Genomic DNA, 121896 nt, shown 5'->3' on the forward strand with positions numbered 1-121896 from the left:
AATGGCCAGTGAAGGAGACAGACCGGAAACTCAGAACCGCCCGCCTTTTGTGTTCCTGCGACGTGGCTATAAAACGTCAGGCGAACATGGCGGCACCCAAGCAAATTATCATTATTTTTTAAATTAATTTTTCTAAGCAAATGAAATGTTAAAAATGGCACCTGGCCCTACATGACAGTGCAATATTTTAGTAAACGTTTGTGGCATATAGTGACCCTCTCTTTTGACAATATCATATACCCATAGTTTAAATTTGTTAATAAATTTACTTTTTATCAGAATATATTTGGATATAATGCGTTTCCCTTTTTTTAATCGTTGCAAAAATTTTACACCATAAAAGAGAACAATTAACATTGCAGGGCATGTTTACCATTAAAAAAAAAAAAAAAAGAGCTTCAATTATTTTATTTTGGTTTCTAAAGTATTTGAAGCACTTTCCCTACCTCAGAAAGAAAACACCTTTCTATGAAATCATCTAATGCAGTGGTTCTAAAACTGTGATACGTGTACGGTACAGGCTTCCTTCCAAGGGTACGCGGAGGAATCAAATATGTCGTGTACATGCTACATATATTTCAAAAATGATCAAAAATGGTTTATATATAAATATATAATGACATATAGCCTGTATTTCTGAGATACTGCTCTGTATGGTGGTACTTGGAGAGACACTTTTTTTTACTTGGAGAGACACAAATTTAGAAGTAAATTTACAAGAAAAAAAAAGGGATCGGGTGTTTCTGGAAGATTTGAATAGAAGCTTCACTTGTCAACATCAAAGTTAAATATTTTTTTAATAAACTCATTCACATAATATATATTGAACAAAATTCTGTAATGAGTTTCCTTAACTATGGTGCTACAGGATATTTAAGATACAAGGTAAAAGCTCTGTCCTGTACTAAGGGTTCAACAACTCCTATTATGATGTGTTTAAATTCTTTGTGAATAAGCCTGTTGTTACATTTACTATAAATTTTTATTTTTTTTTAAATCAACATTTGATTTTTTTAAAGATGGAAGAGAAGTTACATAAGTACACGGGGGATCAAAATATATACTTTGTCATAGTTAAACATCCCTGCAACGCTCTGTAAAAGTAATTCCCTCCATCACCATGGGGTTTTGAATCACAAACTAAATGGAAAAGTGAAGATAACTTGGTGTTTATTCACACTGTATGTCCTGCAATCAAATTAAATTAGATGTAACACCCTCAGAAACTGAAACCATGACATGAAAACGTATAAATTCTATTACATATAAAACAGAGGTGTTCAAACTCTGTCCTGGAAGGCCAGTGTCCAGCATAGCAGCTCCAACTTCCTTTAACACACCTCCCAGGAAGTTTCTCGTATACCTAGACAGAGCTTGATTAGCTGGTTTAGGTGTGTTTCCAGGACCGAGTTTGGACACCCCTGATATAAAACATACACCTTTTAGTATGTTTTATATCATAGGTCTCAAACTGGATTCCTGGAAGGCCGCAGCTCTGCACAGTTTTGCTACAATCCTTACCCTGATCGAGATGTAAAGACTATTAGAGACTATTAAGCAGGTGTGAGTTGGAGGTGGTTGGAGATAGACTGCAGGGCTGTGGCCATCCAGGAATTGAGACTACTGTTTTATATGCTGTATCATAATGCTATATCGCCATCTAGTGTCCTAACCAGGAATGTACCTACAAAAATGAAAGCGAAATAAAAAGATAAATGAAATTGTTTTTGAATGTGTTGGAAGATTTAATGCTTTCAGTATTGTTATTTCTGATTGCTTAAAATGTAATTCATAAACACATATATGGCTGTTTTAATGATTTTTAATTAATTCAATTGTCATTTTCACATCTCTTTAAATCCCATTGGCATGTGTTCATGAAATGATTCTCATACAGTAGCCAACATCAATCTCCTGCTAAACAATGGTCAATAGATGTTGGCCTATGTTAGGTGTGCTGAAAGTGTCATTTTGACTATTATTCTCATATTATTATAAATACACCAACAATTCATCTACAGTCATATAAAATGTTTTAAAGTATATAAAGTATATAAATGTTTTAAAATGTATATAATGTGTTTTAAAATGTAAATGTAAAATTTAGTAAAAATGGAAACATTCGTTACAACAAAATAAGGAAAAGGACAAAGCTAAGACTGGGTGCTTGAGGTAGATTAGGAAGGAATGCACCACAATCACATAATGCATTGTGGGTGCATTTTAAAAGATGCTAGGTTATTTCAACCCAATTATGGGTGTAAAACAGACTAAACCAACTGCTGGGTAAATATTTTGAATTAAATGAATAGGATTAAATTTAACCCAATGTTTGGGTTAGTCCATATTTTACCCAACTTGGGTTTAAATAACCTTAAATTTCCTTAAAGTGTGACAAATCAACTTGACAGTGCATGAAAAGTTTTGATTGGCAGAGTTTTTTCATTTGCGATATCAATGGCATTTTATCCATTTAATCAGAACTCTAAAAGGAGATAAGATGCTACAGAAACACATCTCACCTCTCAAGTTTTGAAAAACATTCATTCACAAATATAAATTAATTTACACAATATTGATGTTTTTCTTTAACTATATCCTCTGTTGGTGACCTTTTTTAATGTTTGACATCATGTGGTGATTTAAAGTCACACCAAAATCTGTAGAAACCACAAGAAAAACAGTGAAAGAATGCTGGATTTTCCTTCTACAACACCTGAAACCGGAGCTGTAATGACAGAGAGACATCATTAGAGGTTTACTGTTTCTGTTGTGAACAATAATTGTGATCTGTCATTGTTAATCAAGGGAAAATATTTGTAATCTCTACTAAAAAAAAACCTCTTAAAAAACCTTTAAAAAGGATGTTGAATTGCCTTACACCACTTCATGATATTTCTTCTCATTAAAAAAAACATTTTAATAATTTCTTTAGGGTTTTATGTACAATCAATCAATCAATCAATCAATCAATCAATCAATCAATCAATCAATACAAATAAATTCTAAAAAACTAATAGAAGAGACAAAGACTTACTTATTGTCTTCTTCTGCATGTTGTGAGAGTCTTCATGGGATTCATCTATACCAGAAATAAATAAATAAATATATGAACATTGAAAAAAAGACGATACACATGAGATTTGAGACATTTCTGCTCGATTGTTCTAACTTCGGGGAAATAGCAGCCAATGAAATCTTCATGCTTTGTTCAGTTGAATATATATAGTATTAGTATATCACTTTAAGATGCTAGACTCGATTTGGGCAATCAAAATAACTACAGACAGGGAACTTTGGTATTATCCCATACGAAAATCTGAATTAAGACATGAACATATAAAATTATAGCTAATATATTGAAAAATATAGCCTATGGAGGGCGTCACGGTGGCACAATTTCCTTAGTGGGTAGCTCGATCACCTTACGAACGGCTGGGTCAGTTGTCATTTCTGTTCGGAGTTTGCATGTTGGCATGGGTTTCCTCTGGGTGCTCAGGTTTCCCCACAGTCCAAAGACATGCATTATATAGGGGAATTGGATTAACTAAATTGGCCGTAGTGTAGGAGTCTGAATGCAAGAGTGTATGGGTGTTTCCCAGTGTTTGTTCATAGCCGTACGGGTATCATATGCTGGATTAGTTGGTGGTTCTTTCCGCTGTGGTGACCACTAATTAATAAAGGGACTAGTCCGAAAAGAAAATGAATAAACGATTGATAAATGTATGATATGCCACGGTTGCTAAATTTAGAAATATTTTTGAGAAATCTAAACATGAACTTGTATGTCATATGAAATTTGCATATTTTGTCATATTTCTATATGGAAATGACGATTAAACAAAGAGAATACATTAAGTTTAAATATGAAACTACACCACGTTATCTCTAAGTTGTCTTTCTTTTTTATTGTCAAACTAGTACAATAACAGGGACATATGACAATTTTATCTCTTAATTGTAAATGTAACATATACAGAGAGAAAAAAATAGTAACATTAACAAAAAAATAAACTAAAAACATTAATGGGTTTACATGAATAAAGCTATTACATACACTGTAAAATCCAAAATGTCAAGGTAACTCAAACTATTTGAGGAAACCGATTGCAACAAACCATTTAAGTTCAAACTCTAATTCTAATGAGTACTGTGAACTTAATCCATTTGAGTAAATGGAGCAATTTGAGCAGAGTAAACCCTGATAAATGAAGAGAACTCAACCCAACTGAGTACTGTAAAACCTAAGTTAAGACAACTCAAACCGTTTGAGGAAATCGATTGCTACAAACCATTTGAGTTAAACTAATCTATATGAATACTGTGAACTTACTCCATTAAAGTTGAAGTCATGAGCTATTTAATTAGAGTTCATAACTCTTTTCAAATGAGTTGATTTAACTTTCAGTAAATTTCGAGTTGACTACACTCATTTCATTTGATAAAGTTGACTGTTGGGTTTTACAGTGTAAAGAGAAAAAAAAATCTAATCGACAAGGGTTGATGCGTCCTTTAAAAAGTTATAATAATAAGCTGTTGTTCTTTTTTCTTTTCATTGAACAGTAAATGGTCACCGATTATTAGAGGAACATAAAGGAATACAGGGGGATCAAGCAGTAAGGAGAAAAAAAATCTGAAAAAATAAATAACTGGCACAATAATTATAAAATGATGATAAAATACAATAAGTTAAACAAGAAACACATACACAGTAAAGCTTCCAACAAAAACAAAATATTAAGAGTGTAAGTAATTTAAAATGAAGTACTGATGTTACAGGGGAATTTTAAATAAGGCATGACAAGATACTGTTTTCCTAGCCTTAGTGTTTCCTGAGCCAGAGAGTGTTTCAAAATGTTTTAATTCTTTTATGAATATCTTAAAACATGGTTTATTAATGGACAATTTGCATTTACGAGTGTGATATTTAGCAAGTAATATATTTATGAAGTCCACACTCTTCCAAAACAATGAAAAATTATAATTATATATATATATATATATATATATATATATATATATATATATATATATATATATATATATATATATATAAACTTAATCAAAAATTTGTAAAAAAAGTTACCCCAAAATATTTTTGTGTAGGTACAGTACTAAAATAAATGTATTTCAGTTTGTAAATGACAGAAATGACATTGTGTTAATATCCTCACTGGGTAGAATCTGTGAACTAATTTAAAGGACACCTCTCTGATTTTGTTCACTATAAGGTATTTGTGTGGCAAAAGCCAAACTTTTATCCAGTTTGAAATATTTGTAAAATTGCTCCAGTAAGTAATAACATATGATTTTGGGACAATTTCTTTTTGAAACAATGCACGGATTGATTTGTTAGTTAAGGTTTGGAACAGGACAAGCAACAGCTAACCCACTGTTAAGTTGTCGTTCTTTCAATTCGGGTAAAAGGTCACGTGATGATGTCACACCCAGTCACGAACTTGAGAATGCAGCGAAACGCCATTGAGCTCGACTTTCTGTCTCCAGGATCTGCTTGCGTGTGGATTAAAGTCAAATGAATGGGTGATTATTACCGCCACTTAAGTCAGATGTCAGGCACCCAGATGAAACACGGAATTTCCAAGTTGCGACACGCTCTAAGCGGTAGACCAATTACAGCAGACTGGGGAGCAGACAGCCAATCAGACCAGAATGCGCCTTTTCGGAGGCGGGGTTTACCGAAACCGAAAATGAAACTGCGCACCATTTAAAGAGCGGGTGAAAACATGACACAACAGACATTTTTTAACAGCATAAATTAAATCTATTATATAGACCTGTCTAACCTGTGATCTTTAATATAAAGATATATTATATATATAAATATAATATAAATTATATTATTTATAATTATATATATATATATATATATATATATATATATATATATATATATATATATATATATATATATATATATATATATATAAATATAAATATATAAATATTGAACGAATCTGATTGTTACTCCAGATAACATAGACAATTTATAAAATGACATTTGTAAAAATACTGTAGAATAAATTACACAACTCACCAGTGACTGCGACATTAAATATTTGGACGATATCAGTGTTGTTGCTGTTATTTTTGATGATACTCTTTGAGCTGCACATTGGTCCTTTATTAGGCCTGAGGGTTGCGCTGGTTCCTGAACTCTCCCGTCTGATGATCTCTGCTTCATAGCGTCCGGCATGTTCTGTTGTGATGTTTTTGATGGTCAAACTTCCAGTCTCATAATCCGCCTCCAGTCTGTCACTAAATCTCCGGCCTTCGCCATCATATAAACAGCTCGAATCGATATCTTCATTGACCAGAGCAATGCGAGTATCCTTAAAATACCAAATCAATGTGTCCTTTTTATTTATCCGTTCATTACTAATGTCCAGCTCGATGGATTCTCCTACCATCACTGACTTCTCATTAATACTAAATATACCTGAAAACATAAATAAACAGTCACACAAATCAGTTTAAAGAAAGTCTTGCAGGGAGACAAAGGACAAGTAATACACTGTAAAACCCAACAGTAGACTTTATCAAGTAAAATGAGTGTAGTCAACTCAAAATTGAACGAATGTTAATTCTACTCATTTGAAAAGAGTTTTAAATTCAGTATTGAAGGTGATAAGTTCATTAAATACCTCATTACTTCAACTTAAATTGAGTAAGTCCACAGTACTCATAGATTAGTTGTTTAACTCAAATGGTTTGTAGCAATTGGCTTCCTCAAGCGGTTTAAGTTGTCTTATTAGGTTTTACAGTACTCAGTTGGTTTGAGTTCTCTTCATTTATTGGGTTTTACTGTGCTCAAATTGCTTCGTTTAGTCAAATGGATTAAGTTCGCAGTACTCATTAGGATTAGTTTTTGAACTTAAATGGTTTGTAGCAATCGGTTTCCTCAAATGGTTTGAGTTCTCTTCAACAGTGCAGAGGCTTTTAAAACACCAGAGGGCAGATTAATAGCATAAAGGTCACATTAACCTTGATCAAACTCCTTAAATTAACTTACTTAATGTAATAGGCCTATGTTGCAAAATGTTCTATCTAAAAAGAAACAGTACAGGCTATGGTGGTCTCACACTTCCTTCTTCAATCAAGGGATTTCATGGATCGGGATTTTATGTGGAGCATTTTTATAAAAGATGATATATAAATAACAAACACAACGGTCATTTAAATGTAATAAAAATTTGATTTGTTGAATTGGTTAAAAAGGCCAGCTATAGTTCTCCCAAAAATTAAAAACGTATGATATTGTTACCAGCATCAAGCCATCATTGATTTTTTTAAACCGTAGTTACTGATATATATATATATATATATATATATATATATATATATATATATATATATATATATATATATATATATATATATATATATATTATTATAATAAATAAACTGACCAACTGAAGTCTTACGAATTATTATAATTTAAGGACATGGATACTTACAAACGCATCGCAATATTAAAACAAGGTCAAGATCTTATATCTGGTCTTAGTTAGCACACACAAGTGGTTTCTCAAATCAAAATTGGGTTACAATTGACAAACCCAACAATGTTTAATATCTAAATACATGTTTACCCTCATTTAGGTTGAAACGAGCATTTTTACAGTGTATAGACTATAATCGTTTTCATTTTCATCAGAAATTAAAATAAAAACATAGTCAGACATTCAGCGTTTTCTTTCTGGTGTTTCCATGCCATTAACCTGGTCACATTTTATCTAATGAACTTTATTAAAACTAATCGCAATACACTTTTACCTATATTTTACCACATGTTAGTAGTTTCTTTACTACTTTGAGTTGTTTTGACCCTTGGGTACCAAATTAGCCAATGTCTAGTTTCAAACAAAAGCACACTTATGAACATAGACCACAGGGTTCAAGAGCTGCAGACATTTATAACAGTATTTGAGCAAGTCGTTTTCTGGAAAATGCTCAAAAATCAGATTAAATGTTAATTGCACCAAATTACTGCATCAGAAACATATTTTATAATTAAACATGATTAAATAACAACTAAACCTACAATTGAATAAAGTGATTAGACTGGCAAAGAAGTGTTACAGCCATCCACCAAGCTGAAAATACAATAAACAAAATACATACCTGCCGCAAAAAAGCTGCATATCGTCAGCACAAAGCAGCTTTTCTTCATTTCTCCTCTTCACTGCTGCCGAGACTGAGAGATAGCAGATATTGATCCAATGAAAAAAGCCTTCCTTTTCCCCAGCTAAGAGGAATGAAGCACCTTAGGTGTTTCCGCCACCTGTCATTCTCAGAAATAAAGTTACAAAACCATCACTGGGCGGTACTTTGCTGGAAGATACATATTTGTGCCTAAAATGCATTGATAAATGTTTATATTGGTAATTTACCGTCACATATTAGTGCACACAATTTACAAATGTGTTCCTTTTGAAATTGAACCACCATGGCAGCTGTTATTTTAATTATGATATACAAGGATTATTATAATGTTTAAGTTTTCCCACAATGTGACTGTTTGCTTCTTAATTTACCAATTAATGTTAATTAATTAATACATATGCTATAGTTTCCCAGTGCGTCTGCTGCGTATATGCCAGAATTGTTGGTGGTTCATTTTGCTGTGGTGACTACTGATAAATCAGGGACTGAGCTGAACGAAAATGAATGAATAAATCAATGTATGCTATGGTTAGAATGTGGTTTAGCTTTAGTGTTATAGTTGCGTCTGTTGTTCATAACTTATTGTTGACTACTAGGACATACAAGTGCAATTTCACACCTTAAAATAAAATGTTAGCATATATGGCGAATTTGCTTTGTCAGATCATTACTATCATATAATCACATAAATATAAATAAAATATAGCAGGTCTAATAACTTTTAAAATTACTCAGTGGCATCAGTGCTCATCTTATGCAGTTATATATTCAGGCCTATAATTCAATTCAATTCAGCTTTATTTGTATAGCGCTTTTACAATGTAGATTGTGTCAAAGCAGCTTCACATAAATGGTCAGTAACTGAATCAGGATAGTTCAGTTTTTAGCGTTTAAGTTCAGTTCAGCTCAGTTTAGTGTGGTTTAAATCATTATTGAGAGTTCAAACACTGAAGAGCAAATTCATCGATGAGTAGCTTTTCAGATCCTGAACCATGCAAGCCAGTGGCGACAGCGGAGAGGGGAAAAAAAACTTCACCCATAGGAGAGTGAAGAAAAAAAACCATGAGAGAAACCAGACTCAGTTTGGCACGACCATTTTAATTAAGGAAGCAAATCCTGCAGGCCCGTAGCCAGCCTATTTAAAGGTGTTGTTTCTTTATTCTGAAAAGTAGACCTTTTTTTTGGTGTTATTCGCCTTATTTTCTATTTAATTGTGCATTTTAGTGACATTTTAAGAACTAATATATGCTGGATCAGCTTGCCGGATAGACTAAAATTTAATCAAAGTGCTCACCATGCTATTTTACTACAAAGTATTTATTTACAAACTTGTATTTAAACTGTAAGTGAATCCAGTTTTAAAAATATAGTTATGAGATAAGCATTAAAATAATTAATCAAGAAATATTAAAATATTTAATTTTTAAATACAAATTTATTATCTTCCATCATAAAAAAATAGGAATCTGGTAAAACTGGTTTAAAGATAAAAACTGTATCCTATAGACAAAAGAAAAAACAAAATGTCCAGCTCAAACTTTCTTCAGTCAGAATTTGGCCACTTAATTAAAAATTATAATGAACAATTAAATTAGTCTTAAAGCCTTCTTCTATCTATAATGTTCACAATTTATGATAGCAGTCAATAATGGGATATATGAGTTCATATAGGGGTCAAATTCTGGACTTTGTCAGTGGGGAGGGGAAGGGGCACCCGAACCCCCTAACCCCCCCACACAAGGCTACAAGCCTGGACTGTATGATATTCTTGCTTAACACATTTAATTTCAAAGACTAAAAAAGATAAATCTGTACAAATATCAACACTCAGAATAAGCTACACATTATTACATAAAAAATAAAATATACATCTTTTAAGATTTGTGTTTAACTAGTATATTTGACTTTTTTTATAATTGTAATAAATCAGTAATTAACATAACCTTGATGATAAACAAATGTGTGTGACACTGCAGCAGCTCGGTTTGTAAGTCAAAGTAAAACCCTCAGTTTCCAGATCTACTAGCCTTATCTACTGAGAACTGTTTAGAAATGTGGTTTGGCCTGTTCGCTGGACAAAAGTGAATGCTTTATAAACATGCGGTTTTAGTGACTGGCTGATAGCACCATGAGAACGGACATTATCAAACTGTTTACTTGACCAGTCATCAGATACGTTAAGTGTGAAAAGAACCAAACAAGATTCTCACGACTGTTCAGTTTTAAACTGGAAAACTATATGCAATTAATTATTGCAATTAATAATATGCAATTAAAAATAATATGCAATAATATGCAATTAAAAAGCTAAACCACCAACCCCCCCACCCAAAAAAATAATAATAAATTCTCATTCTCATCAAAAAAATGTCAACAATCGATTACACCAGTGTTTCTCAACCACATTCCTGGAGAACCACCAACACTGCAGTTTTTGGACATGTCTTTTGTTTGTCATGCTCTTTCAGTCTCTGCCAATGAGCTGATAATCAGAATCAGGTATGTTTGGTTATGGAGACATGGAAAATGGACAGAACTGGTGATCCTCCAGGAACGTGGTTGAGAAATGTTGGATTACATGGCAGTCTAATCATTAGACTAATGGATTTCTGATGCATTCTAGACGTCAATTTGATGTCGTTTTGACATCAGGGTAGTTTGCATGCATTGTAGGCAAACAAAAAAAATTCAGATTAAAACAAATTTTCCTATATACATGTTGTGTCGTTATTTTGGTGGTCAAAAGGACATCAATGTGTGGATGTCAAATAGACTTCAAGTTTTAATTTAAATATTATTATTGAAGAAAAATATTTTTTTCTATTTATAGGCTTTAATTTTCTCTAAAGATGATTGACACTTTGAATATTTATCTCTTTGATAAACCGCTTGTTGTATATTTGGATAAAAGCGTCTAATGACATGTAAATTCTAATGTTTTAGAATTCTACTACCTGTACAAAAGTTATTTACATTTAAATACACAGTATTTTGGATACCCAAGCTAGGTATTGAACATTGGTTCATTTTCATATTTTTCATTTGACACATGTACAAGTTATAGCTCAAATGAAAGCTCTTGCCGGTGCTCCAACGGTTCTAGCATTCTTTTTACTGAATTATATTCACATATCAAACAGTTTCTGAATGAATCGCGCTGTTTCCATGGCGCAGAAGTGAAAACAATACATTTATAATCACCAAGCAGCCCCAGATAGCACAGGCAGCTGTCATCTCTTACCTTATGCTGTGCTCTTCAGGGTCATTCTCCTCTGTTTTTAAGGTGATGTGCACAAGTAATCCTTTCATATGTCTGACGTGGTCCAAACACAGTGAGTTATGTTTGATCAAACAATAGAATAGTGAAATATGAAAACAATAATCGGTCCCTGTGGCTTGTATAGCACCTCTCATCAGTTGGAACAATAACTTTTAAAATACCTTTTGCATAGATTATGGTAGAGACATTTTTCTTTTTTCCTATGATTACAGACATGTGCAGTAACCACCAAAATTAATTACAGCATGCTAGACCACACAGAACCTAAAAGCTACACTTTCAAATTTGAGTTAAAAAAATAAATACAAAAAGCGCCTCTTTTTTTAGGTGTTATTATAACACAGACGACATATACAGTTATTTTAAACACTTTCAATAGTGTTTTATGAAAATTCAAAGGGTTTTCTTTAAAATGATACCACATTTTTGCATTTACACCTCTGCATGTGGATTTTGGGAAGCTTTTAAATTTGGGTATGCAAAATCCAGGCGGAAATCCCAAAATAGAAGCAGTAGCAGAGTTTAACTGGTTAAACAAAAAATATAATTACTATACACTGTGTCGTTACTTTGGTGGTCAAAATGACTTCAATGTGCGGATGTCAAGTATTTGATCTCAAATTGATTTTCAATTTTAATTTAAATATTTTTATTGAAGGAAAATAAATTTTTTATTCATTACAACAATAAACATCACTGTTTTCCTTCTTTCTATTTTATTGTTTTGACCCAAGCCCCACCCCTGAACATGACCTGAACATCCCAAATTTGACATCAAGAGAGAGTTGTAAATTGTCAAAGTAGACAGATTAACATTTAAAGAACAACATGACAATTGGTGGTCAAAAAAAAAAAAACTTCTGGGTGGGGGGCGATGATGGAAACACGTAACACCAGATTATTATCACTGACCTTTAAATAATCTAATTAATCACAGAAGTGTTTGCATAAGTGCTCTTATCTGAAGATGGTTGGCATGTTTGCTTTGTTTTTCTTATGGCAAATGGCTGGTAAGTAGCATACTTTTAATACTTCAATTCAATTCAACTACTTTTTTTTGCTGTAAACTACAATGAAATACTGAGTTATAGTTTGCACAATTCAATCCTTATTTATTCCTCACTTTCTACGTCTCCCTGAAATGATTGAAAGTTCTGAAATTAGGGATCTTAAATCAAAAATAAATACTTTATCTGTTATTTATCCTGTTTATTTGTGCTTAGGTGTGTTTGGAGAGTCAGTGACGGAGGGAGATTCAGTCACTTTACACACCGGTCTCACTGAACTGATGAATGACGATCAGATTCTGTGGAGATTTGGAGCTGAAAACACTTTGATAGCAGACATCAATGTAATGGTCAACAGACTCACTGTATATAATGAAGTTCTCGATGGGAGATTCAGAGACAGACTGAAGATGGACCATCAAACTGCATCTCTGACCATCACAAACACCACCACTGAACACGCTGGAGTTTATAAACTAGAGATAATTGGAGCAAATCGATCATCAAAGACTTTCAGTGTCTCTATATTTGGTAGGTAAAGACACATTCAGTCTCTTCTATGACTGTCCAGGTACGGAAACAACTTATGATGCACAACCTTGGACACATCATCAGTGTTGTGTTCTGGACTCACAGGGTGTTTCGGGTCTCGCCCTCCTCCAGGCAACCCAACCAAGCTTGATCAGATCCCGGCCTGTGTCCAAGTGGCATGCTAGCCATCTGGACGCTTTCTCTGCTGCCTCCACCTCTTTGCTTATGGCTCTTCTTTGTCGGCGGCTGTTATTTCCAGTGTACCATAGTCCTTGTTTAGGGTGTAGCTGGAAAATCCCCTACTGCCCACTTCCACTGGCATACACCTAGTCCTCCACCCATTTGTCCAACACTGCTCCATTAGCTCCCGATATTTTTCCTTCTTTCTCTCCTGGGCCTCCTCCATCCTCTCCTCCCAGGGCTCTGTTAGCTCTAGCAGTATTAGTTGTCTTGTGGCCTCAGAGACCAAGATTATGTCAGGTCTCAATGTATGGTGGAATCTTCTGTTGCCTCTCTAGGTGCCACCTGGACACAGGCCGGGGTCTGATCAGTCTCGGTTGGGTCGCCTGGAGGAGGGTGTCTGTTGCAAGACCTGAAACATCCTGTGAGTCCAGGAAACAACTCTGATGATGTGTCCAAGGTTGTGCATCAGAAGATGTTTTATCAAACACTCAGCAGTGTGGGGATATCCTATAGATTTGTCCACTTCAAAACCAAATGTCCACAACAAAATCCAAGGTATCTTAGAGGTGGTGGTAGTAATCATACAAGATAATATGAATCATAAGGTCATGCATGACCTTGGAAAGAAACGTGAGAGCTAGTTGAGCTGTAGCAAACTAGCATTTTTTAGTAAAAACCTGTGCTTTCCACCAGCCTAGCATTCTTCACTGCTGAAAAAAAACACAGCTTATGCTTGTAAGGAATGTTTTGATGATAGTTTGCTGTGGTTCTTTGCTGGTTTACCCTGCAGGAACCTACATAAACGGCACATTAGCATCAAAACATTAATCTCCAGCATATGCTGCTTTTATCAGCAGGATTAGGTTAGCATGCACTGCCGCCTAGTGTAAACAACAAACACTACATCAAAACAATGAATGGCTCCCTCTCACAAGTACTTATTCCCTTAAAGGCTTACACATATCTTAATTTATTTTCCAGCTCGCCTGCCTGTTCCTGTCCTCATCTTCAACTCTTCTCAGTGTTCTTCATCAGTGCAGTATTGTTCAGTGTTGTGTTCAGTGGTGAATGTGAGCGCTGTGAGTCTCTCCTGGTACAAAGGAAACAGTGTATTGTCCAGCATCAGTGTGTCTGATCTCAGCATCAGTCTCTCTCTACCTCTGGAGGTGGAATATCAGGATAAAAACACCTACAGCTGTGTGATCAACAACACCATCAGCAACCAGACCACACATCTGGACATTACTAAACAACATCAGGGATGGGAAGGAACAACAGCTGGTAGGTTCATCTTTTGAGATAATTTGAGCAGAAACTAGTCAACTTTTTAAAACAATTTCCTTTTTTTTTTCCATCAGAAGCAAACCTCGTTCACAGTTGCGATCCTACTGAAGCTGTGCTGCGATTGGTTGTCTCTGCTCTGGTGGGCGTGGCTATTGTTGCTGTTCTGGTTTATGACGTCAGTTTTGCAAGAGGTTTAAAAGAGGAAAGAGAACAGCAATACAATATTGTAAGCTATGCTGGAGTGTAAACCACGCTGTGTGAGGAAAGAAACAGGTATTGTTTATGAAAGGGAAAACGATCTGTTTACCTGCATATTGGGTCCATCTAGTGGCCAAACGACACTTGAATATTTAAAAAAAAAATCCTAAATGTAAATGTCAGTTTAGAGTTTTTTTTTTAAACAGTTTTTTGTTTTGTTTTGTTTACATTTATTTCTTATGTTGCTTTAACAAATGCTTTGGTGACAACTACAAAAACATGCAATACCAATAAAACCCCTTCAAATATAAATATTAATAAAGCCGAACATTGTCAAAGTAACAAAAAAGTTTGAATTTATATTTCAAAACTCTCCACCTAAATGAATACATGTGCAATTATTATCAAACTACATAAATTATTATTTATATGACAAGCGTTAATTGTAGTCTTAACAGTAAGAGTCTTAATAGTAAGTATTACTTATTAGTAATAGTCTTAATTGTAAGAGGGACTGCGTACCACAATGGTTTACCATTACAATTTCATTATAGACATGCCATTTAAATTTCTGAATAAAAACACATTTGCAGATTTGAAACATTGTTTATTTTAAGATATGCAAAAAGTGTTAACAACATGCTAAAAACACAATTTTATGTAGGTAGATAAAGACAGTAAAACATTGATAGTGCAGTTTGCATGCAGGTATTTTCCCATTTATTATGTCCATAGAGATTTAACAAAAACATTTTTAAGCTGTGAATCAATAAACCTCTAATTTTTGTCCTGATTTTCAGGATTATGGGTAATAATTTGTATTTCATGCTTTACAGTTTTTCTCAGTGGCTTTGGTGCATTTCACACAACACTATTTACATTTGCACAACAGTTAATGCATTTCTCAAAACAGTTAGTAATTTGTGCACATCATCGTAGCAGTTTCTCATTCCTTCCAACACATTGCAGATACTTTTGGACATGCATCAATTGCTTTCATACAACTCTCTGCTGTTTATAACATTATCATTTGCTTATGTCATGTCAGTCAAAACTAACTAAACTTGTGAATGCTGAATAGTCATTAAATATAAAACTAAAAGTCCTTATTTAATTACTAGTGTTATTACATACAAAAATGTTGAACTAGCTGTCAAAATCTGTCAAGAAAATTTTATATAAAAAAAATCTTTATTTTCCCAAATATGTCTTCAAAATTGAACAATTTGATGAATGATTTACAAACCTGTGTATGTTGTAGGTTCAGTTCCGATATGTTCTGCAATATTGTTTACAGTTGTGCACAGCTCTACCCAAAGGAAGTTTATGTTTGTTGTAAATAAGGGTGTTTATTCCTTTGCACAATGCTTTGAATAAATTAGGATTGTAAAGAGCATATGCAGTAAAAATGTGAAACATACATATTCAGTGTCTTGTACTCGGACACTCACTAAATGCAGTGTTGTCTAACTTAGTTTTCAAATGGCTGTGCATTTTCAGGAAGTAACAAATCTGACTTTTTTGCACTGAAAAAATGTAGAGTAAAGTGTCATAATGAAAACACGACAAAGCCATTTGACTATCTTGTTTATAAACAATGGTGTCAGGACTTTTCATTTTGATGACACTGACACTTTGATTGACATTAATACTTGCTTTTGAAGAATGAGCTCTCCATTTTGAGCATGTGACGCGCTTTTGCAGGTTATCAGCTACAGTAGGTTTTGCAGTTTGCACTAATTGTTTTGAGAAATGCAATAACTGTTGTGCAAGTGTTGTGAGAAATGCACCAAAGCGACTGAGAAAAACTGTAATTTGGTTATCGGTGAATCCTTGAGATCATGAACACAAAATAAAAATTAAAAATAACCCAATTTTTATATATATCTCAAACGTAAAACCCCCTCACACGTAAAACACACACGCACGCACGAACGCACGCACGCACGCACGCATGCACGCATACATAGTATCTTTAAATGATAGATAGATAGATAGATAGATAGATAGATAGATAGATAGATAGATAGATAGATAGATAGATAGATAGATAGATAGATAGATAGATAGATAGATAGATAGAAAGACTGACAGACAGACAGACAGATAGATAAAATTTTTTGTAATTTTGTACTTTTTATATATTTTTATTTGTTCTTTGTTCTTTTTTTAATTTTATAAAACTATATGTGGTATATATATACCATTTTTTTTGTACTTTTCACAACTTTCATGATTTAAAAAACTATATATATGAAGGCTGCTCATTCTGTTCTGACAACCTCTGAATTAGAGACTAAGACTCGTCCCATGGTAAGAACCGTCATTCAGCTGCTGTGTTTATGACTATTGGTATATTATTTGTTTACTAATTGTTTAGTATTCTGCAGAGCCAATGCTATGAAACTTTGTTCTATGTACACCAGTGATGACAATAAAGTCTGTTAATGTCAAAATCTTTCCCCTGGAGTTATTTCATGAAGTTTAGTAGCCTACTGGCTTTGCATGATGTTAGTTAGCAATTGTTCTTGAAAACGAATGACCCCCCTTCTGATATTTCAGAACTACTGTGCAAAAGAAGTAAAAGCTAACATATGAAAAACATTTTATCTGCAATCTGATATTTTAATTGTGGACTCACATTCGTTTAAAGACAAAAGGTTTTATAACCTGCCATTAGGGGCAAACAAAACAGTTTGGCAACAGTTTTCAGAAAACAGGAGCAACACTTTGTATATAGAACAGTTAAAATGTGAATTCTCTATGGAGGTAATTAATGGGATTTATAGGAACTTCCAGAATATCTGCATTTAGTCATTTTCAAGGTATCGACAGTACAAACATAATAATAGAAGAGAAATTCTAGAAAATAAGCAGTTGGACAGACTATTAAAAAGTTACTACACACTTAGTAAAATTACACTAAGTAAAATTGCCCATCATGGCGATATTACATGACGATTTTTATTAAAAACAATTTAATAAAAAAATTGAAACAAGTGTGCACACTCTATAATTGCTAGATTTTAAGGAATTAGCCAATACAACTCAAAAATGTAAAGTCAAAAAAGTTTATGAAAGCCTTGACAGCCTTTTTTTTGGTTGAGATTTTATCAGATTTATGTGTGTTGAGCATCAATTAAGACAACTTTAGCACGTGCGTTAAATGGGCTATGCACACAATTACAAAAACTCCACGTTTAAGATCTATTTTCTTAAAAGAATAATGATCTTCACTGCCTGATTGATATACAATATAAAGTGGGTATTAGACCGGACAAGAAGCAGGGCATTAAATTACACTGTTGCACACCATGTCTTTAAAATATGGCAATTTATTTTACCCCAGTATTTTCAATAGAGTATCTGCACTAGCCTGTTGCTACTGTCTTTCATCTGGTTTTACGCTTCATCAACTAAATGAACGCTCAAGTCTATTTAACTGATTGTATAAAAAATATAAATGGTAAATGGTGCTGTAAATGTTAATACAGGATTTTTGCTCTAATTGATTTACAGTGAATTACTGGCGAACTGCTGCCAGTAAGTTACTGTAAATTCTACTGAAAACAGTGTAATTAAAATACAATCAGTTAAATAGACTTGAGCGTTCATTTAGTAAAATATACAGTAATTTTCACAATGAAACTTGAAAATACAGTAACATACTGCAAAACTGCCAGTACAGTTGTATAACAGTTAAATACTATGTATATTACACAAATCAGTCAGGCAAGTAAGTAATTAAGTAATGTGCATTTATATAGCCCATTTGGGGTTGGGGAGTTAGAATCACTCCACACCACCACCGGTGTTCAACATCTACGATGATCCAACAACACTCACAGGACAACAATATATAATATAATATAATATAATATAATATAATATAATATAATATAATATAATATAATATAATATAATATAATATAATATAAAAGAAACAGGGCGTTGTATAATTTTTGGTCCCACTTTATATTAAGTGTCATTAACTGCTATGTACTTACATCAAAAAAATAAATACAATGTACTTACTGTGTTTATAATGTATTTGAGAACACTTATGGTGCTTTTGAGTTGGAATAGAGGTGTGGTTATGGACAGGTTTGGTGGCATGGGTAGGTTTAAGGGTAGGTTAAGGTGTAAGGGATGGTCAACAGTGTATTTACAAATGTAATTACAAAAGTTAATTACAGATGTAACTACATACATGTATTTAATCAAGCATAAGTACACAATAAACACATGTATTTACACAATAAGTACATTGTAACAAACTATTAATTCCTATGTAAGTACATATTAGTTAAGGCCACTTAATATAAAGTGGGACCTAATTTTTAAAAGACAGACTGTTTATTTCATCGCATTTTAATTTTGCAAACTATAAAATCGTGCATCAAGTTCAGTAGGGCCAGACGAAATCTACATCTACAACATGATATAATTATATATTAGATATTACACATTCAAATAACCTGAAAACACCATCATATTTACAAGCTTTTTGCTCTATATACTGTTTTGCTTCTGGTTTGCACTCCTTGCCATGTGCCCTTAAGTGTAATTGTATTGCTACTTGTAATTATTGTTGTATTGAACTTATAATTTTTGATTATATTATATATGTAATTGCATTTATTATCATTTCTTTTTAAAATTATTATATGTTAGGCACCTATGATCTGAGAGTAACACAATTTTGATTGTCTGTATGTCCTGTAAATGTGGTTGAATTGACAATAAAGCTGACTCTGACTTTGAATATGTTCAACACAAGGATCAGTTTAAGGGTGTGCACACTTGTCTAACCTGGAATTTTACCTCACGGAATTGTTTTAATTACTAAATGCCTGCAATTCAAACAAAGGTGTGTGTACTTTTACGTTTGCAGTAACAGCTGATTTAAATTTTCTAAAGCAGCTTTATCTTTTAAACTGATTTGTTTTCTGGGGATTATTTGGATTTACCACAGCATACTGTTGCGATTCTCCCGAATAACCCTGAAACACAAGTCAGACAATTAACACCATTTCTGCTTTTGCTTTCACTATAGTATTGACAGATTTTAAGTCATACCTCCTGTGTCGAAAGTAAATCACACCAAGCAATGCCGACACCAGCAGGAAAGCAACACATATTCCTGCCACAAGCACCGAAGATGAACCTGTTTTTCCACAAAAGACAATTATTGCTGTGAGTAAATCTGTCAGAGCAATCTGTCAAAACACTATGAGAAATCAGCAGGTTTACATACTTTCATGTCATAACATGGTACTAAAGAAGTGGACTTTTTATGACATTTTACATAAACCGAAAGTGAAAGTAAAATGACATTAAAAAAACAGCCGCTTTAGTACCATGTTTTAAAGGTAAAATAAAAGGATTATAATAATATCAATATCAAGATGGTTCTTTACTTTCCACTACAAGGTTGTATTCACTCACCAATGACATTAACATTGAAGCTCTTCATGCTGCTGATGCTGCGGCGTTGACGATTGCTGTGGCTGCTGATCTCTACTTCATAAAGCCCAGAGTCTGTGGTTTTGGCCTTTGTGATGGTCAGAGATCCAGTCTGATGATCCACCTCCAGCCTGTCTCCGAATTTCTCTTTACACTCATCTTCAGTACAGATCTTATTAGCTGGTAGAGTAATTTTAGTGATGAAAGTGTTATTAAAAAACCATGTCGCCATATCATTTGGATTTATCCTTGCACTTGGATCTAAAGTGAAAGATTCTCCCTCTTTCACTGACTTATCCATTTTAAAAGCAGCAGGAACACCTGAAAAAATAATGAATGAATAAAATTTGAGGGAAAAAAACAACAAAAATTGCAATAATTGTGCAAATTGCAAATCCCTTTTATAAAAGAAACTCATTACATTGGAAACACAAGTTCAGTGTGAATGGGCCCTTAGCACCGAAAAATCATTTGCACAAATCTATTTATATTTGCTTTCATAAGAGACTCTTTTCAGATGCAAGAATAATGGGGGAGGAGAATTGAAATTAATCATAAGTCCTTTTTTTCTATGCTGGTTGAAAAAAAAAGTTTGCCAAAACAATTATGATAAGTACTAAGCCCAAAAGGTCTTTCAACAAATGTAGATTTGCATATCTGCGCACCCTGTTACCGCAGATAGATACATCATTTGCGTATCCTGGTGACACGTCATTTGGTGACCTTCAGCTGCTGACACCCAATTGCAGGAAAACAACATTAAACTGGCCTTCTTTCTCAAAGATCAACATATCCATGAAAATAAAGATTTTGAAATTGCTTTGGCCAAAAAAGCTAGATCAAAACTGTTTTAAATCCTGAATCAATATTGGAGTTGCTTTTTAGGCAAGGCAAGGCAAGTTTATTTATATAGCACATTTCATACACAATGGCAATTCAAAGTGCTTTACATAAACAAGAATAAAAAAAACAAGTAAAATAAAAATAAAAACAAATAATAAAAATGCATAAAAACAAAACAAAACATAAAAACAGGATAGTGCAATCTGTTGGACGCAGCACAGTGCTCATTCAGTAAAGGCACAGCTAAACAGATGTGTTTTCAGTCTTGATTTGAATGTGCCTAATGTTGGAGCACATCTGATCATTTCTGGAAGCTGATTCCAGCAGCGAGGGGCATAGTGGCTAAAAGCCGATTCACCCTGCTTTGACTGAACTCTTGGAACTTCTAGTTTAAATGATCCTAATGATCTGAGTGATCTGTTAGGTTTGTATTCAGTGAGCATATCTGTAATGTATTTAGGTCCTAGGCCATTTAGTGATTTATAGACCAGTAATAATACTTTAAAATCTACACTGGCTGCCAGTTACATTCAGAATAAAGACCTGAGGACAGGTGTGATGTGCTCTGATTTTCTGGTTCTGGTTAGAATTCTGGCTGCAGCGTTCTGGATGAGCTGCAACTGTCTTACTGTCTTTTTAGGAAGACCAGTGAGGAGTCCATTACAGTAATCCACCCTGCTGCTGATAAAAGCATGAACAAGTTTTTCTAAATCTTCACTAGAAACAAAGCATCTGATTCTGATTTTAGGGAAATATGAAGTTCAAAATCAGCAAAAAAAAAAAAAAAATCAGTTCAAAAAATATTTTAATTTTGGTTCTTGCTAATTTAATTTTGGTTCTCTTCCTCCACAGCCAGAACTTTGTAATGTGTACAGAATGTGGTTTTGCATTGTCATGTTAAAATATCCATGGGCCTCCCTGGAAAAGAAGGCAGCATATTGTGCTCCAAAATCTCTGTGTACTTTTTAGCAATAATGGTGCCATCACAGAAGTACAAGTTACCACTGACACAACCCCATACCCTGACAGACCCTGGCATTTGGACTTGTTGCTGGTAACAATCTGGATGATCCTGTTCTTTGGTCCACAGTGCAAAGCGTCCATTTCTTCCCAAAAATAATTGCAATACTAATAATGCATTTTATCTGATCACAGTACATGTTTCCACTGTGGAATGGTCCATCCCGGATGCCTCCAAGCCCATGGGTCAAGGCACTTCGCCGAGTCGACAGTACTTCTGGACACTGTTAACAAAGGGCTTCCTTTTGGCACATAAGAGTTTTATTTGGAATTTGTTGATGTAACCGTATTGTGGTACTTGTCAAAGGTTTGCCAAGGTAGTCATGAGCTCATGTGGTGATATCCCTTATAGATGAACAAGGATTCTTGATGCAGTGCCGCCTGAAGGATCGGAAATCACATTTGTTCAGCTTAGGCTTCCACTCTTGTCGTTTACACACTGAAATTCCTCCAAATAGAATCTTTTAATGATGCTAGGCACTGTTTAGGTAAAATATCCAAATGTTTTTCTATCTAAACAATATTGTTTTTAAACATTTTAGTAATTTTCTCTCCTATTTGTTGGCAAACTGTTGATCCTCAGCCCATCTTTGCTCCTAAAAAACTAGATCTTTCTTGAAAATTATTTTGTACCAAATCATAATTGCAATCACCTGTTGACATCACCTGCTTCAAATCACATCATTATTCAATTAATTTACCTGAGTAGCAGCCCTAAATTGTGTAGGGATGGTACACTGCGTCATATGTATACCATCCCTACTATTGCTCCTGTCACAACTTTTTTTTTTTTTTTAAATACGTTGCAGGTCTAAATGACAGGAAATAATGTATATTTACAAATGAAATGATGTTGGCCAGATAAAACATGAAATAATTTGTGTTCATATTGTCTGCATTAAAATGCAAGTTTGTAAATCACTACTTTCTTTTTTATTTGCGTTTTCCATACTGTGCCAACATTTTCTGATGTGGGGTCGTATGTTAGTCACGCGAAGTGTTCCTTTATGAATGGGGTATGTCACTGAAAGCCATCGTAAGATTTAAATGACCATTTTCAATTTCTTAAGGTACCTTTTATAGCATCAATAATGTAATTTTTACCTGTTATTTATTTAATTGAATAAAAAAAAAAAAAAAAAAAGAGTAAATATCAATCTTCAATCTTTCACCTAGCCAGCTATGGGGAAACTGGCAGTAATTAGTATAATTCCTGCATCCCGCTGGCCTGTCAAGCACTACGCTTGCATTAAACAAAGTGTGTGTCTCCATACCAGCCATCAGCAGAGATGAGTTATCCTTGTATGCATGAAATATTGCTCATTATGACAAGTTAGGATGAATCTAAGGGCTTATGCACTTTTGGGGCTCCCAGAGATACTGTCAGGCTCAACCCTCTCCATCCTAGCTCTTCACTTTCATCTGTTTTGATGCCAAAACCCTTACAAATGTCTGACATACAACATCTGAACAGGGGCTGGTGCTGCGGGAACCATAATATAAGCTGCATATTTAAAACTGGTCTGACGAGAAATTAGAAAATAATGCACAACTGAGGTGTCATCACCTTCCATCTCCACCTCAGTAATAATTATAAATATATGAATTATTATAATTTGCTGACCCATTGATAATTATTCCTTACATAACATGCATTTAAACTTGTTAAAGACTCACCATGGATAGAAACGCTGAAGGTCTTTTCACTGATGCTGTTGCTGCTGTAGAACTTCAGCTGATAGTCTCCAGCGTCTGTGTTTCTGATGTTCATGATGGTCAGAGATCCAGTCTGATGATCCAGCTTCAGTCTGTCTCTGAAATTCTCATTACCTTCATTACACTGAACATCAGTACAGGTTTTACTGGGATCTCCATTAATTTGAGCGATGCGGGTGTCTTTGAAATACCATCTAATTCTGTCCTGCTGGGTTTTTTCAACACCGGTGTCTAGGTTTACTGACTGCCCCTCTTTTGCCAAAATAGTTTCTGCAGCAGAGTCACCTGAAAAAAATATGAACAGATTTTCAGATGAGCAAATTACAAAGACTGTGGATTTAAAAAAAAAAAAAAACACTAAAGTGATAGTTCACCAAAAATAAAACAAATTCTGACTATTTACTCAGCCTCAAGCGGTTCCAAACCTTTATAAGTTTCTTTCTTCTGTTGAACACTAAATAAGATATTTTGAAGTAAGCTGTCTTCCATAGTACTCCATAATTGGCTAAACAAATACAATGGAACTCAATGGTTATACATTTCCAGCGTTTAGGAAAATATCTCCTTTTGGGTTCAACAGTGGAATGAAACTAATAAAGGTTTGGAACCACTTGAGGCTGAGTATATAGCCAGAAAATGTTTCATTTTTTGGTGAACTATCACTTTAATTTTGTTTTATTTTTAACCCTCAGTCTCCATAAAATGGTAAATTTACAATGGCACATTTAAATATCTTAAAATATGATGCTTTGCTAATTTTAGAAGTCACTTGACCAAAGCATGTACAATAACAGGACCTCATAACGTTGGAGTTGCTCCCATATTTATTATGGTAATTTGACCATAATAAATATAGGTGCAATTTTAACGTTATGGATGTGACATTTGCAGTATAATCTCAAAACATAAATTCACAGAGAACGTCTATGTTAACATTATATTAAAAATCTGTTTATATTTTCCAAAACAACTGACCACAGAGTTATGGGAGCAGAAAATTTTCAATCTGTAAAAAATCTTTTATATTTTAAACGATAAATAAACATGCGTTATGGATGTGAGAAAACGTCTGTGAGTTTACAGTATACAACATACTTTGTTTAATTCTGTGAATTAAACTGAACAACCCTAAAAAAAACATGCTAATCAAAAGGATATGAGTTGGCTCACGGTAGAACAAAAATTATTGAGTTGATTTATTTAACATTTTGGCATTTATGAGGAAATACTTTGTTATGGATGTGACATCTCTGCATTATGGATGTGACAGATGTAAAATTGCCACTTGTGTGAACTTGGTATATGAAATATAATTGTTTCAAAACACTGACAGAGACATTTTTGATTATTTTTACAGTACTGTAAAATTTAAGCCTACTCCAAAAAACTTCGCAATTTTAGTCAAAACCTAATTTTTTTCATGGCAAAGTTGATATTTGCAAGGAAATTGCTCATAGGCCTATATTTTGTCATTCATAATTTGAAATTGCTGCCTTCTGTCCCTGTGTCCTGTCAAAAAACGTTTTTTCATTCATATTTCAAAATGCTGTCCTTGAAGTTGGCATAAACCCAACTAGGCCATAAGCTTGAGCTCTGAGTTCCCACCATAAGGGTCAATATGTAGAGGAAATACTCACTATATTTAGTATGTTACACTTTGTTAAAGGAATAGTTTACCAAAAATAAAATATTCTATCAGCTTTCCTCAAAATAAGATTTTTTGAAAAATGCTGGTAGGATTAAAACCACACGAGGGAGAGTAAATGATGACATTTTTTGGAGGGGTGAACTATCCCTTTAATTTATACACCATACACCACTGAAACAACTTAAGAAAGCTGACTCTAAACCATGGATTTACAGGCTAAAATCCCATTGAATACCCATATATTATTATCTATTATCTTACTATAATAGTGAATTATTTCGAATTTGCAAACAGTAAAGTAGGGGAGCGCGGGGCACAAAGTAACAAGGGGTAAAAATGTAGCACAGAGTTTTAAGGTATTTCCTTAGGGTTAACAATGGCATGCTTGTGAGATTTTCACCACAGTCTTCCTGCCAATTATTGAACAAGTTTGGCGAAATTTTTTAATTGAAAATATTTTTTATAGACAAAAAAATATTTTATTGCTAATAATGCAAATGCATTGTATAATAACGCATAATAATGCAAATTAATACAAATGTGTTTATCCAATAAATAAATAAACATACTGCGCTATGTAGAAAAAAAATTATTTAGAACTTTATAAAGTACTAAATACAGTAATTTCTTCAAGTAAACTGGATTTAAATTAATTGTGTAAAATCTGCCGTGGTAAGCATGATCATACAACCAGCGCTTATTTATAGGAAAGGCTTGTGTGTTGTTGGTAAAAAACAAATGGTTTGTCCAAACAAACCCCATTACTTTGTCCATTATTTGGCCAAAATCAAAAACTTTTGTTACTTCGTGCCCTGCTCTCTTCTGTATTTTAAGGTAGCCTAAATTTGTTCTGAACACATGTAGCCTTTTTTAGTCTGGAGGCACATATCGATTCACGAACCTTTACTCGAAACTTCATATAAACAAGTCCAAAATTAGCTTTAATTTATAGTGGAATTTAAACAGCATTTATAATTATCTTATTAATGTCTGTCGAATATAAAGGAAACAAATGTGGCACAAAATGGAGAGCGGCAAATTACTTCCTCATCTTATCCACAATGACAAGAATATTAAAATGTCTTACCGTGGCAGGGTAAAATGAACCGTATTGACAGTAGTATCAAAAAAAGCGACGACATCGTTTGATTTTTATCTACAGGAAACCTCAAATGTGTAATTTTGTTGAAAAAAGGGGGTCTCCGCATCAGCATCAGAAGCAAAAGTAAAAGAGATTTAGCCACACCACACGCCGACGCAAACGGAAGTGAAGCATACTTGAACAAACGAAACAGAGAGCGCCACAGTGTTATTATTTGAAACTTAGTTAACATTAGCTATAAAAATAAATAAACTAAATAAGCATAAAACCCTTTTGTGTTTGTAAAAGTTATTTTTATGCACATTTACCGAGTTTTTCTGACTTTGCACTCGATTTTTTTTTTTGCATTTTGCGAAGCATTTGGTTCAAATCTCCATTCACTAAACACTGTAAATTGTTTACAGAGCTTTCCCCTACTGTGTGCTGCATTTCTATCGTATATAGTTTAGTATTTATAATAGTAAAAAAATGTATCTGGTATGTTTTATTTTACAGAGACACTTTTTCTTAGTGTTGAAAAAAGGTCTTGCAAAGATGTTTAATTATCATTATTATCATCAGCATTTTATAAATATATAGGCTACATAGTGCATTCCAGTTAGATACACAGTGTTTGACAGCTAATATTAAGTTAAAGTTTTTACTTTTTTGTGCCTCCGTTACATTGTATCCTATTCTAACCAACTTTAAATTGATCAAGAAATGTATGCATGAAACAATATACAAAACTTTCAAGAGGTTCTTTCAAGTAGAGAATAAGTTACAAATAGCAGCAATGTGTCTCAAATACAGACACACTTCTCACTATATAGGGCAAATATCGCAAATATAATAAGTGAAATGGTTCTACAGTAGAAAAGCTTTTTCTGTACAGCAGATGAACATGACAAAGCCTTCAAAAATCAGCTGAAAAATCTAAGAGCACTTTATAATTTGCATTGTGTTTGACATGGAGTTATTTTTGCATGGATATATATATACTCACCGGCCACTTTATTAGGTACACCTTACTAGTATCGGGTTGTGCCCCCTTTGCCATTAGAACTGCCTTAACCCTTCATGTCATATTCAACAAGGTACTGGAAATATTCCTCAGAGATTTTGCTCCATATTGACATGATAACATTGCATAGTTTCTGCAGATTTGTCGGCTGCACATCCATGATGCGAATCTCCCTTTCCATCACATCCCAAAGGTGCTGTGTTGGATTGAGATCTGGTGACTGTGGAGGCCATTTGAGTACAGTGAACTCGTTGTCAAGTTCAAGAAACCAGTCTGAGATGATTCACGCTTTATGACATGCCGCATTATTCTGCTGGAAGTAGCCATCAGAAGATGGGTACACTGTGCTCATAAAGGGATGGACATGGTCAGCAACAATAGGTAGGCTGTGACGTTGACACGAGGGTCAGTTGGTACTAATGGGCACAAAGCATGCCAAGAAAAAATCTCCCTCACCCAGGGCGGGAGCAAGCTGAATTGCCGCTCTAGGCAAAGGACTATCATGCCACGCTCAACCTGAAAGTGGGATGAAAGTGAGAACCGGGGGGCGTGTTTGCGTGTTGATGCCAAGTTCTGACCCTACCATCTGAATGTCGCAGCAGAAGTTGAGACTCATCAGAGCAAGCAACGTTTTTCCAATCTTCTATTGTCCAATTTTGGTGAGCCTGTGCCAATTGCAGCCTTAGTTTCCTGTTCTTAGCTAACAGGAGTGGCACCCGGTGTGGTCTTCTGCTGCTGTAGCTCATCTGCCTCAAGGTTGGACGTGTTGTGTGTTCAGAGATGTTCAGAGATATAAATCCAGTAGCAGTTTTTGAAATACTCAGTTTAAAATGCTTGGTTTGAACTGCATCAGATCGTCTTGACCATGTCTGCATGCCTAAATGCATTGAGTTGCTTCCATGTGATTGGCTGATTAGAAATTTGCATTAACAAGCAAATGGACAGGTGTACTTAATAAAGTGGCCGGTGTGTGTGTGTGTGTGTGTGTGTGTGTGTATAACCTACACATTTGTGTGCAAAAATTCTAAAGAAAGTCAGACCACAGGCAGTTTCAGTTTGACTACTGAACTGATACTGCTGTCGGGTCCTCACTGATAGTGCCAGATAGTGAAAACGTCAACTTTTTGGTTTGGACAAACTCAACCAGTGATAATTAAAATATTATAACCAATCTACATGCAATAGGCTCTGTTAAAAGCTAATCCATTTAGCAAATTTAGCACAAGCAATAAGTAATCAAAAACTAAATGTAGAATATGTTTTTAAACCATTAAATTTCAAACATGTAAGACAAGAAAAAAAAAAAAAACATTTCCACACAATAGAACCATATGTACATTACATATCAAATAATTTTAAGCAGCAAGTTGAAAAAGTGTGAGTGTGAACTATAAGGAGGGTCAAACTTTTGTTGTGGGAGGATTCAGATTCACACGTCAGATGATTAACAGTGGGTTTCTGGTAGAGAAGCAGTAGTTCAGAGAAAGATGTTTCACATGTTTGTTTTGTTCTGCTTGTGCTGGAGGCGTCTGTCGGGTAAGTTATAAAAGCATACATTACTTATTTCTGGATCCTTTTGGCAGAGCAATTAGCCACTGCTGGTATTCAGATGACACTATGTTCTTGAGATATAACTGTAAGATCTGTTTTCATCTGAGATCTTTATATGAATTGATGAGTTGCAGGACTAGAAAAACCATTACTGTATTTTAAAACGCTTATCATTTTACATGACCATGCTTTATTACTATTCTGAAATTCACATGGTATTTTCAGGAGAGAATTTAAATTAATTTAGGATGTCTGTCAGATCTTGATATGACTTTCATAGATATATAAAAATAACATTACCAATTCTCACTATTAACTAGTTATTACCTAACTAGCAAGATATTAACTGTTTATTAGTAAGTGCATATTGTGTATGATCTTATTCTACATCCCAAATTCTGATCCCCAAACCCAACTACTAACTGAATAACTACTAAAAAGCAGCAAATTAAGAGTTTATTGAAGCAAACATCTTAATTAATGGTTTATTTATAGCAGGAGTTGTACCTTAAAAGAAAGTGACCAAAACAATGAGAGAGTTAAACATTCAGGACATACTTGTGTAAGTTACTGTACTTTTTTAACTAAACTCCTTAAAACCCAGCATAAAGACTACAATATTCAACATATTGGAAATATGTTCTTCAGCCTGCATTTTTTGTTAAACTGCAAAAATGTTTTTTCAACCTACATTTGACAGCAGATATGCAAAATGAATGCTATGGGGTAGCATGACGCTAAAAACGGTTTCTTTTTATGCTGATGATATTTACAGGGATATAATGTCAACGTGTTAGGCTCAACACCAAATAAATACCACAAAACATCTCAACGCTGTCTATGATTTGAGGCAGAATATATCTGCCTCACCTACAGTTGAAGTCAGAATTATTAGCCATGATGGCAGTAAATAATATTAGACTAGATATTTTTCAAGACACTTCTGTACAGCTTAAAGTGACATTTAAAGGCTTAACTAGGTTAATTAGGTTAACTAGGCAGATTAGGGTTATTAGGCAAGTTATTGTATAATGATGGTTTGTTCTGTGGACTATCGAAAAAAAATATAGCTAAAAGGGGCTAATAGTTTTGACCTTAAAACGGTTTGTAAAAAAAATAAAAACAGATTTTATTCTTTTCACAATGAAACAAGTAGGACTTTCTCCAGAAGAAAAAATATTATCAGACATACTGTGAAAATGTCTTCTGCTACCCTGACACTCAGCTGCAGATGTGAATAAATAGCGGAAGAAAGTAGTTCCTAATACAAAAGGACTCGAAGCTGTGTGATATGGCTGTATATCGGCACTGCTCGGCCTGCAGGCTTGAGCCAACGACTACCTCCTAGTAGTAATTTATAGTGCATTATCAGTCCCTATATAGTGTATTATCAGTTGGAAATGGCACAGAAAAAATTGCATGGGATTTCAATTGGTAACAATTTTTGAAAGGTTTTGACCTGCTGATAATTATTATTAAAAAGACCTCCAACTGTATATATTTCCATATGGATATCTTTTTTGCACTGTAAAAAATCATTATGATGTCTGGTGAACAAGCTTCCACAAAAGAGGTAAACCAATGTAAAATCAAGGTGTACAGGGTACTTTTCTCTTATGTCTGCTGCTGGAAAAAGCTATTGGTTTAGGGAACAATTTATATCAGTGGTTTACTACGTGATCTGTACGATAAGCATCACCATCTTGAAGATTTATGCAAGAAGGAAGTGTATGTAAAACATACAACATAAATAATAATCTATGAAATTTGATTCTATTCTCTAGGTGTGTTTGGTGAGTCTGTGTCAGTGACAGAGGGAGATTCTGTCACTTTAAAGACTGGTCTTGCTGAAATACATGAAGATGTTGATATAGTGTGGAAATATGGAGCTGAAAAGTCTCTTATACCCCAAATCAGTAGATCTGGTGGAATTGTTTCCACATATGATTGTCCTGATGGGAGATTCAGAGACAGACTGAAGCTGGACAATCAGACTGGATCTCTGACCATCATTAACATCAGATTTGACCATGCTGGAGTTTATAAACTAGATATAAATGAAATAAAACTGACATCAAAAACATTCAGATTGTCTGTTCATGGTGAGTAGAGGCCATTTGTGCTGGCCCTTCAAATATTTTTATCCTAGTATTTATAAACTTAAATGTTTCATAATTTTACAATTTGAGATTACAGTGTAAACACATGGACTGTTTATTAAATTTGTTCTCATTTCTCTACCTTGTCTGATGTTTTCAGCTCGTCTGCCTGTTCCGGTCCTCATCTTCAACTCTTCTCAGTGTTCCTCATCCTCTCAGTATAATTGTTCAGTGTTGTGTTCAGTGGTGAATGTGAGTGCTGTGAGTCTCTCCTGGTACAAAGGAAACAGTGTATTGTCCAGCATCAGTGTGTCGGATCTCAGTATCAGTCTCTCTCTACCTCTGGAGGTGGAATATCAGGATAGAAACACCTACAGCTGTGTGATCAACAACACCATCAGCAACCAGACCACACATCTGGACATCACTCAGCTCTGTCAACCATGTTTGGGTACAGTAGTGATTACTTTCTGCAGCAATTTCAGTATTTTAATGAATCATACACTTACATCAATGATTACCTTTCGCAGATCCTCCAGAATCTTCAAATCTGATAGTATTTGTCTCTTCTTCCGCTGCTGTGGCACTTCTGTTGATTGTTTTTGGAGTCGTGATCTTCCGGATCTGCAGGAAACAAAGAAAATCTGTTCAGGGAGGTAGGTGTAACCTGTTGATTTTTAGCATCATTTAAAACATTCATTCATTTTCTCTTCGGCTTTGTCCTTTTGTTAATTTGGGGTCGCCACAGTGTAATGAACCGCCAACTTATCCAGCATATGTTTTACGCAGCGGATGCCCTTCCAGCTGCAACACATCTCTGGGAAATAATTTAAAACAAATTGTACTTTAAATATATACTCCATAGTAATCAATATTTGAAGTGAATCAAAAAAGATTTTCAAAGTTGTCCTAAGACAAAAATTGGTGATGTTAAATAGCTTTAACAATTGACTAAAGGTTTTAAACCACTTTAAATGTTGGCCACTGTACACCAGCTGTTTATGACAGATTTAATTTTTCTGTCTTGGTAACGTCAAGTTGTCTTGTCAAAGACAAAAACAGCTTGTGATGTATTTGTTTACGCCAAGTTGTCACAACAATCAATGTCATCTTTGCATTTAAAATAACGTAACTGAGCAAATAACACTCAATACATGTTGTCACAGGCCCACATGGAATCTGCGCATGCAGAATTCCACAGATTTCCACAGATTTTTAGGCCATTAATTCTTTTTATTTACTCAAGTAATTGTGTGTAAATTTTTATTTATTCAGTATTTTTAATTATTTACAGTAATATTATTGGCTAATGTGAAAATGTTCATCTGATTTATTTACAATGCAGTTTGTACAGTAACAATTTCTGTCTTGTAGTAGATCTACCAAATAAGGTGAATCGAATTGGATTTGCATTTTAAACATTAAATAAAAGTTAAAAAGATAATATATATATATATATATATATATATATATATATATATATATATATATATATATATATATATAAAAACTATTATGGTTTTAGTTATTATACTCCCAAAATAATTCTGCAGAAATCTGCAGATTTTTACCAAAATTCTGCGCAGAAATAGCAAAAAATGTCTGCAGATTTCGTCTGGCCCTAGTCATAAGCCATCGTTGGCATCTCATTCACATTAATCACGGTAATGTCATGATTATAAAGGTTTCATGACAGTCTTATGAACAAATGTAAAGTGTTACCCAATATTAGTAAATCTGCTATGATGAAATGCATCATGAATAACAGACTGAGCAATGATAGTTATGCCGTTTTAACAAACATGATATTTTTGTTGTGCAGAAGACATCACTTACATTGAGACAGTGTTCCACAAAAGGAAAGCACAGACGTCGGTAAGATCATTTATTCCGTATTCATGCTGTTTTTGATTTATTTCAGTGGCTAGTCAAAATTTAGATACTGTATTGACGTTATTCTGTGATGAGGTGTGCTCGTTTTTGAGATTCTTTTAGAACTTCCAACCCAGTTGCCTGTGGGAGAAATGACTAGAGTTCTAAACAAACAAACTGCTCGCTCTACAATAAAAAAGTACATAAAAAGTACATTAATATAATAAGAAAATGCCCGTTTGCAACATCAAGCAGCAGAACTAGCTGTTTTTAATGTCAAGAAATCAATAGAAGTGAATGAGACCTCAGGCAAAAAAGATCACAATGCTGTTGGACTTTTCCTAGTCCTCCTAGGTTAAGACATCAGCCAGTAGCTTTAAATATGTTTACTCAATTAGATGAATAAAGCATTACAGAGGTCCGGGTGTCAGAGAACAGCAATTCTTTGTCAGCTAGGCATGTAATGACCTGAGTGGGGATCGAACCCGGGTCTACGGTGTGGTTAGCAGTAGTCAGCAGTCAGCTAAGTCAGCAACTGGCAGCACAAGAGCAGAGGAGGAACAAAGTTAGTCCACAACGTATGAATTTAAATAAATATATCTATAAAAAATATATATATATATAAATATATATATATATATATATTTATATATATATATATATATATATATATATATATATATATATATATATATATATATATATATATATATATATACACACATATAAAAATATTTATATATATAAATAAATATATATATATATATATATATATATATATATATATATATATATATATATATATATATATATATATATATATACACATATATAAATATATCTATATATAAAAAATATATATACACACATATATAAATAAATATATACACATATATAAATATATATATAAATATACACATATATATATAAATAAATATATAAATAAATATATAAATAAATATATACACACACATATATAAATATACACATATATATATAAATAAATATATAAATAAATATATAAATAAATATATAAACACACACACACACACACACACACACACACACACACACACCCTCTACCACCCATATTTATCGTTGTCTCTATTCAGGCACTACAGTACGAACGATCCTCCATCCAGATCAGTTCAATCGTCAGTTGTTAGGCAGAACACGCCAATCTGCACAGAAAAAGTTACACATACACATATAGCCTGCAAGAGAGTGAGCCTTCGCCCCTCCCATCTGTGAATGTTCCTGTAAACGGGCACACTCTGAAAATAGAGTTGTAACATTTTGATGATAATAAGTACAGAGGAGTTTACTTCTGGGTTATCAGACACACAAAGCCACAGCTGTTATGGAGCAAATGCAATATGAGGTTAAGCACATAAGGTTATATGAGGATAAACACATAAGCGTAAGTTAATGTAATTAGTTAAAAACAGAATTAAACTATTAATGCGAGGATTAGAATGCATAGGATGAAGTCAAATTCATCAAAAATTCCTTCACTGCACCTGATCATACATAAAGAATAGGGTCAATATGGTATTTGTTTTTAGTTATCCATCACTCACACACTTGCTTCACATTGCATGAAAATCAAAATAGCAAGATAATAAAAAAGTTTCAATCATTTTCATTGTTGTAGAAAAAACTAAATATGATGACAAAAGCTGAAGTTCTGGACAGAAAAGGTAGAAATATGAGGGAAACACACATCAGTTTGATTAAAATATAGATTTTCTTTTTAAAATATGTTTAAATATGAGAAACAAACTATCCTGCTACTAGGATTTTGTAAGATACAGATTGGCAAAACATGCAGTTTTAGTTTGGATACATACAGTACAACATACATTTAATAGCAGACTTAGGGAAAGGGGTCTGGATGCAGACCTGATGCAGTGCAATCTGAGCTGCATCCAATGCTTTTTAATGCGCTCACCTAACCCCACAGTGATGTCACTACCTCCACTGAGCGTATAGTGTCTGACGTTGCATCGCTGAGAGATGCAGTCTCAGCTTGCATCATCAAGGCTGCATCCAGATACTATTGAAAGGGGGTAATTATTAATTAATTAATCGTTAAAACAACAATTAATGTGAAAAAAAGATATATGAGTAAACTAAAATTGATTCGAATGCATTATTTTACAAGGTGGATTTGTAATACAATGTTGCTGCTATTAATTTAATGCTGGTGAAATTGTATAATATTTTAAACAAATCCTGAACAAACAAGTCTTCTATTGTGTGTGTGTGTGTGTGTGTGTGTGTGTGTGTGTGTTTATTTCCACAGAAAATGAAAGCAGAACAAAGTGTAGTAGAAGGCAGAGTGGTCTACGCACCTCTCGCCATGAACAAAGGATTAACTGTTTTCTGAACAGCTTTATCTACCAGTTGCTTCATCTGGTCTGTGGTTGACTTTAGAGACCAAATCACCACATGCAGCAAACAGAACTCAGCACAAATTATAAAAAAATAAATATATAAATAAATGAGAGGGAGGCGCAGTGGCGCAGTAGGTAGTGCTGTCGCTTCAAAGTAAGAAGGTTGCTGGTTCGAGTCTCAGATGGGTCAGTTGGCATTTCTATGTGGCGTTTGCATGTTCTCCTCGTGCTTCGGTTTCCCCCACAAGTCCAAAGACATGCGGTTCAGGTGAATTGGGTTGGCTAAAATTATCCTTGGTGTATGTGTGTGAATGATAGTGTATGAGTGTTTCCCACTGATGGGTTGCAGCTGGACGGGCATCCACTGTGTAAAACATACTGGATAAGTTGGCGGTTCATTCCGCTGTTGCGACCCTAGATTAATAAAGGGGCTAAACTGAAACGACCATGAATGAATGAATACATAAATTAAGTTTAATATTAAACTAATTTCGTGAGGAGCACGTGCTCATGATTGACCCAGCTGGCCCACATTAAATAATCACGATCCTCCAATCAAAGGATCTCAAGTCACTATATATTTATCCTCATTTCCTTCCTACAACTATCCTCATCTGGAAGAGTCCCCCTCCTCCCCTTCTTCCACCTTTTATCCAGAATGTGCAGCACGTGGCCCAGTGACTAGCACTGTTGCCTCATAGCAAGAAGCCAAAGGCGTCGGGTCCTCGCTGGGCAATATGGTATTTCTGTATAGAGTTTGCATGTTCTCCCCGTGTCCAAGTGGGATTCAGCTAAACCTCCTCCAACAGAACAAGCTGTAGATTTTGAGCCACAACCTGTAAGTAAACACTCTGCATTCTCATCTTTAAAAACACAGCAAGCTAATTAGTTAACCAATATGCAGTAAGCAGCTACTTAGGACCTCAGGAAATTTGTGGGGCTCCGATAAAAACCTAGAATTATAAATTATACCCATAACATCATTTTGTATCTTATTTTGTATGGTGAGGGCCTAACTAATAAAATGTTTACGTAATTATAACATCTACGCAAATCTGTCTTACACCCACAATCATGGACTGATTAAGTCAGGTAAAGATTCAGTTTTAAAAACAATGTATTATTTTCGATTTATAATTTTTTTTAGTTGTGAATTCATTTTAAGAAAACAAATCTCTTAAAGTGCAGAGATTTCATTAAGACAAAACAGGTAAAAGTGGATTCAGTGATATGAGAAAAAAACAGCAACGGCAAAATAAATAAATGAGTAATAACTATAGACCCACATGGACTCTGCTTGCGCAGAAATCCGCAGTTTATTAGCTCATCATTCTGATTCTGTTTATTTACTTGTGTAAATGTGTGTAAACTTATATTTATCCAGTTTTTAAATTAATTTCAGTAATATTATTGACTAATAAATGTTAATATGATTTATTTACAATACAGTTTGTAAAGTTAAATGTTCTGTCTTTTAGTAGATCTATTATATGAGAAACTTGATTTGTTTACCAAATAAAGTGGATCTAATTGGATTTGCATTGTGAACATTAAATAAAATTTCAAAATATATCATTTATTATTTCATATTTACATTTACATTTAGTCATATTACGTTTTTACTTATGAAACACCCAAAAATGCAGATTTTGTCTGACCCTAGTAATAACTACAAAGGGTGCATTTTAGGACTGTTAGGCTTCATGGCTGGAACTGCTTATGGCCCCCAAATCACCAAATCCGCCCCTGCATATATTGGTGTGATTTATTTATTTTTTTTTGTCAGACTAGCATATTTGCACAGCATGCATCTATTCTTAAAGGTTTGTGTGAGTGAACAGGAATGTATGCGTATGTCTTGATGTGTGAAATGCGTGTGGTTAAAACCTTTTTTTCCATTCCAGCCCAATATGACGCTAGTGGTTTGACTTACAGGAAACATCTCTAATAGTAAATAATTGAACCCGTAAACCTTGTATTTTAACAACAAAGCAGACTGTAAATACGAAAATTAACACTTTGTGCGGATGTGCATCCTGACCTTTATCTTGCTCACTTTCAGAAGTCATTTTTAGACCCTGAGTGAGTAGCAGAGGGCGGAAATATACTTTATCTCATACCCTTGTAAAAAAAAAAAAAAAAAAAACACCCTTGTAGTGTCAGACATCAGTTTTGTGGCAGCGTTGACATCAAAACCCCCTTCTGCCCCTGTTTTTTATAATCACTTGTTTTCCAATTAGTCAAATGAGGACAAAGGTCATAGCTTTACACTCTAAAAAAACAATGAGTTGTCACAACCTAAATTTGGTCACATATTGACAAACAGCTATTGGGTTAAAAAGCCATAGCTTAGTTTACAGGTGCCCTACTATATAATGAAAATCTGGCAAAATCAAGGCATAGAATAATAAAAGATCAGTAGATGGAAATGGACATACGGTGACCAATCAGAAGACAAAACAAACCATGACGAGACTCCATGCCCTCTGCATTACATGGATTATAGGCTCTGAATGACCATTTTGATTACTTTTCCATTATTTGCCCAGCCCTACCACAGACTCTATTAAAAAAATGATTCCATCAACAAGTTCTGGATTGTCATAACCCAAATTGGGTCAAATATGAACCCAGCAATTGGATTAAAAAGTTGAAGTGTAATTGAAATAAAAAGTAATAATAATTAAGGCAACATTGGGAATCCATATTTACCCAACACTGGGTTACAACAACTCATAAACACATACATACACTGCACAGATACACACACAGAAATGAACTGTGATTAAAACATCATCAGGTTTGGTTTACCGCAGACTCTATTAAAAAAATGATGCCAGCAAAAATGCTGGGATGTCATAATAAGCCAATGTTTGGTCAAATATGAACAAACCCAGACATTTGGGTTAAAAAGTCAGTGTAATTTAAACTGAAAACAATTTTGCATTAAGTTGTTGGGTAACAACACAGCATTGTTTTAGAGCAGTGGTTCTCAAAGTGGGGGTCGGGTATCAAAAATCTATTTATTTTTATTAAACCATAAGAATTACCATACTTTATCCATAACCTACTGAAGAGAAAATATTCGTTTTTAGTTACTATACACTATGTGTTTACTATACTAGCTTATAGTTACTAGTTCTATTGGATTGCGACTTCTAGGGTAATTACATTATAATAAAAACACAGCAATAGCGTCAGATGCAGCAGATTGACCAGGTTAAACTTTCTGGCACATTTACAGCACAGATATACATTTTTAAAAAAATTAAACGAAGAGTAGACTTGGGTCTATTGTCGTGTGTGCGCCATTGCATGCAAGGCTTCTATATTTATAACCACCTCAGAGGATGTTGTGGGGTCGCGAGCAGGGGCGCAACTACACATATACTGAGAGGTATGCGGGTTCAAGTTTTGTAACTAAAATAAAATAGTTTTGAACAAAAAAAGTTACCAAAAGGCCTGATGTATCAATATGACACATAATAAATTTATAAAAACATGTATATTGTATAAAATGGATCTTGATAGAAGGATTAAAAACATTTCAGTTCCAAAAAATGTGAATATTCGGACAATTTGTTCATGTGTCAACTTTAACAGGGTTAAGAATCATTATAATCAAGTATATAATATTCATATAGGTGAATTTTTAATCCAAATATTTTATCTGAAATATCGGTTTATGTGAAATAGGTCTGTACTTACATAAACATACATTTTGTGTGATCCCTCTTATTTAGGCAAAATAATTAAATAATTAATAATAAATAATAATAAATAAAGAAAAAATTCAGATTAATCTTATAACTTTTGACCTCAACTGTACTGTATGTATGATTTGACAGTTTTATTTTGATAAAAATTGTAAAAAAAAAAAAAAATCTAAAGTTACATTTACATGAACACTTTACACTTGGCTCTGCGACTGCATGTTATTGTGTTGATTTTGAATTAAAATGTGTGTGCCAACGTATGCAACTCATGGTATAATTTTTTATTTATTAAAATACAATATTATACTCATACAAAATGCAAAAAAAAAAAAAAAAAAAACATTCTTAACAAAACATATTTATTTATTTATTTTTTTTATTTGAAACTTTTAGTAAGGATAATTTCAAAATAAGTTTTGGCACAATGGCGCCCCCCCCCATGTGTGGCGCCCCTATGCGCCGCATATACTGCATACCCCCTTTTTGCGCCACTGGTCGCGAGTCACTGGCATTGTCATTTTGGGGATCACGCTCTGAAAAGTTTGGGAACCCCTGTTTTAGAGTGTGTGATTATTTTTAAAACAGGCTCTGCGTCATGTTTTCGATTTGAGTGTGCGCGTTTGATGGACATACAGAGAAAAGCATCATCAAGATAGGTTTACCACAGACTCTATTTAAAAGACACACACACACACACACACTCAAACCCACAGGAAAATCTTGAGAACGTCTTTAGTGCTTTGTCATCATGACTGCATATGAGAAGTATAGACTGATTCATGTGTGTAATAGGCTGTTTATGGTGTTGTAGGATGCTTAGACACAGTTCACACAACACAAACAAGCATTAGAGTTGTTTCCCCTTTAAGAAGAGAAGGGTTGTTTCACCTTTGAGAGGATGGGGTTTGGAGTTTTGTGAGTTAATAAAAATATGTAAATACAACAGTTCAGTTGAAAAACCTTGCCTCTGTGCATTTTTGCAGCACAGCTACAGTCATCTTCCATATCTCTGCATGATTGTTGTTACTTTATAAAATCAGATCAACATCTTAAAATTTTAATTTGGTCATTGTTGGGAACTAAATAATTCTGTTTGAGGACTTTACTGCTGTATGTTATTTCTTGCTAACCAAAACATCTAGTTAGGGAACGGTATATTTGTGTAAACAAAAACCCTGGCTAAAGGCCACCCAGGTAGCAAAGAATTCTGGCCCAGATTTGACATGAAGCGCGGACAGCAGGCCTTCGTCCGGCACTGGCAGAAAGCATGTGGGTCAAAAATGGCCCAGGCTTGGCAGAGGTGGCACCAACTTTAAGGCGGCACACAAGATTTGAGCCAGATATATCAAATGTATTATTTGGCCTAGATGTTAAAAATGTGGGCCACTTTAAATCTTGACTCACTTTTAAAATAAAATTCAACTACTTATAAACCCTGCTGAAAAATCCAGCTTAAACCAGCCCAGGCTGGTTGGCTGGTTTTAGCTGGTTGACCAGGCTGGTTTTAGAAGGGTTTTGGCCATTTCCAGGCTGATTTCCAGCCATTTCCAGCCTGGTTTTAGCTGGACTTAGCTGGTTTTGGCTGGACTTCTAGCTTGGCTAGGCTGGTCAAGCTGGTTTTACCTGGTCATCTCCCAGTCTGACCAGCTAAAACCAGGCTGGAAAAGGCTGAAAACCAGCCTGGAAGTGGCCAAAACCCCTCTAAAACCAGCCTGGTCAACCAGCTAAAACCAGCCTAGGCTGGTTTAAGCTGGATTTTTCAGCAGGGAAGTAAAGAAAAAATTCTATCAATCAGGCTGCTTTGAGAAAAAGCACACAGATAGTGTGAAATGCTTCATGGGTTTATCAAATTCACTGCAGTTGTGACACACCAACATATCTGGCCCAGTTCATGCCCAGTTATGGGTTATTACCTCTGCTGAGACTTGGGCCAGATATGGTCCATGTTTGGCCCTTGTATGAAAGCCAGACTCGGTCCAATCATGTACCGTAATTCACTGCGGCATGTGGGCCAAGCGATAGCTGATTTTGTGGGCCAGATCTGGGCCAGAAAAATGTTGCTATGTGGGCAGTTAACAACAAAAAATAAAACCTATTTATTTTTATTCGCCTTTACCCACTTGTGACCAGCAGATGTCCTCAATGTTCTACTTTGAATTCAGATGTTTTACGGGTTTGTACACTTTTTAAGCTATATATTTACATTTTATTCGTTTGTTTATTATTATCTTAATCGTTATTTATAATTTTGTCGTTTAAATGGACCTTAACCAACAGAGAAAGTACTGGGAAGCTCTAACTTTTAGCTGGGTAGGCTAATCAAAGTTTGGGGAACAACTTAATTAGTCCTTAATTGTATTACCATTGGTCTTAAAGCTTCTCTGATGAGAATTCTACATCTATTCTGATATCATTCCAGTTATGATTTAACTTGTTATTTTACCTCAGTAACTCAAATATTTTGGTTCTCAAGAGAAAACTACAGCATTTGAGAACTGCTTAATATAAAAAGCGGGTGAGAAAAAAAAAACTTCAAACACGTCAAAATCACTCAAACTTGTTGTCAAAAAATCTTTTGTAAATGTACAGCCGCTCCAGCTCTGAGCCATATTAAATATCACTGTCCGTGATATTAAAAATGTGTTGATTTGAGAAATGAATATGATTAGCAAATTAGCTAGCCGTGGTAGGGACATTCACTTAGATAAACCTTAAGTTCATCAAACAAAGGTCTTAGGCTACTTTTAAACATTACATGTGACACTAAATAGGTTTTTATTTTATTTTTGAACATGATAACTTTGGGTTACACCATTTAAACAAGTATGGGATATGATCAACTTGAGTTGTACAACGCGATGGGGATTTAAAGGGGCAGAGCCGGCCCAAGGCATAAGGGATCTAAGCGGGTGCTTAGGGCCTCGTAGCCACCAGGGGGCCCCCAAGAGTGCTTGAAATTATTGTGTGACTTTCGTTTCAGTTTGTTGAGTTGTGGATTAGTGGTGGGACAAAATATATGCCCAAAAGGGAAACAAATGATCTTCTGCGGTTGTCGCTTTGTCTTAATACTTAATGCTTCTTTTTGTCTTAATAATTTGTTTTAATACAGCACAATTGTTATAGTGTGCTATAACGAAAGCAAACATAACACCAGTCAGAAATGAAATAATAACGCCATTTGAACACTAGAGGGATCCATCATACAGTTTTTCCACCTGGGATAAAAAAAAATGTCAGCAGAGCTAAAGTGTTACCTTTTTATTATTAATTATATCATATAATTATTTGTTATGCTATTAGCATTTGCATATTTATTATTATTATTATTATTATTATTATACCAGTTAGCAATCATACACTGCAAAAATGCTTTTCCTACTTAGAGCTTTTGAATTGTTTATAGTCCAAATAGCTAAACATTCTTAAAGCAAGAAGCAAGCAAAACATATTGTGCTGTTTTCAAAAATAAAAAGTCACAAATAAATGAGTTTCTCTTTAAAACAAGCAAAATAGTCAGCCAATAATCTTGTTTTCACTGTGAAATAAGAATGTTTTACTTTTTGAAAGGTAAAAACTTACTTAGTTTTGACGTATTATTTCTAAAAACAAGCAAACATGTTAGCTCATCCATAAATTTCTTCTTGATTTTGTATTTTTTTCTTAGCGATTTGGGCTAGAAACAAGACTAAAAAAAGTTATTAGTTATAAATATCACATACCAAAGTGAATATTATACTTCTAGTGCCATTTAGTGCCAATTTTAGTGCATTTTCAAGAAAAAAAATCATGTTTAAATGCATAAAATGGAAATAATTTACGTTTACAGGTAATTTGACCCTGCATTTATTACAAAAAAGTGAAAGTTTGCTGAATTTAAGTTTGAAAATTATCATTCACAATGTACAGAGACACTACGGATTATTATTAGCAATAACCCCAAACCTGGCTCATTATAAAAACCTAGAGCGCCAAATTTGTCCCCGGAGGTATGTTTTTAGCAGTTTTCGGTTTCGCGAATCCACCAAAGGCTGCTGTGTATGCCTTTTGAGATCTCAGATTTCTCTTGTGAGTGCCATTAGCGCCTGCTCTTCTTGCGTAAATCCACCAGAGGCTGCTGTCGACTGACTGACTGACCGACTGACTGATACCCCCACCCACTCCCTTCCTTAAATCCAACCAATAGTGTTTTAAAAAGCACAGATTTACCAGAACCCACCCCCTTCCCTAAACCGCGGCAGTCTGATTTTTACCACGTTATCAGATTTTACCTCATTGTCACCCTGTTATTTTCTTGTTTATTTTATTTTTTGGCTTTTGTTTTTGTCTTTCCTGCTTTCTGTAACCTGTCTTCGCTACTCAAACCCTGTTGTCGTGGTCAACTCTTCTCTGCATCTCAAGTCCGCCAAAGTATGTGGCGAGCCCCTGGACAAACTGGAAACAGCATATAAGCCATCCGTATGGAAGTGAGTAGTCAGCTGGTTGCACGAAAAAGGAACTGCATCATAGTGTTTGTGTTAAAAATGAAATGCAGCTATCTGGCTATAATTCGCGATCTCCAGAAAAGTATTTAGTTGCAACCTCCAGTTCATTTATTATTTCTGAAGGCAGCCTCAAAGATTTCACGACAAACTCAAAGATTGTGTGTAAATCAGATCTGTTTTTAATGCCATTCGTCACATGAACATACAAAGATTATTCAAATTAATTTACGGGTTTCAGAAAAACAAATGATCCGAATTAATACTAAAATGAAACCGTAAAATCAAGCTTGGTTTATATATAGTCTTAATCAGATGAGAACACATTTGACAAGGAATCTTTCAAAGCAAGACTATCCCAAACACAATTAATTAATAAATGACAAGTGCGTCTTTTTACAAAAACAAATGAAGGATGTTTTTATGACAGATTTAAATCCACATGAATATATCTCCAATAACCTACTCGGATTACACAAATTTTTGTTCTTAGTTACTAAATAAATTCATAAACGAAACATTATTGAGCAGTTTTAAGGAGTTTTTAATCATCTGTAGCATATATAGACATGAATTTGCTAACCACCATCATATAAACTACATTCAGTCAGAAAACTGGAGGGAAAAAAAACACAAACCATTTAATGAGTGATATAATTCCTGACAAGCTTAGTAACATACAGTATATTCTCGAAGAGGTTGAGTTTGTTGAGACTTGAACGGTTTTCTGCTTCATTTCATTTCCATCATTCCTTTAAATCTGATAACTCCATGGAAGAAAGCTGGTCTCATATTACTTAAGAGCTTTCAACTGAAATAAAAATACAAGAAAAACAAGATAACTGCATGAGATGCAATCAGTAACTCTGAAACTGACTGTTAAAATGTTGCGGACTAATGAAAAAAAGTTACATTCTGTTCATTTTCCTGCCTTTCCCCTTTAATTCCATGATCTTCATTCCGTCTTCAGTCCGTTTTTCTCCATGATCTTCATTCAAAGAAATGAAAAATTTAAAGCTCCTTTCCTGTATTATTTTACCATGCTTTACTCTGTTGCTATGCTACTTTTGAGTATTAATTGATGCCTAACAGCTATATAATGTGTTTTTTCCTGCAAGACCAGACTTGTGAACAAACTATGTGGTTCAGGAGCTGCTTTTTATTTGAGTTTGTCTTTAAGAAAGGGTTTAAAAATAAGGGCGCTTGATAAGTTGTTCATCTTTTTTTTTTTTTTTTTTTTGATGATGATGATGATGATGATGATGATTTTTTCCCTTAACTAGAATGATTACAAGAAGTCTGGTATCACTTCTCCTGAAATCTGTTTTGATTGTATTTCCGCAAATTGAGAGTTCAAAGGGCTGCTTTTAAAAACACCACAAAGTTTCATATGCATTAAAAACAAAGTCAGCATAAACTCAGGGTGATTTAGCTTTTTTCTTCGTTGTTACGTCAAATGATTTTTGACTAATGCTTTAAGGAAATGTTTAGCCACAATTGACGACAACAACAGAAAAAAACTACTTATTAACTCTTAAAGGTCCCATGAAATTAAAATAAAGTTAGGATCAATATTGTTAATTTTTAAGATATCCATAAGCTAGTGTGACAAAAAAAAAACTATTATAAAGATTTAGGCTTGTAGTTTGTCACTTCTGCCTAAATGGATCAATGTTTTTTTTCATGTCACCTCATACTTATGTTTCTCTCGTGAGATCAGGCTTGAGAAACGCAAGTATTTTACATTTTGCCAGTTTAGTGGCTAATTCAGTCGTACGAAATTGTATGATTTTAAAAAGGAGGCGTGGCACTTAACCCCACCCCTAAACCCAACCAAAGAGCTTAGAATGACCAAGAGGTGACACTCAATAGATTGTTCTATTGCAACAGCAACGTCCAGCAACGGTAAAGTCTAGGCCGGATATGCGGCCGGCCGGAAGTGCGATAAGCACATTAATAAAGCAGGATTTTTTTCTGAACACTGTATAACAATAATTCATATTTTTACAGTACTGTGAGGGTTGGGTTTAGGGTCGGCGTGGGGGTAGGCGTTCAAAAATAAATTTTATTGGGTTATTTAATAGATAACATAACTAATACTCGGTACAACAACTGTTTTTACATTGTGACGGTTGGGTTTAGGGTTGGGGTGGGGGTTTACGTTAATAAAATAAAACAAATGAGAAATTTAATAAATAATAGAAATAAGTCTTGTTAACTTCCGGCCGCAAACGTATCCGCTCTAGCAACAACCCCCAGCAACAGCCCTGGATTCCGCCATTTTGGAGTGAAAGTGATCGGCCGTCCATTGGATCTCATTACTTTTGCGATGGCAAGCAGCTGCTTTGTTTTTTTATTTATTTATCTATTTAAAAAGCATATTAAAGCTGAGATACAACCTGAAAGACGACAATACAACACTTATTATCACAATCATCAGCACTTTTAATAGTTTATTTTACAGACTTATAATATGCTGTTGTTCACTCCAAAATGGCCGCCGCTGTTTCCCAAATTACACTAGAGTGTCGCCTCTTGGTCATTCTAAGCTCTTTGACCCAACCGTCATTGGGGAATGAGCAAGTCGCACTAAATTGCACAAATTAGATCGTACAAATTCATACGAATTAGCCACTAAATCAAAAAGTTACGAATTGCCGTGAGATTGTGTTGGTTTCTCATCAAATCTTCTGACAAATAAAATGCAAGTAACACTCCAGTGTTTTTCCAATGAGTGCCCAACAAAGAGTTAAATAATTTCCTGGCTCTTCCCACACTGAAATAACTGACCAAATATTTGTGCTCATTTCAACATTTAAATTGAGCTGAAATATCTCAATCCTTGAGGACGTTTGGGTCTTTTTAATTGTTTTATGTTCAATCCACTTAAATTTGTAACAATTATTAAGTTAACTTAATTGATTTATGTTGACACAAGATGAAGGATCTGTGTGGAACCCAGCATTTAAGGTAAATCTTTGTAATGGTTGTGAATGGTGCTTTTTAAAGCTCTAAAAAGTGCATCCGTTCCTCATAAAAATAATTCATACAGCTCTAGTGGACAAATAAATGCCTTCTGGAGTGAAGTGATGAGTTTTTGTAAGAAACACACTTATCTATGACAACTTCGAGATGCATATGTAATAAATTAATTTACCATAAATATGTGGTAAATTAAAAAACAAAACAAAATGCTGTTCACACAGGCAAGGACATTCTGGAATTTTTCCCTAAAAGACCGTTCACATATCCATTCCAAAATACCGGTAGATTCTGATATCACTAACCAGAAATGAGCTCTAAACGGCTGCGCTTGTATTTGTAAACATTTTACTACATTACCAATTCTGTGGATGGATCAGTATTGTAAACAACTTTAATAAAAACATATAAAGGAACACTTTTTTTTTCCACGGTTGGCATTAAGAAGGAACATAGAAACGTTTTCTGACGAACATCTAGCAACTAAATGTGTCTGGATAAATATTCAAAGGCCTTTATTTTCATAAACAGCTCAGATGTGAATGCGTCTGAATGTTCTTCTTGGCTGGAGTAAACGTTTCACGTCAGCACATTCTAGACGTAAAACACGCTCTTTCCGGCAATCTTCCATCTGCGTTCACGCAGCGCAGCATTCCGGCAAATTACTGGTATTGTTACAATTTCTCTTTCTGGAAAATTGCCGAAACAAATTTACCGGTATTTTCAAAAAGGGCCTGTTCACACATACAGATTGTATAATATAATAATATAATATCAGTCGTGAACTAATAATATCTCTGGGGGCCCCAAAATGCGTGGGCCATTAGAGTCGTCCTAACTTCACCTCATTCCTACATTAAATTGACAATAGACACAAATTCTTGGTGACTACAGTTTCATTGCTAAATGGCTGACATGGGTTTTAATGATAGAGTAGCTGCACTTTATATGCTTTAGGAAGGCTGAAAAATGACATATGTTTGTTCGGCTTCATGTCTGAGTCCATCAGATCCTTCAGAGGCTCCATGTCATTCAGTTGTTTGCAATACTTACCAGAGCAACAACATCCCATTTTTCCTCGAACCAAAATGACTCCAGCCAAGACCAGCAGCAGAAAAGCAACAGCAACTACTGCTATAAGACATACAGACCAATCCCGTGCTGTAATAATAATAATAATAAGGATAAAGATCAACCCACATGTATAAAGACATGTTTTGTGCAGTCTCGTGGCTGCATGTTTCAGTTGTCAGTTACACATTTAAAACTCGATGCCATATAACTTGTTCTCCAAGCGCTGATCAGATCTTTTTATACTTGATAGAATGACTTGAAATACTCACGACAGACAGAAAGGCTGATTCTCTTGAATACGGTGCGACGGCTGCCGATCATATCCATGTGATAAAGTCCAGCGTGTTCGGTTTTGATGTTCCTGATGGTCAGAGATCCAGTCTGATGGTCCAGCTTCAGCGTGTCTCTGAATCTCCCATCAGCTCCGTCAAATGTAGAGAAGGTGCCATTGCTGATTTTTGCTATGACGGAGTCTCCGTGTTCACTCCTCCATATTATCACATCATCTTGATGTATTTCAAAAACACCAGATGCGAGAATGACAGTAGTTCCCTCCGTCGTTGACACCATATTATCTCCATCTGTCCTGACATACAGTACAGAGATTAAGCATACAGTAAAACGCATTTGTCTTATTCTGTTTTTCCCACCAAAACCCTGGAAATGGAATAAGAAACCTTCAACAACAACAACAACAAAAATACCGGACCCCCTTCATGTTCACAAATACGAGTGCAGCCATTTAGAGCCCTTTCTGTCAACTGCATTTTAAAATGGATGCATGTATGGTGCTTTTCCAGATCAACTGTGGAGTGTTCTTGCCTGTGTGAACAGTGCATTTTTTAATTAAAGGTTATTGAAACACTAAATCTGAAATTTTCGTCAGTAATTTTCGCATGTTGTGTCAATTTAATCTGAAATTTTCATCTGTCATAATAAAATACGGGGCAGCATGATGGCTTAGTCAGCACTGTCGCCTCACAGCAATAAGGTCACTGGTTAGAGTCCTGGCTGGGTTAGTTGGCTTTTTTTTATGTGGAGTTTGCATGTTCTCATAGTTTTGGCGTAGGTTTTCTCCAGGTATTCTAGTTTTCCCCACAGTCCAAACACATGTGCTACAGGTGAATTGGGTAAGCTAAATTGTTCGTAGTGTATGTGTGTGAATGAGTGTGTATGGGTGTTTCCCAGTGATGGACTGTTTTCCCCACAGTCCAAAGACATGCACTATAGGTGATCTAAAATCCACTGAGTAGGCTCTATATAGCAATACATATAGCAAAAGTTTGTCACTTTGAGACATCTCTTGTCCAGTTTGACATCTCACACCACAGTTCCATGGTTCAAATGCTCTATGATGCTGGTTAGAGCTGTGCCCAGAAACCAAAACTCCACCAAATTAACAGAAGTGGAGAAGAATTATGGTAAGAAAACTCAAAAGTCTGGGCACCAGTTCTGCTTTGACCAAACAAAACAGAAATGAACAATAAGTATCCGTCTTGGCAGAAGTGAAGGTCCATATAGATCAAGTAGCAAGACAGGACCTACTTGGACCTACAAACTGACATTCGCACCTATGGTGTGGCATGCATAACCCTTTTTGAGTTGTTTGTTCTGTTCTGTTCTGTTCTGTTGTTGAATCTGTGTGTGTGGCATTCCTTTTTTAATTCAATAAAAAAGGGTAACACTTTACAATAACAGTACATGAATAATGATGTATTAATATGTAAACTAAACATTACTTTATTATGAAATAATGATGAGTTAAGGTATGCACTAATCATGAATAAACTTTAACTACAACAGGATTCACATGAGTTCATGTGTGAATAATGGCTACCTTAATTACTTGTTAGTTCATGATTGTTTGTTAATTAATGTATTAATTACCACATTAGTTTATGCTTAATTTAACCATGATGAACTCATGATATGTTAATGTATAATTATGTTGTGACTTTACTTGGAGGGGCACATCATCATTAACCGATTCTTACTCATGAACTCCTTATGCACGTCCAACTCGTGAGTTTACACTGAATAACAATAGAAAAGTGTTCTGTCAACATCAACATGAAGAGGAGTTCATAAGTAGTTAAGGATGAGTTAATAGTGATGTGCCCCTCCAAGTAAAGTCATGACATAACTATACATTAACAGCTCATGAGTTCATGTTGGTTACATTTAGCCTAAACTTAAATGTGAATTAATACATTAATTAACAACATGTACTAACAGGTAATTAAGGTAGTAGTTATTTACACATGAACTCATGTGACTCATGTTGTACTTAAAGTTAATTCATGATTAGTGCATACCTTAACTCATCATTAATTCATAATAAAGTAATGTTTAGTTTACATATTAATGCATCATTATTCATGTACTGTTATTGTAAAGTGTTACCAAAAAAGAAAACTAAATATTTGTTACAATTTATAACGGTAAATGTAAAAACCAGTAGGAATATAAATATATCATTACCAAGATCTTGACACATGCATTTAAATATTTCACTGTTAAGGATATCTCAACTGTCTCCCTATACTGCATTCCATTTAGTGTCCATGGCAAACTTCAGTTAAGAGGAGTGGCGCTTCTAAATTTTGATTGGAAATTCTGTCAGTTTTCCGTACATTCTAAATCCCATTCTAAAATGGAACTACAAGCAGCACAGAAATGACAATCGTGGGACAATTACTGCTTAAATAGTTCTAGATTTACCCCAATATTTGTTTAAATATTGAAGTGACTTACCAATGGTAGTAACACTGAATGTCTTGTGTGTGGTGAATCCGCTGCTGCTCTTACTGATGTCTAACACATATTCTCCAGAAGTGTTTGATTTGACGTTAGTAATGGTGAGTGATCCAGTCCATGGGTTTAAATGCAGTCTGTTTTTAAATCTCCCATCAAGAACATCATGAGGAAAGATTCCAGTTTGGTTAATTTGAGCAATGATTGTGCCTTCAAACTTCCAGGTCAGCCGATCATCTCTCCGTATTTGATTAAGACCAGTCGGCAGAATGACAGAGTCTCTCTCTCTCACTGACTCAACCCTTACTCCATCTGATGCTTTATTGATCACTGATAATGAAGAGAGGAAAAGTACTGTTAGTCAACAAACACATTCACTCAAAACCTGAAAGCCTTCATACTCACCAATGACATTGAAAATATTGGAAGTCGACCCACTGGGGCTGATAATGTCCAGTTCATAAAGTCCAGAGTCTGCCATTTTGACGTTCATGATTTTGAGGTTTCCGCTCTGCCTGTTCAGCTCCAGTCTGTCACTAGTATTAGTAATGACATGTGTGATCTTATTGGGGTCACTGTTGATCAAAGCTATCATCTTTTTTTCAAACCTCCATTCCAGCACACTACCCAGCTCCATTTGATTAACTTTAGTGTGGAGGGTCAAAGAATCTCCCACAGTCACTGATACGGACTCAACGATCTCACCAGATGCACCTGCAAAAAAGAAAAAATCTGAAAATTAATAATAATAACAATAATGATGATAAATTGTGTGTGTTTGTGTATATGCTAGCAAGAAAGAACAGAAAAAATTACCATTCAAGAATATCAAGCTAAACATCATCAAAACAAGTCTCTTCATACTGATGCTTGAGTGTTTCTAGTAATAACCCGATGCTCAGTGTAGAGTCAGGTTCCCTTTCTGTCAAGGTTAAAGAAAATCACGTGTTTAAAGGCGTCCTGTCACAATAACAAAAAAAAAAAAAAAAAATGTGGCTGTTTTACTTCCCCGTTGGGGTTGGTTGGTGTGGTCTGGCTGAGAGAGGTTTATTTTAGTGCTTTCTATTCAAACGATTAGTTTAACAATAATGAAACGAAGTTATAAATATATAGGCATATCCCATTTGAAACAAAATATATAATTTATATTATAGTTACTTGTTTACTTATTTAAATAAATACACTTGATGTTTATTCATTAGGACAAACCCCTTGAGATGTACCATCTAATTTTCAAGGGGGTTCCACAATTAACCACAATCACATAATAATAGCACCAGAAGACAAAATTATTATTATTTATAAATTATTATTATTATTTTAGTTTTTAAATATTTCCCAAACAATTTTTAACAGAGCAAGGAAATTTTCACAGTATGTCTGATAATATTTTTTCTTCTGGAAAAACTCTTACTTGTTTTATTTAGGCTAGAATAAAAGCAGTTTAAATTTTTAAAGAAAACATTTTAAGGTCAAAATTATTAGCCCCTTTAGGCTAATAATTCAGAGGGGCTAATAATCCTGTCCTGTACATATACATAGAACAAAAAGATATACAGATCAGTGAATCAAATCACCACATTAATAATAACATCCCCAGGATAAACAAGTACAATCCAAGGTAAAATATGACAGCACAGTTTGCTTGAAAACCTTAAATAATGCAATGGAACGAATGTTAGCAGGTAAATTATTCCAATCTATTTGACCCTTAAACATAAAAGCTCTTTTCGCAATAGATTTTTTTAAAACAAGGAACAAAAAATACGTCTGAACGTCTTGATAATTAAAGGAAAAATACAAAATATTGTTATTGTTAATACAAAATATTGTAAATAATAAGGATACTTAAAATTAATACATTTCACTGTCTCTCCAATCCTCCAATAGCTGGTGTGTGGTGAGCGCACTGGCGCCATCATCCAAGTGGAGCTGCACACCGGTGCTGGTGTGGAGAGACCCCCCCCCCCCCCCCAACCCCCCTCATGATTGGAAAGCGCTTTGGGTGTATGGCCATACACAATAAATGCGCTATATAAATACAGATTACATTACATTACATTTAAATATAAATTGAAGCCAGTGAGTGTGTCGTCTTGTGTGCAAAGCTCGCCACTGCAGTAGATCATAAATTACACAATTATGTGTCTACAAAGAACAACCAAGAACAAATCTGCAAAGTATATGCCGTATTAAGAGGAGCAAGATCTAGATTCGATGCAGTCTGATAAACAATATCACAATAATCAAAAATTGTATATATAAGTTGAAGAGCAAGTTTATTGCGAGCACTAAATAAAAAACTAAAAACTAAACAAATAAAAAATAATGTCTAGACCGATGTAAGGTACTAATTCCAAGGTGGACTTTACCCACAATATGATTAATATGTGATTTAAAGTAAAGTTCAGAATCAAGCCACACACCAAGGTATTTAATCGCATTAACTATATGCAAAGAAGTAATTTAAATGTAATTATATATAGTTTTATAATATACAAGTTTCTACAACCGCACATTATACTACTATACATCACAGTTTACTGTATTTATAGTTCACTATATTTATCTGGAGTATCGATTCATTATTAAAGAGTTGTAAACACACACACTTTACTATGGTATCTTCAAAAACATTAGGCCTATTAGCCAACTATATTATTTTTATGAGCTCATTCTAGACGTCTATTTAACATCTGCCAACAGACGTCTCTGCAAACACTCTAAAACATATATCTTTTATATGTAATGCACACATCAATAAATGTAGAATTGCATTAACATTTCTTTGCCAGGCATTATGCTAGTTAGCTTAAACATAATTGATCTAATCTTGGATAGCTACAGATGCAAGACGTACAAGCAGTCTCCATGGTATGGTACCATAGCACCATCTAGCGTTCAGGAACTCGCATTTCCATATTCGCTATTATAATTTAAGGGTGTATAAATTCTGTATCATGCAAGATTTAGCTCCAGTTTTCCAGTTTTTTTTTTTTTTTTTTTTTTTTGGATAGAAGAGATTTTAATCAACAGTGTCATCAAGTACAAAACTGTCCAGAAAAGCAAAATTAAATATTTCACACGGACGTTTTCTCTAAATGAGGGAAAACAACAGCCTAGAAAGGAAAGTAAGCTGTCAGTGGTTGTAAGGTTAACCTCATATTAAATAACAGTAATGCATGATAACTCTTAAATTACTCCATACCCAATTAATTTAGCTAGTTTCTTTTGTTTGTTTTAATGCGAAAAGTGAGCATATAAAATTACAGTATAACATTAGAAAAACAAGTATAAAGAAAAAAGAAAAACACTTTGAAAAAAGAAAACAACAAAAAACAAAACAAAAGAAAAACAAAAACAAATAGAAGGGGTATATACAACACACATTAAAGAAAAAAAGATATAATTTACAAATTTCAGTGGTTTTTAAAGCCTGTTTTGCAAAAGAGTACTAGTTCCAAAATAATACTGCATTTCAGTAAGCAAAATATAAATTTTGGTTTGAAATATTAAATTTATGTATATAAAATTTTGTAAATAAGATAAGAAGATTAAGAAAATGTTTTTTTGTTTTTATGTAAAGCTTCTGTTTTATAATTAACAAATAAAAAAAAAGTCATTTTTCCAAAGTAAAGAATAGTCTTTATCAATATTCTCACTTACAAAAAGAGAAAAATCTTTCCAAAGCAATAGAATAACTGCACTGCCAAAATAAGTTAAGGATTAAGTTTACCTGAACACGCTACCTACAAATGCGTCATAATCTAAAGGCAGCGACCACAGGAAGAAAAATAAAGAAAATAAACATAAACATACAGAAAGAAAAGTCTCATCAACTTTCATGTCAAGCTGATTTTTCCTTAAATTAAAATCACGTGAAATAAAAATTTACAATGTTTTTTTTTTTTTTTGCTAGCACATATTGTTATTCTTTAACTTAACAATAAAACCGTGCAAGTAATCCACTTTAAGTATGTATGGATATTTATTTAGGCTATTTATTTTTTAAACTGCTAAGTGAACTGAAATGATGCATTGCTCAAAATTTTTCATTTATCTCTCGGAATGCAACTGTAATGGCAATGACTAAATGGAAATTAAAGCAATGTTAAACTCATTCATTTTCCTTCGGCTTAGTTCCTGATTTATCAGGGGTCGCCACAGGGGAATGAACCGCCAACTATTCCAGCATGTGTTTTGCGCAGCAGTCGCCCTTCCAGCTGCAAACCAGTACTGGAAAACACCCATACACTCTCATTCACAAACATACACTACAGCCAGTATGTTTGTTTAATTCACCTATAGCCCATGTGTTTGATCTGTGGGGGAAACCAGAGCGCCCGGAGAAACCCACGCCAACACGGTGACAACATGCAATCCCCACACACTGATCCATCTAGGACACGAACTAGTGACCTTCTTGCTGTAAGGCGAAAGAGTTAACCATTAAGCCACCATACCACCCTAATGTTAAATTCTTTAAAAAAAAAAAAAAAAGCTTTGTTTGCTTGGGTACATTCGTGAGGACAAGCTGGCTGAGACTTGCTGAATATCCTTGTTGGATTTAATTCCCACCTTCATCCCATTTCCTGCCCTTCGGTGTAGACAAATCTCATCATGCCAATCTTCTTGATTCTCAAAGAAAGCAAGGATACAGGTTTCAGTGTGTAATTTAAGAAAGAATAAGAAAAATAAGGCTCTTATTTGCAAAACATGACATGCCAATGAGAAAGAAATTACTCGGACTTGTTCCAAAAGGTGTAAACACACCCTCCTACTAAAGTAATGTAAAGAAATGAAAAATAACAGTGAGTAGTCTTCACTCAGAGGCAGCATGGTGGCACAGTGGGTAGCGCTCTCGCCTCGCAGCAAGAAGATTGCTGGTTCGAGCCTGGGCTAGGTCAGTTGACATTTCTGTTGACATTTCTTTTCGCAGTGGCGACCCCGGATTAATAAAGGGATTAAGTCTTCTCTCAAAAGATATATTTTTGCTGTTTGTTCAAACTACTTATTTAAAATGAGCTGAATCAACAATTAATTAGTTTTTAATTTAATATTTTTATGTTCAAACCACTTAAATTTGTAAAAAAAAAACAATCAAATTAACTTAATCAATTTGTGTTGAAGCAATTGTGTGGAACAAACAAACAAAGCAATGGTCACTTTCATCCTTTTTCCTTGTGTATTTTTTTCAACTTACTAATCTCGTTCTCTACAGCACACAAATACCCGGGTAAAAGTTTGCAAGAAACAGTTACAAGCCTTTCAAGAGTTTACACTTAGCTGATGATTGACTATGAAGCGTGCTTGGCATGCTGTCAGGGGAGAGAGAGCCCTGAGCTCATAAGATCTTCGAACCCGTTTGTAAGGCGAGAGGGGAGTTTGAGCTCAGGTAGGTGTCGAGAACTCCCCTGCTTATTATTTGCAAATGGTAATTAGGAATTGCTGACTAAGAGCTCATCAATGGTGCCAATTTGGCTTGGCTGATTCACCTATGTCACATGTCTTTGAACTTTGGGAGGAAAGCAGAGAATCCGGAGGTAGACAAGGATGGTTATATTTTATCATGTTTTATTCAAAAGAAGTCACTGAATCAAATTGAGGGAGCAGGAGAGTGGTGACAAAGTTTAAGTGATCTTCTTCAACAACTTGTAATGTAAACATCTGATGTTAGCGATCTCACATATAGTTCGTTCTTGGGAACATCTGCAGGTGAGTATTCAGACACACAGTTCATCAGGTAAATGGCAGATCTTAAAGTAAACACCATATGAGAGTAATCACTTCCCTTGATCAGTTGGTTAAAGATCTGAAGACACATAAGGGACATCCATGGATGAAGAGGAGAAGGCAAAGGTGAGGACATCCATCCAACATAAATACCGGTCGACGAGTGAAAGAATAAGGTGGGTTTATACAGTGTCCTTGATGATGGGGAATAGGTGCAGGTGATTAGAAGGCCGGTGATGGTTTGAGGGATGCGAGAGAGGTGGTTTGTGAGGGAAAGCGATGATTGGTAGAGCAGGAACAAGCCGAGGGTCTGACAATGCACGCACGGGGAGAATATGTAAACTCCACACAGAAACATCTAGTGGCCAAGTAAGAATTTGAATCAGTGACATTCTTGTTTTGAGGCAACAGTGCTAACTACTGGGCCACTACCGTGGCGCCCTGTCAAGGAAAGGAGGAGGAGTAGGGGTATTCTTCAAGACAAAGATAACCAAGGTAAGAAACTCTAATTATTTATAGTGAGTTAGGATAGGAGTTAGGATTCTGTTGAATCCTGTTTTGATAATGCAGGACCAGCTGTGGTCAATCATAAGCACATGATCCTTTCGAAATTAGTTAATAAAAAAACTTCACATAAAGAAAATGTAATTATATGAAACTTTGCTTTATTTTTTTTTACAGTGTTCAAAGGTTTTGCTACCTTCAAAGCCCAAAAACATTTGCTTCCCCAAAATCTATTGCTATTGTTTCTATATAAGCCATTGTTTCTTCACAGTATTCCATTACATTTTTCTTATATATATATATATATATATATATATATATATATATATATATATATATATATATATATATATATATATATATTGTCCAATGACTTGAGTAATGAATCTTACCCAAACCTAATTAAAGCTCAGCCTTTAAATGTCACTTTAAGCTCAATACTAGTAAATAGTAAAATATTATTACTGTCATCACGGCAAAGACAAAAGAAACTGGATATTGAAACTATTATGGAAAAATTGAGAAATATTTAAAAGAAATATATGAAAAACAAATTACAGGAGGGTAATTATTTTGCCTTTATCTGCACATGTAAGCTACAAAACTTTCTGTTTTTCTAAACCACACACACATAACACTATCTTCCCATAAGAACAGGTCAGGCACTAATGGTTCCTCTTTCTCTTTCTCTGGTCCACATGTTAAGTTTCAACACTTCACCATTTTAAAGCTTTCTGAGTTTTAAAAGTTGTCCGAGTTAATCTATTTCATTGAACAATCTATGAAAGTTTCATTTAGAAGTTGTTTACTTTTTTGATTCTCTCCAAATAAAACTGCTAACTGCTTTATCATATCAATGGCAGCATCAGGTCCAGATCTTTTTCCCCACACTTCTTCTTTCCTTCTCCTTCTGTCTCTGATCTTTGTTGTAATTTGATTGCAGACTTTTTGTAATTATATTTGCATCTGTTGATCAAGAGAGTGCACTTTATTAATTGAGTTATATATCAACACAATATTTACAGTCTTCCTAGTAGACATGAATAAAAGTAAAATCTAGACAGACTGTTGGCTCTTTGTAATACTTGCCTTTTTTCCTTTTGACGACAGATCTTGGATCGCCAAAAAACAGCCAGAACAAATAAAGACAGGCCCAGTAGAAAAGCAACACCGACGTACACAACTTCTGCAGACCGAACATGAGCTGTAACGATAGAAAAGATCAAACAATCATCAACTGTGTCATCTTTTCTGATGTTTGCACTAGTGGTTTAGTGGTTGTCCTGTTTTATAATTAGTGATGGGAATAATGGCGCTATAAATAAATGGCGATACTAACGGCAATATCTTTTTCAGTAACGAGTAATCAAATGAATTATTGTTTCTCCCGTTACAATGCCGCTACACTAAAACAAATCTTTTTAAAAGGAGGCATGGCACCAAACCCCATCGCTAAACCCAACCATAATTGGATGTAAAATTGTACTAAAATTTACGAATAGGATTGTACAAATACATATGAATTAGCCACTAAACAAATTGGTGTAAGATAGCATTGCAAATACTCACGACAGACAGAAAGGCTGATTCTCTTGAATACGGTGCGACGGCTGCCGATCATATCCATGTGATAAAGTCCAGCGTGTTCGGTTCTGATGTTCCTGATGGTCAGAGATCCAGTCTGATGGTCCAGCTCCAGAGTGTCTCTGAATCTCCCATCAGCTCCATCAAATGTAGAGAAGGTGCCATTGCTGATTTTTGCTATGACGGAGTCTCCGTGTTCACACCTCCATATTATCACATCATCTTGATGTATTTCTAAAACACCAGACAGGAGAGTGGCAGAAGTTCCCTCTGTAACTGACAGCATATCATCTCCGCCTGTCCCGACAAAGAGATTACATAATCAGTTGACACATTTTTCGAGTTAGAGACATGACTTAAGAAAGTAGTTCTGCAGAAACTGCAAAGATTTTTAGATGACCATAAAATCTTTGAGGTCTTTCAGTCAGGTTTTAGAAAATATCACTCAACTGAGACCGCACTGGTGAAAGTTTTAAATGATGTTTTATTAACTGGTAACGCTGGAGATTGTGCTGTGCTTGTGCTCTTAGATCTGATTGCTGGGTTTGACACAATTGACCATGCTTTTTTACTGGCCCATTTGGAGCATTGTAGGGATAAAAGGAAGTGCCCTGGATTGGTTTAAGGGTGCTTTCACACCTACACTTTTGTTTCGGAACGTATCTCGTTTGCCCATTTAGCGCAGTTCGTTTGGCATATGTGAACAGGGCAATCGCGCTCTGTTCTGCGCCAAAGTAATCGCTCCGAGATCGCTTGAATGAGGTGGTCTCGGCTCGATTGAAACGAACCCTGGAGCGGTTCGATTGCAGTGAGAAAGCAAACGATCCGAGCGTGGTTATATCACAGTGTTTTATGGATATGTAATAGGCTTACGGCTATATGAAGAGAGAATTATGAGTATGGCGGGAAGTTTCGCGAGTCTCCGGATGCCCGCAAACTAGTGATGATCTCCTGGTAATCTCGCGTCTCCCTCCCGGTCCTCAAATAGGCATCATCGCGCACCCTTCTCACCCCTCCCCACCGCGTCTCTCCTCAGACACGTCACGCGCGCACCCTGTCAATCCCCACCAAACCACCACCTCTCCTGACAGCTTAGCGGGACGCTGCAAAATAAACCCTGATACTCTGACCAATGTAAGGAGTTTACTCGCACGTGACTTGTTTTAGCTCTTTTGGTCCGATTAGAAACTTTGCCGTGTGAAAGCGAACCGCTCCAAGAGCAAACAGCAACAATGTAACATTTGTAATCTCTGTTTCGGAACAACTGAATCGATTCACAGGTGTGAAAGCACCCTTAGTCTTATCTTTTCAATCGCAGTTTTAAAGTCACCATTGGTGAACATTCTTTTGAGGCAGCCTTTTTGTCATGTGGTGTTCCCCAGGGATCTATTTTAGCCCCTATTCTTTTTTCCTTATATACGCTTGCCCTGGGTTCTATTTTTAGAAAACATGGTCTGTCTTTCCACTGTTATGCAGATGACACTCAAATTTACCTGTCTTTAAAACCGAATTCAAGTGGACTGGTGACTCTTATGTCTTGCCTGTCGGACGTGAAAGCCTGGTTATCTTTGAACTTTCTAGATATTAATGAGAGCAAAGCTGAAACAATTGTGTTCGGCTTGTCAAATTATTCTAGGACATCACCAGCTGATCTTGGTGAATTGGGTTTGTCTGTGACGCCTTGTGTAAAAAAATCTGGGTGTAATCTTTGATGATGACTTAAGATTTGATAAACAGATTAACGCAGTGGTCAAATCCTGCTTTTTTCAGCTTCGACTTTTAAAAACAGTCAAACCTATTTTATCTAGAAAAATTGTGAAAAAATAATTCATGCTTTTATTACTTCAAGATTGGACTACTGTAATGCGCTATATTTTGGGATCAGTCAGACAACTCTATCCCGCCTACAGTTAGTTCAAAATGCTGCTGCAAGGCTTTTAACCTGGACCAAAAAAATGGCCACATTACACCAGTTCTGCGCTCTCTGCACTGGTAGCCTGTGCGCTATCGTGTCAATTCTTCTCCTGGTTTTTAAATTTTTAAATGGTTTAGCTCATTCCTACCTGTCAGACCTGTTGACTGAACATCAGCCTGGTCGGTCTCTTCGGTCATCAAACCAGAGACTATTATACATTCCAAAGTCGAGGCTGAAATGCAGGGGTGACAGGGTTTCGCAGTAGCTGGTCCTACTTTGTGGAATGCTCTGCCCCTCTGTATTAGGTCTATTTCATTTCTGTCTGTTTTTAAATCTAGGTTGAAAACTTACCTTTTTGATAAGGCATTTTATCAGTGAGATTTGTTTGTTTTTAGCTATAATAACTATTAGTGAGAATTGAATGTTTTAGCTATAACTTTATACTTGTTCTTTGTGATTTGTATTGTTCAGCACATTGGTCAACATTTGGTTGTGTTTAATAGTCCTATATAAATAAAATTGACATTGACATTGACTTTACCCAGATCTAGGCCTATAATAATAATTATTATTTGTAATTGGCCTCCAAGAATCATAATGAAAAAGTTTTGAAGAAACTCACCAATGATCATAACACTGAATGTCTTGTGTGTGCTGAATCCTCTGCTGGCCCTGTTCCTCTCTACTTCATAAAGTCCAGTGATGTTGAGTCTGACGCTAGTAATGATGAGTGATCCATCCTGTTTATTTAACAACAGTCTGTCTTTGAACCTTCCATCAAGAACGGCGTCATACACAGTAAACATTCCACATGTTTGATTTATTTGAGCAATGATCGTCTTCTCAAACTTCCAGGTCAGCCGATCATCTCTCTGTAATTGATCAAGACCAGTCGGTAGAATGAGAGAGTCTCTCTCTCTCACGGACTCAACCTTCAATCCATTTGATACTGTATCGGTCACGGGAACAGGAAAAGTACCTGTTAGTCAACAAACACATACACTTAAACCTCATCTGAAAGCCTTCATACTCACCAGTGACATTGAATTTCTTCGAAGTCGACCCGCTGGGGCTGCTAATGTCCAGTTCATAAAGTCCAGAGTCTGCCATTTTGACATTCATGATTTTGAGGTTTCCACTCTGCCTGTTCAGCTCCAGTCTGTCACGCGTAATATAAATGTTATGTGTGATATTGTTGGGGTTACTGTTGATCCAAGCAATGTTATTTCCCCCAAACCACCACTCAATCGCATCATTCGACTCTATTTGACTCACATTCGTCTGCAGAGTCAAAGAATCTCCCACAGTCACTGATAAGCACTCCACATCTTCTGTCTCAACCCTAATTACAGCTAAAAAAAACAGAACATGTATTTATGCACACACAAAAATCACATTTAATATGAATGCAGAATTATTTAAAAGTGTGAAAAGGACAACTTACCGTTTATGGATAGCACGAATAGGAGGATTACAGCACGGTTCCTCATGTTGACACGTATAGAAGTGCTGTGATGATGTTCAATCTCCAGTAGCTATTTACCCTGCGGTGGGAGAAACTCAACAAAACTCTATGTTGAGGCTTGCAATGGCCTGTTTTGCAGAATGTAAACCTGACTGATGTTCTGTTCAAGTCGGAACATGACTGGAAGTAATCGGGCATGGTTGAGTAACACGTTAATTACAACAAAATGAATTTTAAAGTTTTTTTGAGGACAATTTTCTGCTGATAAGGTTAGGTTTGTATTCAGTGAGCATATCTGTAACGCATTGAGGTCCTAAGTGATTTATAGACAAGTAATACTTTAAAATCTAATCTGAATGTAACTGGGAGCCATGTGCGAAGACGTGAGGACAGGTGTGATGTGCTCTGTTTTTCTGGTTCTGGTCAGAATCCTGGCAGCAGCGTTCTGGATGAGCTGCAACGGTCTTACTGTCTTTTGGGGTTAGGAGGCCATTACAGTAATCCACCCTGCTGCTGATAAAAGCATGAACAAGTTTCCTCACTGGAAACAAAGTATCTAATTCTTGCAGTGTTTTTGAGATGATAGTATGCTGATTTACTTACAGCTTTGACAGGTTCTAGGTTTTATGACCATCTATGCACAGATTGCTATGTCACTACAAGGCTTTTAATCTTTTCCCTACCATACAAATGAGGTGAATTAAAGATTTAGTTCAGTGAGAAGTCTGGTTATACCCACGTGACAACCCGTTCAGCATTCTGACCAATGATTTCGGGGGGAAGTTTGAGCGCTAAACATTCCTTTGTCTCGAGGCTGCTCGTATGCAAATTTGAGTGTCCGCCCAAAGCATGCGGACAGGCATTTAATACATGGAGTTAAAGAATAAAGCAATGCGAGTTATGATCTTGCTCTATGCTCTATGTGTTGTAAAATGTCAGCAGAAACCCATCGGTACCAAACATGGGGGGTTTAAAAGTACATCAACATAATTTGTCACATCCTCACATTATTTATGCTTTAAAAAGGCCTAAAGGGACCACACCTACAGTACAGGTTATATGAGGGGTTATACAGGTAAGAAAAGTCAGAAATGAGATACAAAGTTTGCAAACATAACATTTTAGTTCTGTGCTGGTCCGTGGTTTCTCAGTCGATTTTTCTTTAGACTAGTGTCCTTTGGGTGTGGGGAGTTGAGTGTGTGTGTGTATTTGGGCAGGAATGTCTTTGAAGATATAGGCTTATCTCTCCAGTTACCCAGACTTTGTGGAGCCAGGAGTCGTAAACCGTCCTGTCGACTGAGCCCAGACCGTTTTCATGGAATGTTGCACGGAATATTTACCTCCAGCATATATGTTACAGACTAAAAGACGTGTAATGGGTGTGACAGACAAAGGAGACATCCAAAACATGCAGTATTGGTGGTCCTCCAGGAACATGGTTGAGAAACTGATTTAACACTCAATCATTCATTTTCTTTTCAGCTTAGTCCCTTTATAAATCTGGGGTCGCCACAGCGGAATGAACCGCCAACTTATGTAGCACATGTTTTACGCAGCGGACACCCTTCCAGCCGCAACACATCATTGGGAAACATCCATACACACTCACATACATACACTACAGACAATTTAGCCTACCTAATTGACCTATACCACATGTCTTTGGACTTGTGGGGGAAACCGGAGCACCCAGAACATGGGGAGAACATGCAATCACAGAAATGCCAACTGACCCAGCTGAGGCTCGAACCAGCAACCCTCTTGCTGTGAGGCGATCGGGCTACCCACTGCGCTACCGTGACGCCATAACAATTAAAATTCTACTATTTACTATTTACTCTTCTTCAAGTGGTCCCAGAACTTTTTGAGTTTCATGTTTTTTCTTCCATTAAACACAAGATATTTTGAAGAATGCTGAAAATTTGTAAACATTGACTTTAACAGTATGAAAAACAAATACTATGAAAGTCAATGGTTACAGTTTTCCAGGCTATCCCTTTGAGAGTATTTGAAGTCATTTTAAAGTGATTGTTTTCATTGAATAATTGGTGATGTTATGGTGTTGATATTGTTGATATTATTATGCTTAAAAGCAAAATGCTTTTTAGTAAACTGTCTATTAGTTAAATAAAATTAAATGCAAATAACGTGAATATTGTTTAAAAATAACTTTCGACAATATTTTAAGAAAACTCAAATAAATCTTTTAGGATTTATAAAAATGACAAAATCGTTGTTATACATTATGGAGATTTATTTTATTGCAATTTTGAGTGTACAGTAAAAGTCTAAAATCGTTTAAGCATCTATATATGCAGGGAAATATGCAGATGTTTATATGAAGATTCAAAAAGAAAAGGCAAGAAAAACAAGCATTCAATTCAGAGGTGACAAATGTGCTAAATATGACAAGTTAACCTAAAATAATAATAACAACAAAAATATTAATAATAATAATTGACTTTGACGGAAACATATTTTTAAAAGGATATAATCATATCAGGAAATATTCATTCATTCAATTTCCTTCGATTTAGTCCCTTTATTCATCAGGTGTCGCACCACAGCGGAATGAACCACCAACTTATCCAGCATATGTTTTTTTTTTTTTTTTACACAGCGAGTTTTGAAAAGCCAACTGACCCAGCCGGTGCTCGAACTAGCAACCTTCTTGCTGTGAGGTGAAAGTGCTCACCACTGAGCCACCTTGTTGCCATCAGGAAATAATATATTAGGAAACTATATTGACCTTATTCTAAAATGCGGAAGTGCGCCTGTTTTCGCGATTGTCTTAGAACTTCCGATTCAGTCGCCTATGGGAAAAATGACTACGAATAATAAATGGCAAAAAACGGTCAAACTACTTGCTCTACAAACAAATGTTTGCATGACTATACAGACCAAGTAGAACAATATAACAAGGAAATATCAGTTTGTAACATAAAACAGCGAAACGAGCAGTTTTTAATGTCTAAAAATGAATGGAAGTGAATGAGACCGTGAATGAGTCTCGTGCCAAAAAGATTCAAATGGCTGCGCCCGCTCATCGGTGAAGAATAAGGTGAAAAGAGGTAATGTAAATATTTCTTAATGTAATTGTGACTTTAGTATGAAATACAGATTCACATCATGAACACCTCATCTGTGAAAGCCATGATTTCCCTCATGTTTTTCCTTTCCTGGATGTGATGATGTCATAAACTAAAATAACAACAGTAGCCACGCCCACCAGAACAGAGAGGACCAATCGAGTGACAACTTCAGAAACATGACAGCAGAATGCACAATCTGAGGGAATAAAAAAAACAAGGAAAACATGGTACATTCCTGAATTACCATCAACATGCAAATCAGTTTAACTTTTGATATTAATAATTCCTTTTTACTTTATTCATATATATATATATATATATATATATATATATATATATATATAAATATATATATATATATATATATATATATATATATATAGTTGAAGTCAGAATTATTAGCTCCCCTTTGAATTTTTTTTCTTTTTTTAATATTTCCCAAATGATGTTTAACAGAGCAAGAAAATTTTCACAGTATGTCTGACAATATTTTTTCTTCTGGAGAAAGTCTTATTTGTTTTATTTCGGCTAGAATGAAAGCAGTTTAAATTTTTTTCAATATTCTGAGCCCCTTTAAGCTATATATGTTTTCAATAATCTACAGAACAAACTATTGTTATATAATAACTTGACTAATTACCCTAACCTGCCTAGTTAACCTAATTAACCTAGTTAAGCCTCTAAATGTCACTTTAAGTTGTATAAAAGTGTCTTGGAAAATATTTAGTCAAACTGTATCATTTACTGTCATCATGGCAAATATAAAAATGAATCTAAAAATTCTGAAACGTTCAACAGCCATTGGAGAAAAAAATAAACAGGGGGGCTAACAATACTGAACTGTATATACACAGGGGTTGGACAGTGAAACTGAAACATTGGCCAGTTTAGTGTTGGAGAATTCATGGCTAAATTTGATCAGCTCGGGAGCACCACCTTTTTAATACACATGACCAGTGTGCTATAGCCAAACCTTTGGTTACTCGTGCCAAGGCCAAACACTCATCACAGGCTCATTGTGAATACGTACCCCTGTCTAAATTTCTGGAGATTGCGAATTATATAGCTAGAGGTATGTTTGACTGCATTTTGTCTTAAAAATGAACACTACGGGCGATATGACACCGCCGATGGCTTCTGTCCATGTGGACGGCTTTTCTGGTGTTACCAGTTTGACAGTTTGAGATGACCGCGATGATGGGGTTCGAGTCCAGAGATGCAGAAAGCATGTAAATCACAAGCAAAACATAAATAAATAAACAGGCTGAAAACGTGGTGAAATTGCACAGCCGTGATGGCTTTTATTTTTTTAGATTGGATTTGAACACACTATTGTTCAGTCGGTCGGTCGACAGCAAGCTGGCCTGGTCAGCTGAAGTGTATATTGCGCCCTCAAGTGGATTTATGTGAAATTTGAGATCATCAAAAAGCAGACACAGCAGCCTCTGATGGATTTGCAAAAACAAAAACTGCGAGCAGATGTACCTCCGATTATGTATTTCGCTGCCCCCAGAAATGTAGTCCTGGGTACATATCCGCAATTAACCTGGGTTGTAAACATTGGTTTTAATAGTGCCAGCAGCAAAAAACTTGGGCTGTGGACAATGTGAAACGTATTGTTTCACAAACATGTATTGAAGGTGGACTCTGTTGAATCCACCTTCAGATCCTTTCCCACATCTAGTAAAAGGGTGAAGGTGTGGAGAAGCCCCAAATAAGCATAACACTCAGACTGTTGCATGCCCAGAGTGAAGCATGGGAGTGGATGCGATGCAAGTGTGCTTCATAAAGTTGAGTAGGCTAGACAAACAACCTGTAGAACAAACTCTGTCCTCTCCGTATGCTCGGAGAAAAAAAAAACTTAAACTTATCACAGCATTTATTTATTGCTACTTTCTGATCATTTGAGGTTCTTCTTTCATAAAAGCGTCTGTTAATTAAGTGAATGTAAATAAATCACACACACGAAACAGGGGGTCACTGATACCACCACATGGCTGATCATCACCATGGTGTGTGCTGGTTTTTACATTCACAAACAGCTACATTTACATACATTGTGAAAGCTAATATCCCAAAAAAGCCCAATATCACAGTGAGGTGAAAATGTAAACAAACAGATCATAGATTGGATACAAACCAATCTGACATACCTGAACATGGCTGGCAGTGTTCAGTGTTGTTCACATGTTGAGTCTGGTTGCTGATGGGATTGCTGACCACACAGCTGTAGGAACCATCCAGACACTCCATATGTAGAGGGAAGCTGTTGTTGAGATCAGACACACTGATGCTGGACAACAAACGGTTTCCTTTGTACCAGGAGAGACTCGCAGCACTCACATTCACCACTGAACACAGCACTGAACAATACTGCACTGATGAAGATGAGGACGAAGAATTTGGTGGGGATTCACTGATAATGACAGGAACAGGTAGACGAGCTGGAAAACATGAGAATATTTGGACACAATATAATTCTGTAACGTGAAAACAGTACTATAAAAGGGATAGCTCATCCAAAAATGATACTTCTGCTATCATTTACTTCCCCTTCATTTGTTGAACACAACAAAATCGCAGAGACCTATTGACTTCTATGTTTTTTTTCTTACTATGGAAGTTGATAGGTTACAGCAGCCCGCACTCTTTAAAATATGTGAAGCTTATTTATGAACTAATTTCAGGAGGATCAAGTGCTTATGATTGACCACAGCTGGTCCCGCATTAGCTAACACAATTCACTACCGTAATCAGATGATTGCTAACTCACGATAAATAAAATAGTTTCTCACCATAGTTAAGGCTGATTTATACTTCTGCGTGAGTGATCGGCGTGACTCATGGCGCCTGCCTTGTGCATAGATGTGCATTTATAGTTCTGTGTGACGTTTTTGTTCAGGGTAAATGTAGGAACCTAAAGGTAATTTCCAAACCTTTTAAAGACTTTTTAAAGACAATCTTAAAAAGTTTTAAGACCTCATCGCTACTTCAAATTCTAGTCATTATCAAACCTTTAACTTAATAAACATTTGTTAATAAACAGTTGTAGTTAAATGAATCATTGGAGCACAACCATGCTTGGAAGAAACAAAGCTTGACAGAATAAATTGTGTGGTTGTTTTCAGCTTCAGCTTCTGTTTAAACTCGTCTTTCTTACATCAGGGGTACGCAAACTTACATTTTCCCATTTCGCCGTCTGTTTCGCTCTATGGTTTCGCTACATGTAGAAGGCGTCACATCACCTTCCCACGTTTGTTGCAAATTACGTGACATCACTAAGACGGAGGAGCTTGGCCGGTCGTGCCCCAACCCGAACCAATCATGTGGATCGAGCACGCCGTTGTTAATATTAGGAGTAAAATAAATATATTTATGCTTTTTTGGAGTCAAACACTTTGGACAATGCTTAAATAAAATTTAAGACCTTGTAAAAAGGTGATTAAGACTTTTTAATACTTTTTAAGGGTGTTCATTTTCTCGTAACTGATTCATCAACTTTTAATACTTTTTAAGAGCCTGCGGACACCCTGTTGTTGCACTGTAATAACACTTCCGATACGCTAGCTGGCAGTAGGTTTTTATGTTCCTCTGTGTCGAGTTTCTTCGCAGGTATTTAGCTTTTTTCTGAGTGCTACAAGTACCTCGAACTTGCTCATTCAGAGGCGGGAACCTGCGGATGTGCAACAACTTTAATCATAAGGTAAACACAAAACAAAAGTTTCCATCCGGAGCTCCTTCATGGCACTCAACACTTGTAAACACTTTCTCCATTGGGTTTGCGGCTCTCAGCACCACCCATACTCATCACCGGTACCAAGTTTACCTATTACAGAGTTTGCGCTAAGCATCGTTGCGATGTGTAGTTCAATTTTTTGAAAGGTGCGCATCAGCGTCAGCCATGGCTACAACTATGCGACCGTGCGGAGGCTGTGCCAGACCATGCGTGTGTGCTTGATGCAAAAGTATAAATCAGCCTTTACCTTAGTCTCGAACAACTCCTCCCTTTTCCTTAATAGGGCAGCATGGTAGCCCAGTGGTTAGCACTGCTGCCTCACAGCAAGAATGTCACTAATTCAAGTCCCTACCAGGCCAGTCAATGTTTCTATGCTAAGTTTGCATGTTCTCCCCATGCTCACGTTGGCTCACGAGCTCTTAATCTGCAGTACATCTCTCCATAGCAAACCTTATTTCTCATTAGTCCTAAATAAGCAGGGGAGTTCTTGAGACCTACCTGGGCTTAAACTCCCCTCTAGCCCTGCAAGTGGCAGGGAGCCCTGGGCTCGAGGATCTTATGAGCTCAGGGCTCTCTCCCGGGACAGCATGTCGACCACGGTTTATAATCAATCAGTAGCTAAGTGTGAACTCTTGAATTTCTGTTGTGTTCAACCGAAGAAAGGAACTCTAATGAGGGAGAGTAAATCATGAGGTAATTTTCTGAGTGAACTAGCTCTTCAATGTAACATACAGTGCTGTGCAAAGGTTTTTAGGCCTGTAATATTTTCTAGAAATAACTGATTAAAACCATTTTTGGCTGTTGTTGCTGTTACTGTAGTAATGTAGGTCATATACTCACCGTATACAGTAACGTTGAATAGAAATGTCCTCTTAATGTTGTGACTGATGCTCATTATATATACTCCAGCATCTGTTTTTTTGCTGTCTGTGATGGTCAGAGATGCTGTCTGATTGTCCACCTTCAGTCTTCCTCTGAATTCCCCTTTATCAAATATGGAGATAAGCTTGGATGTTAAATCGATTTTCGCAAGAAGATTCCCATTAGGCTCAAATTTCCACATAATCAGACGTCCGGTCGGTAGTTCTGTCAAGTCAGAGTTTAGTGTGACAGAATCTCCTTCCGTTACAGACACTGACTTCACTGCATCTGCATCAGGAGATAAAAACAATGACATCAGTAATCGATGGATTTCCTTTGATATAATTGAGACAATAATATCATTAAAGTGTTTATAGGAGTTACTTTCGGAATGTTCTTTTCATGACCTCGTTTTACATGTTATAGCACAAATATTGCTTAAGGTTACTGTGTCACAGTGCTATCCACATTTCCTCTGGAATTTTATGTAATGTTGGGTGTTTCATTTTTATTTTTTCAGCTTGCAGTTTGGCACTTTCACTTTCATTTAGGAACATTTCATTCATGCCCCCATGACAAATTGAGGTACAGGATGAGAGTACAAATTAAAGACTGGTGATAATACTTTATAATAACTAGACACTATGAATCATTTATTAAGCATTAGCAAATAGTTAATTCATTATCTGTTAAGTACTAACTCTACATTAATAGACGTTAGTAAGCAGTTTTTAAATGCAGATACAAATGCTGTATTCTTGACATTTATTGTTCCTAATGATTGTATTTTCATACTTTGTTAATAATTCTGTTTTCATAACTATTATTAAGTGCATTATTTACAAACTACCTATTTAAGAATAGGTGTTATTTTAAATGTAAAATTTTTACATTCATATATCTTATTATTCAGGCATATATTAACAGTTAATTTGTATGTTAATAAATGCTTTATTACAGTAACTCAACTTCATTCAGCTCTGTGAACGAATCTAAAGTGAGGACTATTTATGCTCAATAAATCACTTAGAAATGACTTTATAATATGTTGTTGTCATATTTCATTTTCATTGTTTGCTGATTTTATTCAACTAGTATAAGCCTAGAATTAAGCTTGAGTTGATGCTACTTTGCCTTATGGTCGGTGAAGTAAGAGATTGTATTATCAACAATAACGTTACTTGTTTAGTGTACAAAAATGAAATCTTCCCTATAAATTGTTATCGCTTTCTGCTTTGTTTACTTTCTTTGTTCATTACTACACCCGTACAAAGTGCAGTGTTCATTACAGCACTGCCAAAGTGCAAGGTGAAAGTGGTTGAGCTCAAGCGCATCAAATGAAAAGCAAATGAAGCAACTTGAAGGGGGCGGGACATGTGAGAATCTAAAAGAGAAATTTGATTGGTCACAAAGGTTTGAGCATCTGAATTTATTTATTTTTTTGATGTTTTTAAGCACACTAGCTTAAAGACTTCCTTAAAATGAACAAACTAACATCTAAAAAAAACTTTTAAATGGATTTAACAAAGTGGAAATTTTAAACTTTGAAGCAATGTACATTTAAAAAAATTCATGTTAGAGTTCAATTTTAATATTTTTACAAGATAAATATTACCATTTTGTGTTCTATTTAAATATTCACAGACTTAAATGGAACGGGAATCTCATTTTAAGATTCATTTACATGGCAAAATGTCCCAAATACATGAAAAATACAAGATCTTAATCATTATAAGACTCTGAAAACATGACTGACAGTTTCAATTTACTAGAACTTTTATGTTAAGCTGCTTTGACACAATCTACATTGCAAAAGCGCTATAGAAGTAAACATGAATTGAACTATCTCAAATAACTAGTGTTGTTTTGAACTTTCTAGTAACAATAATTTAGAAAAAAAAAATTCTTAAAAAAACAAGCAGCCAAACTGATAATAGTCACTTGCTTCAACACTGATAATAATAAATATCTCTTGATCATTAAATCATCAAATTAATTTAATGCCATGTGATGCTGAAAACTTAGTTCAGTCTTTATAATGTACTTTAGATTATATAACAGTTAATAACATTTTAACAGTGGAATATTCTTTTGTAGGCTACTAATACATCTGCTATTGTAAATAATAAAACGTTTTTAACTTACCAGCCAGGTGACAACAGCACAAACAAAACAAAACTAGTCTGGTAAGCATTTTCATCAGTCGAACAGTTCCTGTGTCCAAAATATATAAAATATCACTGAAGGTGCTCAGGATGATGGAGCTTGAAACAGTGGTTGGAAAAAATCACTGAGGGAAACAAAAGCTCAGTCGCCTCAAGAGCACCCGTTTGTTTTTTTCCCTCCTCGCTTCACAGATCAAGACAACAAACCACAGCAGCAAAGAACGATTGACGTAAAGACTCTTCTGAATTGGTAAGTCACAAAGGAATTGCACGTCTGTTTTTTTACACAAAAAAAGTGTGCAGATAAAGTTATCAGACTGTTCAGTGTGGCTCAAGTGCAGGTCTCCTGATAAAACTGAAAAACAGGATGTCACGATAACAAAGTCTTATGCAGTTTCTTTCACCTTACGAAAAAAGCTATTAACAATGTATAACATTTCGAATGTAACGGACACAATTTCAAATCTGCCGCGCTTCTTAACTGAAGCGCGTGTCGCCATGGAAACGGAATACAATGTAAAGTTGTAAAGAACTCACTCGCGGTAGAAATAAGCGATTTTTAAAAGTTAATAAAGCGACTGTTGGTATAAGGAGATTCACTAATACTTTTGTACTAATGTAACAATGATGAAGCCAATAATTTTACATTCAGAACAAGTGGAAATTAAGAGAGAGAAATAGAAAAAAAAAATCACAATGTGTTCAGCCATGACTGTGAATGATACAATGATGCAACACCAAAACCAAAAAGAGAGTAAGAATGAAACCTGCTGACTGCAGTTTGACAAGTGAAAAAAAGTCTGTGTGGTTATTGTGGACCGTGTTGGACAAATAAGTTGTGCAACAGTGTGAAGTGTGAAGGCTGATGTTTGTCTTACAAAATAAGGGGAGACATGAAAACAGGGACTGATTTATATGCATACGCATTTCTAAATATCCATTACATTGATTTTTAGTTTGTCAAAGTTGTCAATTTTCACACATATTATCTGCAAATGCAAAGGTCATTGCCAAGAAGCTGATATCACACCCAAGTCCCACATCCTGAAGAGCATCTATTACAGAGGAAATAGCAAATCACACGTGTGTGCGTACCTTGTATTCCTTACATCGAGGGGACCAAAGGTCCACACAAATATAGCAATACTAGTAAATTTACTGGTAAACCTTTTTCCCCTCTCCTGTCATTTACATATTAATGGCAATAAAGCATCTAAAAAAAGTATTTTAAGTCAACAAGCAAGATACCATTCCATGTTTTCACTATTAGTTTGATAGCTGCCTCAAAAAGTCACATTTAAGTTCAGTACATTTTGGAAAGATGATATTGTAAATTTCAAGAGTTCACACTTAGCTGATGAGTGGTGATAAAGGTAGTTTGGCATGCTGTCCCGGGAGAGTGCCCTGAGCTCCTAAGATTCTCGAGCCCGGGGCTCCCTCTTGTTTGCAGGGCGAATCTCATCCATTTTGTTCACCAGTGACTATATATTGACAAGAAAAATGCTGGATAAAGAAAGCCGGTGTGGTGTTAGCTTTAGCTTTGCTCTTAGCTCGCCCCAGTTCCCCTGTCTTCGTTTACGGTCTCAACGCCGCCTTCGAGCACTTCCGCCCGGCTGGGAAGAGCGCTCACCCTCGGGTGTTCTGGCGATCTCAGTGATGAGTCGAAGATTGCTAATAAATCTGTCTGGAATGCACAAACCCATATCCAAGATCTCCTGTCGGGTGTACAATGTAAAGGCACTGCTGTTCTGCACGAACAGACCTGAAATGAGCAGGAATAATACTGCAAAACTGCAGAAATTGGAGAGACGCTGGGCCTTGCAATGTGTACGCGCACCCATCATTGTTCAAAGCGGGCATAAAAGTTGCTGCTTAGGGATTGCTGTGAGGGTGAGCTGCTGGTGGAATTGATTATGGTGCTGATTTGGTTTAGTCAATTTACTTATGTCTCATGTTTTGGACTGTGGGAGAAACATATATACTTGAAGTTGGCGAATGTTCGTTGGAATGATGGATTTGGGAAATGGCAAATCAACGAACTACGTTTGTAACAACAGAACTTGCAACCTTAGTTGGCTAACAATGGTTTTCGGAAATGCACTTCAGGCTAGTTGGTTTGACATCAGGTTAACATAGGAGCTCTTTGACCTGATTAAGCATGTCTAATCGATGTTGGTCTTCAGCTAAAGAGAGTGCTCTGACTAGTTATTCAGCAACGAATCAAAGTGTGATGTAGTGAAGTGACGTAAAAAGTAAACATATCGTCCATTTGCTTTCAGCATGATTGTAACAGCTTAAAACCAATATTCCAACAATGCTCTTTAGATTTTCCAATTAGTTCTGCAAGCAATATGTATAACAAAAAGGTTTGGAGTATTTAAACATTCTAAAGCCAACAACTAAAAAAATTTCACAAAAAAAATTAAAATAAAAAATAACACTTGATGTATAACTAAAATAATTCCATATCATTAACTAAAGTTCGTTGAGGTAGTTTAGGCAAGAGACAAATACAAACATGCAATGGTAATGTGCATAAAATAAATGCTTGAAGAAAACACCCACCTTGCAATAATGTTGCTCAACCAAAGGAGATGTCTGCTTAAAAATACACACATTTTTTTCTACACAAAAACACACCCAATATATAAAAATCACTTTAGCGTACACTCCAAATGCTTGATTAGTAAACAAACGCATGGCTCAATTGGATTGGATATATATATATATATATATATATATATATATATATATATATATATATATATATATATATATATATATATATATATATACACATATATATATATATATATATATATATATATATATATATATATATATATATATATACACATATATACATATATATATACACACATATATACATATATATATATATATACATATATACATATATATATATATATATATATATATATATATATGTATATATATATATGTATATACTAATATATACATACATATATATATATATACATATATATACATATATATATACGTATATATATATATGTATATATATATATATACATATATACATATATATATATATATATATATATATATATATATATATATATATATATATAAACACATATATAAACATATATATATATATATACACACACACACACACACACACACAAACACACAACATATTAGGACATAAGATTATTTATATTGTGATTTATTTTTGTCATATTGCTCAGCCCGATTTAAACGAATATCTTTTTTTATTCTTCAGTTAACTATTAAGATTAATAACATAATTCAAAACATTAATCTGTGACCAAACATGTTCTCCAGGGGCCTGTTTAAGTAAGGAGGTTCAAACAACTCGGAGTTTAAACTTGAACTCTGAGTTGATTTACCGAGAGATTAAAAACTCTGAGTTTTCGGTTTCAGAACAGCTGATCTGAGTTGGGTCAATCAACTTTGAGTAGACCAACTCAGAGTTAAGCGCGCACACCGTGACTTTAAAAAGGCATTATCAATGGAGCGCAGACATTACGAGTGACTATGGCAATATCTTATAAAAGAGATCACCATTTCTTTCTCTGGCTGAACTTGATGTTCTCATGCAAAGTTATAGCAAATATGAGTGTATTTGAAAAGAAGCAACCATCAGTGAAACAGAGACAGTTAGCATGGGAAAACAGCTGCTCAAATTAATGCCTAATTTTTAATTTTAAGTATTTAAACATTTAAGTATAATAAAATAAGTAATGTAATGTGTGACATTTATACTTTTTTTCTAAACTTTTGTACATTTTTATCAGTTTTAATAGATTTAACAGTGCACTTGTTGTGTGTCTGCCTTTTTATTGATCAAGTGATAGAGGTTGATATAACATTAAGAAGGTAAGCAGTAATAAAATAATTTTTAGACAGAATAAAAATCCCATTAATCTAGTAACAGTGCATGTCGAAAGTTAAGCTAATTATTTATGGAAAAAAAGGACAAGCCTCGTACGTGACTTTGTTCTGTGTTTGACAAAAATGTAGGCAATAGCTGTGTTTTGTTCCATCAAAATATAGGCTATTATATATTTGTGCAAAACTGCAATAACGCCTAAAAATAAAGCAGCGTTTTTATCCAAAGAGTCGAAGTGAACACAATCGTCACTTCCTGATTAACTTGCGCCAAATATCAACAGTAAAAACAGAATTTACTGCGGTAGAATAAGCTGCGTCAATGATTTTTCATTTAATTAATGTACTTGCGCCTCAGAAGACAATTGACACACAATGAACACGTGGGGGCGTTTGAAGCCAGACGCGGAGATCTTGACGCGCTCCAGACGCTCGGAGGTAATTAATAATATACACTAATACTGAAACAGTAAAGGCATTTTAGAATGACTAAAACAACATTTAAGATGTTATGCAGTGTGCTCAGTCTGCTGGTTTGTCCATTCACACACATTTTCATCATCATCTCTAACAAACCTTTTTTTAATGTACATACTGTAATTTGTTAAGTGCACTTCGTAGTTTATGTGCATCTTTTTTATCAGATAAAAGTTTAACCTACTCAGTTATGCACATGTTTTATTATGCGTATTTTCAAAAGTTATGTGAATCATGACGTTTCCATCAATCGTTTTTATGCACATCTCCAAAATGAGCTCTAAAATAGGTGTGGAGACGTAAGGCTAAGGCGAGAAATACCGCTTCATCTTTAAAAAGGGGGAGGAGACCGACAGAAACTCAGAGTTTAGAGAATAAAACCTGCTCCGGACCAGGTTAGATTCACAGAGTAAGTTACCACAGTAACTGACTCTCGAGTTAAAGTTACCTTTCTTTCAGAAACAGGCTTGACTTACCCTGCTTTCTTGAGTTGAACAAACCTGCCATTTTGAAACGGAAAACTCAGAGTTTCTCTCATTTCGGGGTTAAAATACTCTGAGTTTTCACTTAACCTCCTTTCTGAAACAGGCCCCAGGTGTGTTTGTTAAGTCGGTTTCAGTATTAGAGGACCGTTCTGTGACTCTAAGCACTGGTGTTACCGAAATACACGATGATGATGATGTACAGTGGAGCTTTGGAGATGGACACTCTCTGATTGCTGAAATCAGCGGCGAGGCTAAAATCTTCTCCACATACGATGGTCCGGACAGGAGATTCAGAGACAGACTGATGCTGGACAGCAACACTGGATCTCTGACCATCACGAACATCACAACTGAACATGCTGGAGATTATGAAGTGAAGATCAGTGGATCGAAACTGACAACGAAAACATTCAAGGTTTCAGTTTACGGTGAGTAGTTTTTTGTTTTGTTTTATGGTCAAACTTGTGTCAAGTAACTAACAAATACTCGGATTTCTGTTATTGAGTAGTTTTTCCCAGGAATTGTAATTTACTAAGTAGTTTTAAAAGTGTGTACTTATACTTTCCCTTGAGTACATTTTTAGTGCTGTATCAGTACTTTTACTCCACTACTTTCCTTCAACATGGATCACTACTTTATTTTTTCCTGTCTATGGGGATTAGAAAAATCAGTCTTCTGATTCCTGTCCAAATCACACATAGAAGGTAAATCGCATCATGCTGAACTCCCTCAAGACATGGGCGATTTATAATTGTAGCAAGCTGTTTGGAAGCATTAAAAGTGTCCAAGAAGATGTCTTTACACACATTGACCCAGAGATTGTTTAGACGCATGTCACTGATGAGAAGATGACGGATATTTACTGTATGATGACCGAAATGGTCTTAAACACCCAGCAGGCACAAGACCTCAACATGACGTCAGATTGATATTGTACCCAAACCTCGTGGGGACGTTGCATTTTGTTTGGAAATGAATATCGGGTTGACATCAGTTTTCAACGTGAAGCCAACATCAATGTCCAAACTAAAATCAACACCTAATGATGTTACAGCTTGACGTTGTGTGGAAGACACCACTATGACGTCTATCAGATGTTGGATTTTGGTTTGGTTTGGTCAGTATTTGACATCAATATGATATTGGCTCGACATTGAATTTTGGTCAACACAACCTAAAATCAACCAAATATCTACATCATTAGATGTCATTAATGGACATCAAAATAACATTGTCCTTAGATCTTGGCTAGACATTGAATTTTAGTCACCTGACATCACAACCCAAATCTAACCTAATATTAGCGTCTTATGACATTGTGTGCCTGCTGGGCAATGACTAAATGCACTACAGAACGTTACGTTTACACACATCCACAAATGACATGTAAATGCATCAGCTTTTTACAGCGTAATACTCACTACTCTTGCGTACTGTTGAAAGGTCTATTTTTACGCATACTTTGAGTAATATTTACAACAGATTCTTTTACTCTACTTACACAACATTTTTAGACACGTAATAGTACTTTTACTCAAGTATGATTTTCAGTACTCTTTTCACCACTGACTAAATGAAGCAGGCATGAAAGCACTCTGCGTGTGATTCTATATCCTAATATACCAGCCTGATCTCACGAGGAAACGTAACTATTGTACGTTTTGTCAGTTTAGTGGCTAAATCATTCCACTGTGGCGACCCCTGATGAATCAAGGGACTAAACCGAAGGAAAATGAATGAATAAAAGTTCTTTGTTCTCAAAATGGACCCTATTCTCATTTCTGGGTTTCTCAGTAGCGAAAGTCTTTATAGTTGGGTAAACTTGGTGCACAGTGAATGGGAGAGTCAAGCAAATATATACATTTATTTATAATCCTGTTTGCTCAAATTGTAAAAGACAACTTCACTATGGTGTTATCAAGACTTTTAGAAAAAGGAAAACAATAGAGTAAGACTGATAGCGGTAAGACTGATAGAGAAAGACTAACAACGTCAAATTTGCTTTCCCGCCTCCATACACTCTGCATTACAAGCGCCTCACACAAGCAGTAATTTGTTATTTTGTAATTTGACTATAACTCATACATGATGAATACATAGAAATGTTAATAAGGTTTTTTAAAATCTGAATATTAAAAACTCTTAAGGATTTAAGATGCTTATGACCATTAAATATGTCAAGAGTCTTGTAAAAAGGGTCCACAGGCAAGCAGTCAATACACAGCAGTGAATCCCAACTCAAGTCAGCACAGAAAAACTGTGCCTATATTCTGTGACCACCTAAACAAGAGCGACCTCTGCTGGACATTTGTGTATACCACAAAATAAAGACAAAATGTCTTTCACTTCTGACCTTTTACTGCTGTAACATTTCGACATTTTTGTTGTAATCTTTCTATCTCATACAGTAATTGCTGTTCTCTAAGTCACAAAACAGGACTTTAGTGCCTTGGTTATTTAGTAAAACTCTAACATAGCGTATCTGTTTATTTTCTGATGTTTTTCAGCTCGTCTGTCTCCTCCTGCCATTGACAGAGACTGTTCAGCATCTTTCTCAGAGTGTTCAGTGTTGTGTTCAGTGGTGAATGTGAGTGCTGTGAGTCTCTCCTGGTACAAAGGAAATTATGTATTGTCCAGCATCAGTGTGTCTGATCTCAGCATCAGTCTCTCTCTACCTCTGGAGGTGGAATATCAGGATAACAACACCTACAGCTGTGTGATCAACAACACCATCAGCAACCAGACCACACAACTGGACATCACACACTGTCAGACATGTCCAGGTATGCTACTATTAATATTCTAGGCTGATTTGTAAAGTTACATTACATCCAGTAATGGCTTATTCTTTTCCATTACAGATGAGGTTTTACCTTTATATGGCATTGTGTTGATCTGTGCTGCCGCTGCTGCACTGATTGGAGCTGTGCTCTGCGCCTGCAAAAAATGTAGAACAACTGGTTAGTGACACAATGGATTAATCTGTATAAATATATTGCTCTTTACTAAGATGCAGCAGCAACGATGTTGTTAAATACACTACTTTGAACACATTTGTGTTTCTGTTAATGCAGTCGCCAAACATGAGGAAGACGGAAATCCTTCAGCATGGCGTAAATCAAAACTGGTAAGATCTTTCATGATGTCGAAGCAGGAATTGAAGCTCGATGACTGGAGTTTTGAGTCCATCAGGCAGTCATTGTTACCCTCAGCAGATATTTTAGCATCAGGAAAACATTGTTTATAATTGTGTTAACAGTTCTACCTATAAACACACAGGGTTATTATCGGGGGCGGACTGGGACAGCATTTTCAACCGGGAAAAGTTATTGGAGGTCAAGCCAAAGTGAAAACCCAGGGGGGAAGGGTTGTTGGGGGGGTAAAAAAGCATGATGTTTATGAGAAGTGTGTGGGGGGGCAAGGGAATCACAGTGGCAGGCCAGATAGACTGTCAGGCCACCGGGAAATGTCTCGGTGCTCCCTATGGCCAGTCCGCCCCAGGTCATTATTCTCCAAATCACCCAAACAAAGGCAGTTTATTACCTCCAGAACTGTCTTGAGCGTCTGTGCTTCCAAAAAGCATCTCACAACACCAAAAACCTCCACATGTTCAATAATTTACATATTTATGCATACACATATCATTTATTAAATAAGAAAAAGGGCACACATTGGCTTCTCCTTCTGCAGCAAACTCCATTTTTCTTTTAGCTATTTGGCGCCAGTTTATCAGGAAGTGAGGATTTTTTCCTCTTTGACTCATGGAAATTTATATTTATTTGCACATGCTTGATGTTGCACTATATGCATCATTAGCAGAGGATGTTGTTCTGTTGGCTTCATCAAACATGGACCTTGAGCATGCACTGGGGCAATTTGCTGATGAGTGTGACGTTTCTGGGATAAGAATTAGCACCTCCAAGTCCAAGGCCATGGTGCTCCACTGGAAAAAGGGGGTTTGCCATCTCTAGGTGGGAGGAAAGTCCTTACCCTAGGAGGAGGAGTTTAAGTATCTTGGGGTTTTGTTGACAAGTGAGGAAAGGAAGGACGGAGCGTGAAATTTGACCGGTGGATTGGTGTAGCGGCAGCAATTATGCGATCGATGTACCAGTCCATTGTGGTGAAGAAGGAGCTGAGCCAAAAGCCAAAGCTCTCGATTTATCGGTCAATCTACGTTCCTACTCTCACCTATGTCTTGAGCTTTGGGTCATGACCGAAAGGACTACATCTTGGATACAAGCAGCTGCAATGAGTTTCCTTCGCAGGGTGGCAGGGTGCACCCTTATAGAAAGGGTGATGAGCTCTGTCACCCGGGAGGAGCTCGAAGTTGAGCCGCTGCTCCTCCACATCGAAAGAAGTCAGCTGAGGTGGCTCTGGCATCTGTTTTGGATGCCTAATTGCGGAGGTGTTCCAGGCATGTCCCACCGGGAGGAGGCCTTGGCGAAGACCTAGGACACGCTGGAGGGACTATGTCTCTCAGCTGGCCAGGGAATGCTTCAGGATCCCCCCCGGAGCTGGAGGAAGTGTCTGGGGAGAGGGAAGTCAAAAGACTAAAGGCCGAATCTATTTCTTGATTTTTGCAGTTTTCCAACCCAGATTTAAATGCAGCGAAGGATTAATAAAAATGTGCAAATCCCCATCATTTATAATTTTCGTTGCGTGGGTGTTGAGATCCTGATCTTTTAATGATTAATCGTGCAGGTTACACTGAATGCATTAATGCAGGCTAAACAAGTAGTGACAGAAAACACCTTTAACAATCTAAGAAACCCTCCACATCCCGATTAACCTACCACAACTTTATCTTTCATCAATATATATATTATAGGAAGGCCTAATTGTTTTCATACATGTGATTTAAATGACACAATAGGTGATCTTTTCTGCCACCGTAACGAATTTAGAATTAATCTACAAGTAAAAAACTAAATATTAGCCTAATGTGCGAGTCAAGTGTGTTCGGAACCATGTGCAGTTATCTGTATGAATCACAAATTAACCATCCATTACACCTCTAGTATTTGTAGATTAAGCTTTGCACAAACACACTCAAAAAAGGTTAATCATCTATTGACACATCAACATGTGTATTAATTGTGTTTTCTTGCAGAAATCAAAGGACCCCGTGTATGAAAATGTCCCCAAAAAACGATGATAGAATACTGCATCTACTGGAAGTGTTATAAACAGGATGTCTACGTTTTGCTCACCTATTTACACGTGTTGTCATTTGTTTAATAATCATGTTTATACTTTTTCTGTTGAAACGAGAGAAAGAGTGTAAGCCTCATTTTTTCATGTGTCACTCAAGTTTAAACCATGAGTTTTTAAAATTATAATTTTTATTGACTTTCACTTTCATTTTGAATTATATATATATATATATATATATATATATATATATATATATATATATATATATATATATATATATWTTTTTTTTTTTTTTTTTGATGAACTAGCCACTTAAGTTGTGTGTGTTTTTTAAAACAGTGACAACATAATTTATTTTTTGGCTATACTTTACATTGTACCCATCTGAAACATTGTAAATATCTTGTATTTCCTATAACTTTACTAAGTAAAGATGTGAAACTCTTACCTTTGCTCTTTTGGGTTAAGGGATATTTTGTTCTGACTAATGTAGGCTTACAGTTGTAGCAAAGTTTTGACAAACCTGAGAAAATGGAAAAAAATATGAAAACATGAAAAAAAAAATAATTTAAAGCAAAATAACTTTATAAAATTCTTTCAAAAATAAAATTTTTGAAATTGATCCTCTCAGTTGCTCACTGGTTTTTAGGATAAAACATATTTTATAATTTAGGTACTGTTTGAACTTGCTAGTCTTGAGATATTTTGCAAAACCTGTGTTCTCCAGTACATCAGAAAATTGCAATATTATGAAGCAAACATTGCTGAAATAAAAAATAATAAATAAACTTGTATAAACAAGAAGCAATACGCTGTAGGCATTCACTTCTAAAACAAGTTCCACACATTAATATTTCAATACTATAGTATCATCCTTTGATTAGGATGTTTAGTTAACTGGCAGTTGGACATATTTCATCATTTGGATTGATAAGAAAGATTATACTATATTAAGAGAGATATAATAAGAGAACTTTGCATTGCAAACAGTCAAATAAGATAATATATTCCTTCAACATACAAGAACCACCCATGTTAATCTAAAAGTATTACAACCTGGTTATGGTGGCCTGAAAAAGCCAACATACTGTTATACTGCTTGTAATTTGTCTTAGACTATTTTAATAAAGCATCTCCTCCCAGACCGTTCATACAGTTAAAGTCAGAATTATTAGCCCCCCTTCAAAAAGAAATTTATTTCTTTTTGAAATATTTCCCAAATAATGTTTAACAGAGCAAGGACATTTTCACAGTTTGTCTCAAAATATTTTTTCTTCTGGAGAAAGTCTTATTTGTTTTTTTTTCGGCTAGAATAAAAGCAGTTTTAAACTTTTAAACACCATTTTAAGAACAAAATTATTAGCCCCTGTAAGCTATATATTTTTTGATAGTCTACAGAACAAACCATCATTATACAATAACTTGCCTAATTACCTTAACCTACCTAGTTACCCTAATTAACCTAGTTACACCTTTAAATGTCACTTTAAGCTGTATAGAAGTGTCTTGAAAAATATCTAGTCAAATATTATTTACTGTCATCATGGCAAAGACTAAATAAGTCAGTTATTAGAAATGAGTTATTAAAACTATTGTGTTTAGCAATGTGTTGAAGAAATCTGCTCTCCGTTAAACTGAAATTTGGGAAAAAATAAACAGGGGGCTAATAATTTTGATGTTTTATTTATATTTTATAAATGATGTATTTTTAGCTTCATTACTCCAGTCCTCAGAGTCATATGATCCTTCAGAAATCACTCTCATATTAATTATAATTATTATTAATAGTAACAGTAATTAAAGCAATAATGACTGGAGTAATAATTCCATTTAAAACGACATGCAATAAAAAAGCAGTTATTTAAAACTTTAATTCTTTTAAATTTAATAAAATGTCGCCTTGATGAACAAAACCATTTTCTTTAAATAAAATTCTGACCGGTAGTATACATAGCTTATTAAGAACATCAATTACACTCTTTTATGAGGGTCTTGGCACTGCTTAATTGTTCTCCTCAGACTCTCGGCTCATACACATTCAGTATCCATATCCTGTATTTGCATATCTTACAACTGTGGGTATTTTGATGTGCTCTTGTTTGAGTATCTTGTTAGCAATGCCAAGCTCTTCCAATCCAAGGTCAGAATTATGCAAAGTTCTCTTAAATTGATCTGTTTTGTTATTATAGCTAAAATAGTGGAGCATGGTGCAAGCAAAGCCAATGTGGTGGGTTCAAACAAGTTAAAGTCATTTGGATGAATTTGCACATTTGCAGGAATAAATTTATGAAATGAAAGTGCATACGGGACGATTGTAATGATAAATTACTTAGAACTATTACTTAATAATTATAAATAAGCAAATTATGAACAATGTTCAACTGTGACTTGACAAAACATTAGGAAGAGCAGACGTGCAAAACATGACCTCTCTGGACAGGAATTTAAAATATGGAGCAATCGCTTGCATTTTAAATGTGTAATCATCTTGTTTAATCCCGCCCCTTTTCGCAGCGCCGTACGACAGAATTTCGCAAACTCAAACTCTAGTGTGACCGCAGCTTAAGTGAAACTTGCAATTTTTTTTGATTATATATTTTTTATTTCGCTTTTTCAAGAATTAACAATACAGAACATCAAAACAAAACAACAAACAAACTAAATTAAAACATACACAGTATATTAAATAAATACGGTAAATTAAATTAAATAAATAAAAAGGGAGGAGATACAGTATAAGCCAGTAGAAACAAAAACATTTTGTCAAATCAAATCAAGTGGTACTGTTTTAATATAGTTCAAAAATGGATTCCAAATCTTTTTAAATACTTCATCCTTTCCTCTCAAGGAATATGTGATCTTCTTCAATGGTACACAGTTGCAAACTTCTGAGATCCACTGTCCAATTGGTACATCAATGTCTGTTTTCCATTTTAAAGCAATGCATTTTTTAGCTATCGTCAGCAACATTTCGGTAAGTTTAATAGCATAGTTATGCTGGAGGTTAGAATTTGTGTAATTACCCGATAAACATATCTCTGGATCCAATGGAAAATCAATTCCATGAATCTGTGATATAATATTGCATACTTGCACCCACAACACTTTCACTTTAGGGCACAGCCATGTAGAATGCAAAAATGTACCTTCTTCTATACCACATCCGAAGCAGACAGGAGAAATACTGTTTTTAAATTTGTGTAATCTGGATGGAGTATAATAAAGCTGGTGTAAGAAATTAAACTGGATTAGTCTAAATCTGGAATTCAAAGTTGAGGTTACCCCATCTCTACATAGCTGACCCCACAGGTCATTTTCTAGTGTTATCCCCAAATCCTGTTCCCATCTAGTTTTAGACTTATCTGGGACAATCAAAGGTTGTCTAAGCATCAAAGCATCATATATTCTAGAAATTGTTTTATGTAATGGTTTATCAGAGAAAACAAGTTCCTCCATAGCGGTTAAATTGGGTATCTTGGGATAATTTTTTAATTTGACCCTTAAGCAATCCCTTAATTGCAAATAACTAAATTCTTTATTGGTCATGTTATAGTTTTTTTTTTAATTGCTCAAATGACGAAACTTGCAATTTTAACCACTGAACAAGCAAACATCACTGGTTTGGAATGCTAACAACACAAAACTTTTTAAACATACAATAAATGTATTATTAGAGATTAGTTAGTAAACTATAGTCTTTGCCATGATGACAGCGATTACTATTTGACTAGTTAGTTTGCAAGTTATTATTCAGCATAATGTGCAATTTAAAGACTTAACTAGGTTCATTAATTTAATTTCCTTCGGCTTAGGGCCTTATTTATCAGGGGTCGCCACAGCGGAATGAACCGCCAACTATTCCAGCATTTGTTTTATGCCGTGGATGTCCTTCCAGCCACAACCCAGTACAAGGAAACACCCATACTCACTCACACACACTACAGCCAATTTCGTTTACCCAGTTCACCACCTATAGTGCATGTGTTGGGACTGTGAGGATAACTGGAGCATGCGGAGGAAACCCACACCAACACGGGGAGAACATGCAAACTCCACACAGAAATGCTAACTGACCCAGCTGGGTCTCGAACCAGCGACCTTCTTGCTGTAAGGCAACGGTGCTAACCACTGAGCCACCATTAAGTATATAAGTTATTTAGTCAATTCATTGGATAAGAGTGGTTTGTTCTTTGTTTCTTAAGTGGGCAAATAATATTGACATTTTTTATTAATATTTTTATTGAAACTAAAATAAATACGATTTTACCCAGAAGAAAAAAAAATATATATGTAATAACAAGAACTGTAAAACATTCCTTGCTCTGTTAAACGTCACTTGGGAAATACTTAAAGAATGAGAATTTCACAGCAGGGCTAATAATTTTGTCGTCAGCTGTTTACACACATCCACTTTAATAAAAGTGTTTTCAAAAAAAAAAAAAAAAAAAAAGTAGCCATTTTTTTGGCTTTTTTGTTTCCTTAACTAATTTGGTCTTGCTTTAAACCCTTATTTTAGGCCATTCTTAACTAACATTAGCTATAGCCTCCTAGGGCTTGAATGGACACATACCTGAACAGCACATTTTAGCTCTTAAGTGGCTATTTAAAATACTTTGAATGTTTTATATTTTGTTACAGACATACAGTGTCATCCTGCAAATGTTTTGCAGCATATGAAATGTCCCAAACACTATTTTTAACTGTGTGCTAAATGGGCAAAAATGTTTTTTCTGTCTGATAGTTAAAACACTTTCGAAAAAATAAAAAAACAAAAATCTGTTATATATGGATTAAAAACAGTCGGGAAAAAAAGTGTTTTATGTAAATTTGGACCACAAGTTCACATATACAGTATGGACATCATTTTTCTCTAAAAGTACATCATATCACATAGATGATACTTAGGTTTTATTCTAATTAGGTTCCAATAAGCCCAAATAGCACAGAGTAATAAAAAATGCATGTAAAAAAACAGCTTGAGCCTTAAGAGGATGGCACATTTTATCGAGTTCTTTAAGCACCATTAAATTTAACTATGATAACAGTGTCTGTTGCTGATAAAACATATTTAAATAATTTCTGCAGTTTGGTTATTATCTTTCTATCTTTAACAGAGAAGTATAACGCTCATCAAATTTTCTGTGTATCGTCTGATAGGCTGCTCTCTGAAAACGTCACGTTTTAATTTGCAAGTGATCAGTGATATAAAGGCCGTGTTGCTCTGGACATTTTAAAGCCAGCATCGAGACTTGAAGGTCAAGCCTAACTGCAATCACTCGGAGATCGTACATCTTTCCTGGGTTTAATTACCAGATTTCTAGCAATTGGTGAGTATCACTTTACTACAGTTTATTTTGTATTGTTATATCATGTTTCTAAAATGTAATCTTTTATTTTTATGTTTTAGTAATTTATATTAAAGGATTCAGTAATAGGGAGTGTTGGGGAAAGGTACTTTAGAAAGTAATGAGTTACAATTTTGAGTTACTCCTCAAAAAAGACACTAGTTGCGTTAGTTACTTTTTATGATGACTAATGCATTACTTTACTTTTGAGTTACTTTTATTTTCCTGGCTAAGATGTTCAGGGTTTTTTCTTTTTTTTTTTTTTGTTAAATAGATGAGCTCTTTAATTAACAACATACTGTATAACCTTCACCATCATTTACCGTTAAAAAATACACATAAAAATAATAACTTAGGATAATGTTATTTTACTTCCATCACAGAGATGTTTGGCTCTGCCATGTTGATTTCTGTACGTTCCCACGCGGAGCTCATTCTCTTATCGAGTGTGTTTCAATGTTTCTTGTTTTTTCTCCTCATTTTAATTCAGCAACTTATATTTTACAAAAAAAAAAAAAAAACTTAAATCAGTACCAATAGCCTAGTGATTAGGTGCGCAGACATATAGCACCATTGTGCTTGCAGTGACCTGAGTTCGATTCCTGGCTCGATGTCCTTTGCCGATCCTTCACCTCTCTCTGCTTCCAATGCTTTCCTGTCTGTAACCTCCACTGTCCTTTCCAATAAAAAAACGGAAAAAGACTAAAAAATAATTAGATGTGAATATAAAAAAGTAACTTGAATATTATTACTTACTTTTTAAAAAGTAATGTGTTACTTTATTTGTTCATTCATTCATTTTCCTTCGGCTTAGTCCTTATGTTATCAGAGGTCACCACAGTGGAATGAACTACTAACTATCCCAACATATGTTTTACACAGCAGATGCTCTTCTAGCTGCAACCTAGTACTGGAAAACATCCATACACACTCATACACTACGCCTATTTTAGCTTATTCAATTCACCTAAACCCCACAGTTTTGGATTGTGGGGGAAACCGAAGCACCCAGAAAAAACCAATGCAAAAATGGGGAGAACATCCAAACTCCACACAGAAATGCCAACTGACCCAGCCGGGAAACCAGCAACGTTCTTGCTGTGAGGCAACAGTGCAAACCACTGAGCCAACATGCCGCCTGTTACGTTACTCTACTCCAGGCGTGTCCAAACTACGGCCCGCGGGCCATCTGCGGCCCGCAATCAGTTTTGTGGCGGCCCGCGAGGCTTTTTATAAATATCAATAGAATCTGGCCCGCTATACAAAAATGAACGTAATTCAATAAATAACCACGGGGTGTCGCTATTACATGCATTCAATTAAGCAGCAGTTCTTGTTATGATCTATCTATCTATCTATCTATCTATCTATCTATCTATCTATCTATCTATCTATCTATCTATCTATCTATCTATCTATCTATCTATCTATTTATACACAGTTGAAGTCTGAATTATTAGCCCCTCTTTGATTTATTTCTTCTTTTTTAAATATTTCCCAAATTATGTTTAACAGAGCAAGAACATTTTTACAGTATGTCTGATAATATTTTTTCTTTTGGAGAAAGACTTTTGTTTTATTTCGGCTTGAATAAAAAGCGGTTTAAATTTTTTTATGAACCATTTTAAGGTCAAAATTATTAGCCCCTTAAGTCTTCAGAACAAACCATTGTTATAAAATAACTTGCCTAAATACCTTAACTTAACTAGTTAACTTGATTAACCTAGTTAAGCCTTTAAATGTCACTTTAAGCTGTATTTAAGTGTCTTAAAAATATCTAGTCAAATATTATTTACTGTCATCATGGCAAAGATAAAATAAATCAGTTATTAGAAATAAGTTACTAAAACTAATTTGTTTAGAAATGTGTGGAAAAAAATCTTCTCTCCGTTAAACAGAAATTGGGGAAAAATAAACGGGGGCTAATAATTTAGGGGGGCTAACAATTCTGACTTTAACTGTATTTATATATATATATATATATATATATATATATATATATATATATATATATATATATATATATATATATATATATACACGTGTCTGTGTGATGTATGTAAAATTTGGCCCGCGACAACGTTTGTTTTTTTGCATCTGGCCCTCGGCCCAAAAAGTTTGGACACCCCTGCTCTACTCTTTACTCTGTAGAAAGCAATATTATTATGTAACTTGCGTTACTTGTAATGCTTAACCCCAACACTATTTAAAAGGTAACACATACTCTCAGAAAAAAAAATTCAAGAGCTGTCCTTTCAAAGCAAACATACTGTATTTGTACGCTGTAAAAAAAAAAAAAAATTAAATCTGCTATTTTATTTATTTATTTTTTTTTTTGGCAGTTAAAGTAAAATAACAGCCGGTAAATTACAGACAATTACCGTAAAATAACAGAAGGTAAATTACAAAAATTTAAATTAAAGGAAATTTCTATAATTTAAGTCTGCTATTTTATGGTAAATGTCTGTAATTTAATGGTTGCAACAAGAGTGCCAAAAAAAAAAAAAGTTAAACTAGTATTTTACAGTGTACCTAAATGGTCCAAATTGAAACCTTCAAGTTGACTAATAGTACAACACACATTATTTATTAGGACATTTTTAGTTCGTACATTGTACCAATGTGTATCTTTTGAAAAGGTGCAGACCCATTGGCAGCTCCCGTGCCTTTTTCTAGAAGTGTGACAATGTTTGAGCTAAAGTAGCTTCTTATTTAACAGGGAGAAGAATAGAGTAAATGTTGTAATGTTTTAGTTACATAAACAGTAAGTTTCAGATGCAAAAATTGTTGTGCATTTTGCAAACACTAAATATTTAGAAAATATAATGATTTTGCAAAGTACGATGCGATCCTGGATTAATATTTACGTTGATCCTGGAACATTTTTGTTAGAAAATGTAATCCATACCTATTCCATATCCCCTAAATCCAACCATAACTGTAAATATTTCTTAAAACTACAGGGTAATAATGGTTGGATAACAATCACGTACAAGTACATAACCCTAAACATAAGCCTAAAATTAGCATAAACTGTAAACATACAGTATGCCCTAATTCTGGCAGATTGGAATGTTGTTCCAGGATCAACATAGATGTTAATCCAGGAACAGGTTCACACCAACCACGCATTTGCATTCCCGTCTTTTAGTCCAATCAGTTCCCAAATAACAAAATCATGCACTGCCATACATTTTTTTTCTCATTTCAGAACCATTTCAAGTGGTTATACATCACAATAGTAGAAAACTTCCATATTTTGGCAACTTTAAGCATCTAAAACCTAAAATAAATGTGTGACTGAAAGCGCTGATAAGTTGTGATCTGCATGAGTCTTTTTCTGTCTCATTGTAGCCATCGCGGGAAAGCAGATTTGAAATTAGCAGCTGATTGTGAGACACACTGAATCTCTAATTGTGATCGTAGCCTACGCTCAAGGGGTTAATCTTTAAAGCAGTAAGCAAATATTAGCAAGCAGTATTGAAAAAAGCAACACTATTTGAGCATATATGTGTTGTTGTCAAGTTTTTGAGTTATTTCGCTGATGTTTTACAGAAGAAGTGTGGTATGTCTTCCCTAATTTCAATTCATTTTTGTGACTTACAGAGCACAGTTTTAATGTACCAATTATTAGATAATGCTTTAATGTACTGTTTGTCTTGTTCACCAGATCATGAAGACCCGTCAGTCCTTTATAATTCTGCTGCTGGTTATTTGTGCATCACTGGCTGTTAACAGTCAGTCTTATAATGACTTCAAACGCAAGCATCTGGCTCCAGCTGGCATGAAAGAAGATGACTGCACCACTCTGATCGTCACAGAGAGAAAAATAAAAGAAAAAAACCAATGCAAAAAAATAAACACCTTTATACTTGAAACAGAGGACAAAATTAAAGGTGTTTGTAACACACCAGCGACAGATGGAAAGAATCATAAGGGCACTGGCTTTACTGTGATTAACTGCACCAAAATAGAAAACATAATTGATTGTAAATATAATGGTGTTAAACGAACTACTGACATTATTTTGACATGTGAAAATAGACTGCCAGTCCATTATGGACGTTCCAACAATTCTTAAGGCTATATATATATATATATATATATATATATATATATATATATATATATATATATATATATATATATATATATATATATATATATAGCATTGTATAACTTAAATTTACTTCCCCATTACGTTATTTCTTTATTTCTATATTTTCCACTGGGGTTGTTTCAGTGCATTAGTGTCTTGGTTAGATCTGTCAATGTCTTGTAGCCAGTATGGCAAAAACAATGGAAAAGGAGAGAATAAAATGTCGTCGTTGAGAGTTTGTACAAAAACAGACAAGAAAGAAGGAGAAATTAAAGAATGATTTTTATTTGCCACCTGTGCTAAAACCCCCTTAATAAAAGTTTCTACCAGCATTAAACCGGTCTCCTATAGATTTTATTACAATGTGATCAAAGTAAATTGTGCTTAATTTGTTCTCTGGGAAGCGTACCTCGTATTACTTCCAAAGAGAAGTACTGAACGAACAAAATATATTGTGTCAAAGAAATTACAATCTTGATCCTGTTTTAAGGTTTTTCAAGCAATTCAAAATGCAACAACGTCACACAAACTACACCCATTCAAAGAAAAGGAGAACAAACACTTGGGAGAAACCAGACTCATAGGGACAGAAATGTGTACATACACACACACACACACACACACATATATATATATATATATACATACATACACATACATATATACATACATATATACATACATACATACATACACATACATATATACATACATACATACATATATATATATATAAAACCTAAACAATGTTTAGCTGTTTAGCAGAGCAAGGAAATTTTCACAGTATGCCTAATAATATTTTTCCTTTTGGATTAAGTTTTTTTTTTTTTTTTTTTTTTGGCTAGAATAAAAACAGCTTTTCATTTTTTAAAAATCATTTTAGGGAAAAAATTATTAGCCTCTTTCAGCTATATATTCTTTTGATAGTCTACAGAACAAACCATCATTATACAATAACCTGTCTAGTTAACCTAATTTAGCCTTTAAATGTCACGTTAAGCTGTATAGAAGTGTCTTGAAAAACAACTAGTCAAATATTATTTACTGTCATCATGACAAAGATAAAATAAATCAGTTATAAGAAATAAGTTATTAAAACGATTATGTTTAGAAATGTAGTGAGAAAATCTGCACTCCATTAAACAGAAAGTGGGGAAAAATTAACAGGGAGGCTAATAATTCAAGGGGGCTAAAAATTCTGACTTCCACTGCATATATTACATAGACACATTCTCATCTGATTACAACAAAATTATTTAAAGTATAAATGAAATCAAAACTAACCATATGATTTTGTTGTGCTATGCTAGTTTTGTGGTGAAGAATTAATCTGTTTAGGAAAAAAGTTTTCCTTTAATATTAATAATATAATATTTATAATAATAATGTAATATTTTGAATACATTTAAACCTAAAATGCACTTCCTGTTTGATTTCAGTTAAATTCTCAGATTACATCTATCTGAGACAATGGGCATGGCTAACATACTCAACCAGGACCCTCCAGCTGTTAGTTTTGACAATAAACAGAAATGGTGAGGAGGAGGAGTCTGTTAGGTCAGATCTTCCTGAATGAAATGCTTACTTTACTACATCCAATCAGCTTGCAGGAAAAAAAACAAGCCCCGACCACTGTTTTCTCACTTAATTTTCCATTTCTGTAACAATACACACAAAATAAATAAATAAAATGGTCACAACTTCCAGTTCTTGAGAACTTTAAATGTGAAGTTGTTCTTGGACATGCAAACGATAGCAAAACAATTTAAGACTATAACTCAAACCTTAGCGAATAAACAGTGTTCCACCAGGATCATGTATGTCAGAAACTGTAGTTTACTGCTGAACTCATTTTGTCATGGTAAAATAACACAGAAATCGAGTAATAACACTTCAGTCTCCTGCCGAAGCTCAGACGCGCTGCTTTGATAAACTGTCAATCACAACTGTCAATCACGATGACACGCCCAGCATTTAAATTACTGCTAAAAACAAACTGTTTACAAAAATGAAGATCTGCACCTATTTCAGCACAATAACCAGTGCCTTAATCGACCAGAACCATCTTTCGGGACATTTTATTGCATGTGTAATAATTTTTTTTATTTGGGCTCAAGTCTCCTTCATTAACACGGAGGAAGCGGGCTTTATGACTTGTACTGCAGCCAGTCCCCAGGGGGCGATCTAACGGCCGAGACCTTCACTCAAACGCAGCCTTGCGGCACACTTGGTGTGCACCATCACACACACGGATTATTATTATTTTTTTCTTCTTGTGTGTGATTTTTCAGGAGTTTATGTACATAGGCATTTATCAACACAATAACACAGAAGGACATTTAAATAAGTGTTAAATAAAGGTAAACAATTAAAAATATTAAGTTAAATATATGCACATCTTGATGGTTTATGGGCTAAATGTGCATTGTAGACTTCTTTAACTGTATGTAATTAATATTTAAATAAAATTATTCACAATTAAGTGGATGTATTGAACATAATAATGTTATTTACAAGCAAAGTATAAAAAATTATTATGTTATTATGACATAATAAAACTATTCCAACATTTCCATAATGCGTTAAAAAGAACCGAATGGGACTGTGAATAGTGAAAGTGAAACCGCCAGCGGGTGTAAGTCTGACGTACAATTCACAGTTATGACCAGTAGATGTCATCACAGGATAAGAAATCTTACAGTAATACTGTGTAAAGTTATAAAGTCTCGTGTGTTTAACAGGAAAGTTAAACTATCAAGCATCCAATATCATTACTTAGACCGATTCATTTCCCAAAAGTCCCCCCTGGCTCTTTTCCACTGCAGTCAGACACAAGTGACCAAAGGTAAGCCAGACATACAGACTGAAAATCATGTTATTTAGATATTTTTTGAAATGCAAATAAAAAATGTCTTGACATACCTAAATATTTAGTTTTACTTTCACATCCACACAGTGAAATCAATAAAGCAACATTGTTGCATGTCCCAAAATAACTTATATTCATATGGAGCTAGTGATTTTACAGCTGTAAAAAAATGCTGTTTAGTTTACCATGTTATACCTACCATTTTTACACGACAACTACACCTATAACAGAGTCCATGTTCTTACATTGACTGTGTCTGACAACCAGTAATTTAAAATGACACAATCAAATAGTGGCGGTTCTTTCCGCTGTGGCGACCCCAGATTAATAAAGGGACGAAGCCGAAAAGAAACTGAATGAATGAATGAATGAATGTCTAAATAGTGTAAATGTAAATAATCAGCAAGTGTAATTTCAGATTTTATAAAATAGAGAAGTACTGCAATTTAACAAAGCACTGCTAGACTACACCTTCATTTGTCTTAAAACAACAACAACACATAAATACATGACTATTTAGATTATTTAATTATTGCACATATAGGAGAGATGCGGTTTAAAACGAACACGTGCTGGTCAGTCTGCTCAAGTCAATGCAGTTTCAGGCCAGTTCTTAACTTGCAAATTCAGTGGCTAATTCATATAAATTTTTAGTCTTATTCTCTCATTCATACATTTTTGTACATTTTGCTCATCCCACATTGAGGGGTAGCATTTTGGGGAATGTTTTTAATATGAATGATCATGGTGGCACAGTGGGTAGTGCTGTCGCCTCACAGCAAGAAGGTCGCTAGTTCGAATTAATAAAATTAAAATAAATAAACTAAATTGTTCATGGTGAATGTATGGGAATGCAAGAGTGTATGGGTGTTTCACAGTGCAAGGTTATGGCTAGAAGGGCATCCGCTGCATAAAACACATGCTGGATAAATTGGCGTATCATTCCGCGGTGGTGACCCATGATGAATAAAAAGGCTAAGCCGAAAAAAAATGAATGAATGATGTACTGTAGTATGTATTTGTACAAATTAGCTACTCCTCTGACAGTGTGAAATAATAGTTATGTTACCCCAGGTGATCGTTCTTTTTTGATAATAATACAGTTTTCAATGTTCAATTATTCTGCACTTTTGGTAAAAAATACAGACGTTTTTTATTCCCAAATTTAGAATACCAATGGGGGGCAGGCTTGTTGACACCTCCCTCCAAATTTTAAGACCTGCCAAGGACCATATTTTTTATATTATGTCCTGATGCAGAAAACAATGAAATTCCACAGGGGTTCTGTTATATTTTTATCCTTAACATAACATGAGTAACACACCTAGACACTCCCTGTATTGAAACACTTACGATTTTTTTTTTCACTAAAAAGAAAGTGTACAGTAGGTTCATTCCGCTGTGGCGACCTTTAATGAATAAAGGGACTAAGCCGAAGGAAAATAAATGAATGAAAGCATACACAGACAGACTTATTCAGGTACAATGTATCACAATGTATTGCATATACTGTATAAGGAGAACTAGAGCGCCCTCTAGCCTTACAACACGTTGTGCATACACTAGCAGGGGTGTCTAAACTCAGTCTTGGAGGGCCTGTGTCCTAGAGAGTTTCTCTCTAACTTGCTTCAACACACCTGCCAGGAAGTTTCTATATATCTAACAGCTTGATTAAGTAGTTCAGGTGTGTTTGATTAGGGTTGGAGCTAAACTCTTCTGGATACTGGCCCCCCAGGACCGAGTTTGGACATCCCTTCACTACAGTTTCCAACTGTTTTAACATGACTAGTATTTCTAGACTGAGATTTTCTGTGCATTATCTGCTTGTTAATGCAGAATCTGAACAGACTGCCACTGTCGTTGATTGGAGAAAGTATAATTTGCTAAGCATGCAAAAATTTCCAAGATTGTTTGAATATTTCACTGTTGTATTCAATATAATTCAACTAAAATGGTCAATCTGCTTAGTCAAGTTTAACCTGGCTTTCAGATTTGACTGTTTATTGAGAGCATAAACTGTGAGGTTCATAAGCACAAAGACATGAACAACCATTTCCCCTACAAACCAAACACACGTGCACAAAAAGCCCATCACTCTCACCTACAAAACTGCCATCAGACCACAACCCACGGCAGGTTGCAGTTTGACACATTTTAAGCTGCTAGAATCACATTTAGACACAGCAGAGAATTTTCCCTAATAGTAAATATTTATTAAGATCATCTTTAAAAAGTTAATTAATAAGCCACACTTTAGAAATTGTAATTTTACACAATGTTCTATATTTCTACTCCAACTGCTTTTCAAAAGTGTTTGCCTTACTACATAAAAGAAAAGAAAGTGATATATATATATATATATATATATATATATATATATATATATATATATATATATATATATATATATATAATTTATTGCAAAAAGATATAATTCACAACAGCTGTTAGACATTTTTACAGCAAATAATACTCCAAATTAAATTCCTGAACCAGGGAATGAAAACTAAAGCAACGCATCCATGTACATGATCTTCCATTAATACAAAAACTATTTACAGAAGTAACCAGGCCATCGGAAAAATTCCTTAGTGTTTAGCTCTGTATAAGTCACTCATAATAGTCTTAAAGGGGTCTTAAAAAGTCTTAAATTTGATTTGAAGACACCTGCAGAAACCCTGATTTATGTGTTAATTTTTGTACTATTTACTGTTTTAAAGTAAAGAACCAAACTAGCATTAGTGTAACCATATTTCATTCCTAAAAATAGAGTATTTATTTCACCCAATAGGAGGGTCAAACTCCCTTGTGGGCGGAGTCATGTTTTCAGAAGGATTTTTCTTTTCTTTTTTTTACATCACTCCTTCACTGAACGTCTGGCGAAAATGTTTGGCATGTTTGCTTTAAGTTTGTGCTGGTGGCGTTTAATCTGTGAGTTTAATGTTTCATTTTATACAGAGAGAAGCCTCAAACTGAAGCTTAAACTGTCTATAATCTCAATGTTTTCCAGGTGTGTTTGGCGAGTCTGTGTCAGTGATGGAGGGAGATTCACTCACTTTACACACTGATACTCAAATATCTAAAGATGACATACTATGGACATTTGGAGCTGAAAACTCGATCATCGCTAACATTAAAATAAAGAAGCAAAATCTCTCCATTTATTATGGTCCTGATAGGAGATTCAGAGACAGACTGAAGCTGGACAATCAAACTGGATCTCTGACCATCATGAACATCAGATCTGAACATGCTGGAGATTATAAAGTGCTGATCAATGGAGCAAAACTGATAATAAAAACCTTCAGTGTTTCTGTCTATGGTGAGTAGAGCTCATCATTTGTGATTGATCAGTACTGATCAAACTGTCATATTTTATTAAAAGAATATTTAACACAGTACTAAAGTTAAGCTTCATCAGCAGGATGTAAATAAGTGGCCAATATTCACAAACACAATGTAATCTAGAGTTTTCTGTGCACAACTTTAAATACTAATACATTATAAGCTACCAAAGCAGAAAACCACAAAACCAGTCATAGTATTAGTCAAAACAACATCTGAAAGCTGAATAAATACGCTTTAAATACAGTGATTTATGGATTTGGATTGTTAGGAAATGACGTTGTTTGGTTTAGATTTTCAAATAGTTGTGTATCTCGAGTCTGAGTGTGCAAAAACAAACATTTTGAAGAAAAAAACCTTTAAAATTATCTAAATAAAGTACACAATATATACACAAATGCAACATATGATAATATCAAAGTTCTCTAATTTGTTTTTCAGAAAAAATATTGAATTATCTTGTAAACAGAAATGAGCTTTAAAACTGATTTAAGGATTAAAAGAAAAGAAAGAAAGGAAATAATCAGGAAAAAACTCAATTTTTTTTTTTTTGTAAAGCTGTTTTAAAACTTTTCTTCTTTTAGGCTTTTTTACCACATAAAGTTAATTAACCCTTATATTGTTTACCTAAAAGGTACAAATAATGTTGGTGTCTCGCTATTCTCTGGTGTTTTTCAGCTCGTCTGCCTGTTCCTGTCCTCATCTGCAGCTCTTCTCAGTGTTCTTCATCCCAGTATAATTGTTCAGTGGTGTGTTCAGTGATGAATGTGAGTGCTGTGAGTCTCTCCTGGTACAAAGGAAACAGTGTATTGTCCAACATCAGTGTGTCTGATCTCAGCATCAGTCTCTCTCTACCTCTGGAGGTGGAATATCAGGATAACAACACCTACAGCTGTGTGATCAACAACCCCATCAGCAACCAGACCACACAACTCAACATCACTCAGCTCTGTCAACCATGTTTAGGTAAGGTAGCACCAAAATAAGAGTTTGAGTAGAATTTCACATACAGTAATAATGGTCTCCTTCAGGTCCTCCAGACTCAGGATCTCAGCTAGTGTTGATTTCTGCTGCTGCTGGATCTCTGCTGATTATTTGTGCAGTCAGGATCTCATACATCTGCAGGAAACACAGAAAAACCGATCAAGATGGCAAGTGTCACCTACTTAAAAAAAATAATTAAATAAAAAATATTATAAAATATAACAGAAATATTTTTTGTAAATTAAAAGCCACAATTAATATCATACACAGCTATAATCCTACCCTATGCATATATCTAGAATGTAATACCGTGTTGTAAGAGGCTTGAAAACATTCTCGGGGATAAAACCTGGACTGGTTTTTGTATTTAGTAGTGACTAAATTAACTAAGAGAGTGTTATAGTTCCACCATGGCTATCTGCTTCACTAGACAAGGGCATGCCCATCTCGGAGTAGATTAGTTTATTAGGGAATGAAATAATTAAATACAAATAACATTATAATAGGTATCCATTAGATAGTAGAGGTCAGATAAAATACTTTAAAAACATCAGGATGAGGTTGATTGATCAACAATGCACCAGAAACAATCCCGAGAAAAATATGACCCTATAACTGGATTGAGCGGGGTTGGACAGTTTGCACATCTTAAGGATGGTTTGCAGATTCGTCATGCTGTTGGTGAGATTGCCGTCTCAATCTCTTGCTGCTTAATCTCTTGGTGTTAAACTAGGTTACAAATTTGACTGAAAAATGAAGTATCCTGCTCAGTCTCCACAGAAATTAAGAAATAGAAGAGAGCGTCCTACAAACTCTATGAGAGTGTTGAAGCTGGCCTCTGCTGATGAAACTGCAAACTATCTTCAGTGAACTTTATTTTTAATTGAATCGCTGACTCCGGCACTTTTTTATCTGACAGACTGGTCATTTTTGGGTTAAAACCATCGGTTCCCTTACAGCGTGTCAACATATGGCCTAATGTCGAGTTAAATAAATTGGTAATTAAACCGTTAATGAAATGTGAGCATTAAAACTTTCATTTTGACAGCACTAAGTTACAATGATTTTTTTTTTATTGTTCAAACAGTTGAGATTCTAACCGAGGTCACTTATGAGGAGTCGGAGTTTAACAAAAGCTGCACACAAAAATCGGTAAGGGATTATTCTTTATTTATGATTAGAGTCTTTGTGGCATGTTAGCAGTTAGTCATAGATAAATGTGCACTTATGTTTGGTCTATATCTATATTTGTCTCTGTCATATATCTATATACCCGTCACACACAACAGCATAATAAATGAGAATCATAAAAGAAAAAAACACTTGCATTGCATAAAAACCTTAACGTAATTAAAGTAAAAATAAAAAGTGTATTAAAAAATACATTTTAAATTATATTAAGGTCTTGATTCAGATAACTAGCAACAGCATGTTAGCATTATTGTTAGCATTATTTTTAAATTATTATTAAGATTACTACTACGTCAGCGTCAGTGTTAGCACCATTATCACATGGATGAAACAAAAGACACAACAGAAATATAAAATGCAGGATAAAACAACAGAAAAATACAAAAGATCTGCTGCCACAAAGTCTTTAAAATTTCACTGTATTGTGGTTTCCTTGATCAAACCAGCTTTACTCCTAATTATTGTATGTAGTCGTAAATTTCAGCTCTACTCATCTGAGCATTTGAGAATTTCCTTTAAGATTCTGCTTTTCTCACTCAGACCCGCTCGCTTAAACCAAAAAGCTCCTTTATATAAAAAAAGAAAAGAAAAAGTATTAAGATTATGGTTAAAAAGTTAAATTGTATTTTAATAAAGCTGTGAACTTCATAATGTACATCAAAATTAAAAACAAAGAAAAGAATTAGATAAAAATTTAGCAAAGACTCATGTGATAATTGAACCAAGAGATGTGTAATAAAGCATATAATTAAGCAAGGATATTTGTAGCGCAAGAGTTTAACACAAACACATAGATCCAAGTGCTTTACAACATAGATATAATTTAAAAAGTAGGGCACAACATATTTCATGACAAACAGACGATTTAAGTGACATTTCGCATTTGTTTAGCTTTAAATTTAGCTTTTGGTATTGAGCGTTTACCCAGAGGCACATTAATGCACAGGATTACAGGGGATGCGGCTACTGATAGCACATAATAATAATAATAATAATAATAATAATAATAATAATAATAATAATAATAATAACAACAACAACAACAACAATAATAATAATAATAATAATAATAATAATAATAATAATAATAATAATAATAATAATTCATTTTCAATAATTAGCAAAAATCACTTGAAGACAGATCAGGTCATGATCTAGCGTGTTTATAGCCGACTGGTGACTGACAGATTGGAAGTTCAGTTCATTTGACACTAGGACTGCCCGATATTGACTAAAAGATTGTGATATTTTTACATTCTGCAATATACAGTGCTTCTGCCAAAAATATATAATAACATAGATCAATCCAATAAAGAAAACAATTCAAATTAAATAAAGATTGTTTTATTGTTTTCCGAGTCTAACAGTCAGGTATAGTAATAGAACTATGGTAAAGTGTATTATACTCTATGTATTACAGTATTTACAACTCGGTCAATAAATCGTCACCTTGGAATTATAAGGTTCTCTCTGTGTTCTGAATGATTTTGAGATATTGAGCTTCAAGTTTTTGCATTTCATAGCAAACTGTATGAGTGTAACATTTGTTGTTTAAAAAAAGTCTTAAAATGTAAACAACTTATAAAAAAAAAACATTGCATAATGTAAATAATTTGTCATTTAATAAGAGTATGTCAATAACTCAATTTAGACAAAAATGTCAAATAGAACCTTGTAATTGTTAACTATAGTGACCTGATACACTAATAAATACTGTAGACCCACTTAGTTTCTTAGTTTTTCTTGTAGCACACTGTGGTGTATTGTAGTATATATTTATATTGTTTGTTTAATTGTAAATACTTATATATATATATATATATATATATATATATATATATATATATATATATATATATATATATATATATATATATATATATATATATATATGTATATATGTTTATATATATATATATATATATATATATATATATATATATATATATATATATATATATATATATATATAAATATATATATATATATATATATATATGTATATATGTTTATATATGTATATATGTATATATATGTATATATATATATATATATATATATATATATATATATATATATATGTATATATATATATATATATATATATATATGTATATATATATATATATATATATATATATATATATATATATATATATATATATATATATATATATATATATATATATATGTATATATATATATATATATATATATATATATATATATATATATATATATATATATATATATATATATATATATATATATATATATATATATATATATATATATATTTATATTTGAATGATTATCCCCGTTTATTTTTTTCCCCAATTTCTGTTTAACCGAGAGCAGATTTCTTCAACCCATTTCTAATCATATTAGTTTTATTAACTCATCTCTAATAACTAATTTATTTTATCTCTGCCATGATGACAGTCAGTAATATATGACTAGATATTCTTCAAGGCACTTCTATACAGCTTAAAGAGACATTTCAAGGCTTAACTAGGTTAATTAGGTTAACTAGGCAGGTTAGGGTAATTAGGCAAGTTATTGTTTAACGATGGTTTGTTCTGTAGACTATTGAAAAATAAATTTGCCTAAAGGGGCTAATAATTTTGTCTTTAAAATGGGGTTTAAAAAATTAAAACTGCTTTTATTCTAGCAGAAATAAACAAATAATACTTTCTCCAGAAGAAATAAAATATTATCAGACATACTGTGAAAATTTCCTTGTTCTGTTAAACATCATTTGGGAAATATTAAAAAGAAGAAGGGGGGCTAATAATTCTGACTTCAACTGTATGTGTGTGTGTTTATGTATATACATATAAAACAGTTCTGTCTGGTTCTCGAATCTGATTAGCAGATATCGGTGATATATTTAAGTAATATCAGCACCCGTACAGCTTCTTTACCTTTTGTTCCTCATACAAAAGGGTTTTTGAGACTCTCCATGTTTGATTTTGTTTTTATATACACAATTATTTCCACTTGTTTGATGTGATATGCATGTATGAACTGTATGTATCCTGTGTTCCTTGCACACACTTGGCAAATAAAGCTCATTCTGATTTTGATGAGGAGCTTGTGTGCGGGGGTTGGTGGCCCACAGTAAAGCTTTAGCAAAGGGGCCTCAAACTACCTAAAGGAGCCCCTAAAGGTGACATTTGTCCTATATATGTGACTTAATAGAGGCAAGGGTCTGTCTAAACACCCACACTTTAGCACCTAACATTTCCCATGTTAGTTGGCACGAGCATTGCAAGTGTGTGTGACACGCTTTAAAAGTGTGTCTTACCCCACAACCCAGCAAATACAACTTTGATTGCTGAGTTTTGGGTTTGTAAAATTGATTTATGTTTGTGAAGTTTAGGAATAGAGTGTAAAATAGCAGTATAGTGTGGAATTGAATTTTGAACAAGGAAGATTACATAATTTATTAATAAATAAATAAATGTTCACATGTTGTTCTAAAATTGTTTCTTATTCTGTATGTAAATAATCAGGAAGCATTTTAGATGAACAAATCTATTTTGTTGTGTTGTTTTTACAGAACAGTAGAGAGCAGGAGCGGGTGCTGTATGCTCCAGTCACAAGATGAAGATGAACAAACTGTGTGATGACTTTCTTGAGAGCCAAAATCTATATGAATATTGGAGATATTAGTAGAGATATCAAGATTATTGGAGTCTATGGTTGAGTTTTGGGATTGGCGAGAGATGTAGAATAAAGAAAGTCTTCTGGTTTTTAAAACATGACAAAGAAAGTACCCGTTGTCTTTTTAAAACAAGAATTTTAACATATTACTTAAAAATATGGCCAATTATTTTGATAGACTCAGAAAACATAGCGTTTCAACTGAGGTACATTAATGAAAAAGTTTGACATATCTGTTTGCTAAAAGGTGTGGAAATGTCTCTATTGACACGTGGTTTACTCTGCTGGACCATTTAGCACTGAGTTTCTTCATTACCTTATTCTCTTTAGTCTCTCTATCTTCAGTTGGCAAGCTGAGTCTGACTTAAGAAGCTCCTGTGTCACTCATAGGCATGTCATCTGTTCTCTGTAATAAAATTCACTAAAGTTTAAAGAAATGATGAGTTAAGATGTCTTGAATTGTGTTGTTTATGTAATAGTTTGTAAAATAGTAGTTTGCTCAGGTGATCAGCCTGGTTAAATACAAATGCATTTTTGGTAGTAATGCAGTTTTTGCTGTTTATTTATTCTGCACTTTTGGTAAAAATACAAATGTTTCTTAATCTCAAATTTAGGATACCGATGGGGGGCCAAGCTTGTTGACACCTTCGTTCAAATTGTAAGACCTTAGCCAATATTTTTTTGTATAATGTCCTGATGCAGAAAACAATGAAATTCAATAGGGTTTCTGTTATATTTTTATTCTTAATATAACATGAGTAACACACAGAGATGACCGCTGTATGGAAAACACGTATGATTTTTTTTTCCCTAAAGAAAAGCACACACAGCCAGACTTCTTCAGGGGCAATGTATAACATATATAAGAAGAACTAGAGCGCCCTCTAGCCTTACAACATGTAGTGCATATGCTACAGTTTTCAAATGTTTTACCATGACTATCTTAGACTGATTTTCTCTGCATTATTTACTTGTTAATGCAGAATCTGAACAGATTATCACAGTCGTTGTTCAGGAAAATCATAATTAGCTAAACTTACAAATATTTCCAAGATTTCACTGTCATATTAACTATATAAATCATGGTCAGTCTGCTTAGTTAAGTTTAACCTGGCTTTCAGATTTGACTTTATGAAGGTTTGAGTTCAGTTTTGCAAGCGCATTTCCCAACCATTTCCCCTAACACACACATGTAGAAAAGCCCATCACCCTCACATACAAAACTGCCATCAGACCACATCTCTGAAGAACCCCGACCACAGGCTGCTGTTTGACATTTTAAGCTGCTAGAATCACAATGAGAGACAACAGGCAATATTTCCTAATAGCAAATATTTATTGATTTCACCTCTAAAAAGTTAATAATAAGCCACACTTTTAAAATTGTAATATTTACACAATGTTCTAAGTTTTTAATTCTTTTTTTTAAACTATTTTTCAAAAGTGTTTGCCTTATAGTTTAAAGAAAATAAAGTGTCAGAGATCAAATAATATATTGTGGTGTTTAATTAGTAAGTTTTAATATTTTATATATAGAGAAGCCTTATTACTTACACAACATTTTTAAATCAACAAGCCACAATTTAGAATGAAACTACAACATCCCATATGTCTACCCAACCACTTTTTCGAAAGCAGTTGCCTTATTGTTTTAAAACATTTATCAGGGTGTCCATGGGGCCCTAAAATGTATTCAACTTCAAAAACAAAATGTTATTCCTTAAAACGTCTTAAATTCCCTAAACTATTGTTTTGTAGGTCTTAAACCGTTTTAAACAGGTCTTAATTTCCATGTTTAAGTAAAGCTACCCGATCAGGCACCCAATCACCTATAATCCATCTCAAAACTTTGATTTAAAGGAACCAGCAGAAACCCTGATTTGAATGTTAAATTTGAGACTATTAACAGATTTAAAATAAAGAACCAAACTAGCATTAGTATTTAACCATACATCATTCCTAAAAATAGAGTATTTACTTCACCCAATGGGAGGGTCAAACTCTTGTGGGTGGAGTCATGTTTTTTAGAAGGGTTTGTCCTTTCTTTTTTTTTAAAGACCACTCCTTTACTGAGCGTCTGGAGAAAATGTTTTGCATGTTTGCTTTATGCTTGTGCTGGTGGCGTTTAGCTGGTAAGTTTAATATGTTTTATTTCACACAGAGAGAAGCCTCAAACTGAAGCCTTAAACTGTTTATAATCTGAATGTTTTCCAGGTGTGTTTGGCGAGTCTGTGTCAGTGACGGAGGGAGATTCAGTCACTCTAAACACTGATACTCAAATATCTAAAGATGACATACGATGGACATTTGGAGCTGAAAACTCGATCATCGTTAAAATTAAAATAAAGAGGCAAAACTTCTCCACGTATGATGGCCCTGATGGGAGATTCAGAGACAGACTGAAGCTGGACAATCAAACTGGATCTCTGACCATCATGAACATCAGATCTGAACATGCTGGAGATTATATACTCCTGATAACTGGAATTAATCGGACAATAAAAACATTCAGTGTTTCTGTCTATGGTGAGTAGAGCTCATCATTTGTGACTGATCAGTGCTGATCTAACTGTCATGTTTTATTAAAAGAATTTTTAACACAGTAATAAATTTAAGCTTCATCAGCATGATTTAAATAAGAGGCCAATATTCACAAACACAAAGAAATCTAGAGTTATCAGTGCACAACTTGAAATACCAATACATTATAAGCTACCAAAGCAGAAAACCACAAAACCAGTCATAGTTTTAGTCAAAACAACATCTGAAAGCTGAATAAATATGCTTTTACAATGATTTATGGATTTGGATTGTTAGGAAATGACAATGTTTGGTTTAGATTTTCAAATAGTTGTGTATCTTGAGTCTGAGTGTGCAAAAACAAACATTTTGAAGAAAAAAAAAAAAAAAGAACGCCTTTAAAATTATCTAAATAAAGTACACAATATATACACACATGCAACATATGATAATATCAAAGTGCTCTAATTTGTTTTTCAGAAAAATATTGATTTACCTTGTAAACGGATTTAAGGATTAAAAGAAAAGAAAGAAAGGAAATAATCAAGAATAAACTCAAAATTTTTTGTAAGGCTGTTTTAAAACTTTTCTTCTTTTCGGCTTTTTAACACGTAAAGTTAATTAACCCTCATATTGTTTACCCAAAAAGTAAAAATTATGTTGGTGTCTCTTTATTCTCTAATGTTTCAGCTCGTCTGCCTGTTCCTGTCCTCACCTTCAGCTCTTCTCAGTGTTCTCCATCGCAGTATAATTGTTCAGTGGTGTGTTCAGTGGTGAATGTGAGCGCTGTGAGTCTCTCCTGGTACAAAGGAAACAGTGTATTGTCCAGCATCAGTGTGTCTGATCTCAGCATCAGTCTCTCTCTACCTCTGGAGGTGGAATATCAGGATAAAAACACCTACAGCTGTGTGATCAACAACCCCATCAGCAACCAGACCACACAGCTCAACATAACTAAACACTGTCAGACATGTGAAGGTATGATAGCACCAACATGTTTAAAGCAGAAATGCTCTTACAGTAATAATGGTCTCCTTCAGGTCCTTCAGACGCTGGATCTCCGCTACTGTTGATTTCTACTGCTGCTGAATCTGTGTTGGTTATTTCTGCAGTCTGGATTTTCTGCATCTGCAGGAAACACAGAAAAACAGATCAAGAAGGCAAGTATCACCTACTTAAAAAAAACTGGTATTATGAAGAAGTATTATAAATAAATATAATCAAAACATTTAAGTCAATTTAAAACCATATCAGGGGCATCACGGTGGCACAGTGGGTAGCACAATCGCCTAACAGCAAGAAGGTCGCTGGTTTGAGCCTCAGCTGGGTCAGTTGGCGTTTCTGTGTGGAGTTTGCATGTTCTCCCCGTGTTGGGGTGGGTTTCCTCCGGGTGCTCCGGTTTCCCCTACAAGTCCAAAGACATGCGGTACAGGTGAATTGGACAAGCTAAATTGTCCGTAGTGTATGTGTGTGAATGAGTGTGTATACGTGTTTCCCAGTGATAGGTTGCATCTCGAAGGGCATCCGCTGCATAAAACATATGCTGGATATGTTGGCGGTTCATTCCGCTGTGGCGACCCCCGAATAACAAATGGACTAAGCTGAAAAAAAAAGAATAAATCAATGTATAAAGCAATATCACCTATTCTAAACATACATAGATAAAATGTCATATCCTGTCATTTAAATATATGGCATAATGTAAAGTTAAATAAGAATGTTAAAAATGGTAATGTCGAGTTTTTAAATGTCTGTTACTGAAATGTGTGCATTAATACTTTCATTTTGATAGCAGTAAATTACAATGATTTTTATTTTATTGTTCAAACAGTTGAGATTGTAGCAGAGGTCACTTATGTGCTGTCGGAGATCACCAAAAGCCGCGTACATAAATCGGTAAGAGAATTTGTCTATATATTAATCTGACACAGACATAGAAATAAGCATGATTAATGATATTTATAAAAGCCTTGGAAATGCTTGTTGCACAACATCACAACACAGACTGTATTTTAAAGTAATTAGTGACTGCAAAGTAAAATTAAGAAGTGAACAAAAATTTTACATTTAAAAAACTTTGAATGAGATAACTAGCAACAGCATTATTATTATTACTATTTTTATTAATTTTAATAATATTATAATATATATATATATATATATATATATATATATATATATATATATATATATATATATATATATATATATATATATATATATATATATAATTAATTTAATAATATTATTTTTATTACTACATATCAGCATTAATGTTAGCACAATTATCACATAGATGAAACTTAGAAAGACACTCAACCTAAACAAAACAAGCAACAAAAATAATCTGCTGTCACAAAGTGTTTTAAAATTTCACACTAATGTGGTATCCTTGATCAAATCAGCTTTACTCAGTCCTATTTATTTTACTTAGTCACAAAATTTAGCTCTATTTGACTGAGCATTTGAGAGTTTTCCTGAAGACACTGCTTTTCTCACTCAGAGCCCTTTATATGTTCTGCTGATTTATGAATGTGCAAAAAATTAGTATTAATATTAAGTTTAAAGAGTTAAAATTACATTTTAATAAAGCTGTAAAAAACAAAGAAAGGAATTGGACAAATTTAGCAAATATTCATGTTATGATTGAGCCAAGAGACGTTTAATCAAGCAGATCATTATGGCAAGGATATTTATAAAGCAAGATTTCAACACAATTGTAACTGATCTAAGTGCTTTACAATGAACATATACACACACACAGTTAAAATCAGAATTATGAGCCTCCCTGAATTATTAGCCCCCCTGTTTATTTTTTCCCCAATTTTTGTTTAACAGAGAAAAGATTTTTTTCAGCACATTTTTGAACAAAATCGTTTTAATAATTCATCTCTAATAATAACTGAATTATTTTATGTTTGCCATGATGACAGTAAAGAATATTTGACTAGATATTTTTGTGACATTTAAGTGACATTTAAATGCTTAACTAGGATAATTAGGTTAACTAGGCAGGCTGGGGTAATTAGGCAAGTTATTGTATAACAGTGGTTTGTTCTGTAGACTATCAGGAAAATATATAGCTTAAAGGGCTAACAATATTGACCGTAAAAATGGCTTTAAAAAATTTTTTAAACTGCTTTTATTCAAGCCAAAAAAAAAAAAAAAGAAAACTTTTTCTTTTTTTTTAAACCATTTTATGGTCAAATTTATTAGCCCCTTTAAGCTATATATTTTTTTGATAGTCTACTCATTCTGAGTCTTGTGTACGGGGGGTTGGTGGCCCACTGTATAGCTTTAGCAAAGGGGCCTCAAACTACCTAAAGGAGCCCCTAAAGGTGACATTTGTCCTATATATGCTTTGAGTGACTGAATAGAGGCAAGGGTCTGTCTAAACACCCACACTTTAGCACCTAGCATTTCCTGTGTTAGCATTTGCAAGTGTGCATAAAATACTTTGCAAGTGTGAATGTCAGCAAAATTGTCAGAAATTCAGCAAATACAACTTTTATTGCTAAGATTCGGGTTTGTAAAAAAATGTTTATGTTTGTGGAGTTTAGAAATAGGAATAGAGTGTCAAATCACAACACAGTGTGAATGTTGAACAAGGAAGATTACATGATTTATGAATAAATAAATAAAATGTTTACAGATTGTCTAAAATAGATTTTATTCTGTATCTAAAGCTAATCAGGAAGCATTTTAGATGAACAAATCTATTTTGTTGTGTTGTTTTTACAGAACAGTAGAGAGCAGGAGCAGGTGCTGTATTCTCCAGTCACGAGATGAAGATGAACAAACAGTGTGATGATTTTCATGAGAGCCAAAAAAAAAAACTATAGCAATATTGGAGATACTGGTTGAGATATAAAGATCTTTGGAGTCTATAGTTGAGTTTTGGGATTGGCGAGATGTAGAATCAGGAAAGTCTTCTGGTTTTTAAAACATGACAAAGAAAGTACCCGTGGTCCTTTTAAAACAATGACTTTAACAGATTACCTTAATATATGACCTACTATTTTGATAGACTCAGAAAACAAAGTGTTTCAACTAAGGTGCATTGATGAAAAATGTAAATGTATGTGTAAAATATTCACTAAATGGTGTAAAAAGCAGTTCTCAGTTATTGTGTTTAAGTCTATATTGACATATGGTTTGTTCAGCTGGATAAACAGCCTTTGCATGAGCTTGTGAAGGTGTGATGTCTGTATATGAAAGTGTGTATGTGTGAAAATGTGGTTGGTTTTTCCATCCCTGCTCAAAAACGTTCCGATACTGCTGATTAACTCATGCTGTTTGATCTAACTTTCTGTCAATGTCTAAGAATCATTGTATACACTCTCAGAAAAAAAAGGTATGTGATCTGTCACTGGGGTGGTACCTAAAAGGTCCATAATAATACCTCAATGGTACACATTAGTACATAAAACATACAAAAGTGTTCCTCTTAAAATTTTAGGTACTATTATATACTTTTGGAGTACCAATATGGACCATTCAGGTACAACTGTGTACCTTTTGTAATGGTACCACCCCAGTGACAGCTCGCGTAGCCTGCGTATTTCTGAGAGTGTAAGAATATATGCCATGTTTAATTTATGGTTGCTATACTTGTGTTTGCTGTTGGGAAAAGAATGAATGCATTTTTTCATTATTTTTGTCTATTTTATTCTTTGTAGAAATATGTTTTGCCTAGTGATATATTAACCAAGCTTCTTTTCTGAGTGTTGGCATAATAATAAAGCATTTTTGCTTCCTGCCGTTGGTGACATCAAAATCTGAAAATAACTTTCATTTCTCATTTAGCTTTCCCATACAATGAGATGTGCTAAAAGGTGTGAAGACAGAATGCTGCAGATAATGCCTTATCTTATAATAATGTCAGCTTATGTGCACAGAGCAGTTTGCAGTAAGAGAAATGTGACCGCCAGAGTACTGAAGAATAATTGTGATGAATTCCAACAAAACCCCACCTGTTAATATCAGTTGTGTATAAATACTGGAGTCAGGGAAATGCAGAGTTGTTGTGAAACTCCTGAATGTAATTCTTGTATTGCACTGGTGTAATGTGACCCAGAGCTCTGTTTATTGATTTATTCATTTGTATCTAATAAATTACTGATATTTTTGACATTGAAGAAAATCCTCCCCTGACCTTTTTGTTGAACATAATGTTGAGATATTCCAACATTGCCTGTCAGGCTGATATCTGATGGATGTGTGGAATTATTTTGCTTTCATGTAGTCTATTTTGTCGAGAAACAATTTCTTTTTAAAAGCATAGTGCTGCTTAAGGTAATACATACAATGAAAAAGTAAAGTAGTAATAAAACGTTATTGTCCTTGACAAGAGATTTGTTATGGGCATCACCATATTGCTGCAGACACTCAATAAAACAAGCAATAAAAAACAATAGAAAATACAACAATTACAAAATTTATAATGCTAATTAAGATATACTGTTATTAACTAAACCCACTGACACAGGTACAAAGGATTTCTTATAGCGGTTTAACCTACACTTTGGGACTCTATATCTTCTACCAGAGGGAAGCAGTTCGTACTGGGGAAACAAAAAATGAGTTGGATCGTTTACAACCCTTTCCACCCGATTGAGGACACAGTTCTCATATAAAACTTGAGGATTAAAATATTCATCGTGCCCGACAATTTTCCTTGCCGTCTTTAAGAGATGCATCAGTTTAGATTTACACTTAACAGTTAGGTTGCCAAACCACATTGTGGTGCCATACCTGACAATGCTTTCCAGAACTGCTTTGTAAAACAACATCATGAGCTTCTTGTTGACTCCAAAAAGACGCAACCTCCGTAAAAAATACAATCTCTGGTGTAAACGAGAACAAACCCACTCAATGTGTGTTTTCCATGTGAAAGAACTGTCGATATGAATGCCCAAGTACTTAAAGGTTTCTGACTAAGTAATAGAATGGTCATGTACAACCACTAGACGATGGTCACCTATACACTTTGGGTCAAATACCATCTCTACTGTTTTCTTAGTATTTATTTTTAGCCTATTTCTATCACACCACTCAACGAACTGACTAATTTCTGACTGTTAGATAACACCAATATCATCATTCTCATAAAGTAAACTTAGTGTGGCTGTGTCATCAGAGTAATTAAAAATAAAATTCTGTGAATGCTTACTTGAACATTCATTTGTAAAAAGAATAGGCAAACTGACACAGCCTTGTGGAACCCCAGTGCTACGGTTCTTTTCATCTGAACGGATATTTTTTACCTTTCCAACCTGAGTTCTGTTTGTTAAAAATGAGAAATACCATTTGCATATGCATGGGTTTATATTCAACTGTTCCATCTTTTCAATTAACAAATGTGGTTGGATCATATTAAAAGCGGAACTAAAATCAATAAAAAGCAGTCGAGCATAAGCTTTAGGATTGTTTAAGTGCTTAAGAATCAAGTGCAAAATACTATTAACTGCATCTTCAGTACCTCTGCCATGCCTGTAGGCAAACTGTAGAGGATCTAAATTACTAGCAACTTCTGATTTTAATAAAAACTGAGATAAGGCTGTGAACTGTTTTGCGACAGATGTGCTTAATCATATTCAGAAAAACAAATTAAAAAGTATAAAAAATCTAATTAGGTAAAATTATGAGTCTCAGCTCACGTTTTTATTCTAGATAAATACTGCTACATGTCTGCACCTGATCCAATTCTTACCGTAAATCCTACAAATGAATTACTTTATCAATGGAAATATGGCAATGACTGTTATTCAACAGTGTGGTGTTAAATTTAATCTGTCCAACTTCAGGCATATACGACCTTACACTTGACTAATGAAGCAGCAAAACTTTTTATGCACTTCATGATTTTTTCTCATATTACATATTGTCTTACTAGTTGGTCACACGCTACACTCTCGGAAAAAAAATGGTACAATGTTGAACCAAAGAAGGTACAAACCCTTGTCACTGGGGCAGTACCTTTTTATGGAACAGAATTGTACCTTAAGACAAAGAAACAAATTTGTACCATTGCAGTTTGTACCTTTAAGAACATGATTTTTACCATGGGAAACCAAAATGTACCTTCATCAAAGATACAAATGTTTTACCAGTTGTTTTGTATTATCGCATTATAGAACTTAATAATTATTGTTTATGAGTTTATGATTCATGTTTTAATATGGAAATTATTCATAAATCACTTTGCCTTTCCAGTAATATTTTCATAGATATTGTAACAAAGAAGGAGTTGTCCAACTCTTATGTGCATTCTCAGAAATATGTGCATTCCCAGCTGTCACTGGGGCAGTACCTTTTCAAAAGATACATATTAGTACCCAAATGTACCTAAAAAGTACCTCTGAAGTACCATTACGGACCCTTCAGGTACAAATATGTACCGTTTGAAAAGGTACCGCCCCAGTGACAGCTCCTGTACCTTTATTTCTGAGAGTGTACCTTCTTATGAGAACAATTATGTACCTTCACTTGAATTGTACCATAAAAGGTATAGAACAGTATCATAAGAGGTCTTTTCTGTACCATATAAGGTACAACTTTTACAAAGGTACAAAACTGGCCCTCAAGGAACATTATTTGTACCACTGTGTACCTTTTTTTCTGAGAGTGTAAAGAGTTTTAAAATCAGTTAAATCACTTTATAAACAGACACTTAAAGTATTTGATCAGAAAGCTATGAGGTATCATCATTGTAATGTAATACAAAAACATTATTTATTGAGCTTTGATAATATGAATATTTGGCTGATGCTTGTATGATTTTTAAAAGGCAAGGCAAGTTTATTTATATAGCACATTTCATACACAGTGGCAATTCAAAGTGCTTTACATAAACAGGAATAAAAAAAGACAAGTTTAGGAACATAAAATGCAGATAATAAAAATTATTAAAAACAGATAAAAACAAATTAAAATGAGTTAAAATAGGCTATAAAAGAATGAAAAAGAAAATGAAAAACATAATAGTGCGATCTGTCGGACGTAGCACAGTGCTCATTCAGTAAAGGCACAGCTAAACAGATGTGTTTTCAGTCTTGATTTGAATGTGCCTAATGTTGGAGCACATCTGATCATTTCTGGAAGCTGATTCCAGCAGCGAGGGGCATAGTGGATAAAAGCCGATTCACCCTGCTTTGACTGAACTCTTGGAACTTCTAGTTTATATGATCCTAAAGATCTGAGTGATCTGTTAGGTTTGTATTCAGTGAACATGTCTGTAATGTATTGAGGTCCTAGGCCATTTAGTGATTTATAGACCAGTAATAATACTTTAAAATCTATTCTGAATGTAACTGGCAGCCAGTGTAGAGACCTGAGGACCGGTGTGATGTGCTCTGATTTCCTGCTTCTGGTCAGAATTCTGGCTGCAGCGTTCTGGATGAGCTGTAACTGTCTGACTGTCTTTTTGGGAAGGCCAGTGATGAGACCATTACAGTAATCCACCCTGCTGCTGATAAAAGCATGAACAAGTTTTTCTAAGTCTTCACTGGAAACAAAGCATCTGATTCTTGATATATTTTTGAGATGATAGTATGCTGATTTACTGACTGCTTTGACATGACTGTTGAAACTCAGATCTGACTCCAGAGTCACACCAAGATTCTTGACCTTATTTTTTTGTCGTTTGACCTTTAGAGCCAAGGTATGCATTCACCTTGAGAACCTCGTCTCTGTTCCCAAACACAATGGCTTCAGTTTTCTCTTTGAAATATTAAATGGATGTGCTTCACCTCCATTATGTGAGTTTGTGACAAGAATAATATTGGTCAAGCAACACGATCTGTTACCAGGGGAGACTGTGCTGTGTTGTTTACACGTACAACTTTTGCATGGTCAGTCTTCTCAGTTAGAGCCAGTCTTTTCTGGAACACACTTCCTATTGATTTAAGGGGTCTTACAAATTATTATTATTTAGGTTGCCTTTTAAAATCTGGCAGGGGGCAACAGATGAAAATTAGCCCTTGTGGCTAACTCTGGCTTACTTACAGTTTTACTGTTGATAAATGAGCATTGTCCATATTAAATGAAATACATTTCAAAATTTCCAAATACCCCAAAGCTGGTACAGTGGAACAAAATTATGAATGAATATCTTGGACCTCCAACAATAGTTATTGATAGATAGACCAGATAGACAGGAAATAGTGTTCACCTGATCGAGGTGCATGTGATAAAAGTGAAGGAGATAAACAATAGTGAACATTTGAAGTAGATCAAAACCTGCTATAAAGTTGTCCTAAAACGATTGTACACACACATTTAGGCTACTATATTGATTAACAGAACATTTAAATAGTCATTAAACTTGTTATTTGTGACTGGTGGTCTGGCACAAAACTTGCTCAGGTTCAAGTCATAAAATCTGTCACTAAATATAATAAAACACAACACACTGAAGTAAACAAAAATGGGTTTTACCTGCGTTTTACCAGTTTCAGTGCGTCAAACTATTCGGTGATGGATTATGAGATGTCTAACTTTGAGCAGGATGTTTTTCTGCAGTTTGTAGAATTCCGAGCAAGCTTACTTTATTGTTTACCTCGTTATTCAAGAGCAAAATCTCCAGTACGTCATCGTGCATTGGCCTCGCTTGAGCTCAGCGTCTGTTAATAAACCCCGCCCCCTTGATCTGATTAGCTGTCACAAACATCCTTGCGGTGTCACCAATATTCTGGACCGACGGTATATATCCGCTGAAACTAATTTGATTCAGAGAGGTTTATAGCGAGGTGGGTGTCTGTTGTTAAAGAGAGTAATCTCTTCTAGTATCAGCAACAATATCAGTAGAAACACCTCATACTGTGAATAGCATTTGTATCCTAGTATGACATTAATATAAAAAATGTACAGTAGGCTACTTTAAAATAAATAGTGGCACTTATTTTCTTCTTTAGGCCAATGAAAACTCGGGTTTTTTACATAAAAGAATTACAAAAAATAATAAAATGATATATATATATATATATATATATATATATATATATATATATATATATATATATATATATATATATATATATATATATATATATATATATATATATATATGAAAACAAGACAACAAATAAGCATAATTAAAGTTTATATCAAAACCCTGAGAGGAGAATCAGCTTATTTAGCACCGAGCACTCTTCAGTCTCTCTTTCTAAAGTGATGTTATTGTTTTATTGGCAGTCTAAGATTAGTGAAGCTCTCATGTCCCTCAAATAAATATTATTAGGATTATCAGCATCTTTTTTTGTGTGTTGGAAAATTCATAAGATGTAAAACAACAAACATGAGGACTGATAAACAAAACGTTTAATCATGTGTTCTCATTTGTAGTTTGTCAAACATATGCATTTATTTTGGTCCCTGTACTAAACCTGATTTCATTTTAAATAATATTCGTAGTAAAACCATAAATGTACAAATCAGAAGCTTTAAATTAACTTTAGAGTAATAGATTTTTTTATAGCTAATTCAAATGTTTTAGTCTTATTTTTAATCTTTTTAGCCAAAATAGTAATAATATTATTTTTTAATAATAATAATAATAATAATAAATACCAACTGTTGCAGTGTACTACAGTTAACAACATGAAAATATCAAAATTTACACGTTTAATGATTATAAAGTAAAACAATTAATAATAATAATAATAATAATAACGAGGATAATTTTTGTTTTCCAGAATATTATTACTTTATGCTTGGTTAGCCAGGAAAGTATTTTTATAACGTTATACTACTTTTATCGTAACAAAAAACTAATGTGAAGATAATGAAAGTGAAACCACCAGTGCATATAATGGTTTGACCTGCTATTCACAGTTATGACCAGTAGATGTCGCCACAGTTCAATAATAGTAAAATCTCAAAGTAGTGATCCGTTTTGCTATTGTGCGATTGTGACAGTTCATAAATAGTTGCAAAATTCAATACACGTTGAATACATTAACACGAATGTTGCATTTCACACAACAAATATCTTCTTTCGCACCAACTTTAGTATGAATTGCATGGATCTTGATGGTAAATCATTTAAAAAGTTCACCACATTTCCTTAAATGACATGTGACATATTACAGACAATCATGTAAATCAGAAATGCTGCAAATGCTTGTATATAAAGGTTGTTGACTACATTTAATTAAACAGAGTAAATGAATATCTAAGAGTTGCGTTTCCAAATGAACAGTAAAATGATAATGGAGTAGAATTGATGGCTTTTTCATGTGTTTATGACATACTATTTCTGCACTCAAACTGAGCCGTTATCTAAAAGATTCCCCTGGATATAGATAAAGGTGACCAGAGGTAACCAGACCATGCAAACTGAAAATAATGTTATTTAGAGAGTAATATAAAACCTTGTCATACCCAGATTTGTTTTTCACATCACTTGTGTTTTAAAGATAGATGGAGATTTCAGGGGTTTGAAACAACATAAGGGTGAGTAATTAATAACTGAAGTTTCATTTTTGGGTGATCTAACATTTACATTTTAGCAGATGCTTTTGTGTGAAGTGACTTACAATTAAAGATTGAGCCTTCAGCAAGAAGAGGCAATACACACAAGAAGAGCTGATTATACAAAATAACAGTTTGTGCTGAGAGAATTAAGGGCTAGAGTAAGGAGGAGGGAGTGGTTTTTTTTTTTGAGAGACAGAGAGTTCGTCAAGCCCACTTACCATGGACCGTGGAGGTGGGATGTATCTAACACATTGTATTGTGAGGTAGCAGCAACTTTTGAAGATATTCAGATACACCGGGCTTATAATTCACATTAATGTATTCTGCAAGGTAACCTTCTGCATTAGTAACCAATTTGGTGCAGGCACCCGATAGTATCTGGATGCTGCCTTTATGATGTAAGCTGAGATTAACACTTAACACTTAATGGAGTGAGTGACATCCCTGTGATGGGTAGGGTTAGGGGTGGGGTTAGGTGAGCGCATTAAAAAGCATTGGATGCAGCTCAGATTGCACTGCACCAGGTCTGCATCCAAACCCCTCTCCAGGCACCAAGCATCCTGTACGGAGTGTATTAAAGCTGCCCATAGGGCTTCGGGTTGAGTAATTGTCCCACTAACAATATGTTAAGCACAGAGAGCTGAAGCTCTGTTTGTTCACCTTCCCACTGCAGCAGTGAAAGTTGATCCAACTGATCCAAATCTCCTTCCACTCAGTATCAGCTCATTTATCACTGAGTTTCTTCATGATCTTATTCTCTTAAGTCTTTATTTCAGTGTTGAAGTGATGGTTCATTATTTAGTTGGCAGACTGAGTCTGATTTAAGAACCTCTAGAGATCCTCTGAGCGATATCATCTGTTCCCTGTAATAAAAATTCACAAAAGGTAAAACAAAAAATTAAATTGTAAAGCTTCAAAAAATCTTGAAATTGTGTTTCTGTACTAAAGCTGCTTAATCTAAAACTTATTAACATCTTACATTTTAAGTGAAGATAAAAAGAGCACTTCCTACAAATGTATTTCCTGACTTTGTGTTGTACTTCACATTTTCAGTGTATGGACTGAGGCAATGTTCATTTTTGTTTTAAATTACAAAATAAAAAAATAAAAAAAATAAAGGAGTATCGCCTGCAGAAGCAAAAGTGAAACCAGCTGGTCAAGGTAAACAGATCAGTTTGGTACATGAAATATAAGCTTATGACCACAGGATGTCACATTGCATTGAAAAGCTTTGATTAATGAACCTGATTGCAATGCAGCTGAGACGAAAGCCTTGATGCTTCAGTTTTGTAAAGCCATCACTATATTAAGGTAACTTCCTACATAAATGTATTGTCACCTTGGAATTATAAGGTTCTCTCTGCGTTCTGAATGGTTTCGAGATAATGATGGTGGTGGTGGTGGTGGTGCTGGTCTGAGTAGGCGACGCCTGTAAATCACAGCAGCAACAACCAAAGCAACAACCAGCAGAACAGAAACAACTATTCCTGCTACAGCACCTCCAGTCAGATGTGAACGTCGAAGAGCTGAAGAGAAACCATCATTATTATCAGACAGTGAGGGATCTTCCATTTAGCGTTTAACATTAGCTTTGACTCACATTCACACTTTTCTGCTTTGATGTACGATATTAATTTTACCTTATTACATTTGTCATTAAGTTTTTGTAAGTTAGATGGTTGGGTCAAAGCTAATACTCTACAACCTAACTATTTTGGGGTTAAACTTAAAACACAGTGAACATTTTTTTATTTCACAGGTAGATTTAAGGAAAAGAATAAAATACTCACAAATGACAGTAAGAGTGAATCTCTTCTCTCTGGTGATGCTGAAGTGTTTGTTGCTGCTGGTGAAAATCACTAGTGTATATTCTCCAGAGTCTGTGATTCTGATGTTCATGATGGTTAGAGATCCGGATTCACTCTGGAGTTTCAGTCGGTCTGTGAATCTCTCTTTACACTGAACATCTCTGCAGATCTGACTCTGATTTACAGTGATCTCAGCAATGAGAATGTTAAGGAAATACCATGTCAGCACATCATTTAGTTTTCTTATTACAGCAGGACGAAAAGTAACAGACTGTCCTTCATTTTCCTTGACATCATCTTGATGACCAGCAGGATCATCTAAAACACAAAGCAATATTCTATTGGTTATTTTGAAATGCAAAGACTGATATATTTAAGTTTCAATAGGTTTTGTAGAACAGAAATAGAGATAGATGATGTAGTCCTGATTGGGTTAAAAGGTTAGTTAACCCAAAAATAAAAACTATGTTTTTTAATTACTCACCCTTCTGTCGCTTCAAACCCCTGAGTCATTCATTCATCTTCAGAACACAGATTAAGATATTTTTGGTGAAATCTGAGAGCTCCCTCATCCTCCATAAGCAGCAAAGCTTTGAAGGCCAGACGAGAATGAGACGAGAACCTTAGAGCTCTAAGATTCCACCAAAATGCAATCAACAGATTTTTGGTTGATCTGAAAAACTGTGAAGGGATAATTTTGCACACTCACGCAATAGACACATTACTCATTAATAAATAAAATACAGTCGAAATCATTTTTTTTATCATAAATCTAATTTAGCCATCTTTAGAACATCGCTTGAACATTGGGACATAGTGGTTAAACATTCATAGTAAGTGAGCTTAAGTCTGGATTTGCATTAGACAGGTCTGCAGCATTTACGGCTAAAAAGCTAATATCTGATTTCTTTTAAAGTTTAACTTTTAAAGTCGTAAAATCATATGTCTGAAATTCTATTACTAGTAAGAAGCGTTGGAATGTTACACCTAGTAAATTATTACAGCTCAGATCAATGTTTGTAACATTCATTCATTCATTTTCTTTTCAGCTTAGTCCCTTTATTAATCAGAAGTTGCCACAGCGGAATGAACCGCCAACTTATCCAGTGTATGTATTCACACACATACACTACGGACAATTTAGCTTGTTCAATTCACCTATAGCACGTCTTTGGACTGTGGAGGAAATTGGAGCACTCAGAGGAGAGAAACCACATAGGGAGAACATGCAAACTCCACACAGAAATGCCAATTGACCCAGCTGATTGTTTTTTGCACAATAAAGACTTTCAGTCTTATACAACAGCTGCTCATAAATCAGGCTTTACTCTGTGATAACTGGCTTAAATAAATATTCATGAATAACTCACCATGGACAGTCACATTAAAGATCTTTTCCCCGTTGCTGTTGACCAGATGATATTTTCCAGAGTGTGTTGTGTTGATGTTCATGATGGTCAGAGATCCAGTCTGAACGTCCAGCTTCAGTCTGTCTCTGAATTTCTCAGTGCCTTCATTACACTGAACATCAGTACAGCTAAAACTGACATCCCCATTGATCTGTGCAATGTGAATACCATTAAAATACCATGTAACGTCTTCTTGCTGGTTTGTTTGAACACCAGTGCATAGATTGACTGAATCTCCTTTCATTACTGACAACGACACAATATCTGTAAAAGTCAAACCTAAAAAAAGATACAGTCAACATAAGCCAAAGAAAAATATACAATAGTGCATCACAATATCAACAAGACTGTAAGTATATAATGACTAGTTTCATAATGTAATACGCCAACAAACAGCAGGAGAACATCACTGATTTATACATTTATTTTTAAGACAAAGATTCAGGAGTCTCAAAGATGATCTTATACATGTCATATCAAGCTATTTTCTTTCCAATTGAGTCATAATTTGGCAATCACTTGTAACCTTCTGCTACAGCTAAAATATTAAAAGCAGCATATTTCGCTGCACTAAAATGCACATTGAAATAATTAATTGTGAGGATATGTAGCAAAACATATTTGCAATGAGGGTCCAGCTTGTGCTATAATGGGTTTCTATTGTAATTTTATTTATTTGCTGATTCGTTCATTTACTAGGTATCTTTTATTCTTTTATTAGTGGCATGTTAAAAACCATAAATCCGAACATGTCTCAAAACAGGTATGGTTTTATGGTGTGATGTAAATAATGATGTGGTGTTCAAGTAAATTCTTAAAGTTTATTTAAAGAGATTAAATGAATGAAATGACGTAAATCCATTATTGTTTCCACAACTTCAGCACTTAGTTTCCTTTCTCTGACATTTTGCTATACTGCATCTGCTACCTGTATCTTAGTAATACGGCCATCTAGTGGTCACTAACATCAACTAATCACTACAAATGATATCAAACAAGTTTAAGACTTACCGTGAACGAGTAAAATCAAGGTCCCTACGAGCAAATTAAAGACATGTATCATTTTAACGACTCCTCCCCACAGGAAGCATATTCCAAATTATAAAAGAGATTCACTTAGTTAAGGCTACGAAGCAGTTTTGTCAATATAAGGGGAACATTAACCAGTAGTCTCGCGTAGCCATTTCAGACTAAAGGTCTTTGAGAACTTAGTTTGACCAGTGGACAGATAAGGACCGCCCATCAGATGACTGTAAAGCAATTACTTTCCGTTCATTGATATATACACTAGATATCGCATAGGGACCCTGAGCATGCGTCAATAGCGCCGCCACATTGGTACAGTGCTCCCAGGACAAATGTCAACCGCTCTAGTCAAGACAGTGTTACTACGTGAAGATGTTGAACTTTAGCGCTGTCTACGGGTGTAGTAATGAGCAAACAAAGAAAACAAAGTACAAAGGCAGAACATTTCATAGGTAATAGGTTTTTTACATTTTTGTATGCTAACAACTTTTGTGCTAAACACGTTATTGACTGAAGTGCAACACATCACTTATTTTTGTTTTATAAGCAAGTAGTTTCTCACTGTTATCTTTATAACAAAAACAACAGAATATTTGAATGTTTTTTTTTTCACTGGTACTGGGGCAAAACTGAACACGAGTCTAAATGTTTAACAACTGTTACCTCTGCAGGTAATTATTAGAGGCAAGCACCCAGAATTTGGT

At 34.6% G+C, this 121896-nt stretch overlaps 8 protein-coding genes across 16 annotated transcripts; 4 read left to right on the plus strand and 4 right to left on the minus strand.

The window, feature by feature from the left end:
• Positions 1-18513: 18513 nt before the first annotated feature.
• Positions 18514-26644, minus strand: LOC101882211 (uncharacterized). The gene is made up of 5 exons (XM_005161637.6): positions 26448-26644; positions 23674-23997; positions 20116-20454; positions 19747-19834; positions 18514-19670 (listed from the first exon to the last, which is right to left on the minus strand). The coding sequence occupies exons 1-5, from the start codon at positions 26572-26574 to the stop codon at positions 19634-19636; spliced, it is 915 nt and encodes a 304-aa protein (XP_005161694.1). The 5' UTR covers positions 26575-26644; the 3' UTR covers positions 18514-19633.
• Positions 26645-28857: 2213 nt separating this feature from the next.
• On the plus strand, positions 28858-38938 carry LOC101884288 (SLAM family member 5-like). The gene is made up of 6 exons (XM_073937134.1): positions 28858-29001; positions 30801-31118; positions 31276-31566; positions 31646-31771; positions 32938-32990; positions 35293-38938. Exons 1-6 carry the CDS (start codon positions 28953-28955, stop codon positions 35374-35376), a joined length of 921 nt encoding a protein of 306 aa, XP_073793235.1. The 5' UTR covers positions 28858-28952; the 3' UTR covers positions 35377-38938.
• Positions 38939-43738: 4800 nt separating this feature from the next.
• Positions 43739-115076, minus strand: si:ch211-274k16.2. Of its 7 annotated transcripts, none has more exons than XR_012397678.1 (14): positions 114913-115076; positions 106721-107075; positions 106494-106602; positions 98124-98232; positions 79175-79238; positions 71423-71491; positions 69257-69565; positions 66834-67124; positions 50793-51101; positions 50388-50717; positions 47903-48219; positions 47613-47720; positions 44490-44565; positions 43739-44388 (listed from the first exon to the last, which is right to left on the minus strand). XR_012397678.1 is itself a non-coding variant. In XM_073937127.1 (14 exons), the coding sequence occupies exons 5-14, from the start codon at positions 79185-79187 to the stop codon at positions 44385-44387; spliced, it is 1821 nt and encodes a 606-aa protein (XP_073793228.1). In that variant the 5' UTR covers positions 79188-79238; positions 98124-98232; positions 106190-106273; positions 106494-106602; positions 114913-115076; the 3' UTR covers positions 43739-44384. The 7 variants fall into 7 exon arrangements, 6 of the variants coding, with proteins under 6 accessions (XP_073793228.1, XP_021325211.2, XP_073793231.1 ...); XM_073937127.1 differs by lacking the exon at positions 106721-107075 and adding an exon at positions 106190-106273 and having other exon boundaries at positions 47903-48214; XM_021469536.3 differs by lacking the exon at positions 106721-107075 and having other exon boundaries at positions 47903-48214.
• On the minus strand, positions 57181-62845 carry LOC100003040 (uncharacterized). Of its 2 annotated transcripts, XM_005161640.5 has the most exons (7): positions 61568-62585; positions 61399-61475; positions 61158-61282; positions 60746-61072; positions 58194-58505; positions 57714-57828; positions 57181-57590 (listed from the first exon to the last, which is right to left on the minus strand). In XM_005161640.5, exons 3-7 carry the CDS (start codon positions 61243-61245, stop codon positions 57473-57475), a joined length of 960 nt encoding a protein of 319 aa, XP_005161697.1. In that variant the 5' UTR covers positions 61246-61282; positions 61399-61475; positions 61568-62585; the 3' UTR covers positions 57181-57472. The 2 variants fall into 2 exon arrangements, with proteins under 2 accessions (XP_005161697.1, XP_001342685.5); XM_001342649.9 differs by having other exon boundaries at positions 61158-61475; positions 61568-62845.
• rnasel4 (ribonuclease like 4) lies at positions 86688-91236 on the plus strand. Its single transcript, NM_001100104.1, has 3 exons — positions 86688-86782; positions 90471-90885; positions 90952-91236. The coding sequence occupies exon 2, from the start codon at positions 90474-90476 to the stop codon at positions 90879-90881; it is 408 nt and encodes a 135-aa protein (NP_001093574.1). The 5' UTR covers positions 86688-86782; positions 90471-90473; the 3' UTR covers positions 90882-90885; positions 90952-91236.
• LOC141380150 (SLAM family member 5-like) lies at positions 96448-98131 on the plus strand. The gene is made up of 3 exons (XM_073937142.1): positions 96448-96699; positions 96779-97090; positions 97792-98131. Exons 1-3 carry the CDS (start codon positions 96654-96656, stop codon positions 98097-98099), a joined length of 666 nt encoding a protein of 221 aa, XP_073793243.1. The 5' UTR covers positions 96448-96653; the 3' UTR covers positions 98100-98131.
• si:rp71-1i20.1 lies at positions 104982-110617 on the plus strand. The gene is made up of 5 exons (XM_073937141.1): positions 104982-105086; positions 105169-105480; positions 106165-106634; positions 107306-107370; positions 109216-110617. The coding sequence occupies exons 1-3, from the start codon at positions 105041-105043 to the stop codon at positions 106545-106547; spliced, it is 741 nt and encodes a 246-aa protein (XP_073793242.1). The 5' UTR covers positions 104982-105040; the 3' UTR covers positions 106548-106634; positions 107306-107370; positions 109216-110617.
• Positions 115077-116145: 1069 nt separating the features above from the next.
• On the minus strand, positions 116146-121435 carry si:ch211-274k16.9. Of its 2 annotated transcripts, none has more exons than XM_068216405.2 (5): positions 121178-121435; positions 120128-120445; positions 118740-119075; positions 118289-118475; positions 116146-117812 (listed from the first exon to the last, which is right to left on the minus strand). In XM_068216405.2, the coding sequence occupies exons 1-5, from the start codon at positions 121227-121229 to the stop codon at positions 117722-117724; spliced, it is 984 nt and encodes a 327-aa protein (XP_068072506.1). In that variant the 5' UTR covers positions 121230-121435; the 3' UTR covers positions 116146-117721. The 2 variants fall into 2 exon arrangements, 1 of the variants encoding a protein (XP_068072506.1); XR_012397679.1 differs by lacking the exon at positions 116146-117812 and adding an exon at positions 117929-118077 and having other exon boundaries at positions 118194-118475; positions 121178-121414.
• Positions 121436-121896: the final 461 nt, after the last annotated feature.

The sequence above is a fragment of the Danio rerio genome, chromosome 22, assembly GCF_049306965.1.
Source record: "Danio rerio strain Tuebingen ecotype United States chromosome 22, GRCz12tu, whole genome shotgun sequence".
Lineage (NCBI taxonomy): Eukaryota > Metazoa > Chordata > Actinopteri > Cypriniformes > Danionidae > Danio > Danio rerio.

Bases quoted from the DNA above. Each gene is read 5' to 3' on its own strand.
- LOC101882211 (XM_005161637.6), bottom strand. From the start codon at position 26,574: ATGCTGATGCGGAGACCCCCTTTTTTCAACAAAATTACACATTTGAGG. The intron at 20,455-23,673 runs GTGAGTCTTTAA...TTATTTTTTCAG, and splicing joins CTTCAGCGTTTCTATCCATG to GTGTTCCTGCTGCTTTTAAA. The intron at 19,835-20,115 runs GTGAGTGAATAC...GTGGAAAAACAG, and splicing joins CTTCAATGTTAATGTCATTG to GTTCATCTTCGGTGCTTGTG.
- LOC101884288 (XM_073937134.1), top strand. From the start codon at position 28,953: ATGTTTCACATGTTTGTTTTGTTCTGCTTGTGCTGGAGGCGTCTGTCG. The intron at 31,567-31,645 runs GTACAGTAGTGA...TACCTTTCGCAG, and splicing joins GCTCTGTCAACCATGTTTGG to ATCCTCCAGAATCTTCAAAT. The intron at 31,772-32,937 runs GTAGGTGTAACC...TTTGTTGTGCAG, and splicing joins AAGAAAATCTGTTCAGGGAG to AAGACATCACTTACATTGAG.
- LOC100003040 (XM_001342649.9), bottom strand. From the start codon at position 61,613: ATGAGGAACCGTGCTGTAATCCTCCTATTCGTGCTATCCATAAACG. The intron at 57,829-58,193 runs GTGAGTATTTGC...CTATCGTTACAG, and splicing joins AATCAGCCTTTCTGTCTGTC to CTCATGTTCGGTCTGCAGAA. The intron at 57,591-57,713 runs GCAAGTATTACA...CTTGATCAACAG, and splicing joins TGTCGTCAAAAGGAAAAAAG to ATGCAAATATAATTACAAAA.
- si:ch211-274k16.2 (XM_021469536.3), bottom strand. The intron at 50,718-50,792 runs GTGAGTATGAAG...CTTCATTATCAG, and splicing joins CAATATTTTCAATGTCATTG to TGATCAATAAAGCATCAGAT. The intron at 44,566-47,612 runs GTAAGTATTGCA...CTTTGAATGAAG, and splicing joins AATGGGATGTTGTTGCTCTG to ATCATGGAGAAAAACGGACT.
- rnasel4 (NM_001100104.1), top strand. From the start codon at position 90,474: ATGAAGACCCGTCAGTCCTTTATAATTCTGCTGCTGGTTATTTGTGCA.
- LOC141380150 (XM_073937142.1), top strand. From the start codon at position 96,654: ATGTTTGGCATGTTTGCTTTAAGTTTGTGCTGGTGGCGTTTAATCT. The intron at 96,700-96,778 runs GTGAGTTTAATG...AATGTTTTCCAG, and splicing joins GTGCTGGTGGCGTTTAATCT to GTGTGTTTGGCGAGTCTGTG. The intron at 97,091-97,791 runs GTGAGTAGAGCT...GGTGTTTTTCAG, and splicing joins CTTCAGTGTTTCTGTCTATG to CTCGTCTGCCTGTTCCTGTC.
- si:rp71-1i20.1 (XM_073937141.1), top strand. From the start codon at position 105,041: ATGTTTTGCATGTTTGCTTTATGCTTGTGCTGGTGGCGTTTAGCTG. The intron at 105,087-105,168 runs GTAAGTTTAATA...AATGTTTTCCAG, and splicing joins GTGCTGGTGGCGTTTAGCTG to GTGTGTTTGGCGAGTCTGTG. The intron at 105,481-106,164 runs GTGAGTAGAGCT...CTAATGTTTCAG, and splicing joins ATTCAGTGTTTCTGTCTATG to CTCGTCTGCCTGTTCCTGTC.
- si:ch211-274k16.9 (XM_068216405.2), bottom strand. From the start codon at position 121,229: ATGATACATGTCTTTAATTTGCTCGTAGGGACCTTGATTTTACTCGTT. The intron at 120,446-121,177 runs GTAAGTCTTAAA...ATCTTTTTTTAG, and splicing joins CTTGATTTTACTCGTTCACG to GTTTGACTTTTACAGATATT. The intron at 119,076-120,127 runs GTGAGTTATTCA...TTTGTGTTTTAG, and splicing joins CTTTAATGTGACTGTCCATG to ATGATCCTGCTGGTCATCAA.